Source organism: Mastigoproctus giganteus, chromosome 8, assembly GCF_048544385.1.
Source record: "Mastigoproctus giganteus isolate SK-2022 chromosome 8, ASM4854438v1, whole genome shotgun sequence".
Taxonomy (NCBI): domain Eukaryota; kingdom Metazoa; phylum Arthropoda; class Arachnida; order Uropygi; family Thelyphonidae; genus Mastigoproctus; species Mastigoproctus giganteus.
Genome location: NC_143582.1, coordinates 215,392,108 through 215,536,286, shown reverse-complemented (window position 1 = coordinate 215,536,286; position 144,179 = coordinate 215,392,108). Strand labels below are relative to the sequence as shown.

The following is a 144,179-nucleotide window of genomic DNA, read 5'->3' as shown; positions in this document are numbered from 1 at the left end:
TCGCGGCTTTGCCACAGACACGTCTTTCTAAGAAAGAACTTGAAAGAAGCCAGAGATCCTTATTGATCACTTATTGAACTTGGTCAACAGACTAAATAGAAATTTAACGTTGTGGTTACTGAGAAGTTGATTATTTCAACTAAGCTTCCCGCATACACCAAAGAGGCGGTTGTTGCAGTACTCCTTTAGTAGTAAAGGGAAAGCAGGCATGGTACTGCAGTGGTACTCCTACCACTGGAAAAGGAATACCACTGTGGTATCATGTTAGCTTTTGGTTGCTGTTGCGATTTCAGGATAAGGTACAGCTCATAGAGATAAGTGAGCTACCTATCGGGCCACTCCATTTTGGGCATTATTGTATTTTCATTTTGTTTATATCTACACTCCCGCCCAAAAGTTTGGAACCACCTTTCATTTTGACTGAATTTCAATTTTTTTTTAAATAGTACCAACTTATTTAACAATTTTTATTAAAATATATTTATGTATAAAAATCAAAGAACTTAAATAATATTTAGAAATTTCTTGAATATTCGTGAATATTTCAGAAAGGTGTAGAGGACTCTTGAATGTGGTTGAACGTTGTAGAAGGTTCCCAAATTGTAGAAGAGCGTTGCAGATGATTTCAGAATATTCTATAAAATGGGATTAATGTTTCAATATTGCTCATTAAGATTAAATTCGATATTGTTGATGATGATTGAAGATTGTAGATGATTCTAGAGGTCCGAAAACGCTTATTAAAACTGGAAAATCGAAAGAAACGTGGCTTGAGCTAAGAGCCATCATTGGATAATCGAAGAGTGGAAAAAAGTAATGTGGACGGATCAATCCAAATTTGAAATGTTTGGATCCAAGCGTGTGAGACGATCAACTGAAGAAAAAAATGATGGCACATTGATGGTTCCATCATGATCTGGGGTTGCTCCTGTTTTTCTGGAGTGGATGACATGGTCAGAATTGCAGGAATTCCTCTGGACTTCGACTTCGTGGAAGAAATTTTATATCACAAGTGACCCCAAGCACATCTCTAAGCTGTACAGCGACTTTCTAGCAACTAAACAACAGGAGGAGGTATTGCAAATTATGGTATGGCCATCCCAATCGCCTGACTTAAACCCAATAGAGCTTTTATGAGATCACGTACACCGTCCAGTCTGTGAAGTTGGCCTATCATCTCAAAATTTATGGGAACACTGTTATGAAACCTTATATTGTCACAGCTAATTTCAAAATGCTGTGATTCCAAACTTTTAGGTGGGACTGTACACATTTCATCCAAATAACAACCTCTTTCGTTACTGCTTAGAATTGATTAATTATTTTAGCCTACAATCATTCCTCTTTTAAAGTTAGTCGTAAGCCTAATTTGGATAAATAGCAGACGCTGAACAATAATCAAAAGTTTTATCGTTTAACAATAGAAAACACTGTCGCTTGGCAACGTCCTGTCATGGTTAAACGATGAATTTTTTTGCAGATTACGATATATGAATGTGTTTAATATTCCAAATCTGAGACCTAACTGTCACTTCCGGGAATGCGAATTAAAATATTAGGAGAAATCTTTAAAGGAGAATTCAGACGGTGATAATTCACTCCTTTCTCCTTCTCAATGTCAGCTACAAATCTGTCTTTTAATGCGATCCTGGCCGAAATGGAAAAAGCAAACAGGCGCAGATTTGTTTTTAAAAGTTTCGAAGAAATAGATTGCCCTACTTAAACACCCATCGTTTTAATGTCTCCTTAAGCGCAGTAACACCCCCCTTGTGGAATTTATGAGTCCATTAAAATTATTCCTCTTCTCTATTATCGTATTTTTTTTTCTTATCAAATACGAAATGAGCGTGCAGTTTGAATTTTCTCGAAGATGAATTAGAGTCACGCAAACTATCGGATGGAATTAGTTGATATACCGTTTTCTATGACCCTTGAAAATTTCGGTTGCCTCTACTATGGTGGTCTGTTATGAAGATGACTTTCATTTTTACTCGGCAGATGGTGCTGGATTTAAGAGAAAAAGACAGAAACAATTTACTGTCGGCCATTATCATTCATTACAAGTTGGATGGAACTCCAGTCGCTGGAGATGCATAAATAAGAATATTCTTCCAAGATATATTGGTGTCCTTTGGGCATAGGAATCACGAGGGCCCCCTGATTGCAATAAATACCGAGTCGTATCGCTTTCTGTTTTCAATTTTCCAACGTTTGTTCTGTTTTTCACTCGGAAATACAACAACCGTTTTATTCAGGCACACTTCTGAAGATCTTTTTTTCTTTTCTTATAAGAAACTTTAAAGAAATCTGAATTTTATATTTTTGATGCGAAAACATCTTTGGAATTTACCGATTGGTAACGAAAATGCGAGACGGAAATGACGCAAATTACGTCACTTTTTAAAAACGAAGCAGGGTTAGAATAGTATACAGCGCCATCTGGCGAGTTATTTACGAAATAAGAAGGGAATGTTCTTTCAGACTTTGATAGGTTAAACTTCAAAAGATGTCGAGGTAAAATAATCATTCAAATTGCGCAAACTCAACTCACACTTCATCACACACCACTTTCAGCTCGAAGTAAGAAGCCATGTTTGGAGAGAGTAGAAAAGAAACGTCCAACACTCCTTCTCTTCACGCTTCAAATATTTCAGACACCGGAAACATAGAATATTCATCGAAGTATGTTTATCTATCGAACGGGCCGTAAATGGCACCACATCCGAGCTGCAACGCACTTGGGAAAAGAAGGAAAATCGAAGAGAATAGTTGAATTGTCAAAATAAACTCTTGCATACCAAGAAAACGATCATTGTATTTACCAAGTCTGAAAAGAAGTTTGGGAAACGCTTTTGGGTGAAAATTTACATTCGGTGTAGCCGCATTTTCCACCAATGAATATATGTATTAGGATGATGGGAAAGGGCCCTTTAAATCTTTGTCAGTAGTTGGCAACATTTATGGACTGCATACGCAATTTAACTTGATTTCCGGTTCATTGCTTTCACTTCGGGAGTAATTATTGTCTCGAATTCTTTTACGATTGGGTCATTAACGGGACCTTACCAAAGGGTTAGGAGCATCAGCCGAGGTCATAACCTTTGAGAAGAAATTCAATTCGGTATATGAAAGATGGTTAAGTGCGCGAGCTTGAGCTAAATGGCCCGGTAATTATGTTCGAATAAAATCTGGGTTTATTACCACCTTTTCGTTTTTTAGTGGGATGAAAGGCGCATGTTTATGAGAAGCACGTCAGCCGTAAAACTTTTATAACAACCCTGGACTGATAGTAAACATCGTGGGCCTTCCGGGGCAACTTGAAAGCTCACTGTAATTTGGGAAAACAAAATGCTTAGGTCTAGGGAAAGGCTAGGTCCATCCCCCACTTCCATAATTAAAGATACACATCTACTCGGGCTTATTCTCTAAGAAGAAATGTAAATATTCCAAGGGTTTTGGAAGGAACAGGTGTAAACTGCTACCCTCTAGAAATATCGATTTTTGCGCTTCCATCTCCTGTTGTACTCTTTGCGTTGTTCCCTTGGATACGGTCCTGGTGCCTTGACATCTACAAATATTGACTAAATAGCCTCGAAATAAACTGCGCACAGTTGAGACGCCAACATTCTCTCGCTTCAACTAGCATATTAAATATCTTTCCATTACTGAGGTACAAAAAAAGAACAACAAAGTCTTCAGAACATCGTCAGCTTCTAAGACAGTTGTGATGGATTGCTCCACTGCATCAGTCACACCCCCAGTTCTGCCTCTTTATTTCTTTTCGAGCGAAACAAGATGAAGGGAACTGATTAAGACACCTTCCTTATTTCTAGCAGAACGAATTTGATTCTTGCAACAGGATTATGTTTTTTTGCTTTCGAGTCAGATATTCAGAACTTTGCTAGAGGCAAAAATAATACTTGGGTTCTTGACCTGGGGGTGATTGAGAAACATTCTTTGGATGTCATCTTAAAATAAAAACCGTCTTACACGAAAACAAAAAATGGGTCGTCGAAAAACCGCCAAATTTAATTGAGAATCTTCCTTCAACTTTCAATGTCTTTGGGCATTTTTAGTAACCTTATCAAAAATATTTAAAACTTTCCACTGTTATGAATTAGACTTATACACTGCCCCACAAAATTAAGAGAATACGTAGAAACGTGGTGTAACTCGTGCAGCTTGCGATTAATTGGGGGAAAAGTATGGCCACATTACATCAATCACGTGGCCGTATTTTCCCTCCAACGGCTAAACAGGCCTGACATCAGTGAACCATGTTCGATATAAGGGCGTCTATAAGATTCTTTGGGAACAAATTCCATTCTTCTACCAGCTCACACCTTAGCTCACGGTTGAGCCGTTTAATGCGAAACCCAAGGGCGTCCCACACATATTCGATCGGATTTAAATGTGCTGATCGTGCTGGCCACGGCAGTTGTTGGATATCTCCAATTTCAAGATATTCCTCCACCACGTCAGTTCTATGTGCAATGGCGTTGTCGTGCTTGAAAAGAAAATCTGGGCCAACTGCACTCCTAAAAAGTTGCACACAGGATTCCAGGATCTGTTCTCGCTACTTGTGCGCAGTTAAGGTACCCCTAAACATGAAGACGGATGCGGCAGTTGATCATTATTCACCCTACACGAGAATATCGCCTCCGCCTTAAGTGTCCCATTGTGCAACGTTGGAAGGATGGTACTGCACTCCAGATGAAATAATGTCCAGAATCTGTAGGCTAAAATTGGACTTATCAGGCAACAAAACTACACCACGTTTTCAATGTGTTCTGTTAATTTTGTCCAGCAGTGTATTTCGTAATAAACTTGCATTATGAAACAAAGTTCATCCACGATATTTATTTTCTTATGAGCGGATTATATCCTTAAACATTTCTCTTATGGTTCAGATGTTTTGACATGTTTGAACATGTACAAACAAGCCTCTGCTGGCACATCCACTTGAATCAGTTTTATTGTATAATATTCGAGCAAAACCTTCTTCGGATGTATTCACTTTTTAACAACCCAAAAGAAATTAGATTATTTATTGCCACACATTTCACCAATTGGAAATTGCAACAGATGCCACACAAGTTTCACTAACTACGGATTGCCACACAACCTATCTAGCTAAACCAATGTTTAGTCACGGTGAACCCTCAAGGCCCTCACCATCTGCATAACAAACCTCCGAGAGGTATTGTTGTAATGCGATCTTCCATTTCTTTTTTTCTGTCTTTCACATATTTATCTTTCAAAGAATTTTTCCCATTTTACATAGCTATTACCCTGCGTCATCAATCAACCGACATCACCATGGCAACCACGTTTAACGTTAAAACCTACAACAAATGAGAAGGCTTTTTTCTTTTTTCCTATTGGATGCCGCAATAACTCATTATTTAGAACGTGGCACGCGCAGCAGTTTGTTCGTCTGCCGAATGTTAGCAGACGAAAAATAAATAAATAAAAAATATACGCGGTAGCGTCTTCAAAAGGTGACACGCAGAAAAGTCTGCACTCTTCTTTAAAAATACGTTGCTAAACTTGATCTTCTCAAAGGATCTTTTCTTCTCCAAATATTCGACTGATGTTGATCACATCTGTTCAGACTGCAATTCGATCGATAAGAAAATCTCTAGTTACTTCGATCGGAATTTAAAAACTCCTTTAAATATTAAAAAGAAAAAAAATATCTTTCTTTAACTTGTTTACTTTTGAATGGTTTTTCCTTGAGAGCAACTTTTCTTAAAACGAAAACAAAAAGTATCATTCATTCATTTATCTCAGTTTTGGAACCAACCAGTTGGCTCAGCTCTTAATATCGAGGCTCAGATAGATAAAGGCAGCAATAATTGGTTTCTGTACAACGGTTGACGTAAGCTTTGTCTGAAAAGAGTTCCGACTTTTATCTCTCCCCGTCTTTAAGGAAACGCTACCAAAGCTGCGTTGATTGCAGAGGTTACGAAGACAGCTCACCACCCATAAGTGGCTGTCTGATTTATAGCCAGAATCTAAAACAAAGTTGTGTCTTCGTTACACGTCCTTGTTTTCCAATCTTTAACCACTTTGTGGTAATTTTTATAGGTTCTTCCTAAAGAGTACACTCACTGGCCAAAAAAAATTAAACCACTTTTGAAATTGCGTCAACAGATGATTAAACTCGATGTATGCAAATGCAAGTTGTCTCGTGGCATGATTATAGTTGGCATCAAATAAATACTGTATTCTTTCCTGAGTCTGGAAGTTTATAAGGTGATGGGGAACACTTGGAGCACGTTTTGCAGGAGCCATAGTCGAGAAAACAAGGATATCACTGTTATGTTGAAAGCAACCATCTCAAAAGTATACAATGAATGGAAGATCAAAGCAGAATGCGGCTCTAAAAGAAATGCATGAGGCAGAAAGTCGATAATCTGTGAACCAGACCATAGGAATTTAAAGCGAATTTTGCACCAGAATAGAAGATCCAATTTGCAGCAAGTGGATTCAATTAGGCGAAGAAAGATCCATTTTCAACCGAACCATGCAGCGGAAGTTAAAAAATCTGGGACTTGGTAGTCTGGTGCCTTCACGAAAACCACTTCTCTCTGCAAAAATCGAAAGATTTGACTCGAGTAGTGGCTCCAACCTCAAGACTGGAGCGTGGAACGGTGGAAAAAGATCGTGTCTTCAGACTAGTCTCGATTTACACTTTTATGCAGCAGTGGTAGGGTGAAAGCGTATGTGGACATTTTTTGAAGGGCAGCTCCTAGAATGCCAATCGAATTCCACCTCGTCTCTCTGTGAAGAACAGTATAACTGCAAAAGGTCCAGATATGTGATTAGTGTGGGTCTGTGTTGTGTTGTTGTGTTGTTCTGGCCACTTGGCTACCCAGAAGGATCAGTCACTTGGAGAGATGATTCTGGGTACTTGTCCACTCCATGGGAAGGTGGGACACGGTCCCAATAGAGCTCGTATTGTCGCAATTCGAGACTCACCCACCTGTTGTTACCAAAAGATGAGCTGGATTCCTCTGTGGGCCCACTCCACAGGACGAAAAAAAAAGTTCCCGGTGTTTAAAAAAAGAAACAACACTCATATCATATAGTACATGCTTCCAGTTTTCTATAACTCCACACACACACATAAATCTCCATCATGTAATCCCCGTTGGAATAAATTTTGTTGAGGTATCCATGTCCTGTTGTAATGTATGAAGTTTCCAAGAAAGCCATGTTCCAGGGTAACGAGCCCAACATCGATCTCTGAGGGCACTCCCGCATAATCTGTCTTCTCAGACTATAATATTCTGACTTCACTATTGAATCTGTCCGAGAAATAACTTCTGTACAACAAATATAATTGATAAAGACAATCCAGTTTTCTTAGGCGGTCAAGGACACCCTCCCACCAGATTCTTGATTCTTTTAAGATGAAAACGCAGCTATCCACCGTGCAAAAACTGTATTTGAGTAGTACGAGGAACAGCCCCAAGATTTCCAATATCTGCCATGCTGTCAAATTTTCCATATCTGAATCGAATTAAGAATGTCTGGGATATGTTGGAGAGGGCCAGTTTGGCTTCAAAGTTCTGTACTGACCACAATAGAGAAGTTGACAAATATTTTGATGGAAGATTGGTCAAATCTGCAGCTAGACTTCCTCAGAAACATGAGATTGCTGGAGCGGGATTGGTGGGGCCCTGTTAAGTTCTTGGTGATTATCAGTTAATTCCGTTAACCCAGGATGACCCTTGGCTGAAATTCTTCTCGAGCAAGTCCCTTGGCAGCCCATTCCTCCTCAGAAACATAGTGGAATACGAAGTATACTTGCATAATTCGGGCAGAAGGTGGTCCTAGATGCTCAATAAAGGTTTCTAATTTTTTAGCCAGTAAGTGTAGAATTCTGAAATCTATACAAAAATAAGATTACGCAAAATGCAGTACTAACACTTACACTTAAGGTCTGTTCCTGAAGGAGGGATTGGTGGACGTCTCAAGGTGAAAGCAATCAAAAGATTTTTCTTCTGCATGAATTCTCATTTCTCGTATGTCATTTCATAATCATTTTTATGAAAATCCCTGTAGAATTCACTGAGCTGTGGCACCATTACATTTTTCCGCGAATATTTTAAACTTTAAATAACAATTGCAATAAATTTATTCTTTTCCCGCGGAAAAAAAAAAAAAAAAATCCATTGCGCAGCATCGCGCCAAATGTCACGAGCAACAACAACACGAAATTGACATAACTCGAGCAACGGCGCGAGCTAAAAGGCGCGTGACAAACAGATTCGCGCGGCAGCCGAACAATCAGAGCGCGCGAATAGAATGGCAAACGTAATGCATGACGTCTGTTGCCACTAGTTACTGTCCAAAAGAACAAACATAAAATTGGAAAGAAATGCCATCTACCGGCGCAAAAACAAATACAAATTAGAACTTTCCGGAAACGTTTGCTTTTATTTTGGAAATTTTTCGTTTGGAATTTCTGCAATTACTCGATTGAAGTCGCTGAAGAAGAGAATATTTTCTCGTCTGGTTTAATTAGACCAAGGGAATGCTGCTTTGTTTTGCGAGGACTTAACAGTTATCATCTCTCTATTGACCTCTTCGTCACTTTGGAGTAGCCTTCGAACAAAGGAACAGCTGCTGCTCTTCGAAAATACTTTCGTGAGAGGCTACTCAGAGTGATTAACTGCTCCAGCACAAAACTCTGTCCATTTTCTTCTTCTTCTTCTCTTTTTTTTTTTTTTTTTTTTTGGAATGTGCAGCTGCCTTGCGGCCATCAAGGGAATTTCTTTCCAATTTTTGTACACTGTGAGAGCTTTTCTATAACAGTAATGATGCAAAATTGGAAGAGAAGAAATCGAAGTAGATGGAAAACGTGTTAGGAAAGAAACAAGTGGAAAGGACTGGTCAACTCTGGAGAAAAATTGGTAAAGCACAAGGGAAGTTCGCTGTTTTTAGCGCTTTTCTGCACATGTTTGACAGCTTTTTTTAATCGTTTGGACTTCAATGTCGTTTGTTCCATATGAAACCCTTTCCCAGTTGTCGACAGTCCAATTTCTTGGTGTGCTTCTAGATGTTACGAGACCCAAATTTTGGTGATATTCTGGAAACTGGCATTTCCGTACCGGAGTTGATGGTATTAGTTTTAATATCGCACTCTGTGACATTGAAATTGCAGAAGGTAACAGGAATGCAGAGAGGATACTTAGAGTAATGATAGCCCAGGAATTAAAGAACAAATGAAAAAAGTTGCAGACGCTAATGTGCTTACAACTTTTAATGACACAGAATGGTGTAAATCCACCACGGTTGTTGATAGATTGAGCCAAGCATCTCGGCATTGAGTTGTACAAGTGTCGAATAGCCTTCTGCGATATTTCACACTACGCCTCTTGTACCTGGTCCCGCAGAACATCAGTGGTCTGTGCTGGCTGCGGTGGTTATGTAGATGAGGCCAATCTTGGTCCACACATGCTCGATGGGGGAGAAACCCGTGACTCTCCACTTTCTCTATCTGATCTACTACACTAGCCTGTAACTCCTATAGTGGTCCTGAGGGACTCAGGGGATTTCAGCGTGGACAGGGCACTGGGGATGTCGTAGAGCAGGAGCGTACGAAGGATTTAGAAATTTCTGTGCAAGCCGAAGACCAGCATCTGGAACAACTTACTAAAAGGAAGTTGACCACATCGACGACCACCATCTGGCCTGAGTATTAAGGGTTTATTTGAAGAGTCTGATAATATGTTATTGTTACATAGTCTCCATTTGAAGGCAATACACTTTTGCCACCGATGTTGCAACGCGTTGATTCCAGCTGCGAAGAAAGTTTCCTTTTGGGCCTCCAGGAATGCACACCTCAGCAATGACGTAATTGACGGTGAGAAAATGGATTCCACCAGATATTTTTTCAAATTAGGAAATAGGGGAAAATCTGATGGTGCTAGATAGGACGAATATGGAGGATGGTCCAAGATTTTAGTCTCGCACATGCAGTGAGGCAATGACAACGAGAGGCTTGTGAGCAGGAGCGTTGTCGTGGAACAAGACTCCTTTGCTGAGTTTTCTCTAAGTTTGTCTTTAATGATTTCACGCAAATACTTCACAAGGGCTGCGTAGAATGACCCTGTGACTCTCTAGCCTTCCTGAAGGTAATTCATTAGCAACACTCCATCCGCATCGCGAAGAACCGATACCATCATCTTGCAAGCAGAAGGAATCGGCTTGGCTTTCCTGGGAGGGGGAAAGCTGAAGTTCCATTGTTTTGGATTGATCCGCTGAATCTGCTTGAAAGCGAGGAAAATGTCCACTTGACAACTCTTGCGTGTTTTTAAATTGCTGTTAACAACTTTGGGACCCATCGTGCTGACACCTTTTTCATAGTGACTACCTCTGTTGTTAGGTGGTACACACGTTCAGATGAGATGCCCAAGGCGCTGGCAAGTACCTAATTGCCGATCGCTCATCACAAGATCATGAATACTGCCAACAACATCTGGAGTAATGGACATTGCAGGTTAACCCAGAGCATAGGCCATCCTCCAGGCTCTCCTTCCCTCTTGTAAATTCTGCTGCTGACTTGTTAACCATGAAACATGAAGGGGGCTCTCTCCTATAATGTTGTAACCATATCATTATGAATTTCCTTTGGCATTAGTTTCATTTTCAGATATATTGGATGGTTAAGTACAGAAATTATTAACACGGTATCACTGCCCTTTCATACTCAGCACAGTTCGAATCGTGTCAATAACATGAGGAAATTTTATGGGTCTTTTTCACAACGTGGCTGAGTTAGTCGGCTTCATTGGAGGATATTACGGTTTTTCCTTCTGGGAAATTGTCTTTTTTGTTTCTGATGAGCCTAAAACCCTACAACAATCAACGAACCATACATCGTACATCACTAGCGCCTCTAATGAGTAACCAAATGACTTAGAAATGCTAATTGACATTAATGTATAGTGGGCAAATATTGTCGACGTATTAAGGGTATTCATCATCGCTACTGTCACAAGGATAATGTCGGTTGATGGCTCTTAGAAACAGTACAGACATCGCTTAGCAATTGTTCATGATCGTTTTCGTGAAAAAAAGAAATGTTGCCCAACTTAATTGCTTATGCTTCCTTGGAGCGATTATGGTTAATGCATTATATAAATATAGAGGTTCATCCTAAAAGATCCATTATTGCGCATCTCTGCTCTTGTCCGAGTAATGAACTATTCATTATATCTTGCTTAACCACCCTTGCTATTATGATCGCTCTAAATCAGCCGGATGGTCTCCAGTGAGTTGTTCAGCTGGTAAGTGTCTACTCATTAACGAATGGGCTGCATTTTTGGACTCTTTGTACACAATTCACATTTTATAAGAATGACTATTGTTGCAGTATACACGGCCATATTGGTCCGTGTATACTGTCTGTAAATTGCATGCGTTCTGTGGTCGATTTTCTGTTTGCTGGAGTTACCCTCACCTGAGACCAACTAACTCAGCCACGTTGTGAAAAATTGCATATAAAAATTCTTCCCATCATCCACGGGACTCGAACTCAGGTCTTTTCCACCCGGTGTAGGGAGGACAGCGATTCTACCAACTGTGCTACGCATGAGGGCTTCCATATAGGAAAGGGCGCGTCTTGGCGGTTGCTCAAGGCCACTGTGGTTAAGGTGCACAAAGAATGGTTTCGAACTAATCAGTCTACCTCCTGTAGATTAAACTGTAAAGGATTACTAAAGGTGGATATTGGTAGTGAGCGATGGGTGCAACGCTTTTTACAGGCTCAACGGTAGTTTATTGTGCGACAGTTGACATCTCAATACAATATGGAGAATGCGAGAACAAAGTCCCAAATGATGATGCGCCGCACACTCAGACATATGGGATTCTATGGCAGACGACTCAGCAGGCATCCTCGCCTCACCGCTGATCATCGTGGTCAGCGAATGTTGTGGTGTCAACAACACACTGGAGGATTGTAAACGAGTGTTCTGGTCGGATGAATCCGAGTACGTTGTGCCGACGGATGCCTTCGTGTGTGGCTCAAGCAACACGATTCCATGGACCCTTTGTGTATGGTGCCCACTGTCCAGGCAAGTAGCGGCGGTTACTTAATATGTGGCATATTTTGCTGGCAAGAACTATGATCCCTGGTGAGTAAGAATCAACATGTTACTGATGGGGTCTGCCGGCAATTATTATATTAAATGGCTTCTATATTTGGTTACAAAGGGCTAACCTTTTTATTGTAAAATCCCAACTGGAAAGTATACAAAGATCTTGTTGGTAATACTTTCCTAAATGTTAAGGTCGAACTAACTGCTGATCCAAAGAAAGAAAAAGAGAAATGCTGGAATCTTCTCACCAACTGTTTAAAATCCAGGTGATCCTTGTCTACCCAAGTATTGTTACTAAGTCCTTTATACCTGACATTTCATTTACCTGTCCCAACATTGTACAGAAATGGTTCTTCCCCAGTCGATGAACATCATTCCCGAAGGAGTACGTTAGTACTGGAACTGCGTAAGTTTTTATGTTTGCGACCATGTTCTTCTCAGTCTCTGATGGTATTTTCCAGGCATGTGGGCCTTGATCTCCTTGTGTTCTAACTAGCGGGCCTGCATCATCCCCAGATATTTGTATGTCTCTCCCTCCATCATGGCTTCAATCTCTTCTCCGGTCCTGAACTGGTAGTTTCGTCCGAATGGATGTGCTTGATGCAATCCATGGGTCTTGCATTTGTCTAGGCCGAGCTGCATCCTGATATCAGTGCTGAACTCTTCGGTGATCCGGAGCAGCTGTTGGAGTTGATTCTCAGTTGCGGAATAGAGTTTAGTGTCATCCATGTACATCAGGTGAGAGAAGATGTACAGATTTTTCCTCCCTTCTTTTAGGGAATACCCGTATTTGCTGTTATTGAGCATGGTATATCCGTGGAAGATTCATCTTCCAATGGGTATTGGTCTGGTCGCGATGGGGCGCGAAGTCGATGTAGGTCGTTTATTGGTTACGGTGCTTCTTGTAGCCTTGCTCTATAACTGCAGCGTCAATGGTCAATTGCTCTTTGCATCCTCTGCCCATCTGCCTACATCCCTTCTGCTACACGATCATGATGTTCTGGCTCTCCAAATGGTATAGATCAATCACTTTACTCCCTTTGTTGGTACAGACCAATCACCTGCCTCTCATTGTTCAGAGATAGGTGATTGGTACTTTGACGGGTTTGTGGAGTCTTTGTCCTTAGATTTTAGGGAGGTGATTCCTTGAGTCAGAGACTCTGGATTGTGTCAGGGTGCCTGGGTAACCTACTCTGCTATGTGTGCCTGTATGTACAGCTGAATTTCTTGCACCAACAGTTGTGAGTGTTACTGTTCCAGGTGTTTGCCAATGAGAGAGGGTGTACAGTTCTTCATCATCTTCTTCTCGAATCTCCCATTCTGTCATCTCTTGTACTTCGCTACTTCACCTTCGCTAACTTCGCTGCTTCATCGGTTTGCCCAGAGCTCCTCAAGTACCTTCTGGTTGGGTGTCCGTTGATTTTTACTCCTTATTATTATTTCTCCCTGATACCACCCCGATGGGTACTGGTACCAAGTGCACGTGGCGTTTTTCGAGGAGGTCCTGACAATCCTACAGATATTCAGGATTGCGACTATCTGGAGTTCCTTGTACATGCTCTCTGGAAGACATATTGCTGCTAGGCTATTATGTAGGATATTTGGCACCACACCAATGGCTGCCACGTTGATTGGGATGGTGTTACATATGCCACATCTTTTAATCTCCTGTCTTGTCCGTGTCTTTAGCATTAGTAGAGGCATATGATGCAAGAAAGCAAGCTTATGCAGCATTAGCCAAAAAAAAAAAAAAAAAAACACGTTCCCATTTCACCCCTCAGTTCGTTCGAAATACCTGTCCAGCTCAGCCTTAAATGTATTTAGGCTATCAACTTCCACAACAAAGGATGGAAGTCTGTTAAAACTGTCTTTCCTCAATTTGAATTTATGCCCTCTCAAATGATTATTCTGAGCAAGAGGAAGAATTCCATCAGCATTGAGCATGCTCAAACCATTCAAGGCTTTATACACCTCAATCAGATCACCTCGCCGGTGCCTAGTCTCCAGACACTGTAATTTGCAAAACTTAAGCCTATCTTCGTAAGAGCAACCCTTTGTTCCTTTCACTAATCTTGTTGCCCTTCTCTGTACTCGTTCCAGCAGCTCTACATCCTTCTTGAAATGAGGCCTCCAGACCTGTATACAGTACTCAAGGTGTGGCCTGACCATTGCCTTATACAAGGGAATAATCACCTCCTTTTTCCTGCTAGAAACATTTCTGTATATCATTGACAAGACACAATGAGCTACTCTTGCAGCCCGTCTGCACTGCTCAGAGAACTTCATATCTGCCTGCACAATTACCCACAGGTCCTTTTCAATCTCTACGACCATCAGTGTTGTACCACAGAGTTCATACTTCAGTCTGGGATTGCTGCTTTCCATATGCAGTATTTTACATTTGTCAATGTTAAACTTCATTTGCCACCTCTCAGCCCATCTGCTCAACTTTTCTAGGTCCTGTTGCAGCAGCGTACTGTCATTAGTGTCCTTAACAACCTTGCCAACCTTCGTATCGTCTGCAAACTTGGACATTAAGCTTGATATACCATCATCAATATCAATTATAAATACAGAAAACAACAATAGACCCAACGCTGAACCTTGAGGGACTCCACTAATAACATTAGTCCAAGAAGAGCAGTGTCCATTGATTACCACTCTCTGTCTTCTTCCCCTCAACCTCCCCTTTATCCATAGCAGCAATTTGCCTCCAATGTCACACTGCTCCAATTTGTGTAGCAGTCTTCCATGTGCAACAGTATCAAAAGCCTTTCTAAGATCCAAGTATATAATATCAAAGTTATTCCCTGCATCCAGTTCTTTTGTGACTGCATCATAGTATCCAATCAAGTTGGTCAGGCAAGACTTCCCCTTAACAAAACCATGCTGTGTCTGAGCTATAACTGAAGTCTTGTCTAAATGATCCTGCATTGCTTCTTTAACCAGTGCCTCCATTAATTTTCCTGGAATAGAAGTTAAGCTCACAGGTCTATAATTACTTGTGTCAGCCTTTGATCCTCCTTTGTGAATTGGGGTCACATTTGCACATCTCCAGTCCGTGGGTACCTCCCCTGAGTCCAAGGAAGCTCTCATAATTATGGCTAAGGGTTTGCTTACTTCCTTTGCTGCCTCCTTTAATATAACTGGATAGATCTCATCCTCCACCCAAGGTGCCTTTCTTGTGTTTATCTTCAACAATTTCTCCTCCACTTTACTCTCAGTTATTTCAAGATTATCTTGCTTACTGCCAGAGTTTAATACACCTCTGGCATTCCCCTCGCTGAATAACTCATCATGTGTGAATGTAAATGCAAAATACTCATTAAGTTTGTTAGCTACCTGAGCAGGATCATCAACAGTTGAACCATCAATATCCAGTGGACCAATCTGATTCATACCTTTCCTTCTAGAGTTTACATAAGTAAAGAACTCTTTGCTGTTTTTCTTTGCATCCCTTGCCAAAGATTTCTCGTAATCTGCTTTCGCCTGCCTAACCTCCTTTGTAACTTGGTCACAGATCAACTTGTATCTATCATAGGCTTCTGTGTCACGTGTTAATTTGTATGTATCCCATGCATGTTTCTTCTCTGCCATATGCCTCATCAGTTCATCTGACATCCATTTTGGCCTAAACCTTGAACAATATTTCTTAGTTGGTATGTAAAGCCTAGTAGCTTCCAAGATAAGTTCTTTGAATGTTTCCCATTTTGAATTTGCTGTTGGTAACATCATCAGTTGGTCCCACTGTATAGAATTTGAATACTGTCTCAATCCATCGTAGTTGCCTTTACGAAAGCAATAACCCTTCCCTTTACCCCTAATGGTAGTTACCTCTTTGAGTAAATCCCACTTCAACACATTGTGATCACTGCCACCTAGTGGTTCATTTATCTGCAGATTCTTAATGCATGAAGAATCACTACTGATAATCAAATCAAGAGTATTACTCCCTCTAGTTGCCTCCCGAACATGCTGATGTAGAAAACAATCATCCAATAAATCCACAAAAGCCTTGCTAGTGTGTCAGTGACCAGCCCCCAAATTTCAGTCAATATCTGGGAAATTAAAATCTCCCATTATAAGACTCTCTGATTTACTGGCCCACTCTATTTCCCTGTACAGTTCCTTATTATACTCATCAGAGTCATTAGGCCTATAGCACACTCCTACTCTCAATTTTGATCTCCCAATGCTTATGTCACACCAAACTGACTCAACACTGCACTGTCCAGCGATGTCGACTGGCTTCACTTCCTTGGATTTTATGTTTCTTAACTAATAGCATAACCCCTCCTCCCTTCTTATCTAGTCTATCCTTCCTGTAGACGTTGTACTCCCCAAATTGCAGTTCTGCATCCCTTATATCTGTGTGACACCACGTCTCTGATATCCCAACAATATCTGCCTTTGATGTTTTGAGCAATACCTCAAATTCATCAAATTTATTTACTAAACTCCTAGCATTGGTGTACACGCAAGTATACCTGCACCTATTTCTATTCTTAGCTACCCTAACACAATCCATGTGTTTACTTGTACCGCAATGGCTCCCAGCAGTCTCTGAAATACCATGCATCTTGTTTTTCAGGCTTCTGCTCATTCTAATAGAAGCAGTGCAAGAATCTCTTTCGCCTCTGCCAGTGGCTACTGTTCATCTATTAGTCCTTGTATCCCCCCAATCTAGCAGTTTTCCGACCCACCTAACACTGCCTCGATAGCATCAGCAAACATTCTTGCACCCTTTCTATTTAAGTGTATCCCATCCCTGTAGAAGCAATCTCTCCTGTTAACAAGTAGAGAACAGGCTGAAAAAAATTCTACGCATTGAGCCTTGCACAATCTATCCAGAGCCGCATTGATCGACAAGGCTCTCATCATATACTCCCTCGTATCGTGTCTGGGCAGAATTGCAGACACTTTCAAATTCAACCCTAATTCACTTCTTTTTTTCATCAATGACCTGTATTTGTTAAGTAATTCCGCCGGTCTCCTACTCTTAATATCATTAGTGCCAACGTGTACAAGTATATCACCTTTTGTGCCTTTAAAAGATGATATCCGCTCTACAACGTCATCAACCTTTGCCCCTGGCAGACATACCCTGGTCCTGTTCCACCTATCCTTTTTACAAAGCATGTTTCTCGTTTCCCTGACAATAGAGTCACCAACAACTGCTAGTTCCTGTGGGATCAGCGCATTCTGCCTTGGGGGTTGCCGCTGTGTTGTGTGATGACCAAGTGCAAGCTCTGGCGTTGATGTGGGCACCTGAGAGCTTGATGGGCTCCTCACTTTAGATCCTTCGAGTGCATCCACCCTGTCCTTCAAGCTCTCATATAGGCCCATAACAATGCTTGGTTGTCGCCTCATTTCCTCACATTCCTTACATCGTGCGCCCACAAAGACATCTCCCTTGGCAATATCATGTTCGGTATCTGATTGCTCCACAAACATCAAGCAAGCAGTGCATTTTAAAAGGCTGTGATTCAGAGTGCAACTGTTTCCCTCAGTTCTGCCCTGAGCCATAGCACTCCATTTAGCTTGAGCCTTTTGGTTTGCTCTGAATCATGACTCCGGTTTAATTTCAATAAAATTTCAATTTCAGTACAAAATTATAACCCTAAACTTGTATCCCAAAGCAGTTGTAACACTATATATCTTCCTGATCTTTTCTGGAGGTTGCAAGTGTTGGGCGGGCACCGCTATGTCAATCAGATAGGTAGCCTTTTCGTTCTTGTCAAGAAGGATTATGTCTGGTCTGTTGTGTGTCTTGTCAGTTATTATGGTACGGTCCCAGCAGAGCTTGTGGGTTGGGGTTTCTAGTGCAGCCTGGGGTTTGCATTCATAATACGGTACACTTTCTTTGATCAACTGGCATTTCCTCGCTAGTGTTAGTTCTTGTGAGCGACACCAGATGGCGCCATTATTTGCCTTAGCCGTCATTCTACTTTGGGGGAAGTATGTCCGCTGAAGCGACTTCCGCGATGGCTTTTTCATTGTTTATTACTATTATTATTATGCCATCTCCCAGTGTGATGGAGACGCGTTCGCTTCCACCAAAGCGGGACTTAAGAATGGGAAATGAGGCGTATGGACATGCAACCGCCCAACACGGTATTTGGTAGGTGGTCACAAATCAGTGATCACTGAGTGTATATCCTTCTATTGTAGCAGGAATTAAGTTTGAAAACATCACCTGGAGCTGTTCACATAACGATCTTATCTAATTTAGAAGGAAATACATTTTACTGCAAAATAGGGATAATATGTTATTCACCATTTCTGTAGTTTCACGCTGATGGCAGAACCACAATATGGTTAATACAAGAAGAGTCTTTGGACTCCTTCTGCTAGATGTCAACAATGTAGGGGTGGGGAGTATTCTAAAAATTGTTTACGACCAGTTGCATCCCTTCATGGCTGCAATGTATCCATCTATGAGTGAGTTCTTCGCAGGATAATGTACCATGGCACAAGGCCAGAATTATACAAAATTGGTTCCAGGAATATGATAAAGAATTCAGCTTTCTTGAGCACTTCTGGGATGAGGTGGAATGGGCTCTTCGCAGCAGAGATCCGTATCCAGGTAGCAACAATTGTTGGAAGTAATTGATTCAACATGGACAAGCATTGTTGTGGCAAGTTTCGACATTTTGTTTAGACCATGCCACAGCGAATCCAAGTTTTTGAGGGATAAACGGAAACTTACTTGATGTTAGGTAGGTGTACCTAATAAAAAGACCACTCAACGTATTATACATAAAATTCTGTTTATTTCGAGAAAACCGAAGAATGGCCTTCTTAGGAACACATGTTTCTAATAAAGCCAGTTGGTCCCGACAAAATTTAAAAATTCATTTTAAAACGCGTTCATAAATTTATGAATATATTTCAAATTCGAGTTTTTTTTTAAATTTCTTCTTGTCATCCCCACACCGGATGAAAAAGACCCGAGTTCGAGTTCCGTTGATGATGGGAGGAACATTTAAGGTTTTCTTTTTTCGTAACGTGGCTGAGTAAGTGTCTCTGGAGAGGGTAGCGTGGTTTTTATTCCTGGAAACTCGGATTTTTCATCCAGGAAACAGAAAAACCGGGGTCAGAACAGACGCAATTTACAAACAGTATACACTGAACAATATGGCCATTAGTTGCTGATGCTCCTAAAACCAACAACATCTCCAATCCTGCTATTCATTTGCAGAGATCTGGGTTTGAGTTCAGTCTACATCTGGAGGAATTAATTAGGCTTCTTTAATCGGGGTTGTAGTTAGCCGAGCTTAGGTGAGGGTGTAGGGTTTTCCTCATGAGTTATCTTGGAATTTTTGGCCGTGAACACATACGTTGCGCAGTCAAAAGGAATGTGGGCTGTTTAGGATTAGTATTTCAATCTAGGGACGATGTTGAATATCATTAGCGTATTTTGGGTATATACTTTAACTTATTTTGTGTTTTTAGTGCCTTAAATGAGAAGTTCGACCTTACATTTTGAACAACAGATTTGAAGCTAGCTAGCATACAAATTTTCTCTAACAGTTTGTGCACTTCACAACTTTGCATTTTATCTTTATTGAGAAATGTTTAAAAATTTCAAAATACATTATTTTCTCCTTTTTTTATGAAAAATATCATTAACTGTGGTAGGGCCCCTTGTGGAGCTCTTAATGACTATGCGCAGTAAAAGACCATTTTTAGCCAAAGGCGAGTGGAAACAGAATTCACGATGTAACAAACTTCCTACAGAAGCTGATAAATCGCTCGTTGTGTAGACCTAAGAGGTCCATAGCCACGGTTTAGTAATGCTAGTAAAAGCAATACCAATATTAAACAATAAGCAGACGACACAACAATTTAAAAGCATGATTAAGGTAACGTAACAGAGTTTTAAAATGTCACGAGTTGTCGTTTGGTAACAGACAAACTGACGATCGCCCTGTTAAAGACGAAATGAGATCAAGCAGAAACGCCAGTCGAGTGATGACGCTGAAAATCTTGTCAAGTATCTTGGTTAAAGATAAGTGATTGGACGCGTCAGGACGTCATGCGTTTCTTGAAACGCCAGATCAGAGTGCGGAAGAAAATTGGCCAAAGCTGTCAATGTCGAAAAGAGCAGTCGCTGCCACTCAGCGTCTGCGTATTTACCCACAACTCATTTCACACAACAAAGTTTTGACAGCATTAGCGCCACCTACACGAAGATTCGAGACTAAAAAGACTAAAAAACCTTTTAAGTCGGTTACAACAGCGCTGTGTGCGTTTTTAAACGTTATTAACCAGAGCTGGTAGTTGCTAAAATAAACTCAAAATGTCAAAATTATTCGCGATTTCATTTTTAGGAATGTAACCAGTCGAGGGGTGGGGGAATGGACAGAGCACCCTTCATTTATGAGCGAAGACTTTGATACGGAGTTCATCTGTCAGAGCCACTAGGGTATACCAAGATTAAATAATCCCTTCAATCTTAAGACATTTGTTACCGTCTAAGCGGATGACACTTCTTAAACGTTAATGGACAAGGAAAGAAGGCATCTTTCGTCCAAAGTACACCCGATGCGACTTGGAAATACTCCAGATCACTCCAAAAAACTACTTCTTGGAGAGGCTTTTTTTTTTTACACTGCTAGTGCTAGCAGTGGAAACTCTAGAGGCTTCGTCTCGTGAGACACCTATTCCAAAGCCATAGATTAGAAACAATTACCGTTCACTGACGAGTTGAGGGGGAAGCAGTGAGGGGAATAGTCGTAAAGGAAGTGACAGAAAGATGTACAGTTTGGCACACATGCTCGAATTCAAGCACATTAGGAACGCATCACATTACCTTCGAAGCTAGCTTATAATCTGGCTCCCAGATCACTTGAGAAAAAGTTTAAAAGTTGGGTGAGAATGTTTTTTTTTAGAGAAGTTGTAGTTTTTTTTTCTTTTTAAATTGGAATTGCCTTTTTCCTCCTCATGTTATGCTCAGTTCTTTTTGTTACAGTTCAAATTACTATTTCTATCAGGCATCTAGATTTCCGATAAAACTACAAAGAAGAAAACATAATTTTCGAATAGCTACTATAGATCAAACTGTGTTTAAATTTCCTATTTTAATATTAATAATTAAAGCAGTAATTAAAATAAAATTACCAAATTAACGTGATATCGTTTACTTAATGATTTAAAATCATTTTTGGTTCATAATTAATTTAAAGAACTTTATATCTGCTTTTAACATAAATAAACTGTATTAAAGTACACGAATTGAGTTATTATTTTTTTAATATTTTAATATTAATTTTTTATATTTTAATACATCAATATTTTAATATTTAGAAATAATTATACGTAACTGCCTGTTGCCATGGAAATTAACTGCAAGAACATTGATCTGTTGCATTTCTGAACAGATAGACAGCGTCCTCTCGTGGCATAACGAGCTCTCATTCATTAATCGTTTTGGACATGATAAATAAATGTAATTATTTAAAATTTCTTCTTTAGTATTGACAAAGTGGTTAAATTCTTTGTTTAACTACTCAAAAACTTGATTTTAATCAAAAAAAGCGATTTAATCTTCTGATTTTAATTATGTTATTTTCTAATTTTTAAAATTTAAAGATAAATTTTAAAATAATGTAATAAAATAAATACGAAAATTGCGATTTTATTTTCATTAAAACGAACAATTGGTATCAAATGTGTTCTGGAGTATTTTGTACTGCAAATAGAGCGTCCTCACTGCTCAGAAAACTTCATATCTGACTGTACAATTACCACCTTGTCTGAACAAGTCGATTTGAGTGAGGATTGCATATTTCTTTTCCAGCCAAAGCAGCATCGACATTCATCGTACTTACCCATCTTGGTCACTGTCCAAATTCCTGCATAATAAAAGAAAGGTCCATCTGGGAAACCACAGTATTTTTTCACGATTGTGAGACTATATCCTAAGAAGATTTATTAATTCCTTAGTGGAAGTCAAAATACGTTTGAACGCTCTACGATTATTAGATTTGTTATTGATTCCTCGCTGAAATTTTAAGTAAAACTATATGCTTCAGGAACTAATATTGGTTGACAGTCAAGAGAAATGATTTTATTATTAAATATTACTCCCACCACCAACTACTCTACTCTACTCTCTTTTATGTAAATGGGGCCATTTTGGCTGTCATATATCCAACATCGACAATCAAAACAGACGGCGACTCCCAAAATTATCACACAGCAGTCGATATAGCCCATATACAGCGTTGCTAACAAGAAACACAGCGCCCTCTCATGGTTCCAAGAGCGTTCAGTCATTACACATTTCTTTTCAGATATGACAGATAACACTTGAGCATTTCCAATATTGCCTCCATTAGTATTCTTTGAGAATCGTGTTCTTTTCTTTTTCTGTAACTTTGGTAAAGTATTGAAAAAACATTCCTACTAAGTTTTGATGAGTTAGATCCAAAGAAGAAAATTAAAAAACTGAAAATTTCTTCGATGTTCCCAAGAATTACAATATTTTCTTATTACGTGGCTCTCTTTCTTTTTAACAGTCATTGCCAGTAAAATATGACCTTAGATGTCATCTATCACGGTGATAAATGAAAGCTATTGACAAGGTAGGGGAGGTCACATTTAGGCAAGTTGATAGATCATCACAATAGATGGATGTTTTTGGAAGTTAGTAGTCGAATGTTGATCGTCGATTCGTAAGGAAATGCTCTTAAAAACACCAAAGTTGAAAGCACCTAATGAACTATTAAAATAATTACCAATTCAATTAACGTCCACAATTGTTAATTAATTAATTAACGATTGATTAATAAAAATTTCTAACGTTAATAATTAATAAATCGTGGGATATTTTTGAATAAGAATAAAAAGGTTAGTTCGAAATTTGACCACTAAGGAGTGGTCAAATTTCGATTTTTTTTTTTTGGATCCAAAGCGACCTTGTTGATCATCTCCAAATATCCATCAGTTATTGTTATTATGTGTTAGGTTTCAGTCACTAACATCATATATACTGCCCAACCATTAATATCCGAACACCTGCATATCTAGAAATAACCTTTATGCAGGTAGCGTGTCTGAAACTGTGGTCTCCGTGGAACATTCTCCACCACTTCTTTTGTAAAGGCTTTGTGTCTGGCTAGTGGTTCTTGGGTAGGACATGGATAACTATTAAAGGAGGGATGTCCGGATATTAATGGTAGGAAGCCTTATTTATTTATGAGGAGAGTTTAGATTTCACCTGGATATTGTTGTTGTATGTTAGTTTAGTTAATATCAAGGAGGGACAGAGATTATACTATCGGGGTGAATTAAATAGTTTATTTATACAGACCGGGATAGGTTCCCGGTTTCTCAGACGCGGGAATTTACAGGATAATGCACAATCTCGCTGCATACCGTATCTTCTCGTTCCATTAATGGCTTCTTGAGCACTGAATTAGATGGTCTTGACCTCATGGATACTTGCTGGGAGCTGGAACTTCTCCCTGACGATCTGGTTATGGTTTCAGTCATGGTTGTATATTCTGAAGCTCTGGTAATAGTACTTTCACTGAGACGGTGTTGTACAGATGGAAAACAGTAACATAGTTTGCTGGCCATCCAGTTACACAAAGAAAATCTCCTAGAAAAAATATAAATAAACTTCTATTAGAATTCAACTGAAGAAATCTGTGGTAATTGAAGTAGAAAGTGCTACTAATTATTTTCCTCCCAGATCTATTTCTACAAAACTAAATCGATCTTATAGATGTGACCAACCAGGAATTAACCTGATTTCACGTAAAGGGTTATAGGCTGTCATCTGCTCAGATATGTTCTGACATGTTTTATTTCGTATTAGCAATGTTTGTGCAAGAATTAAATTAATTGGGTTAGGTTGGATTACAGTTCAAAAAGAAAATTTCCTGATGTGGTTTCGGAAGCTGCACCATCGTTGGTTAACTCTACTTTGAAGGAGATAATGTTCATCGATGTACACCATTAAATATACTGTAGTTGTCCCATTACTTCATGGTTTCACTTCGTAAGGAACTATAACCAATTACCCTTAAAAAGATAAATCTAACCTAATCCACCGATCACGTAGGAGCCAATGGTAAACGTGCTAGTTACCTCACTAGGAGTTCCGGCTATTATTTTGGCAATCGATATTGTGTAGCTTGTCTTTAAGTGATACTGCGATGTGGCTAGGGCTTCAAAGTACCCCATTAAGAAAGTCGAGGTGGTGGCTGCACTCAATTAACCCTCTTCCGTGTGGTCTTTAAATGGCTGTACGAGAAGGCACAGACGGGCATCGTTTTCTTCTGCGATTCGTAAATTGAAGTGGCCATTAAAAAGATGTGGCACAAATCGGTGTGCGTGTGTTAGAACATTCAAAGTACAGACATCGCTTGCGAAGAGAGCGGATGGCTCTGGGAGTGGGCAATAAACACGACAGGAGAGCGGAGAAAAGAGGCTGTTAAAAGTAAATGTGTCAGTGAAGAAGTCTCTTCGTCTGCAGCCACTTATCTCTGCTTCAGGTACGTCTCTTCAAATGATTCGATTGAAGAAATAATGTGGCCATTTTTGCTTCGAAAATTCGACGCAAATTGTTTCTACAGCAGTTCTGTGTGCAATTATGTCGACTTAGGTTAGAAAACTCACAAAAATATTGGTAAGTTGAGTCTCCGAGTGTGCTTATCTGCCTGATTGAGTGTAGAAAGTTACCCGGCCCTTAGGTGAGCTTGACTTTTGAACCGTACTTTGTGGGCGATTAGGCAGGAGCTAAGAGACCCTAAAGTAATGGCACAATACATCCAAAGATGCTTCTTTCCGATACCACTCTATGCTTCTGTTGTTTAGTACTTGGCAATGACCTTGGACATTGTAATGACAACAGAGAAGTAAAGTGGTCACCAATTTATCAAAAAATTGTCGCAAACTTCCTGCAGACTTCCAGCTTTATGGACATGCTGAAGAAGTCATTGCATCTTCAGAAGAAATGATTTTTGCCAGAGACAATATGCCTTAAAGACTTTCTGTAAAACTGTTTGTAATCCTAACCTGAATTTGTAAATATATAAACAGAAAATAAGCATGAATGGTATCATGATGATTTACACTATCCAGTCAAAATATTATGAACACCTCCGTGTTTTAGCAATCCGCAGTGCTTCCCCTCCTGGTGCACGCGTATCGAGGTGAGAACCTGTAAATGTGAGGCTGCAGGTTTATGGCATGCGGTCCACGCGAATTACTTGGCGATATGAGTAAGAGACATGATCTGGTGAAGGAAAGTTCCGATGGGAAGTTTCTAAAGAGGAGGACATGCCTACTATTAGGTAGGTTTTCATAATGGTTTGACTAAACAGTGTATATTCCATGTAAATTCAAACTGAAATGCACACGTGGTCATGGAGATGGAGGCATTTTAATTCTGGGACGGTTATAAGCAAGTTACTAAAATAAACATAAATATGGATTTATGTTTATTTTATATACTGTCATATCTGAAAATAAACATAAATAAAGATGGATTTAGAAAATCAATACAGGCTTGACTACCATTGGCCCTGATGATAATGGATTTGAAAACACATGCATTCTTTATGAGTTGGGAAAACGCTTATTGGATGACCAGTATCTAATCGCATCTCCAAAGCAAGAGTCTGTAATGCAATGTTAACAGTTTTTGCAAGGTCCACGGCCTCTATCTGATGGGGACCATGGACCTTGCGAATATGATTTGGGGATAATTGCCGTGCGATATCATACATTGACATTTGTGTCCAGTGTGGTACAAATCTTTATAGCTATACTATAACTGCTTTATATTTCAAGGTCCAATGCACTTTTCGCCATTCATATGGGATGATGCATTACTTTTAGCAAGGCAGTGTACTTTTGGCCAGTGGTAGACGGGCAGTAGACCAATTTTACTTAATGGAATCAAGTTAGATGAACCTGGAAGCCAAATGCCAACTTTGGAAGCAAATGTGGAGTTAAACGTTGGAACTATTTTATCTGTTTCTCAAAAAATTGTGTTTTCACACTTACCGAGCCTTGTGTCGTTCGTCCTGAGGCCACGGATGTCGACGGGTGGTTTGGGAGCGACTGTCCTGTACCGAAGGTAGATAACTAGACATCCTCACATCTACTTGCCTCAGATTTCGACAGATGTGGGTGGAGAAGAGACAATAGATGATGGGGTTCGCGGCACTGTTCAAAGGTGCCATGCTCTGTATGAATGTCGATACAGCAATGGTCGTTTGGTTCTCCGGGATGTATTCGTATACCTGGAGCAGGTCGTAGACGAAATACGGACTCCAGCAGAGGATAAATACTGAGGAACAAAATAAATAAATAAAATAAACACGCTTGACGCCATTTTTGACAGTAAATGATGCTATTCTTGATGGCATCATCATTAAAAACATTTATTTGCAAAGGGATATAAAATTAAATTAATAATCCGATAGGGGTGGCGGGGCATCTCACAGGTTCCTCTCGAAAATAATCTTCCTGCGTTACACAATGGCTAAAATTTTAAAATATTTGCTATCTTACTAAATATAGTGATCTTTTACTGCAAAAAGTATGGGCACCTGTCAGGTGCTTCTCCACCATTTGGATTTTACTTGAAATTTGAAATAAAGTTGAAAGATGGAAATAATAGTATTGAATATACATAATATGTTTTTTTTAAAAACATACATTTATGTATATAATAAACAGAAATATGTACACGTGCGCAGCTCTTGAATTTCACGCCCTTAACAGCCCTTTAAATTGCAAAATGGAAGAGACTAAGAGACTGATGATTCTATTTTACATTTTATTTATTTTTTTTCGAAAATAAAAGGGGTAAAACACACAGTTTGTTTTAAAATTTTTAATATTTTTTACGTTTTCCAAAAATTAAAAAAGAGCATCTGTCAGGTGTCCCGCCACCGTTTTTGCTACAAATCGCATTGTCACACCAGGGAGTATGGAATGTTCAATACAAGAACTATAAGGAATCAATATGTTGTGTCTGTACTTTTTTTATGGTGATAGAACGAAAAAAGAATTAGTTTTTTTGTATGTAAAAGAAAGAAAAAAGTTAATGTACGTAGTGTGTCACTCTTATTATCAATTAATTCTTAATTTCTACAGATTAATATATTAAACAATAATAATAATCCATGATTTATGTATTTAGTAAACTGATAACAAAAAACATGCAAAAGAGCAACGATAATTAAATACGGGCTGGCTTCATAAGTCTCTTAAAAAGACCCGAATATATAATTCCATAAAAATTGATTCTACAGAAGTGGAATTAGTACTTGAAGACGGAGAGACAAACAGAAATGATTAGGACAATAGTTACGATTTTGCAACTTACCAAACACAATGACAAACGTCATTTTCACAGTCTTAATTTTGGCTTTGGGAATGATTCCTCTTGAACTTGCTCGCTTTCTGTCCACATCATTTTCGTGATATTTGGGTTTCTCTGTACTGCCTGTAAAGAAGAAAAGTGTACCAGTCATCATCTACTCTAAATAAATAAATATCAAAACTTATGTGAAGAAAATTCTCACGTACTTGGACAGCTGTAAGTCTCCCCATCTTGAAAAATAAATTTGTAACTCCAAAACGTTTGAACCTACCCACTAACAAGTTTCATTGCGCAACATAAGCCCCTCCTTCCATCCTGAGGGAGAAGCAATGTGATTACCCATCAGAAGAAGAAACTTGGCTATTGAAAGAACCGATTACGAACTTAGCAGTGAGCTGACCTTTGTGTACCGTGAGACTGATGATCTATTGACACGGTGTCTGGATAATTCAATTCACTGTTTATGGCAATGCTTGGGGAGAAACGATCCCGTTTCCACGACCCAATTAGTGGATGATTGCCTGGTGCCAAAGCGACAGAGATAATGATTGAAAAAAAGAAACAAGATCTCATTCGTGGGATAGAATGAGAAACAGACGATGCACCAACTGGACATCTGTTCAACTGACCTCCATGACCTAGTCGATACTGTTCTCATAATAAATGTAAAAAAAAAGTTACATAACAAATAAATCGTTGCATCAATCCCTGTTGGTGGTCCAATATTTTTTGGGAATGTAGTATACATTATAGCACTTGCAGTATGTACTAAGAGGAACTAAGAGCCAGTAGAAGAATTTATTTAAGCAGGATGTTCCTTTAACATTGTCCAACATGACCATGATGGACTGTCCACCATCATCATAAACCACTTGAGGCCGAAAGAATTCAGTTAGACCTCAAACTTCTACAACAGAATTATAACCAGCCATTACGATACTGTAGATCTCATTCAACTACACTCACTGGCCAAAAAATCAGAAACCTTTATTCAATATCTAGTAGGGCCAAATTTGATCGAATTGGAGCCCGTACATCTCGTGGCAAGAATTTGATTTGTTGTCTGAGAGGTTCCAGTTCCACATTTGAACATTCTACCATCATGATATCTGTCAGCTGCTATATTATGGTAGATAGAGAGCTGCAAACCCGAACTACCCTTTCCAACGTGTCCCAGACATTCTGAATTGGATTCAAATCTGATTAATTAGGCAGCCAGGGTAGACATCAGAAATCTTTAGAATGCTCCTCAAAATACATAATTTGTGTGCATTGGATAGCTAGATTGTCGTGTCTAAAGAATCTGTGGCAAACAGGGTAGAAATGAAGCGTTCCAGGGTCCTTTTCCTTGTTGGTCCGATACAACAGAAACATATTCGTTGAAGGCAACAAGGCCTTCAATCGGAATGATCGGACAGTCTGTACGAACAGAACATACCCATAACGTGATGCCACCTCTCGTTCTTGAGTGGTGGACATGAGCAGTCTGGATGCATGACTCAAGAGGTTCAAGCAATACTTTTGCCCTACCATTTTTTTTTTTCATCTTCCACTGATTGTATACTTTTGAGATGGTCCCTTTCGACGCAAATCAGGGATTTCCTTTGTTTTCTCAGTTGTGGCTCCTGCTAAAAGTACAACAACACCTTCGTGCAAATCGAAAAGATCACCTGCCTTCCCCATTACCGGAATCCAGGAAGAAGCTCCAGGTAAGCGGACTCTATTTATCTGAAACCAAAGAAATTGTGCTCATACCACGTGACAAATTACATTACCTACTGTATGTTTAATTATCTGCTGATGCTAATTGCAAAAAAGGTTTCCAATTTTTTTACCAGTGAGTGCAGTTACCATCCGTGTACCACTAAAGAAATAATAAATTGTAGGTGTTGGTGGGGGGGGGGCAAAGGGCTTTAATATATCAGTTATACTCTACTTTAATAACTGGAAAGGAAAAAGAAGACATTTAGCAACTCGACTTACAGTTGGCCACTGCAGATTTAGACAATTTTGGATAACTCATGATCTTGCTTTTGCTCCAGATGGTGTACACGATGATGCTGTAGCAAGCAGAGATGATGACAGTTGGTACGAAAAAGAGCGATATTGCCACTAGGGTGAGGTAAAGTTTCCACTCCCACTGTTGGAGATCAATCCAGCATTGTGGACGACCACTGATGAGTTTCTCGCTGTTGAAAAGGAATACAGAAGGAACTGAGAACACAGCACTGGTGCCCCACGCAGAAGCCACCAAAAGCCGCGCTCGTCTCCCTGCAAATAAAAAAGAAAATTTATTACTTCTCCGAAACCGCGTTATAGATCATCTTCCAAATACATAAGCTGAACCAAGAATCAATCAATAAATTGACATCTAAAAGGTTTAAACTTCATTGGTATGGGGATAAATAAATTTAGATTCCAATAGCAATCTTTTTGTATATCTCCATTAAAAGGACCACAACATGGCATTCGAAATCTATCAGCTGATCATAATTGTAGTCACGAATGCCATTAAATTATCGTGGAAAGCAGCATTCCATCTTGTAGGCAATTTGTTTTGCCATCAGAGTTCGTTTTTCAATACAAGCAATCACTTAACTCCATTGTTTCTTCGATATAATATCCGTATTTGTGTGGTAATCTTGTGATCATAAATAGTTGGCGAACATTCCTCCAGTCTTATACTGAAGGCTTTATCCTAATAACTTACCATTCCCCTTACGTTGTTTCAATGGTGGAAAGCCCTACCCCCTATATCTCAATGACTTTGTATCAAGTTTCGTTGGACATTCGGAAATCAGAGCAATCAGAGCCGGAGTTTATTGTGAAGGCAATTCCCTTTCGAAATGTTAGAACATACCATGAGTGGTCACTTTATTAGATACACCAACCCCTCGTGGGTAGCACAGTTGGTAAAATCGCCGTCATCCCCACATCGGGTGGAAAAGACTTGAGTTCGAGCCCCATCGATGAGGAGAGAAAATTTTATGGGCCTTTTCCACAACGTGGCTGAGTTAGTCGGTCTCAGCAGAGGGCAGCGTGGTTTTTCATCCATCAAACAGATATATATGGAGTAATATGGCATTAGTTGCTGATGCCCCTAAAATCCAACAACATCAGAGTATAAAACAGGATCAGATGATCGAGCCAAGTTAAAAGTCTTTGATGGATGTCGTATTAAAAACTTAACCCTGTTCAAATATCTGATGTACTCCTATCGGGAAAAGCTAAGTAATTGTGCAATTCCTTAGCCGAGTTTTGATTTGTGAAAGGCGCCTCTACGTTACAAAGAATAAAATCGTCTATTTATTTTTCCACATGAGCGCTCCCAAAAGTTTTCTCGGTCTTTGAGTGTTCTGAACTCTTTTCTTCTTCTCCGTTGACAACCGACCATTAAGTAGAGAGATTTTTAAGAATTCTATTCCCCAAAGTATTTCCTACTTTTCTAGACACCATCAAAATTTCACTTTCAGTTTAGTGCGAGTCTCCAAACAGAGATTTTTTTTTTTTTTGTTATTTTTCCGCGATGGTAACCCACCACCACTCACAACTGTTGAAAAGTTTCCGTGTATCTTTTAGATTGTAACTGTCACGGAAGAAAGACCCTTGGGTTTTATTGCGTTCCGTTACGAACTTCCTTGTTATGAGGTGACGGATTTTTTTCAGAGAAAATTTGACATTGTAGTGCAGTTGTCACATTTTTAGAGTAAACAGAGTCGAGATCGGATTTTATATTTCCAATACTACAGAGGGAACCTTACCTGTCCTTCATTCCGGATTTGGGTCGATAAACGTGAACAGCCTGTAGTCAAAACTGACCCCTTCCCTTGCTGGATAGGTTCGTCTTTGCAATATATACAGTACGAGTCAAAAAAAATCAGAGCATCATATATTGTATTTCAAAACTGTCCCCTCCCCTCCCCTCGCTGGATGGATTCGTCTGTGCAATATATACAGTACGAGCCAAAAAAAAAATCAAAGCATTATATATTGTATTTCAAAATAGTCCCCTCCCCTCCCCTCCCCGCCCCTCCCCTCGTTGGATAGTTTCGTCTTTGCAATATATACAGTACGAGCAAAAAAAAAATCAAAGCATTATATATTGTATTTCAAAACAGGCCCCTCCCCTCCCCTCCCGTCCCCTCGTTGAATAAGTTCGTCTTTGCAATATATACAGTACGAGCCAAAAAAATCAGAGTATTATAGATTGTATTTCAAAACTGTCCCCTCCCCTCCCCTCGCTGGATGGGTTCGTCTGTCCAATATATACAGTATGAGCCAAAACAAATCACAGTATTACATACTCTATTTCAAAATGTCCCCTCCACTAGCTGGATAGGTTCGTCTTTGCAATATATACAGTACGAGACAAAAAAAAAATCAAACCATTATATATTGTATTTCAAAACAGGCCCCTCCCCTCCCCTCCCCTCCCGTCCCCTCGTTGGATAGGTTCGTCTTTGCAATATATACAGTACGAGCCAAAAAAAAAAATCAAAGCGTTATATATTGTATTTCAAAACAGGTCCCCGCTTGATGGGTTCGTCTGTGCAATATATACAGTATGAGCCAAAAAAAATCACAGTACATTATATACTCTATTTCAAAAATGTCCCCTCTTCTCGCTGGATAGGTTCGTCTTTGCAATATATACAGTACGAGCCAAAAAAAATCAAAGCATTATATATTGTATTTCAAAACAGTCCCCTCCCCTCCTCTCGTTGGATAGGTTCGTCTTTGCAATATATACAGTACGAGCCAAAAAAAAAATCAGACTAAGTGTAACAGTTCTTGAGAAATATGCTGAATTTTTTAAAAGTTTGCTCTGACTCTTGTTGGATCGCTGTGTTTCCCAAGATGGTATTATTTCAGACATTTTTCAGTATTATAAGATTTATCTAATCCTAAAATTGAAGAAAAGACCTCCTTTCAACTTACAATAAAAGTGCACTATAACTTTTGCCACATCTTATATTTTTTTAAGCGAAACAAACACCTTTGGAGACACCAACAACCGAGTAAATCTGATCAGTCACGAAAAGTTCGTCGCGGAAGTGAGGTCATCCGCGGATTCTGCCAGACGTGTAAGATACAAGCCAATATTCTAATTACCAATTTCATTGTAGCCATTTGTTGAACATTATGATTTTCAACAATACAATTATTTGTCATATGACTGCAACAATACAAATATTTGTCAACAATTTCTTTTTTCGTCTCGCATTTTCGTTACATTCCATTGTTATTTCGTAATCAATATATACAAATCAAAACACCAAAAAGAAACGCGAAAGGTGTTTCACATAAAACCATCTACCGCGCATGCTCAGCACAAGCGCCATTTTTTTTAATGAATCAGCACAGGAAAATTCCCTTAGCGTATTTTTCGATTTTATATGAATTAACAAATCCGACCAATGATAAGCTCAAAAATATATTTTTCAAAAATATTAATTTTATTTATAAATGAAACATACACTACCTCACAAAATGATTAGGACCAGGAACTGATCTTGAACATCGAGAGTGAGAAGCGAAAATTCGTCACTATAGTAGAGAGAATGTCTTTATGTCAAGGTCAATGGTTAGGTCAAGGTCATTGAATTCGAAGGTCATTTCAAGGTCATTAAATTCTAAGGTCATTTCAAGGTCATCGAATTCGAAGGACATTTCAAGGCCATTCAAAGGTCATTCCAATGTCATTCCAATGTGTGCTGGACGAAAACCAGAGCTTCTGGGAGAAAAAAAACCATGCACTCAGGTCTTTTCCACCCAGTGGGGAGGACTGCGATCCTACCAACTGTGCTACCACGAAGGCAAGAAGACAAATAGCGGATGACCTTTAACTGCTGATAGGATTTCTCTCCACTATAGTGTTCGGAAATCTGTAAAGTTCTAGAACCGTTCGCCAGTTATTGGCAAAGACATCTGACTAGGTCTAGCAATGACTGGAACTGTTATTTATTCTTAAAATTGACTATTTAAAATAATTGGTACTTACAACTGCTAGAGAAGTTCATAGGATGAGTTATAGCATCATAACGGTCGATGCTCAGCGCCACCAAAACATAGGTGGACGAATAGGTAACTAACACCTGGAAGAAAAAAATATTATTCTTAATATATTAAAAAAATATAAACATGCAATAATGAATTTTGTAAAAATGGGAAAAATGGGGAAAAAATTGCTTCTCCTGCGTTCTAAGTCAGGGAAAATATTCACCTGATGTGATTTTATTAATTAAGATCGCGGTCGAAATATAAACAAGAAGCTAATTAAAACGAATTCTGAATTAAAATTAGCTAATTACATTTCTGATTACAAATAGGAAACGTGTCTCATTTTTAAGAAGAGGACAACATTTTTTCCCCTTTTTCTTAATTAACTTGCCCCGAATTATACTAATTGAATTCTAAGCATTTTTAAGAGTTACTTAGCATTTTCGTGTCATTGGGAACTTAAGAAATAAAAAAAAAAGTTCCTGGGATTTAAGATTGGTGGTAGTTTTTGGAAGACTTCCAACAGCTATTGCCAGCTGCGTCTTTTCCATTGACATCTAATATTTGGTTTCATCTTTGGAGTGAAGATAACATCTGTAGAGATTCGGATAACTCACAGAAATATGTTATCTGAAGGAATGTGCCTTGAATTTGTTTCCTTAGAATTGTTCGTTCGTTCTTTCTTTAAAAACAGTTCCTTTCAAAGAGCGATGAAATTTAAAGAATTTCTGCGCAGATAATTTAAAAGTCTGCATGAAAAGATTGCACGAAGGGAGTTCTTCTTATTATGAAGAAGAAGAATTTTCGTACATTGGTTGGCTTTGAAATTGCTTCACCTAAAAGGAATGCATGCTATAAGCTCAAAATGTACAACTGGTGCAGGCCGAGTTGAGAAAAATTCCATTACTGATTTCTAATTACACACCAATCTCACTCGCAAACTGCAAAAGACCATCCCATATTTTTACCCTGGCAAATCAGCAAGGCCCAAAACGTTTCATTTTCAGAAGTCCTGGGTCCAGACGATGCTCTAATGAGAAAAAAGCAATGGTTTAATAAACTATAAATTAAATAAAAATTCTAACATGAATGTCACTTCACTAAAAGTAAAATTCTCTCGGCATTTAGTATACTCAGACATTTCAAGGTCATCCTCAATCAGTCAGGTCCTCCCACAAATGGCTGGATTCCAAATTTATTTATCTGTCGAAGCTAATTGCCAAAGGTTTCTAATTTTTTTGCCAGTAAGTGTATTTTATAGTATTTCCAATAGGTGAATCCGTCCAATTCTTTCTAAGTAGAGCATTTTCGATGGTCACCAGTGTATGTGACTTCCATTAATGCTGATTAAATTAATTTTAATAATAACAAAAGCAATAAAATATTTATGGGGATGCTCATAAAGTAGTGGAACCACTTTAAACGTATATATTAAACTTCAATATTAAAACTAACTGATCAAATAAAATCCGCTTTCCGTTCTCTGTCTGAGATAAGAAAATACGAAAAGATAAATAAGAAAGGTAATCGAGAAGCGCGTGCCTCTAGAGAATAAAAAAAAAAGAATAAAAAATCTTTTAAGAGCTTGTAATTTGTGCCCCTTTAAGTCAGTAGAAGTCTGTAATTACGAGGTCCTTCATAAAGATAGTTTTTATCGCTCGAAAAGGAAAATATCAGGAGTTGTCGGCTCCGAATTGACGTCAACTAAGAGCGATCCCAGCGCGCCGTTGTCAGCGTTCGCACGAAATTAAAAGAGACGCTGCGTTGATTAGCTGCAGCACCCGCAATTATATAAATTGTTATGTCATTGTAAGACGAGAAGGTGGAAGTGAGGATAATCGGTTTCTAGCGATTCTCTACTACCGCCATCTAGTGTGCGATAGAGAAATGAACAGTTCAATGGGTAAGATGGCATCTTTCTTATTTTCGAGAGCTTCTTTTAGAAAACGTGGATTTGTGTGATAAGATGGTAAAGGTACCTCAGGTACAGATGAATGGATTTGACCAAGCAACGTAGAAGTTCCTTAGAATAATGGGGTCAAAGCTGCCGTCTTTTCTAAGAAGTTGGTAATGCGATTAGTCTAACGCCAAAGAAGTTTCCAATAGAGCGAAGAAAGAGGTTTTGGAGAAGATGAAGTCTCCTTCAGGAACATTAAATGAACTGACAAAGTAAGAAAACGTGACATCTGTGAACCGGACTCTGCACTCTTCTTGAACAGCAATCGATTCATCTCGAGGAGGGTCTCTGAGACAAGACACGCATAGCAAGCGTGGAATCTAACAGGACTCAGGATTTAATGAAATATTCGCTTTTATTGCTCCAAAGGAGACGAGTAAAGTCAACATCTTGTGCCAACTAAGACGAGACAGCTGATTTTAAGAGTATGAGTACACTTAAGAGGCTTTTCCCTTAACTCTCTTTCTGTCACCATCTTTCGTTCCTGCTTTATACGATTTTTAATATTTTTTTCTGATTTGAGTTCATTTATTTGCTGATGAACTGGCACTATAGATTGAAAGAGATGTAGTTGTGAAACAGAGTTCATCTCTGCTGGCCGAAGCTACAGATGGCGTTAATGGGTTCTGGGTTTTCTCAGAAGGGTGAAGCAACAATCAGATTAGAAGCCCTATTGAGTGGGGTATGGAACGTGCTGAGTCTTGCTCTCTTGAACTTAATCCGACTTTGTATGTGTGGTACGCTATACAAGAACTTCGCTGCTCAACCAACACCCACCTGGGATCTTCATGAAAATCTGAAAACGCTTCAAGGATCTACTGGGAAAATGTTGATCACCTTTGAAATCCCACCACGGAGTTGGTAGGCAATTCAGTGGTGGCAGAAGACCACAGACAATACAAAGGATCCAACGTATTCTTTAAAGGTTGAGTGGGTTGTTTAGAACTTGAACCGAGAATACACAGCTAGGATTTTCAAGAAAATAGAACATCTTCATGAAGAATGCAAAACGCTCCAAGGATCTACTGGAAAATTGTTGATCACCTTTGAAATCCCACCACGAACAGAGGTGGCAGGAGACTACGGACAGTACAAGGGATCCAACGTATTGTTTGAGTGGGTTGTTTAGAACTTGTACCGGGAAACTGACCAAGAGGTGGTACTCAAAGAATTGCCACAACCAGGGGAGGGTGCTCCAGTTTTTTGATACATTAATTCATATGATTTTTTATGTCTGTACAAGCTTCCTGAACTTAGGATGGCTCGCCTCCTTGTGGCTGAGACGGTACCAGAGAGCAGTCTTCTGGGTGATTGCTGCTTCCTGGTAGCAAGGTATCCACTTACGAACACTCCAATAAAATATAACACCACCTAGGCATTGAACCCCCAATCCTCACATAGATACAACTGCTTTGGCGCTTAATATACACCTAATCTAACTTTAAGAAAAGATCTTTTTTGTTTCTTTCTTCTCTCTCTCTCCACTGTATTCTTATTCTTTTACCTTTTGAGTTCCTCCTCCCCACCAGCAATCTAAACAAACATCAGCACATACATACGAGTAAACTGGAGTCGGAGAATCCGAAGCGAGAACAGATAACCAAAGTGAGGACTTGGAATTAGAGAAGACTTCTGGTACTGTAAGCCACCAACCCCGCCTCGCCGTTTTCCGTTAATGAGATGACGGCTTTTGTAAGTCCGTAAATGGTTTTAACTTGCTGCTCGGCTGCAATTCTGGCTGCGCTAAGTAGAAAACAGAAGTCGTGAGATGGTGTTTGAGAACTCTCCTCGGAACAATCTTCATTAAGCTCTCTAGTGGAGGGAAGACGAATATTACCGCGTCTTCAGTTCGCGTGTCGCTCGTCCTGTTCGCCCTCCGAAGCTTAAATATACCTTGCTTCCGTAACGAGACTAACTCGACACGTCTGTCTGTGTGTGTGCGCGCGTGATTAATCTCCGCTCAAGTCATACGTGAAATTCTCATTTCCCAGCTGTGATTATGCAATCTAACAGTGCCACTGCTGACGCGATAAACGTTCTTTTTCCCTTTGAGAGTGCGCGAAAGTTCACGAGCTCGGTGCTGCTTTAATAGTTCTAGAAGAAGAAAAGTTCTTACCTGAAGATATTTGATCATCTTGCAGATCACATTGCCCGCGTAGAAATCAACGGTGGTCCTCCAAATTATATCCGTCAACACATTAATCAATCCTACCGTGAGATCTGCAATAAAACAAAATTGCGAGAGCGAGTAATACTGTATCAATTCAACATAAGATACTTGTGATATTTTGATTACTTAGTGTTCCATTGTTATAATATTTTGACTACGCAGTGTTTTATAATAATGTTTTGATTACAAAGTGTTCCATTGTTATAATATTTTGACTTCTTAGTGTTCCATTGTTATAATATTTTGACTACTTAGTGTTCCATTGTTATAATATTTTGACTACTTAGTGTTCCATTGTTATAATATTTTGACTACTTAGTGTTCCATTGTTATAATATTTTGACTACTTAGTGTTACATTGTTATAATATTTTGACTACTTAGTGTTCCATTGTTATTTGACTACAAAGTGTTTCATGGTTACAATATTTTGACTGCAACGTCTTTCATCGTTATAATATTTTGTCTATACGGTGTTTCATTATAATATTTGGCTACAAAGTGTTTCATCATTACAGTATTTTGACTACAAAGTGTTTCATCATTACAGTATTTTGACTACACTGTGTCATTATAATATTTTGACTACAAATTGTGTTTCATTATAATATTTTGACTATACAGTGTGTCATTATAATATTTTGACATTAAATTATAATTTCAAAATATTATAATGACACACTGTATAGTCAAAATATACAATGAAACACAATTTGTAGTCAAAATATTATAATGACACAGTGAAAGTCAAAATATATAATGAAACACTTTGTAGTTAAAGTGTTTCATTATATATTTGTACAATTTGTAGTCAAAATATTATAATGATACAGTGAAAGTCGAAATATATAAAAAGTCTAAATATATAATGAAACACTTCCATCAAAGTGTTTCATTATAGTATTTGACTACAAATGGCTTAATTGTTATAATATTTTTACTACACAGTGTTTCGTTATAATATTTATACTATCCAGCGTTACATTATAATATTTTGACTATACAGTGTTTCATTATAACATTTTGACTCTAACTTTGTTTCATCGTTATAATATTTTGACTACACAATGTCTCATTATAATATTTTGACTATAAAGTGTTTCATGGTTACAATATTTGGGCTGCAACGTCTTTCATCGTTATAATATTTTGCCTATACGGTATTTCAGTATAATATTTGGCTACAAAGTGTTTCATCATTACAGTATTTTGACTACACTGTGTCATTATAATATTTTGATTACAAATTGTGTTTCATTATAATATTTTGACATTAAATTATAATTTCAAAATATTATAATGACACACTGTATAGTCAAAATATACAATGAAACACAATTTGTAGTCAAAATATTATAATGACACAGTGAAAGTCAAAATATTACAATTTGTAGTCAAAATATTATAATGACACAATGAAAGTCAAAATATATAATGAAACACTTCCATCAAAGTGTTTCATTATAGTATTTGACTACAAATGGCTTAATTGTTATAATAATTTGACTACACAGTGTTTCGTTATAATATTTTGAATACACAGTGTTTTGCTATAATATTTTGAATACACAGTGTTTCGTTATAATATTTTGACTATCCAGCGTACATTATAATATTTTGACTATACAGTGTGTCATTATAATATTTTGACATTAAATTATAATTTCAAAATATTATAATGATACACTGTATAGTCAAAATATTATAATGACACAGTGAAAGTCAAAATATATAATGAAACACTTTGTAATCAAAGTGTTTCATTATATATTTGCACAATTTGTAGTCAAAATATTACAATTTGAAGTCAAAATATTATAACGACACAGTGAAAGTCAAAATATATAATGAAACACTTTAGTCAAAATATATAATGAAACACTTTAGTCAAAATATATAATGAAACACTTTAGTCAAAATATATAATGAAACACTTTAGTCAAAATATATAATGAAACACTTCCATCAAAGTGTTTCATTATAGTATTTGACTACAAAGCACTTAATTGTTATAATACTTTGACTACACAGTGTTTCGTTATAATATTTTGACTACACAGTGTTTCGTTATAATATTTTGAATACACAGTGTTTCGTTATAATATTTTGACTATCCAGCGTTATATTATAATATTTTGACTACACAGGGTTTCAGTATAATATTTTGACTACACAGGGTTTCAGTATAATATTTTTACTACATTGTGTTTCATCGTTATAACATTTTGACTACAGTGTTTCGTTCGTTATAACATTTGACTACAGTGTTTCATCATTAAGCTGCGGCTACATAGCGTTTCTTCATTATAATATGTTTGACTTACTGTTTAACCAATATAACAATTGACTACTGTGCTCATTGTTATAATATTTTGACTAGATTGTTTCACCGTTATAATATTTTGACTGTATGATAATTTTGACTACGACAGTAATTTTTGAACTGTGATTTTTCGTGTTTTGAATAAAAAATAATTAAATAATAATTTTAAATAATTAAAATATTTTAACCTTTCATATTGTAACTGAAACGTGTCGTTAGATTGATTCCATCATAAAATGCTCAAACATTCCGACTCTAAAAATGTTTCCTTAAAATAAATGAAATAAGATGTTCAGCAGAAATGCCTTCAATAATCACTAAGGTGCACAGCGCAGTATTTTACAGAGTTTGCTTTAAACAAGTCTTGTTTTTTTTCTTTCTAGTAGAGAAGAACGCGCTGTAGTAACTCGTCCTCATTCAGTTTTACAACTCTTTGGGGAAAATAACGCATCTATGTTCAGTGCACGTAATCGATTCACGGATCCCTCAGATTCTACTACAGCTCATTCAGCAGCCTCTGGGGAGGTACCCTTGCACACCCAAAAGATTCTTGCACGACACTGTTTATTTTGTTGGTTTACCGTTCGCTATTTTGCATCATAATCTTTATTCTGTCCATCATTCGATATTTCTCTCTTCACTTTTGCGCTTATGTCCTTGGCCGTGTTCTTTCCTTCCGGCTCACTGTCCACCTTTCAGATTCATTATTCACCATATTTTATCTCGTTCTTCACCTTTCGATGTTTACTTTTTGCCTTCATCGTTTATCTGCTGCGTTCATTTTTCACCATACACACCACCTACCTTTAGTACTCAGTTTCCACCATTCATATTCATTATTCATCTTTGAAATCATTAAAGTGGGCAACAAATTTTAATCCTCGGGTATCTTTCCTGACGAAATGCGATACATCTCGTGTATTTTGATGAGCTGGATCCAAATCCGTAGTCAGATATTTCCTGGTGCCCACAGATTTAGAGAGGAAAGAAGGATACGCTTATTGGAGACACTCTGACCAATGTCCAGCATACTGGACATTCACCTTCTTTAATAAAATTTCTCCATGGTATGAATACCTTAATGAAAACGTTCACTATGTTAATGGTTAACGTGTCCAAACTTATCTGGAAAAAAGTCAAAATGTCGATGGAAGAAGTGTATATTGCGACTGAAATTTTGAAAGGCCTAGAAAATGTTGTTGGGTGTCCAAGATTCCAATTCCTCTTCCCTCTCGAAATAACATTTAAGGACACAATACACTGACACCTCCAAACCTAAGTTTCCTTCTTAAAAAAACTAAAACATCAACGGCAACACGTTTCTCTGATTTCTTTGAGTTCTGTTCTGTTTCCTCAGCTGCACTAAAAGAATTAGGAGAAGACTCGTTAAGCAAAATTAGTCTGTGGAAGATAATTTCGATTGAGCGTTCGCAGAGAACGCTGTATAAGAAGCTCAAAAGAATCCTTGGAGGAGTTTTATTATCGGCTCACGTGCTTCACTCTGGTGAGCAGACACCGAGTTTATGACTCAGGCTGGAATTTAACAAGAACTTTCAGGTATTCTTGCTTAAGCGCCAAATTAAATTTGGAACAGAAAGTAAACTGTCCAATTAACCCGGTTAATTAAGAACCAGTTCCACCCGTCAACGGTGAATCTTAATAGCGTTCCTACCACCGCTTCCATCTCCGCGAGTCATTAATTATTTATGTGAAGTTGCGGTTTGTTTTTTTTAAACTCCATCGCAAACTTGAAACGTTCGCTTCTTGCAGGGACGTCAACTGAATTCGAATACATCTAATAAATGATGGATGCTTCGCTGTACGCAGAGATTTATTTTCTCTGAGGAACACGTGTACCGGGATGGTTTCTTTAGTTGTGCCATTCTGACTTTGTCGTTCTCTTAATGATGGATCGCCAAGATATTGATGATCCGTGTCCGGTGTCATCTGAAAGTTTCAAGATGGTGAAAAGGAATCAAATTGTATTACAGCAGCGCTCACCTAATGTATTCCACGATGTTTTGACACGTTTCCAACTTCAGCTAGGCGCCCCCCCCCCCCCTCGTTTCTTTATGGATGAAGCTTTCTGCTTGAGGTGGTGGACGTAATAAATGGTTATTCCCAGGATCGGATTAAGTGGAGGCTTCGTGAAATTTTATAGGCAAAGTAGCTGTCAAGCGCTCGTGGAAAAGGAACAACTCCAAATGGTGTCAGTTATGAAATAATTTATTTATAATATTAGTATTGTAATGTATACGAAACGTTACATTTATTACATGCGGACGGACGGACAAATAAATAATAATTGCTAGGTTTCTATTGGGACGATTTTAATGAAATTTTTAGTGTCTCCACAAATCTTTATAAAAATTCACACAGTGAGAGTGGAGCTGTTACATGAGGACGGATAGATGGACTTGGTGAGTGATAGCTTCCTTGTCTGCAAAAAGCGTGGCTATCCAATTTTGTTTGAATTTTACCAAATTCTCCACCTCAACCACTGTGGCAGGCTGTTCACTCCGATGGTCTTCAAAACATCGCTCGAAAGTAAACATGGGATCCAGCTTTCTGTTACTCCTGGACCACTTTAAACTCCCTTCACTTTTTTTGGCTTGTCAGTATCTCTTAGATTTCTGTTCCAAAGGAAACCTAAAACCTTACATTTAACAGCATTAACTTCCATTTTCAGACCATTTGTGCAACTCATCCAAGTGATTTCGTGGCTGGTTCTAGTCTTTAACCGCCCGGCCAACCATTGAATAATCAACTTTGATGACCTCCCCCTGAACTCTCTTGCCAGTGTTAATAAGGAAGATGAGAAACAGAAGTGGTTCCAATATTGATTGCTGCGAGACTTGTTTCATTGGTTCACCCTGAGCTGCATCTATTTATGATTACTCTCTGTCTCCTTGATCCAGCCCTTGATCCAACGAAGAATTCTACCATTAATCTCAATTTTCTCCAGTTTGTATAATAGCCTTTTATGGTATTTTAACTTTCCTTTCTTACGTTTACCAGGACGACGGTAAAGTCCATCATTCCGAGTATCCAATAGAAATTCATCTACCATCTTACAGAGCCTTGCATCATGCAAATTATTCATGCCTATAAAATCACGGGTTCAAACCACGTCACTTCATTTCTGTTTTTTGGCTTCCTCAGTGGGATGGTACTCAGGATGGGTACTAAAGATGTGGAGCCAGCTTCAACGAGGTCTGTTGTGGTTTGGGGTTAATGGGATATAAACCACTGGCTTCCTTGCGTAGAATTCATTTGAATTGAACCCTCTTAACACAGTCCGGTTGGAAATATTTCCACGATGGCCGCAGCAACCTCAAGCAACAGTTGATGACAGGACAAAGTAGCGTTCCGTCTTGCAATTAGAGCAAGATAGTGGTTTGTTCTGGTTGACGTAGACCTCGAGAGACCTTGGCCAGCTCTTCTTGTAATGGTTCCTGTTCCCTGAAAGTGCTTGCATAGTGCCGAGACGACACTGCGTAACACATTAAGCCAACGTGCCACGTCTGCCTGCGACTGCCTGTCTTCAAGACTTCCATTCAACGGACCACCATCTTAAAGAATCATCTACACGACGATATAAGGATGAAGGCAGTGTTCTCGTGTGGGGCGGAATAATGATCAATGGCCGAATCCCTCTTCATGTTTTTTGGAAGTACAGTAACTGTCCAAGGTACCGAGAACAGGTCCTCAAACCCTATGTGCAACTTTTTAGGGGTGCGGTTGGCCCAGATTTTCTTTTCATGCACGACAATGCACATAGAGTTCAAGTGGTGGAGAAATATCTTAAAACTGAAGGTCACACCACGGTTTCAAGTGTTCTGTTAATTTTGTGAATCTTCTCACCATCTTAGATTATCCATTTCTTGATCCTGTAATTAGGAAGGCGCTAAGTTAAATGCATCATCATTGGTTCAAGTTCAATGGTGGTGTTGAAGCTATCCTTCACATTAATTGAAGATAATATTAAAGTGCCGTGTGTTTATGACAGAAAAAACCAGACAATATCTGTGATTATCACCCATCAAGGTGTGCAGGAGTTGCACTAGTAATTGGCTAATTATAGGCGTTGAGATGGGGAGGAGTCAGCCCTTCAACCTTCGAGGCTTCGAATAAGATTGATAGCATCATCAGATTAGGTCTGATTCAAAAATAACCACTTAATAGATTATTATCCAGTCTTTAAAAGGTTGTTGAACTTCCTGTTGAATTCCTCTTCATACAGAACGTTGCCCGTTACAAAACCTTGAAAGTTCCTCGTGATTTTGTAATGATTACCTTTCAATTGGGATTGCGAAGTCAAAATTCTTCCCTCTAAGATATTCTGTCTCAAAGAAAGACACAGAATGTCCTTCTTTAAACGTGCTTCAGTTGAATCATATAAGATCTGAAAATAGAGTAGCCAAGACAGCAATAAAAGTATATTTTTCTAAGCCTAATTAAATTTGAAATTCCATGAACTCGTCTGAATCCTCCATGGGCGACTACTTCCTGTGTACACAACCTAACGAATCTTTTAACAGTTCTGTAAAGGTCAGCGTTAGAGGATGCGAATAGCTGAAGTGCAGTCGGCCAACATGGGACATTTCTGAGGTGACCTCCGTAAGTGAGCAGGCGTATTGACTTGACAGAAGGAGAAAAACAAGACGGAAGTTTTGCAGGCTCCAGTGGCGCAAAAATGATGGAGATGCAATGTATTGAGCTCTCCCCAGAGGACCGAGATGAACACGGATGAAAGAGAGACAGGAAGAAGATGCGCAGAAATCTCAGCTGCGTCAATGTTATATAAAGAAGGTGAAGAACGCTCCTTAAATTCAGCGATGCGTCTGGTAATGTCCCTCAGCGAGTTTTCTTTTGGAAATGTTTCTCAACATCTTATCAGGACTTCACTAAGACAATATAAACAGCGCTTTATAACCACCATTTGTATTATATTCATGATTAGTCTGACAATTTTTATTGTTTTTCTGTCTTATTTACTACCAGACGCAAATTCTTTAAGATGTTTCATGATTTTTATGATCTACTCTATAAAAGAGCATTTTCTGACCTTTTCTTACATCGATTTTGTAGATTAAACTACCCCCTAAATCAACTTGCCAAATAAATATTCCTTGGAAGCCAAGAACCGATAAAAGCATACTCAGAAGAGCCATTTGCTGAAGACGTTTTGTAAACTCATGAGAAGCATTTATGGATGGAAAGATTTTCTTGTCAGATAAATCTAAGATATTTTTAAGACTGGAAAGAATCGTGTCTTTAAAATCTGCACTCAGAAGTGATGGTTTGGAGCAGTGGTTTTCAAACAGTAAATTGCGACCTAAGAGGAGGTCGCGAGTTTATTTTTGGGAAGACCTTGCTGATCGTTGCGAAATTAAATAAAATTTTATGATACACTGCACCACAAAATTAACAGACACGTAGAAAACGTGGTGTAACTCGTACGAGAAACTTCGGACAGGTATAAAGGACATTTATAGTCTTTAAAAGATTCTGTGGCAACAAATCCCATTCTTCCACCAGCGCAGATCTTAGCTGACCAAGTGAACGAGGAGATGGCTGTCAGTGTGCAATGCGACGCCCAAGGACGTCTCACGCATGTACAATCAAATTTAAATCTGGTGATCGTGCTGACCACAGTAGTCGTTGAATATCTTCAGTTTCAAGATATTCCTCCACAATTTGAACTCTGTGTGCATTGTTGTGCATGAAAAGAAAATCTGGGCTAACCGCACTCCTAAAAAGTCGCATATAGGATTTGAGGATCTGATCTCGCTACCTTTGCGCATTTATGGTGTTCCTGTCAAAAACATGAAGAGGGGTGCAGCCGTTGATCATTATTTCACCCCATACAAGAACACCGCCTCCACCATAAGTGTCCCTTTCTCTGATGTTGGAGGAATGGTACCTCGTTCCTCGTTGTCCCAAGATGAAATAATGTCTAGAATCTGTTTGGAGGCGAAATAGGACTCATCAGAGAACAGACTGCAACCCACTTGTTAAGGGCTTCAAGTCACCTGTTCATGGTATCAGTTTCAACGAGCTCTGATGTGGTTTGAGGTCAGTGGGACACGAACCACTGGCTTCCTTGCGTAGAGTCCACTTGAACTGAGCCTTCTTAACCGATTCCGGTTGAAAATGTTTTCACCAGTAGCCATAGCAACCTGAAGAGACACTTGATGGCAGGGTTCCGTCTTGCTGTTACAGCCAGATAGCGGTCAGTTCTGGTAGAGTAGCCCTCGGGCGATCTTGGTCAACTCTTCACCATCTCAAGGGATCATCAAAACGACGATGACTTGCCATCCTGAGTATTGGAGTATTGGATGGTACCAACATGTACCATCATGCAACTTTGGAAAACATTTTGCTCTGTTAATTTTGTCGAGCAGTGTAGAACAGCAGAAGGATTACGTTTCTGTTTATTAGATAAGAAAAGAAAAAGTATCTTTCTTAAAAAGTGTCTAAGAAAAATAAAGAAAAGTAAATTATAATTTACCTAAAGAGAATTATCTTAAAGAGAATTTACTTTAAAGAGAAATAAACAGAAAGATAATTATCTTTCTTAGAAAAGTACCTAAGAAAAGAGAAGTATGTTATTCAGAAAAGCGTCTAAGAAAAAGAAAATAATAATATATTTCTTAGAAAAGTGTCCAAGAAAAAAGAAATTATCTCTTAGAAAAAGGAAACGATACTTTTCTTACTAAACGAAAAAGAAAAGTATTTAAGAAGAAGAAGAGAAGTATCGTTCTTCGAAAAGTGTCTAAGAAAATATTTTTCTTTGAAACACGCAGTGTCTAAGAAAGACATCTTTCTAAAGTGTCCAAGAAAAGTGGTAAAAAAAAAGACTTCCTTATTTTTCTCAGGCTTCGAATTATACTCCAAACGTAACCCAACACTGCGTGTTTCAAATGTCCTTTCAATTAACCGTATTTTTCAGACCATAGGACGAATTTTCCCCCTGATCCACAAGATCATACTATATACTGCTGTTGCTTAGCAACAGCAGTATATAGTATGATCTTGTGGACCACTAGAACGTAATTTCTTAGCCATTTAAGAAACGTGGTCTTTTAGTTGCTTTTATACCTATCCTGACACCTTTATGACAAATGAACGTATGGCTCATTTATCTCAAACTCCAAGGGTGTCCAGATACTTTTGGTATGTAGTGTATCAATTGTGGATTTCAAATACCAAAATGGGTGATGTTCACAAAGTTCCTATGAATAGCGCCAAGTATTTTTGTTAGTTTTTTTCTGGAGCATCTCTTACACGCTGCGGGGCAAATAACAGCGAAAGAATAAGATAGAGAGAGTGAAAGATAGAATCATTTTTATTAGGTCCCCTGGAGATATTTATTGGATTGCGCAATTGGGTTGTTCCTCTTTAATACCAGTAGCGATAGATAAAAGTCAACTTACCAGCAATCGCCAGGTGCATGATGAAAAAGTTCATCCGGGACTTTCTGTTCTTTGACAACATTAGCGCCACCAGAACGCAGCTGTTCCCGACCACTATCATGAAGAACAAAACCCAGAGGAATGTCAACTGTTCGGTCTGCAAACAGAAAGAAGGTTATTATTAACGAAAAGTGCAATTATTACAGACAACCGATATAAGGGAACCCAAATTCCACCGAGAGCTGGAAAATTCCTTGCACTAGATTACGCATGCGCAGAGCAAGAAGTATACCCCATCGCACACAACTTGAGCGTGTATTGGAAAGAGTCCCGATTATAGCAATTCTGTGTTTCTTATGGTCACTGCCATTTGGGACCCGTTAGGGATTTCCCTTGGGGGATGAAGTGGCAAAGGACATCGCAGTAATTGGGTATTGTCGTTGATGGAATAACGGAATGGTCCTGTACAGCGTTTACGATGTAATTTGGGAACACCAATAAAGTGAGTCCATCGACAGCCAATGTTAGGATTGTTGGAGTCAATATTTTTGAAAAATGTAAATCCATTCGAAAGATTATAAGCAGAAGACAGATTATTTATTCATTTGAATCTACACTCAATGTCCAAAAATATTAGAAATCTTTTGGATTCACATACAGATAATTGAAAGTAAGGTATGCAGATGTCAGTTGGCACATGCGTATGATCACAAATTTAGTATCAGATGAATACTGTTTGCTTTCCTGGGACGCCTACACTTTTTTCCACTACACTCAGGACAGTGGAAAATGTAAAGACCTGGAGGTAATTGTGCAGTCAGATATGAAGTTCTATGAGCAGTGCAGACAGGCTGTCAGGACAGCTCGTGGGGTTTTTCAATGATAAATAGGAATTTTATTAGTAGGGCCAGAGAGGCGATTATCTCTTTGTATAAGGCAATGGTCAAGCCGCATCTTGAACCTTGAGGTCTCATTTCAACAAGGATGTGTAGATGCTGGAACGAGTACAGAGGAGGGTAACGAGATTAATGAGGGGAAAAAAGGGGTGCTCTTACCAAGAAAGACTTTAGTTCTGCAAATTGCATCGCGTCTGGAGACTATGCACCTGCTAGGTAATGTTGTATATAGAGATTCAAAGGAAAGATACAATGCAATCAGGAGAGATTACACGAACAAAATGTTTCATGTCATGCCAAACAAAGTTCCTGGCGTGCCCTGGTGGAGACGGAAGGCACTAAAAACCCTTAAGGTTTGGTTCACAAGCTCATAAGGAACAAAGGGTCCATAGATATAATTTCTATCCGTTCTGAGGGCTCCTCGGAGACGCTTTCCTGGGAAGAGACAATGAACAAGATTCTAGACAGAATAATCTATCAAGACAATCCTGATCATGACACCAAAGTACACAGAAAGGTCATCACTGAATCAAGGCTACTTGCCCTCAGCCACAGAAGAACCCCTCACGGAAGAGGAGGTTGCATTAGCCATAAATAAAATCCAAAATGGAAAAGCTCCCGGACTGGACCTCATCGAGGGTTAGTCCATCAAACACTTTGGTCTGTTGCACCCGATGTTCTAGCACAACTATTCAACGTGTGTCTTAATGAAGGCTCCTTTCCTACACGTTGGAAATACGCCAACCTCAGGCTTTTACAGCCAAAGCACAACCTCAGGTACAGTTAAAGCATACCGTCCAATTGCTCTATTGCCAATATTAGGAAAAGTATTTGAGAGGTTACTTCTCATCCGTCTTCAGTCTGTCTATGAAACCAAAGGACTCGCCTCGACACTTCAGTTTGGCTTCAAGCAGGAGTGCTCAACTATTGATGCACTATCAAAAACCACTCAGTTAGCAGATAATTCTGATGCCCGTTACGTACTGGCGATTTTTATAGATTTTAAGGGAGTTTTTGACACCGTCTGGTGGCCAGGGATCTTGCGACGAGCCAGAATATCTGGTTGCTCCCTCAACATCTTCAAATGTCTTACAGATTACTTCTATAACAGAAAAGTTACCATGAAAACAAAATTTCATAGTATCACTCGCCAACTCACCAGAGGTTGCCCACAGGGCTCAGTTCTGGGGAATTTGACTTAGTTATCGTTGTTGATAGTCCTACTCGTGCAGTTATTGAGACCAGACCAACACAGTCTTGAATGCCCTGTCGGTTTGGGCTAAAGAGAATAAGTTGGAAATCTCTACAGATAGAAGCAGAACCCTGCTTCTAAAAGGCCGTCTTGACATCAACAGACCACCAACCATTCGTTATAAAGGACATGCACTCAAGAATCAAAGTTCATTCAAATATTTTGGTGTTACCCTAGATGATCGTAGAACTTTCATGCCAAATCTAAAGTCCATGAAAGGGAAGGCCAAAAATTATTTCAATATGCTTGCTCGCTTCACCTGCAAAGACTGGGGTCTTAAGGGGGCCTGCACTCCACCTTCTTTATTCAGCTGTTTTTGTACCGTTCGTAACATGCGGTGCTACCGTATGGTTCAATCGTTTGTCCATCATCAGCACTAAGAACGTTGTTCTGCAGATACAACTGTTGATGTTATTAAAAATGACTCGGGCTTGTAGAACGACCTCAACAGCAGCACTATAAGTATTAACGGGTTGTATCCCCCTTGACCTCCAAGTATCCTTCACAGGGCTTTCCCATGCCATCAGAAAGAACAAAAAACTGAATTCCTTGGGATAAAAACTATTGTCGATACAGATCCGAAACAAGAACTCCGGCGTACTTTGGCAGGAACTTGTTTCCCTCTGGCAAATTCTTTGGGATGATTCCACCAAAGGCAGTACTACTATTTCTACCTAGTGTCTCCAACCTCAACAAACAAAGACTTGGCTGGTTCTTCCCTAATTTACACACTACCTTTCTTCTGACAGGACACGGGTCATTCAAAAACCATGGGTCATCCACCTCTTCTTTCCTCCTCCTCCTCCTTTTACCTACTTTGACCCCACCACTTGTACTATCTTCCCCACTCTCTTCCCATTTTTTTTTGGTCTCCGTCCAGAAAGCTCAGGCGACCCTGGTGGAGATCAGCCAGAGTCTGAAGGCAGCCTGGTTCACCTCTCAGTGGTGGTGGTGGTCAACGTAGGGTTCCACTAGGGAGCCCTGCAGCCAAGTAGCCAGGCCACAACAACAGAACTTAACACAACACTGCAAAAACCAGACACTATACTTTTTTCTAAAATAGGAAATCTTACGTTATACGAGGATTCTTGCCCATCTACAGATGATATATAATTCCTTCTGTATCTTGACATTCCAATTTCTTTCTTTCTTTACTCTGTCTTCGATACACCGCATGTCCAGCATAGATGTAGCGTGTCATTTGGTTGCATCATTTATCACGGGCAATGCCGCAGACATACCAAGATAAGCCAGGTAATAAAGTTCCTCCGGGGATTATTCCTCAGTCTTCTGAAACATCGATATGTATCTCCCATTTTAGTCAGTTCGTTTATCCATCGATCTGGCTAAACGAAACAAATCTTGCCATTGCTTTTTATATTGGATTCGGGAGATAAGAGGTGTACAAGTATCTTTTTCTTTTCTTCTTCTCCACCAACTCTCTAGACAAAGATACAACGGAATCTAATATTTACCATACTATTCAGTCTAAGTGATGTTCGGCTGTCGCTGGTACGAGGGAGGGAGTTCGGGGGGGTTGGGGGTTATAGACTAGCTTCACAAAAGACGATTGTTTGGCGACTAAGATAACTCTTACGGGGAAATAACTTTGGTCTGCTGCTTTTTGCAAGTAAGCGCCTTTCGCTTAACATATGACAGTAAGGGTGATAAATAATCATTTTAAATCCGTGTGGGAGTTCGCTTTATCACTGTCAGGTGTCGCTAGACAGCACTTGCAGTAACAAATTATGCCCCAAAAAAAGTGCTCAGAAATATTCAAGGTTTATCTCAGTTGGTATCTTGTTGGCGGCAGATAAGATGGCCTTTTTTTTCCATCCGTTTCATTTGTCTGTTAACTTCATCGAGGCTTTGACAGATAGGGTGCATATGGTGCATCTTTTCACGGTGGATGCACTTCCTGTTTGGAGCGAAAGGTGTGAAGTGAGTTCTCGTTCGGATGGAAAAACAAGCATCCCTTCCACACGACCCTCTCTTTCTCTGCGTGAGTTTTAAACCAAGACAATGAATACTCAATGATTCATTGGTTTAATCTCTTTTTCATCCGTTATCGCTGTTTCTCCAGAGGTCATGTGTTTCTAAACAGGACAAAAATAAATTTTCTGGGGAGAAAAATCGATGAGGAATGTGGATTGTTAAAGATGGCTAATGAATGACCTTGTGCCAAATAATAGCTCGAGTGAACTCTCGATTGATTAGAAAAATGTCTTGAATTCAATTAAAACTAAAGTTAGCAACTTCTGTGGCACCAGTAGACAAAAACTACGTCATAACAAACCTTCGGACGCATGCGCATTTCTTTAAGATTCATTGTAATTCATAGGTTGTTGTTATTGGGCTTTAAGAGCATCGGCTACTATGTGGTCGATTTTCTGTTTACTGGACGAAAAACCGAAGTTTCTAAGAGAAGAAACCATGAGACCGACTAAGTGGGCCACGTTGTGAAAACCCCATAAAAATTCCTCCCATCCTCGATGAGATTCGAACTCAGGTCTTTTCTACGTGGTGTGGGAAAGACAGCGATCCTACCAACTGTTCTACCCACAAGGGCGTAATTCAGAGGTGATTGAATTCTTAGAATTATTCAACTTCTTTTTCTCGCGATATTATAACAAAAGAAAGTTGATCCTGCTGTTAATTTAGGGTTTGAAATATTTATTTGACTTTTTTTTCTTTTTGGAGCAAATTATACGTGTCTTTATCCATGCCTGTGGTCCACAATAATTGTCCTCAGCTGCGAAGCCATTGACATGCCCTCATGATCGTCTCTTGAAACCAATTTCGAAGGCAATTATTGTAGGGGAGCATTTAATTACACATGATTTATGCTTCAATTACTTCGAGGAAACTATTCATTATTAGTGATTAATGAGGTATTAGAACCCTGCGATGATGGTAAGTTTAGATTTTACTGCCCAATATAGACTGGACCCAGCAAATTACAGCATCAGTTCATGCTCTAATTCCATTTAATGTTTTTACAATTGATTCCTGTTGCAAAAAAAGGAATTATTTAAGTTAAATCTTCAATGGAGAATTGTTTGGTTAGAAAATTATTCTTATCGGAATCTCTTTTAATCTAAAAGATACCTGGTCATCACTAAGAAGTCAAGAGATGGCGCTGCGTTTATCTAAATTGTCATTTTGGTCTTTTATCACGCTAATGACAATCTCTAAATAGCGTGGTCGCGAAATGCATCCCTAGAGACAGTATCAGAACGAAACTAATATCGTTGACAAGAATCCCTCAAGGGAAAATTACTTTATCGTGCTGAAGAGCAAAAGAGTTCATTATGGATTCCACGTTGGTGGAAGTTCAGCCGTTATCGGCATCACCTGGAGGAGATGCAAATTAAAAGCCATCAGAAGGAGGAAATAATTATAATAAACCTTTAACGTTTTTGCCCGATTGGTGGATAAAAAAGAGGATTCGATTCCTAATGGTGGCGTCATCTGTCAGTTTTTAATGAGGACCAGAAAGTTTTATCTTTTCAATGGAAAATCTCTGTTTTTAGTTCATCTACTGTGCTTTAACACGGGCCATTGTTTTTCAGAATCAGAATCATGAGATTTATTTTTTAAGGGTTCGGGGGATGGTGAACTTCATGGTGGTGATGAAGTGAAAGGATCGTCAATTTGTTGTATTTCCCTCTAAATCCTGCGAAAGGGACGTCTTAAAGTAGGTCATCCAAAGAGACAAGTCTTTAAATCCGTTAGAGATTTATCAGTGACGCGTAATGTGGACCACTTTTTGACATTCTCCAATGTTTTTGCGTCTTTTTCCAATATTTTATTCACGCTTCACTTCAAGATGCTCTATTCGAATTTCCCCTGTGAAGACACGTCTCTGCAGATCTTCGTTGTTGTGCAGTGGAAGGGTTTGGGGAGACAAAGTTTCGTTCAAAATAGCTCTTACAGAAATTACTGATTCAAACCAGCTAATGCGTTTACTGTAGATGGATCGGGTCTACACCCTCTTGACCCCTTTCTGCTACCTGATTTGCATGCGGTTTAATTTCTAACGACATTAAGGATTAAATGCGTGGAGAAGAGAAACACTTCAGCGTCCTTTGCGTGATGCGCACAACATCAACTTAAGTACTCCAAAGCAAGCAACGTGCTGATGGTTATGTGCTGTTATTCCTAATGATCTGCAGCACACGCATTTGTATTTACAAATTACAGACTGCATTTGTAGCTTTACTCCATTCCTTACACCCAAACTTCAATTGACCCCTTAAACTTGGAAAGACTAATCGATTCTATTCATTCATTCTTTCTCTATGTTTTTAATTTTATTCCAGAGTTTTAACCAGCAGTGCCTACGCCTGACGTAGCTAAGTGGCCAACAGGGGGAGTACAATATCCCACGTATTTGAGCCTACAGTGGTTCGAATCCACTTGATTGCTAAATGAGGTAATCAACCATTCCTGTGAAAATTATCAACTGTATATCCATCTGACGTTGTAGTCGCGCCAGAGAATAAGCAGAGTGAACAATATCCTATCAATGTATACTATATTACCAAAAGTTACCGGACACCTGAGTGTTTCGAAGTACAGTCGCTAACTCCAAACAAATTATAGCAACAGGAAGACAGCATTTTGGTCCATTTATCCTTCAACATAGCGGTCAATTCGGTTACTGATTGCAGACTTGATGGACTGGCATAAAACCACCGTTTTGACTTCATATCAAAGGCCCTCAATGGGGTTAAAGTCCGAGCGTTGGAGAGACCAGTGAAGCTTTTCGCTGCCATGTCTTTAAAACAAGTTACTATAACCACACTGCGTAGTCTGACACCCGTCGGATTTCTGAAGAACTCAGATTGATGTCCAGCTGCTTTTGGCAAGTAATACAGAAGGCAAGTAAGAAGATCATGCTCCACAAACTCTTCGCTGTTTTTATAGTAATAATAATGCCACAGGCTTTTGCTGCACTGGAAAAAACCCTAACCAAGTAGATAAGAAAACACAAATCCCTCCACACAAAGTATCCAGTTGACTTTTGAATTGAAACTGTCAGCCTCAACTATCTGCGAGGGCAACTAGTTCCAGCAATCAGTGACTCACTGGCTAAAAGAAAACTTCCTGCAATCTAATTTAAACCTCAAACCCTATAATTTGAGATTGACAAAGGGTCGTCCTTTTATCAATTCGGGATGTCCGTCTTTGGATCCTTTCGAGAAGCTCAATATCGTTTATCAGATGAGGTCTCCATACTTGAACACAGTAGTCCAACTGTGGTCTTACAATTTCCTTATACAGTGGGACGATGACCGCCATGTTTCTACAGGATAGCGTTCGATAAATCATCGATAGGACACCATGGGCTTTCCTGGCTGCCTTTTAACACTGTTCAGAAAGCCCGTATTGTAACTCCCAGATCCCTTTCCTCCTCCACTGTTTTTAATTCAACCCCACCAAGAGTATAATTTATTTGTGCGTCGCTGTTCTCCAAGTGTATGATCCTGCATTTAGCAGCATTAAAACATGGCTGCCATTTCTCAGACCAACTTTGAAGTTGAAGTCATCCTGCTTGACACTGATCATTAACGACTCTGCCAATCTTTACGTCATCTGCAAATTTTGACATCACTCTTTCTATTCCTTCGTCCATAATATTTATGAAAATCAGAAACAACAGTGGTCCAAGAACCGATCCTTGAGGGGTCACATTCCTGACGTTACACCAATCTGAAGAATATCCATTAATCACAGCCTTCTGCCCTGTAATCCATTTTAGAATCTTTCCAGAAATCCGAACATGTTCCAGCTTATACAGTAACCCCTCATGAGGGACAAAGCATGTTGTGTGTCCTTCAAAATGCCATAGCGATCTAAATGTTCCTGTTGCACTCTTAATCACTGCCTCTAAGATTTTTCCTACCACTGAAGTCAGACTAACCGGTCCATAGTTACCAACTTCCCTCTTAGAGCTTCTTTTATGTATTGAGAATATTTATACTTGCAGACCAGAGACTCGGGTTCTAATATTTTGGTAAGGTGGTATATGATGGCCCGAGTTAATTCATTTTTCCTCGTATGATGGATGAAAATTGACTACAACTTTTTTTGAAGAAGAATTTTCCCAAAGATGGGTCTACAATTCATCGGATCTACCGATTTGGGGGTGGAGGAAATCCTTTTTCATAACTTAGAAACTAATAAAACAATACAACTGCTCGTTCCAATTTAAGAAAGAAGCAATTTGTGTGCATCAGTAAGAAAAAGATCGGAGGGAGGAAGAGTTTGTTAAGAAGAGAGAAAATGATGGAAGCAATTTTAACTGAGAAAAATGATAAAAAAATTATGACCATTACTGGATTATCATTAAGGATGCAGAAAACAAAATTACTGTTAGTTTACTGGAAGACAACTGTAATCTAAAATAAGATTTCCCTCAGGGGCTCCGCTCAACCATTACTAAAATACAAGAGCATCCGCAATGACCTAGTTGAATGAACACGGAGACTAATGAGAGAAATATTGCGCGAGAGCTTTCCACTACCACGCAAGACAATATCGATTGATTATCCAGCTCTTAGGAACTGAGAGCGGTCGTTGTAAAGAATTCAAAATATGTTTCTGCGTTATTAATAGACTCCTCCCTTCTCTCTCTCCAACCTTCTGTGCCCGTTGGACCCTTCAGAAAGTCCATCTGCTCTCGGGACTGAATCCAAAGTGTCATTTGGAAAGTGGAGCTGTTCGCATTTTAATGATTCCATTAACAGCTGGAAAACGTAGCCCCGATAATGTTTTAATTAATCATTCCTCAGAGAGTGACAGTGGATTCTCTTCTGTCGGTTTATAAGAGAATTAAACGGGCTTGTCTTCAATTAGTTTCAAGGAAATGCAGGCCACCAGGCGTGGGCGTACCCTGTCAAACTTTGATTGCTTAGTTCGATCTCCAGAAATTCAAGATCTTAAAAAAGTGAACTGTGAGAGGCTCTCATTAGTTTAATTACCAATTATTCTAACATCGAATTATGTCTCGCGATTATTTTATAACTCTGGTTTGTTTAGAGTTTACTCTTCCAACTTTTTTTCCCCAGTTTCACTGTGAAACATCCCTCCGATGCCCATCTGTCATCCCCTTATGGATGTTTATATCCCTCCAGATATCAGGACTCACTAAAATCGATTTTGTGTCGTGTTCTTTTATGTTTTTGACATGTAACTATGTTTGGCCAGTTGCCAGTCCATCGCGATTAAAACACTCGTTCGATTGATTTCTATGTCCCACTGCTTCTTCCTTCGTTGTTTTGTAACAAGAAAGACTCCAGTTGTCATTTACATAAATCGGTGGTGGATAAAAATTCAAAATTTAATTATACATGCACTAGAGAAGATAGATAGATTTTCTTCCACCTCTTCTATAAAATCATCCTGACGTTCTTTTATAGAAACATCCCGAAGTTTACTTACAAAATAATCCTGAAGTTCGGTTATAAAATCATCTTGAAGTTCAGTTGTTCAGTTACAAAAGCATCCGGAAGTTCAGTTCAGTTATGGAATCATCCTGAACTGCAGTTACAAAAGCATCTTGAAGCATCTCGTTAAGTTACAAATGCATCTTGAAGTTCAGTTCAGTTATAAAATCATCTTGAAGTTCAAATAAGTTACAAAAGCATCCGGAAGTTCAATTAAGTTACAAAATCATTCCGAAGTTCAGTTAGTAACTAACTTGAAGTTTAGTTCAGTTATAAAATCATCTTTAAATTTAGTTCAGTTATAAAAATGATCTTTAAATTTAGTTCAGTTATAAAATCATCTTGAAATATCGCTATAAAAGTATCTTGAAGTTACAAAAGCATCTCGTTAAGTAACAAATGCATCTTGAAGTTCAGTTCAGTTATAAAATCATCTTGAATTTCAGTTGTTCAGTTATAAAAGTATAGCGAAGTTCAGTTAAGTTACAAAAGCATCCGGAAGTGCAGTTCAGTTATGGAATCATCCTGAACTGCAGTTATAAAAGCATCGTGAAGTTCAGTTCAATTATAAAAGAATCCCGAAGATCAATTATAAAAGCATCTTGAAGTTTAGTTCAGTCATAAAAGCATCCTGAAATTTCATTATAAATGCATCTTGAAGTTACAAAAGCATCTTGAAGCATCTTGAAGTTCAGTTAAGTTATAAAAGCATCTTGAAGTTCAGTCAAGTTACAAAAGCATCTCGAAGTTCAGTTTATATCTTGAAGTTTAGTTCAATTATAAAAGTATCCTGAAATTTCGTTATAAAAGCATCTTGAAATTACAAAAGCATCTTGAAACATCTCGTTAAGTTACCAAGCATCCTGAAATTCAGTTAATATCTTGAAGTTTAGTTCAGTTATAAAAGCATCTTGAAGCATCTCATTAAATTAAAAAAGCATCTTGAAGCATCTCGTTAAGTTAAAAAAGCATCTTCAAGTTCAGTTAAGTTGCAAAAGCAACTTGAAGTTTAGTTCTAAAAGTATTTCAGCTTTGAAGGCATCGTGAAGTTCAGTTCAGTTAAAAGTATCCGGAACTACAGTTATAAATTCGTCCTGAAGATCAGTTCGGTTATAAAGGCATGACGTAGGCTATATAAAGGCACTGAAGGCTATATAAAGACGGTTATAAAAGGCATAATGAAATTCAGTTCAATAATAAAAACATCCTCAGATTTAGTTGTAAAGCATCCTGAAATTAAATAAAAGCATTTCGAAGTTTAATTATAAAGGCATCCTGACTGCAGTTATAAAAGCATCCTGAAGTTCAGGTATAGAAACATTCCTGAAGTTCAGTTATAAAGGCATAATGAAGTTCGATTAAAAAGCATCCTGCAGTGAAGTTAAACAGATCCTGAAGTTCAGTGCAATTATAAAGGCATATTGAAGTTCAGTTATAAAAACATCCTGCACCTTCCATCGTCTCTTTCCTCAACATCCCAGTCGATGTAATAGTTTCTGCCTATTTGACTTAAAATATTGAGGTGAGAAAAACCAAGATGTTAAAACGCCTCCTTCGACTTTAGTGCATCTTAAGAATCCTGGCAAAGGATCGTAACCTTAATTTGCTTACTTAAAATTCTTTCATTCGAAAATTTGAAGAGGGAAAACACCTCTTAAAAGAAATTTCTTTCCACTAATTATATAATGGCAGGATTTTCTTTCTCTTGGCCACCGCTAATTGAGTCAACGAATCCCTCGTATTTCAAACATTTAGCATTTTTTAGCGACGCCAGGGGATGAACATTAAACAGAAGCGAAGTAGTGAGAACTGGCAATCTGCCAGCGTCCCCTCCTTCAACCATTCAGATTTCCAGCAGCAGATTTTCTTACAAGTTATTCCTAAATTGATGAACATACTCGCTGCTTTTCTTATACAAAGGATATCCTGTAGAAAAAGTTATGGGTTTATTTAAATGTGGTAACTTTTTCTGGGTCTGCTTGGTGATTATGAAATTACGGTCATTGAAGACCAAGTGGAAAATCTTTCTTCTTTTTGCAAGTTGATTGATTATCTTAATGTTAAATCCAGAATGAACACAAAAATTCACATATTGGTTTTGGTGTATGGAGTTTGGTGAAGGACTGAAAGGGGCTACTGCACCAAAGAATCCTTGACTTGCGTAACATCTCCAAGCGAAAATCAACCTGACCTTGAAGATACGACAAGGACTTTTAACTACAGGGTGAAAAATGCACAGAGAAAAAGAATTGCAAACTGATTGCGTAACGGTGGTTGAAATACAGGAAACGCTAATGGATACTGGAACTGTCCTAGATCTCCTTCCATGGCTAACGACAGACTTAATATATTCGCTGGCAAAAAAATCAGAAACCCTTTCAATGTCTAAAAGGGCTGCCTTGCGTTCGATGTACAAGATTCGACCACTCTTCCGTCAAGGTATTTTTCAGATGCTGTATTGTGGTTAGCAGAGAGTTGCGATGCCCAACTTCTCTTTTAAACGTGTCCCAGATAGTCTCGACTGGATTCAGATCCAAGATAGATTTTTAATTATTTAAGTGTAGTTGTTGTGGATCTCAGGATTGGCCTGGCAACTTACCAAAATTCCCATTCTGGTATCTGGATCAGAGAAGAAAGAAAGCTCGTCAAGAACATTGCTGTCTTCTTTGAGGAAAGAATCCAAAGATCATGGACCAAATTTCACTCCATCACACTCCATTAATAGGGCAAGATTTGGTATAACAAATATATACACTGTGTACAATCAATAGCAAGTCCAAGTTGGCTTCAACAGTTGACCAGACAATACAAGTCCAAAAGGGAAAACCACTGGAGTAGCTTTGCCAAGGATCAAATAGAATAATCTTCAGAGGCAGTAGAAATCTGAAAGTAGTTCTTATGTATTAAGTAGTCACTGTGAGAAGTCATAGTTAGAAGTAACTTTTCAGTACACCAACCCTGAGGTACAAAGAGTCACAAGAAGAAATCTATCTTGAGTTAACTGATCGAAGTTCATCTCTCCAAGGTAAAAATCTTGGGAATGCTCTTCGAATCATTGAGATATTTTTGCACTGTGGATAGTTGCTTTGTCATCTTCAAAGATTCCATCGCATTCCTGGTAAAATCGAAGCACTGCAAAGTAAAGTTGTTCCGATATGAGAGAAAGACGTTAATTTGACCCAATTTGTGATAATACCACGCGGCAACTTACATAATTATATCAGTTAACGCCGATTTCAAAATGTTTCTAATTTTTTTTGAGCGAGTGTATGATTCAATTGTACACGGTGAGCGCAAATATTTTTCTAGAGTTTAAAAATTTACTGTGAAAAAATTAACAAAAATACACCGACGGTAAAAGACGAACCATATGCTTTGTTTTCAGCACGATGGTGCGCCGCCACATTTTCACTAAAAGGTTAAAGTATTCCTGAATGGGCAATTTAATTCGTTAGATATTAGTGAAGAAATGAAAAATGAAAAAGAGAGAAGAGAAGAGGGATGGGTAAACGAAAAAAGAAAACTAAGTTTATTGGAACTGATTGCTAATAACATAAGTATCAAAGGTGAAGAAGTCCTCTTTGACGTAGCAATTAACAAAAGTTTTCTCTACTTTGTCATCCTTGTCCTTAAAATTGTCATGTCGAAAGACATTCTTTTGAACATCATCGTTGGTAGTTGCCCACCAACTTATGCTTTTATTTTTGCATGATGCGCGAAGCTGACTAGGAGCATGACCTTGACCAAGGTGACATTCGATGTAGAAGCACTTCTGGCTTTTTCTTGCTAATGGATTAGTAAACTGTGTAATGGAAGAGGATCTCTAGAAGAAGGTCGAGAGGAAGTTATTTACAGCATCTTGTGTGGAGTCTGATCTGGACCATTAAGGCGAAAGACATTTTTGAATTGAAGCAGTTTGCCATTAATTGGGTGTCGTCGGATAAATCGAAAATAATAAACACCGCCCTGGATCATTAATGCTCTGTTATGGGGCCCTTACGCAAGCTGGAAAACAGATTTCGCCAGACTTTGAGTGATAGAAAGTGGTTGCTCCATTCTAACGATTTTGAAACTTTATCACTCGGTTGGAAATCTTAGACAGAGGAAAACCAACATTGGTTTTACAACATTTCATTTTAAATCTTTCTTGCCTCTGATGACATCTTCATGATTTCCAATACGGCCTCTGCCACTAATCCATAATTCTTTGCGCTTACCACACTCTCGCGGTACTAACTGGAGAGACTGCGCATTATGGCCAATTTAAAATTCAAATATATTCAAAAGAAATTGCTGAAGTTTTTGATAAACAGAGTATGGAATATTCTCGATTACCATAAAGGAGATGAGGTGGTTGTAACCCACTTCTCTATAGAATGACTTGGAGAAGATGCTTTGTCTCTAGAATTTTTCTCTTAAAGGAATGTTTGTTCGGGGATAAAACGTGTTTAGAACTTGCGCAAAGGCATTTAAGGTTGTGAGGAGTCAATGTACGAGTCTGTTCAAAGAATAGAAGGTCCAGTGTGCAGCGAATGACCGAAAAATTCAGTTTAAGCAAAGACATATCCATTTCCAACTGAACCATGCGGCCGCAGTTGAAGAATTGCGAGTTGGTAGTTGCTGTCTTTATGAAAACCATCGCTTTCTTTAAAACATCGACAGATTTGACTGGAGTGGAAGCCATCACCAATCTTGGCGTTGGAGACACCACTTCTTGAAGCTTCACTTCTATTTAAGGGAAAAATGGAGTCAAATCTGTGCTACACTCTCAGGGTAGTGGAGAATGAAAGAGACCTGGGGGGGGGGTAATTGTACAGTCAGATGTGAAGTTCTCTGAACAGTGCAGACAGGCTGCTAAGTTGGCTCATAGAGTTCTGACAGTGACATACAGAAATTTTGCTATAAGGGATAAGGAAGCGATTTCCCCATTGTGTAATGCAATGGTTAGGCTGCATCTTGAGTACTGCATACAGGTCTGGAGGCCTCATTTTAGGAAGGATGTAGATTTGCTTGAGCGTATACAGAGAATGGCAACAAGATTGGTGAGAGGAACAAAGGGATGCTCTTACTAAGCTTCAGTTCTTCAAATTGCAGCCACTGGTGACTAGCACCTGGTAATTAATTTGATTGAGGTGTTTAAGGCTTTGAATAGATTCAGCAAGTTCAATGTTGATGTAATTCTTCCTTTTCCTTCCACGCACAGGAGCGGTCATAAGTATAAATTGAGGATGGATCGTTGCATTATGGCCAATTTAGGACTTGTGCAGAGGTTTGTCTTTAGCTAGCGGATAGTTGATTATTGGAACAAAGAACTAGGCAGACTCCTGGAGGGGATGGACAGGTCATGTAGGAAGGGTTTCTGGCTGACGATGGTATAAGCTTGCTTTCTTGCGTCATTTGCCACTACTGACGCTATAGTAAAAAGAGGCACTCATTCGTTGTGTGGACGAGCTTCTCCTTGGCTCTATTCTCCACACTGATGTATGCTGGCTGACTAAAGTAAAGGTGCTTGTAACAGTTTTATTGGGATTGAGATAAAAACATTTCTTGTCGAAGATGATGGTTCCAGTAAAGACCTTTTCCACGATTGAGGAACTCCATCTACCTTTCTGAATGAAAAACCAGTTTCCTGGAAGAACACGCTAAAGTCGTTAGGGACTAACTAACTCACCACGAGTGGTAAAGGACATACAACTATTCTCTAGTCTATATGGACTTGACCCACGCCTTTTTCATAAAGTCTAAGAGAGCAGTTACGCTAGCCAGAGTTTTGAGAATAATGAAGGGCGATAAAAGGAAAAACATGGAAATTGGAAAACATTGAAATTAAGAATGGAAAGAAATAGAGCTATGCAAAGAGACAGGAAGTGAGCGATGGAATGGCAAATTTAACGGCCCTCGTGAGCCGAATGGATTTATTCGGGTGATCAAAAACCCTCAGAAGAAATTCCGAAGACGGTTTCTACATCGCATTCCACATAGCGAACACCATTTCAATTCGCGCGCATGGACAGCACCGTTTCCACCTGATCATAAATCACCGCGTACACCATCGGAGTCAGGAAGAGAATCGCTAGCACGGAAAGAACGAAGGAGGGAAAAAGTACTTTAACAATAAAACCTTGTTTAGTCATCTGTCAAAAAGCGGGCCGTTTCTGACAGCAAAGTGAGAAGTCCTCGGTGTGCCATCGATGTACAAATTCATTCCGCGATGGGAACCAGCAGACACTTTACCGATTGACCGGGGTGGGGTGGGTGGGGGAGGAGGAATTGTCGCGTTGCCTCGCTCCGCACACTTCGCCGATGTCGAGCCACTTCTGCCAGAAAGCCACAACGAGATGTGACTGCTAACGCGCCAAATGAAAGGAAAGACAAAGAGAGAACCAGAAGCATTTCCGAACTGGTCCCAGTTCTAATTAATCTCAAAATTCTTGAAAGCGAACGTGACCTATCCTCTTCGTTCTTTTCTCTTTCTGATGTCCGTGCATTTGTCGAAATACATCACTTCTCTGTCTCTTGATTGTTGTCATAACAACCACGGATATGCGTGATTGAGTCTTCAGGTGAAGTGAAAAAAATCCTCTCTGGCAAGCTAATAGACAAAAAGCTGCTTTGCGCTGTTTTTCCTCTCCTCCCAACATCCCTGGTGCTGTAGGCAAGGTCTCCTGGATGGCGAAGGATCGCAGAAGCCCTGAAGAGAGAGAGAGAGACAGTTTCTTCCAATTTTTCAAGTCTTAAAAGTAATCCCTGCATCAAAAAAACAGAACTCGTAATACTTGTCAGATGGTGGATGAATATGAATCCAAAGAGTTGGTTAATTGAGTTAGCGGAACAGGGATTGTATGTGATTATCAGAGGCAAGTAATGATGCAGTTTCCTTGACAGCTATCGCCATTGAAAGAAATGTCTCTACAGGTACGAATTAGAGTGAGATGGATGTTGGAATTGCATCTGAAGGCATCTGAGGAGAAGAAAGATAACTATGGGAGTTGAAGATTTATCAACTGTGTCTCGCTATGATCCCGTGCAGCTGACGCCTGTACATGAGAGAGAGAGAAAGAAGCAAAGATGATTAGAGGCAGTCAGGTGGGCGCTGTGCGTTATTTATAGGAGAGACTGACAAAGGAGAAAAGTTGCGGATAAACTGAAACACTGTTTCTGTGAGCAGGACAAAGAAAGAAAGAGAGAGTGAGTGAATTTTAATTAAAATGGATAGTCAAAGATGAGGCTTCGCGGGAGAAATGAATCCTGCAAAAGAAATGAGGGTGGATGGAGAAGCAGAGGATTGTCAACAGCTAATTATTTTATGCGCATTTAATCTTGGCATTGAAGAAAAACTAGAATGGTACACACAAAAGAAGTGAATAGCTTAAAAAAGGATTTTGTCTTCAAGAAATTTTGTTAGGGTGAAAAGAAACAAAATAAAACTTTAAGCGTCTTATTTTATCCACTTCTGGATGTAGTGGGGACCTTTGCGCTTTTCTTTGTTTATTTTTTAGCAGTTTTGAAAATATTTAAAGAAGTCTGTGGATTCGAAGATTGCAAACCATTAATTAGAGAAAACTGCGTGCTCTGAGTATACTATATTGGCAAAAGTAGCTGGACACCTACCTATTTCACAGAACCTTATATTGGTTCTGGGCCAGAGGGATATTCAATAAATCATCTACTTTCCCATAGTTATATTCAATGATTCATGAGTCATCATGTTCCTAGACATCTCAACTTGAATCATACTAATTTTGATCCCATTACGTCTTCAAGTTGTGCTGCTGTAACAGAAAGAAGGAAGACACCTGCATCAAATTACAGATTTGCTGAAATTGGCGCATCGTTCAGTCGTCAAGTTTCTCACCAAAGAAGGAAAGGGACCAAAGGCCATTCATGAAAGGATGGTGGCTGTGTGTGGAAACAGTGCAACTTCAGAGTACCAGGTGAAATTCTGGTCAAAACGATTCAAGTGGAGTAGAGAGACCATCGAAGATGAACCACGTCCAGGAAGGCCTGTGGCAGTAACCACTCCAGAAATGTGCCAAGCTGTGGAAACCCTTGTGCTCAATGACAGACGTTTAAAGATGTCCCAAATCTCTAAGGAATGTGACATATCTAAGGGAACAGTTATAACTACCCTCCATGAACATTTTGGGATGATTAAGGGTAGTGCCTCTGTAGCCGAGTGGTCATGAGAAGGAATGCAGTAGCACACGCTCTTTGAGTAGACCGGGGTTCAAGCCCCTGACTACTAAATACGGTCGATCTGCCAAACCGCACTGGACCAGCATGGCAGATTACTATCCATTTCCCTCAACATGAATTGTTGAGGAGGCTCCCGTCCTGCAGTGGATTGATAATGGCTGCAGTTTACCTTCTTGTTTTAAGGTCAGTGAAAGTTGGGTCCCCAGATTTCTGACTCCTGTGCAGAAGCAATTCAGAGTACGGTGTTGTGAGGAGAATTTAGAGCTTTATGGAAGGGATCCTGAATCCTTAATCTGCAGAATTGTTACGGGTAATGAACCATGGGTTCATCACTGGGATCTTGACACCAAGCAAGGACCAATGCAATGGAAGCACAAGGGTTCTTCCCCACCAAAAAAATTTCTGACACGATCTTCTGCTGGCAAGATTATGGCCACCATTTTTTGGGATGCTGAGGGAATTTTGCGCATTCACTACTTGGAACACAAGCAGACAGTCACTAGGGAGTCATATGCATCCCTACTGTACAACCTAAGGGATGTCATAAACTCAGTGGAAAACTTTCCAGAGGTGCGCTGCTTTTTCAGGACAGCGCACCCGCACACAGCTCACATGCTGTTGCTGCTGCTTTCAGAGGCTGTGACTTTACAAAACTTAGCCATCCACCTTACAGCCCGGATCGGACCCCGAGTGACTATTTCCTGTTTCGACACCTCAAGAAAAATGTACGTGGACGTCGCTTTTCTGTTGATAATGAACTCAAGTCTTTGTCCTATCCATCAAGTCTGCGTTCTTTGATGGATAGGACAAAGAATTTTGTTTGTCTGGTATTTCCTCATTGACTCAAGTGTAATATGTGTGTCCTGTGGTCGATTTGGTATCTGCTGGACGAAAAACCCTAGTTTCAGGGAGAAAAAACCACGCTACCCTCGCCTGAAACTATCCTAGCCACATTGTGAAACTACCAATAAAAATTGTTGACGTCATCAACAGGATTCGATCTCGGGTCTTTTCCATTTCGATTTTATGATGGCTTCGACAGGAATAAACCGGTATGGATGAGTTTGTGTAAGTGCAACCAGACACTTACTGTTCTGCGTGCAAGGTATACACATATAAGGAAGTCAGCACACTTCGTTGGCTCTCCTACAATCTGCAACATCCTCTGCGGCCAAAATTCCACTCATTCGAAAATTTACAATTCAAAGAGGCGAATTTGAGAAACTGCTTCGCTCAGTTGCCTCACAAATTAACTGTTCCCGGGAATTTAGCGAACCCCACAAACCCTGGAGACATTTGCGTACCCTTCTGCGAGTGACAGTCGGATAGAACGAACGCCAGTGTAGTGTTCGTTGGCATCCCTGGGCCCAGTTTGTCGATGAGGAGACGTATCGATTGTGTTAACAGCAAACATCTGCCTAGCAATTAAATCACGGGGAGAAAGGTTTGTTCTTTTTTTTTATTGGGGAGGCACAGGGGGAGCATCGCAGCTTACTCCGTTGTCTGGGAACGCAGTGGCTTCTCTCAGAATGACCTCCGCATTAATATTAATGAACGGAACAAATCAATAAATAGAGCGGATTGCAGAACAGCTGGTTGCGATTTGTATTTTGAACCGCTTCTTTGGCCAGAATAAGAGAAAAATAGAAAGTGCAAGATCAGGGCTTTATATAGGATGTATTTTTAAATAGCACGCACAGTGCACTCTGGCAGGTTAAGATGTGGCGTTACAGAAAGATTACTGATGTAGCATTCAACTATCATCCCACGTTGAGAGTTTAAGATTCCAATCACAACCAGCACTGGCTTCTGACGAGCTGCTGGTGACACAATCAAGCCCCCAGAATGTATATTGGTATGTCTGAGTCGATACGCATGCGCGGGAACTCCTGGCATAGTACACAATTTTTGGTCATATGGAGTATTCCCAGATTGGTCATATGAAACTTTTACGCAGCTATAGGGGATGCCTCACAGTTGTCAAAAGCAATAAATTGCAATTTTTAATTTGTCCAGGAGCATCGTAAACAATTGAGTTTTTCATCGTGTCAACTAATGTCGATTGAGTTCAGCGTGGGCCACTAGTAGATTCAAAATGAAGTGCCTCAAGGTGGAAAGAATATTCCTTGAGTTAGATGAAGGTAACGCGGATGTTGATTAAGTGTGGTGTGGCTTACAATCATTGGAAGATGACGATGGAAATAAAAGATAAATGATTTTGAAGAGCAGATTTCCTTAAGATGGTTGAATCGGCTAGGAAGCAAGATGGTCTCATTATGGGTTTCTAGAATTTAATGTCAGAACCCTAGATGCATTATACTGGCTGGACAAAGAATTAGAAGTCTTTTGCAATTGGCGTCAATAGATAATTAAATTTATGGTGTGCAAATTTAAGCTGTCACATGGTGTGATGACACGTTCCTTGGTATCGGATACATACCATGCTTTTTCTTGGATTCCTTAGTCCATCCAGGCAAAGGAAAGATAGGTCGTGATCTTTCCGATTTTCAGAAAGGTATTATTGTTGGAGCACCTTTAGCAGGAGCCCCAAAATTTGATACCATTCCTCGTGGAAGGCTGCTTTATAAACTGGAAGAAGTTAGAGTGACGGATAAGATCCTATGTTGGATCACAGGTTGGCGAAAAGACAGTTGCTGAGGACTGTCATAAACGGTGCCTTCAGGGTGGACCAGGGGTAGCAGGTGGATTCCCTCAAGGCTCGGTATTGGATTTCCTCCTCTTTCTAATTTTTGTAAATGACATTGATGAGAGTATCCAAGGTGAACGGTTTCTGATCATTTGAGAGCGATTAATAATTCGAGCCAGACTTTGTTGGTTCAAAAGAGACTCGGATTGGTTGCATACGTGGTCTGAAAAATGCAAAATCCTAGAGTGATTGTAGAAGGAGATACAAGTGATCTTAAAAATCCAATTTTTATAACATCCTCTTAAAATTAGTTCCATCTGAGAAAATACTTTCCTTAGAAAGACTTCGACAACCTATTTTTCCCCGATTTTTAATTTCATTTAAATTTTTTCCTCCTCTCTGTGACCAAAATTAAAAATCTCTTTTTTTCAAGTCAGCTGCGGTTAATAAAAATCGATGTTTTTCCTTTTTTTAACTTGGCCAATACCGCGATAAGTCTTCATCTACACTACAGAGAAAAAGTTAACGACATCGCGTCTGACAAAGAGACAATCAGTCTCAGAAAGTCTAATTAGCAAGGAAACAACAGCCCGGCCAGTTAGATGTCAGCAAGAGCCGGACGCACTGATGAGCGAAGATCTTTCTGCTGCACTAGGGGTCACCCTACCACCATCCATCATGTCCAAGGAGAGTTTTCTACAAGCTTCAATGGCTGCCTTTATTTCAGCTAATTACCAAACTTCATTTGGCTCGTTCTCGAACAAATTCGCTTTAATCTGGCCCTTTTCCAGATTCTCCAAACAGGATTTTCTTTCTTCTTTTATTCCCCCTTCTTTTAGCACCCCATCTGTGCTCTGCTACTATTAAAATGAGGAAATAATCAGTTTATCTCCAGAAAGTTTTATTCTAAGAATTGAAAAGCATCCAAAGTTATTTAAAGTACATCTGGGGAGCTTTATTTCAAGGATTTCCTCACAGGAAATTGAAGACAGGAAGTTTAATCTCAGTACCAGAGCATTTCTATAATATATTTTCAATAATCAAATAATAATGGATGGTAAATTTAAATCATAGCTTCAAACCCAGTGGAAAGTCGATGTTAAAAATTTATGGAGTTGTTTCATTCGCGTTTTCCCCTTTTCTGTCTTTACAGATGTCACGTGGAAGTTCGGCACACATCAAAGAAAATAAGAAGGGTTTTAATCCCTCTGCCAGACGAAGAAAAATTTCTTGACAAATGACAGAATTTGTCTCAGTTCTTGGCATTGGGTGTTGACAAAAAAGGACAGTTGTTGAACAGAATGGGCAGCGCCTTCAGCCACCTACGTTGGAGAAGAGGGAAAAAATCACTCCTCGTGGCTGAAAAAAATTGCTGAAAATAAAAAGGGACCTCGATATATTGTAGCTGCATTTAAATTGATTTTGTTGTTTTATAAACTAGAGTCTGTTAACTGGTGGATAAACAACTCTGCAGTTGTCGATAATTTCGCCACTGTTTCACACTCCTCTGATCTGCGCTACATTTTTTCTCTTTATTATTTTTAATTAAAAAATAACATCCGCTGCGGGGAAGCCGAAAGGAAAAGCAATAAAAGCGAGGTCACCATGGTAACGAGATTTGGGAACATCGTCGAAAACAATCTGAGCGGAAGATGCAAAACAAAAAAAAAAAGGGAGCTTGTAAGAATCCGGAAAATTATTTTTCAATATTTTGAGAGGAGGAAGAAACAAGTTAGGTTGGAGTGGAACTGCACTCCAACTCGTACAGTAATGACTTAGCAGATTCTTAAAGAACAAAAAAAGAGAGAGAAAAAATTGTGGTTCCTCCTTACTTTTTTTTACTTAGTGTATATGAACACGAAAGTCCTTCGGTAGATTAAAAAGTTGCGAGGGAACTCCATTATGGATGAAGTAACAGGCATTGGGGGAGACTGAGGGATATGGATTGGCACGTGCTGCAGAAAAAGAAGGAAAGGAAAAGAAACGGAAAGGCCACCTTCATTACGGAAGTCATTAGCAGACTGATAATGTTTTTCCAAAGATGTGGTTCGCATTCTAATGGATCCATCCTTTTACTTAAGAAGAGTGTCAAATCTTCGCGCGTTACATAATTGGTAGAGACTGTAATTCGATAAGGAGAGTGCTCGAGTGAAACCCCCCAGTGGTAAATGGTGGAAAAGACGGGAAGATCCATTAACTGAGAAATTGCACCATCTATGCGCAATTAACTCATCTATGTCTTGAACAATCTGTGGTCTTTGTAGCTGAGACTTGGAATTCGATATCTGTGTATCGTTTCTAGTCCGATAAATGAAAGTATTGGCAGTTTGGTATTGGAAAAATAATGAAAGGAGCGCGCGCATTTGTAACGTACCCAACAACCATTTCATTTCGATGGAAGCATTTATCTAATTCCTCTTTGAATTTTGCGTAACACTACGTTTCGGTTTATTTTAATGGACTACTCTTCGGATAAAGGCAAAGTTTCTTTGCATCCAGGCCCACTGAGATTCGGGTGAACAAAGAATGGTGTCGAAAAGGGCAAACCACCTTCCCCGACACAACTGTAAATGAGAGCAAAATCCCAAATCACAATGCGCCGCACACTCAGACATATGGGATTCCACAGCAGATGACCCAAGAGACACCCTCTCCTGACCCTCGTGTGTAGCAGTCGGTAGAATCGCCGTCCTTCCCCACATCTATGGGCCTTTTTCACAACGTGGCTGAGTTAGTCGGTCTCAGGTGAGGGTAGCATGGTTTTATCACCGGGAACTCTGGTTAATCGTCCAGAAAACGGAAAATCGACCAGAGAACACACGAAATTTACAGACACAATGCCTCCATCCATGAACACTGATTGGACACTGGAGGACTGAAAACAAGTGCGCTGGTCGGATGAGTCCAAATACCTGGTGCAGCACGCGGTATGTGGCGTAAGCAACACAAATCCATGGAATCATCGCAGATGGTTCCCAGTATCCAGGCAGATGGCAGCGGTTGCTTAATCTGGGGCAAGTTTTGCTGGAAATAACTAGTACCCCTGGTGCGTATGACCAGCATTTTACTGGTGACATCTATCGGCAGCTTTTAGGAGATCATGTAATCATGCTACGTTGCATTTTTTCCTGGACAGAAACGATATCTTAAAAGACGATAATGCGCCGTGTCATCGAATTCACACTGTGCACGAATGGTTCGAAGAACACAATGAAGATATCACCCTTCTTGATTGGCCTCCAAATTCGCCTGATCTCAATCAAATCGAACGCCTGGGACGTTTTGGAGGGGGAAGTGAGGCGGATCGATAGGCAACTGTCATCTCTTTCGACACTATGGAAAGCCTTGCAAGCAGCGTGGCTACAGATCCCTACAGACGTCTTCAGACATCAATTGGAGTCAATGCCTAGGGGAATATCGGCAGGTATCTGTGCGAAGGGTGGCCCAGCATGGTATTGGATCATAATTCAGTGATCATTGAGTGTACGCCACAATTATGTACGAAAATTTTCAGGCAAATCCCTCCATTTCTTTTTAAAGTGGGCAATTTCAGTGCCGAGCAATTCCCATGCACTTCATGGAAACGAGCAGCTCAATCCCATTATGGGTGCTAATGGCATTGAATGCTGACTCTCTAAGATCTAGAGAACCCTCTTTTAATATTTTTACATTTTTAATAATTTAAAAATATGTATTTTAATTATTTATTGGTTTCTTATCGCACATTGGTCTTCGAGGACATTGGTTACCAATAGCGTCCACATTGGACATAGATATCCAAGAATGGTCACTAATAATCATCTAACGTAGAACCTCAACATAGAGACAATGTAATGCTTAAATGGTAAGCAAACAAATGATTTCTTTTAATGGACGCCACTAGCCGGATAGTTATCTTATCACATACACGCATGCCCAAAGAAATCAGGGTGTCAGACTTGAAACAAATCTTCTGTAGATCACGCCACTGATAATAGGATGGAGAGAGGTATCTGTCTTAAGGAAATGAACGAAAGCTGTCATCAGATAAGATCTTCATCAAGATGGGTTGGATTCTGGGCCAAGAGTGCGCTTCTCTCGTCGTCCAAACCACTAAGTAAAAACTCTATCGACATTGATGGATACCCTATAGGCGGGATCTCGCTTTTTCTTTCTATTCAGCAAATTCTTTGTTCCTTCTTAAGCTGCTAACGCTGTCTTCTTCCTTCTGGGTGTCTTTGGTTGTGAAACAAAGAGTTTCTTTTAGAAAATACGGTGGTAGAATGCCATCATTGCTAGAAATTCAACCCCCTTTGGGTGAACTCAACTGGATACTCAATATTAAATTCAACTTTTCGAAATAAGTATTTTGGTTGGAATAAATTAAAATTTATTCAGATATTGTGATGCACGAATGGTGTTTGCATTTATTGTCGAGAGATGGCGCTACTAACAACCTTTATGTTTTGTTATGACTGTTAGTTCACCGGAAGTTAATCTGTTTTAATTGCAAGAAACCATTTTATGAGTTGGTTTCTGTAGATGGTTTTCTTCTCTTCCTCAGGAAAGTTAGAAAAGATGGAAAATAAAAATAAAAAGTTTATTTCTTTTTTTTAAAAAAAGGTTTCGCGAGATTAAACTTCTTTCTAGCAGAAGGAGGAGTTTAAGAGCCAAACTTCTCGATAATGGCTGAACCGGTTTTCGTTTTTCTCTAACACGTATTGACGTCGCAGGTGGTGGCGAGGAATCCGATATGCCAAGGCCCCCCCCTGACTCCACCGGAGTGGAGAAAAGCCACAGAAGACAACGTACGCACGCACAAATAGATTCATTTTTCTGGTTGGCTGTCAGATCTGCTTTTTGTCGAAGAGGAGAGCAACGTGGGACAGGATAGAGACACACGCATGCGTAAGAAAGAAGATTAACGTCTTTGTAAGTCTTGACCAGTGTTGTGCACTGAAAGGGAGTTTTAGGAAAACTGTAAACAAATAATAACAGGGACGGCGAAGGTTGAAACATTTTAATATAAGCTCTGTTAAACAGTTCCTACGCATGTGCAGAAACAAGTTTTCCCTTAATAAGATTTAAATTTCAAACTACAGCAAGATAAATAAGAAATAGTCAGTCTTGTATAGTTAATGCTAAAGCAGAAGTTTGATTAGAGTGACGTCACCATTGTGACGTATGAGTCAAATGGAAGAGAGATTGGAGCGTTCAAATTTAAATTATACGTCACTCTGAGTGTAAGTTTAGAGATTGGTACTAATGGTTCTGTTGTGAAATGGAGTATCTTTGGCTGCCATGTTTGCACAGGACGTGATGAGTAATAACGGAGAAAAATGGTGTTAATAGTGATGGGTGCGTTTAAGTTAAAGCAAGAGTCATTTAATTTCTCACAACGAAGGACTTTTCTCCAGTAGTGTACGAAACTAGAGCAACCATCCACAAAATACACTTTCAAGTGACTGAATATCCACCTTATAGTCTGGACTTGGCGCTCGTACTATATTAGCTGGCCAAAAAATTAGAAACCTTTCTTCAATATCTAGTAGGGCCACCTTTTCCCGAATTACAACCCGTACATGTTGTGGCATGGATTCCACAGTTGTCTGAACGAGTCCAACTGAAGATCTAACCATTAAAAACAACATTTATCCGATACCACGTGACATATTACATTTGTATGCTGTACATCTTGATGGCGACTGCAAATTGTTTCTAATTTTGTGACCAGTAAGTGTATATATACTGGGTGATCACTGAATTATGACCACCCCTATGAAAACTGAATGCGACCCGTTGACCACGTGAGGTACGAGAGTGCGTGGTTGTAGAAAAGGATCCGTCCAATCTTAATTGATTATGCAAATGTTTCTTGGCCTTTAAACTGTTTCTCTTTTGACCACCATTTTTTTAAGTTTTGTTAATGCAAATCTTTAGCGTTTGCAGCTAATGTCTCTATTTACATTACCATTTCCATCTTTCTTTCTTTTAAACGAAGGTTCTAATATCTGTCTGAATACATTCTTTTCTTCTTTCATGTTTCTTAATCGCAAAATGAAGTGTGATTTCCACACTTGCTTGCAACTACCGATGTCAACATTTTTCAATTTCCTTTTGTAAAACTCTTTTCAAAGAGAAGCTCTGCGAGTAATCAACCTTTGCTTCTGATTCTTTTTGCAAGATTGTGAGCATTAAAGACAATTAGGTGTCCTTATATTTATTTGCTTCGGTCTTCCATAAGTGTGTCCGCTTTGTCTAGCCACAATTAATCACAACCATCCTTGAGGAAGAGTTCATTATCTCGTTTTTGTCTGCAAAGGGATGATTGCTTCTCACATCCATATTTCAGTTGTGGTTGTCGGTGGGTTTCTTATATATCAAAAGTCTTGAAGTGTCTGGATGGTAAGAACGTCACATAATGGAAGCCATTTGTTTTGTTCTCTTATTGTGCAACTCATTAAGTTTCGTATATTGAGATCATGACCTCAAAGGAAAGCGAAATACTTTGCAATCCATTGCTACACTCCACGAAAAAATTAACAGAACACGTAGAAAACGTGGTGTAACTCGTGGAGCTTGTGATGAAGAGGAACGAGATATGGTGATGTACCAAAGAACGAAAGGAGGAGAGAGCGAGAAACTTCGGAAAGGTATAAAGGACACTTATAGGGGTTGTGCAAGAAGTACCAAAAAGGTCACAAGAAGTCGATACAACGTGCTCGAAAATATGGTCACATGACATCGGTACAGTGTATCATTTCCTCCAACCCCTGAACAGGCAGAGAGCGGCGAATCATGTTCCATATAAGGGTCTTTCTAAGATCCTGTGGCAACAAATCCCATTCTTCCACCAGCGCAGAGCTTTGCTCACCAAGTGACCGAGGAGTTGTCTGTTGACGTGGAATGCGAAGGCCAAGCGCGTGTTCAAACGGATTTAAGTGTGATGAACTACCGTGCTGGCCACGGCAGTTCTTGGATATCTTCAGTTTCAAGATATTCCTCCACCACTTGAGCTAATGTGCAGTGGCGTTGTTGTGTTTAAAAAGAAAATAAGTTGATGTAGCCGTCGAGGGACTTTGGCCAGCTCTTCTTTTAATGGTTCCTCTCTCTCTCTCCTGAAACTGCTTCCAGAGTGTCGAGACCACAGTGAGTGACACATTAAGCCAACGTCCAATGGTCCACCATCTCAAAGGATCGTCTAAACGACGATGATCGCTATCTTGAGTACTGAAGATGTGGCGGTCACACTGGGCAAGCCAAAGATTACTATACTTCCACAACCACATTTGTTGTCACAGGATTTCCTCAAATTTCGCAAAAAAAGTGGCACAGCTCCAGATCTGGTGAATAAGTCGGTGCTCCAATGTTGTGATTTTGTTTTTCGTTAAAGAGTCTCTCACCTTGCATTATAAGCAACAGACCGTTTCCATATTACTCATCTACCATCTCTGGTAGCACAGTGGATGTAATCATCCTTCACACACCGAGTGGAAAATAATCAGGTTCGAATACCATCAATTACTCAAGAGTTCTTATGGGCTTCTTTTCCACAACGTGACTGAGTTAGTCGGTCTCATTCAATGATTGCATAGTTTTTACTCTCGGTGACTCTGGTGTTTCGTCCATCAAACAAACGATGGAGTGGTACAGGTGATCTTTATAATCGTTGAGACAGTTTTTTGGGTTCTTTTTTGTTTGGAAATAATCATCTACAGCTGATGAATATCTTAAGGGAAGAATCTTAAAATGTGGATCTGGACAAGACGTGTACGGACTGTAATTCTGCCAAAAGGTGGCTCTACTAGATATTGAATAATTTTGTTCTAATTTTATGGCCAGTGAGTGTAACAAAGAGCTGGATCCCGTGGCAGGGATGTTTCGATTTCGACCCTTGAAACAAAATGGCCGCTATTAAATTTTAAAAGCTAGTTTTACAGTTTGATCTAAAACCAAATTTAGAACAGGAGTGCGGGTGGGGGAGGGGTTCGAGGATATGTATACGGGCAATTTTTATCTCGCATTGATATCTTCAACAATATCATTTTAGTGAAAGTTTCAACCAGGAGCGACCACAAAGGATTGTCTCTTCTCGGTCCACTGGATTGCCGATATACTTGGAACTATAACTTCCACACCGGCCATCTATCTGCTTTTCAGTTGGATGGTTTTTCCCTCTACCAATCGACTTTGGGTGGAGAAATAAATCTTCTGAACTCTAACCTTTCGAAACATAATAGGATTGTCGACTGAGTGAATCTTCACTTCACTGTTTTCTCCTGGCAGGCGTAGATCTTTTCCCACAGTAGCGAGGGCTTTCACCCTTCCATCTCAAAGGTAACAAAGCACAAAAGAGTCTTTGCATTACGCTAAGATTATTCTTCCCTAAATAGCAGGATGGTGTAAGTGTCTTGGTCGCTTAGCAACTATAGAATTTGAAGGTTGCATTTGTCTATGCTCATCACTAGTACACCAATAACCTTAATCGGCTTTGGAGACCATAACTGCCTTCCCTCTTTTAAGATAAACTCTTAGTTTGAGAGAGTATCTGGCGTTCCTTCTAGCAGCTGTTGAAATGGAGCTTGAACAAGGGCAAACTTAATTCTATCCAAACTCTCTCTTTAATGACATCATCGTCATTCGATTAAGTTCTACTTCCATCCACGTGATGGTAATCGATACTTGGATGAAAGTGATATCTCTGGATGGCTTTAATTTCAAAGAGACAGGTGTTGGCTTCCAATATTGATTACTTCAGCGAAATTCATACTCTTCTCCCAACACCGATTGTGTACTTCCTGAGGGTTGTCTGGCAGCTGTCTGAAGGCAGACTGGTATAACCTCTTGGGCGAAGCTTCCGTATTTTTGTTCAATTACATGCATGGCGGAAGTTGGAAAATCAAAGAGAAAAAGGAGTCACTTCTGATGGCTTTATGGAAGGTGGGAAGTCTGGAGAGTATCTTTAAAACAGCTCCGGTAACTTGATTATAGAAATAATCTCATTGATCTTTGTTTTCAGAAGTTCTTTGACATTCCAACCTTTGGGAATGACTCGATGGTCTCTGCGGTGCTTGAAAAACGCCAATTGGATTCTACTTAGTTCTCCGAGATCCTTTTTTATTAGGGGAAGACTTCTGTTGTCTGCGTTGTGGATACGATAAACTTACCACTGACAGTTTTAGAAAAAAGAACAACTGGCTTCTTTACGAGTAGAATTCCTGATTTAAGGAATTGGCCACCATTGACCAAAAATAGTTCCCAGACCAGAGTGAACACGATCAACAAGTGGAACTTAGGACTGTTGCAGCATTGCTTATAAACTATTATTTGTTAATTATTCTGATAATAAATTCTTTCTTCTTTTGTTGTAGGGTTTTAGGAATATAGGCGACTAAGGCTATATTGCTCCGTGTATATTGTCTGCAAATGGCGCATGTCCCCTGGTCGATTTTCTTTTTGCTTGGCGAAAAACCCGGGTTTTCGGGAGTAAAAATCATGCTACCCTCCCCTAAGACCGACTAACTTATCTACGTGAAAAATGCCCATAAAAATACCTTCCGTTATAGACGAGACTCGAACTCGGGTCATTTCCACGCGGTGTGAGGAGGACGATCCTTCCAACTGTGCTACCCACGACGGCTACTGGAACAGACTTTTCACCAGAATCCAAGATAACCCACGAAACTCTGAGCAGCTATTCCTCACAGAAGAACGCTACTACACAGCCCTTACAGAGTACGCTCAATCTGTTTTTCAAAGGAGACAAACTATCCGCGAGAAATATCCAAAGGGCCAACACAAATCAAGTTCTGTGACGAGATCCTGATCCAACTAAGACCAACTGGAGTACCGAGAAACTCTGAGACGACACTACTAATAATGAAGCTTCTGACACTTCGATCAGAATGTGGGATCATCCATTCCAAACCTCTCCTGCCTGAAATCCTCTGGAGTGCAGGATGGACATCTAGTCCACTGTCCACACAGAGTGTGACTGGCCACATCTACTGATCAAGCCAAGGCAGGATAAGAAAACTCCTTCTGGAGTAATTTCAGCTGCTGACCCCTTCCGGGGTGGGATAAACTGCAACCCCTTCTGGGGAAAGATTAATACCTGCCACGTGAGCCTCATATGGCACTCCCATAGAAGCATCTTCCCCACTCCTCCCCGTTTTCCATCTAGAGTAGGTCCCCTACTCTGATTTACGAGGAAGCTTAGACTACGCTGATGGAAGCCAGCCACAATATGATGGACAGCCTGGCTCACCTCCCAGAGGTTGTGGCAGGCAATGCAGGGTCCCCCTAAGGGGGCCTGCCCTTGATCTGTTTATTTTGAATCGGTTATTTAAAAGCTAATAATTCCTTTCCACGTCTGATGAACGAAATCCAATTGGTTTCGAGATTATTTCGCCTTAACGAATCGTTTCTTCTCTCGCATTTGACCCCGTTCATTTCGGAACTGAGATCGGAGGATCCGTTGCTTATTACGACCGTTGTTTGACATTCACTCGATGGTGTCGCTTCGAAACCACTTCACAACGATCGGCACGTGTTTGTGTTTCGCTCTGCCGGGCGCAACGGCGGAATTTCACGCATCCCTAATACTGGAAGTGGTTCCAAATACTGTCTTGCGGAGACAGGTGGAACCCCTTAACTCGTTCATCAGTCTGCGGAATTCGCGCAATTCCTAGAAACGCGAAAGAACGCAGTTGCCGTGGTAACCAGTTCGCGAATTTGATGAAAAAAGTTTGGCTCATCCCGACTGAAATTTGTTCTCTCTCGGTCGTCATATTTGTTATAAATATTTTACTTCTCCTACCAACATAAAGAGTGGTACATTGGTATGAGACAAATTCTCTTCAGGGTAGGAAATGCCAGAGGAATGACATAAAATGAAATAGTAACAGTAATGGAGACATGTGATGCAACAAAGCAAGTGTATGAGCTTATGGAGCATCAGCCAAAAAAAAACAATTTACATAACTTAAGCCTTTCTTCGTAAGAGCACCCCTTTGTTCCATTCACTAATCTTGTTGCCCTTCTCTGTACTCGTTCCAGCAGCTCTACATCCTTCTTGAAATGAGGCCTCCAGACCTCTATACAGTATTCTAGGCGTGGCCTGACCATTGCCTTATACAATGGAATAATCACCTCCTTATTAATGCTGGAAAAATTCCTGTATATCATTGACAATACTCCATGAGCTACTCTTGCAGCCCGTCTGCACTGCTCAGAGAACTTCATATCTGCCTGCACAACCACCCCCAAGTCCCTTTCATTCTCTACCACTGTCAGTGTAGTACCACAGAGTTGATACGTTGCTCTGGGGTTGCTGTTTCCCATGTGTAGTACTTTACATTTGTCAATGTTAAACTTCATTTGCCACCTCGAAGCCCATCTGCTCAACCTTACCAGATCCTGTTGCAGCAGCATAGCGTCAGTAGTGTCCTTAACGACCCTGGCAACCTTTGTATCATCTGCAAACTTGGACATTAAGCTTGATATACCATCATCAATATCATTTATAAATACAGAAAACAATAATGGACCCAACACTGAGCCCTAAGGGACTCCACTAATAACATTAGTCCACGATGAGCAGTGTCCATTGATTACCACTCTCTGTCTTCTCCCCCTCAACCACCCCTTTATCCATAGCAGCAATTTGCCTCCAATGCCACACTGCTCCAATCTGTGCAGCAGTCTTCCATGTGCAACAGTATCAAAATCCTTTCTAAGATCCAAGTATATACTATCAAAATTATTTCTTGTATTCAGTTTGTCTCCAAGCTTATCAAAGTCAATTCCCATGTGTGATAAGCTGTGAATTGACTGCAACGCTCTGGGTGGTAAGAACCTGTCGACCATCTTCAGCCTGTTGGCTATCATCCTCAGGGATTTCGTGCCCCTTAAGCCAGATGGTGAGATGCGCCACTCACATAGCAGCCAGAAACAAGGTGAAGAGATGACTCCAGTCATAATCTTTATAGTGGCCATTAATCGTTTCCAGACAATGATGTCTGGTAAACGCTGTAGTTTAAGCTGTTTAGCAAGCTGCGTGGTCCTTAACTGTTAGGGTAGATGGTGTATATTGCTTGCCCACTTCAGAAGCCAACATTCAGTAGCATATATTCTTCTAATGTGGGTAGGGGCGGCTGACGCCCACACTTCAGCGCCATATAATATGACCGAATACACTGTGGTTCTTATATGTTGTAGTTCGTTTCACGTGCAAGAGGTGCTGTTTGGTTGTCTAACGTAAGAAGTTCATTCTCTTAAGAAGCGTGTCATTATGCGATGTGAACGCAACTTGAGTGTCAAATATTATCCCGAGATCCCACGAGTTTTAACAATTGGGATCGGTATGCCATTTAGGTTTGTTTGCACAAGCGAAGGTGATCTTTTTGGAGAGTACACCATCATTGCAGTCTTCTATGGATTTAGGACCAAGTCAAATCTAAGTAGATAAACTCCAGAAGCTGATAGGTAGGTGTCCCATGATTTGTGTCCACTCAGTGTACATTTAGACTATCGAAGGCTGCTTTTAAATCAGCATATATTACAGCAACTTCATTTCGAGCTTGGAAGGCATTCAGTATCGCGGTTTGAACTGTGAGGAAGTTTGGTTTCCAGTTTTCAGGGAAACTGGTTCAGCAAGGACAGAGTTACAAATTGCTTGGAGTGGTTCAATTAGAAATGGGCTGAGGCACTGTACCATGAAGTGTGCGACCCGATAGACACCAGCTGTCCTAGTGGCCCTGAGGGAGTTAATACTCTGTATTAGCGCTTCCTTAGTGATAGTAACAGACTCCAGCTCATAGTCAACCAAAGGAACCCAATCAAACTCCATAACTTGTGACTCCTGATGTATATTGGAGAATCAGCTAATGTGGTTGATCCAAGCTTCCTCGTCCAGTTCCTGATGTGTCAGATTTATGTCAGCATTTGTACATTTTAACATCATCATCATCGAAGTAAAAGTGGCAGCCTTTTTGTGGCTCTTTTCGGTAGCCGAACATGCAGTAGTCGCATGACGACAGATCAAGGCTGTAGGCCAGATGTCGCAACATCGGCCATCATTCCAGTATCACCTGTACGTCTAAAATCAAGCAAAACGAGTCATCGGAGAAAGAAAATCGTTGGAAGAGTTGAAAAAATAGTTCTAAAACTCGCCACCAGGTAGAAACTTTTATTACGTCTACTTCGTCTGATATTTCATTCTCGCTTTTGACTACTCTTGGAAAATTCAAAAATCATTACCACCTTAACTAATTACCAAACTTCGGTCATTAGCGTATTTGGAAGGGACGGCGCCCTTGTTCCGTAGAACGTGCTAATAGGCCCGATTAGAGATCAGGTCATTAGAACCGTTTTGAGTTCTGATCTAACGAGTCGTCTGCGCAGTTTCCAGAATCAAATCACAATATCGCATTTTTTATTGGGGGGGTAGGTGGGTGAGGGGACATCTTCCTTCAGATATGAGATAATATTTGCACGCGCCATCAAAGAAAAAATCAGCAAACGACAGGAGTCAAATAACATTCAGACATGGGAGAAAAGAAAAAAAAATGGAACAGCACCCTCTGCATGAAAATTTATGAACAAAGACACCTTCAGATGTTACTGATGGGGACATTTCGGTTGGTTTAAACAACTCGCAAGAAAAAGACATTTTATTCTGAAAAATGCGGCAGAAGTAGCCAATTTCGTGCCACATTAGGGCCGGACATCCTTTATACTGTCGAGCAGAAGAACAGATCATCTACAAATAACTCCAATTCACTTCGCAGTTCGCACGAGCCACTCATATTTTATGAAAATTGCTAGGCGTGATCTTGGGATACGAAAACACCGCGAAACTCTATAACCTCCATCTTTCTTTCTTTCTTTCTTCTTTGTTTTCTCAAGCGTCTCAAAACCATCTCAAAATACACTAGTGATCAAAATTTGGGGAACAAGCATTTCCACAGCGGTGATAAACCAACAAGGATTCGAGTTTGTTACCAAACTTGAATCCGGGTCTCCTGATTCAACAACCCCCCCCCCCCCCCAGGGAATTAATCTTCATCTGTTCGGTTGCAGGAAGTTGGGAAAGATGACCTTCCTTTCCACGCTGTTGGAGACATGAAAGATGGGCGTTTGTAGCCAGGATTTTTTTCTTCGTTGGCTTTTTAGTACGGTTGGTTATAATAGTTGGTATCAGCTGAGGGTGGATTCATGGAGCTGTGGCATTGCAGAGATTGATCAGAGGTTTTGTCATCAGGGTATGTATAGGGTTCATCATCGTGTGACCCTGGTTCCTGGATTTGGGGCAATGCCTATCATGGAGTCACGCTTGGGAGTTGTCTTGGTGGGAGGATAGCGGGTTAGCCATGGCTGGACGTGGGGTGATGTTAGATTTAGGTTCATAGTATGGACTGAGTAGTGATCCAGATGGCCACAGAGCAGTTGCGCACGTATACCATCTCTACGTATCTGCACGCCTGCTTTATACCGCGTGGTACGAACACGTGATGCTGTTACTGAAAGACCGCTCTATTTCATGAAAAAGCTGAGTGTGTCTAATAAAGTGGCCACTTAGTGTAGTTTACTGCAAATACTATTTACTGATAAATATAAAAACATCCGCAAACGGACAAACCAACCAATGGATGCACGCTAAGGCAGACACTTTTTTGGGAAGGATTTAATCATTCTATAAGTCCCAAATATAAAATTTCATGAAAATCCTTTCACTGGGAGTCGAGTTATTACATGCGGACGGACAAACAGAGAAATAATAATTACTTGATTTCTATTGGTCTGATTTTAATGAAATTTTGAATGCCCCGATAACTAGTTTTAAAGCGCTCAATTTGCTTCTTTGAATTTACTTCTTTATATACATCAGTAGAATACATTTAACTTGTTCTGCAGTTCTGGATAAAGGAAAAACTCTTTCCTCTCCTTCCACACTCGATTAGCTCTCTATGAGAATAACTCTTTTTATCTTTTGTTTCTAGCTGATTTCGGATAACTCGACTCCCAGTGAATCCATTCACTGGGAGTCGAGCTGTTACATGTGAACGGACAAACAGAGAAATAATAAGCGTGATTCCTATTGGTCCGATTTTGATGAAATTTGGGATGCCCTGATAATGAGTTTTAAAGCGCCTAATTCGGTTCTTTGAATTTACTTCTTTGTATACATTAGTAGAATGCATTTAACTTTTTTTTTTAATCTGGCTGCAGTTCTGGAAAAAGGAAAAACTCTTTCCCCTCCTTACACTCTCAATTAGCTCTCTATGAGAATAACTCTTTTATCTTTTCTTTCTCCATGAATAAACATGTATTCTAAGAAGAAGCTGAATTAAATAAAAAAAAAATCCCGGCCTTTTCGATCCCGCTGGGGGGTGTAGAGGAAAGAAAACTTCTGCAGAGAGGTCATTATTGTTCGGTCCCGTCACTGTAAGTTATTTTGACGGAATAAACTCCGCATTTCTTCGAGTCAGCATCCTCTTTCTGCCGATACGATCGACCAAAGTTACGCCTGCCTTCAGAGGATAAATTTATTTTAATGAAGGGGAGGGGGAGGGGGCCCTTATATTGCTTTACAAGCTTTCTGGACCCTTGTATTTGCTTACTTACTGCGCACAATAAACTCTGCGCGTGCTTTTAGACCTCACCTTCGAACTGGACTGCGAAATCCTTACGCAAACTGGAACGATTTTTTTTTTTTTTTTTTTTTATCCACGGTTTTTCGATATCATCAGAGTTAAAGCAGTCCCCATTATCCGGAATAGGAGGTCCCTCAGTCCCAATCTAATTTAAGGGTCGAAATCCCTTTAACACGAGCCACTGTGCTCAGCATTTCTCAAGAAACGGATGCATTCAAAGCTTGTTTTCTTCCAACCAAATGGGAGAGAAGCGAAAAGTGCAAAAAGTCGGACAGCTCGCGCTAACGCATTGAAAGAAAGAAAGAAAGAAGAAAATACAAATACGCTTTTCTCCCTCAGGAAACCAATACTATGCAAAACACTGTAGTTGTGTGAGTTGGGGGGGTAGAGTTTCCTTTTTTAGGCGAGTTAGCATATATGCGTAAAGTGCCAATTATGTTCACCATGTCCGTGTATCCGTCCGCATGTAATAACTCGATTTCTAGTCGATGGGTTTTCATAAAATTTTATGTTTAGCTCTTTTAAAAAGATTTGTGGAGCCCTGCTGAATTTTATTAATATTGGACCAATAAAACATTTGAAAGTATTATTTCTTTTTCCATCCATCCACATCTATTAACTCCAAGCGCAGTGAATAGATTTTCATGAAATATGTGGGCGTTTTAAAACTAATTATCAGAGAATCTCAAATTTCATCAAAATAGAACCAACAGAAATCAGGCAATTATTATTTCTCTGTTTGTCCGTCCGCATGTAATAACTTGACTCCCGATGGATGGATTTTCAAGAAACTTTATATTTGTATATTTGGCTTTTAGGATGATTAAGGCCGTCTCAAATCGGACCAATCCCTGATATATATCATGAAATTTTATATATCAGGGAATTATTATTTCTCTCTTTATCCGTCCGCATGTAATAACTGGACTTCCAGTGGATGGATTTTCTTGAAATTTTATATTTGGGCTTTTAAATAATTTAAGCCTTCCCAAATCATACCAATAGAAATCATGGAATTATGATTTCTCTCTTTGTCCGTCAGCATGTAATAACTCAACTCCCAATGGATGGATTTTCATGAAATTTTATATTTGGGGCTTTTAGAATGATTAAAGCCTTGCCAATTTTCATTATAATCGAAACACAGTTATTATTTATTTGTCTGTCCGTCCGCATGCACTGAACTCTCAGTGGGTGGATTTTCATGATTTGTATTTGGAGCTTTCAGAACAAATTGCCTTCCAAATTTATTTAAAATTGAACAATTATTTGTTTGTCTGTCCGTCCGCATGTAATAACTCGACTCCCAGTGAATAGAATTCCTTGAAATTTAATATTTCGTCCTGCTAGAACCATTTATTGACCCTTTCCAAATTTTATTAAAATCAGACCAATAGAAATCTGGCAAAACTTGTTCATCAAATTGTGAACTTATATCGAATACAAAGGTGAGCTTGATTACTTTAACAGTTAGATTCGTAATGTGACCCCGTCGGGTCACATTAGTTTTATCACGCGGGCGCCGTACACGGGAGAGCATTTATCACCCCTATCTCGCTACGGCACTGCAGGTCGCCTCCGAACTATTCGCATTCATAGTAAGCAGCAGTAGATTGATGTGACTTCGTGGTCCATCCCGTTACTAGAATAAACGCTTTATAGCGTTTGGTAGGGGGGCCTGCGGGCAGTTCTATGCTCCGTCGTCCAATGAATCATTTCGGGGTCTGATAAATCTCGTCTTCTGCTCTCGGCGCCTCCGGCCAAGGAGAATTCGTGGAGAAAATGTTTTCTATTTCTCTGTTTCGATAGCAGAAGCTATCGAATCCCAGATGAAGTCAGCAGAAGACATTAAACAATCGTCTGCTTATCGTTACCTTCTGCGTCTCCTAGCGCTCTGTTTACTCCCAGTTACCTTGTTGGTCTGCACTGGAAAGGATGGTATTCGGTACATTGCATTACGCGGTCGTAGGTCACAACTGGAGCGTGGAAAATTGCCTGGCAACCCTCCGTGCTTTTCCAACAACAGGACCGATTAGATCGAACCCGCCTTTAGCTTATTACGTCATTCAGAAACCATTGAACCCCCTAGTTGGATGTACAGAAAACTGAGTCCAATAACAAAATTATTGCCCGTCCCTTACCAATTTAATATTTTATGTAAAAATATTTCATTTTTAACGAAGCTTTAGGGCAAGAAAAATATATACACTCACTGCGCAAAAAATTAGAAACATTTATTCAATATTTGTAGATCAATGAATGTACTTTATTTTATATTTGGGTTACTAAGTCTTTGTTTCAATTTTTGGATACTACTGTACATTTTTCTTGTCCGGCGCTTTTAGTTTTTCATTAAATGTAATTTGATGCGATAAAAAATTGTTTCCTTATCAAATAGTGATGGATAGCAATGACCCTTTATAGACCAACTCTGGAGTTTTGAGTTCTCGAAATTTAGCTGTTTAGTGTAATTACAACTATATAATATTTGTTACTCTTCTCACATATATTTTTTAAGCCATTTTTCTCTCTGTATGCACTTATCTCTTCGCTGTTTCTTGATGGCCTCTTTTAGAAGCGCGATTCTCTGCTGGTACCATCAGATTGGGCAATTGATGGTACGCTGGCAACCAGGACATCTCTTTTGTCTCCCTGTGGATGAGGATTATTTTCCTTTTCGACGCAGGATGGTATCTTTTTATTGGGGTCCCAGGTGGTACAGGACTTGCTGTACCACCTAGAAAATAGATTCATGGTGCTCCATCTGCTCGTAAACAACCTTTCCGCAAGGTCAGCACATCTGCAATTACTGTTTGTTGTTGATATGCAGTTATCTGAACATCAGCGCCATCTGTTATGTGAATATTACACAATTCTTATTCTTCTCGAAGTGTTTTCTTTCTCTATAACATAACCTGAATACACTGAAGCTTAAAAAGTAAGGGACAAACAGTAATATATTTTTAAATACAAATAAAATACACTCACTGGATAAAAAATTAGAAACCTTTGTTCAATAATACGCGATAAATAAAACGCAAGATTGTTTTCGACCACGATGTTTCACCCTAATTTTGGCTCTGCAGTGCACAATGCAGCAGATGTTTTTATCTGTCAAAATCAATTACCGGGCCATCTGTTGGCATCTACAAATTTATCGGAATTTCTTCGAATTACAGACTCGTGTGGACGCGCATTTCAAACCACCTTCCCCAATGATGATGGACTATTTTAATCTGGGAAGTGCAACTGAAATCACTTTAAAGCAGAAGAGCATTTTTATGTTTCTCGCTAAATTTGAATGATTTATCTACAGAACATCCCCAGCTGACGGGGAAAGGGATGTACAAAACAGCATTGAGATTTATTCCTAGATTTCCCTCATTGGCTCTCCTACATGATTACATTAATTTTAATAGAGAGAGAAAGAAAAGGAGAGAAAAGAAGATCCTTTTGAATACGACTTCACACCAAACCTCAGTTGCAAACGAACAATGCTTTGTAGGTGGAAGAGATAAATTACGGGTTATAGAATTAAATACACTGGTGCTCAAAAAGGTAAAGAACAAACAAAGAAGAGGACTATATCCTCTTCTTCTTCTTGAACTTAATGAATTTTAGGCTTTTGAAGCCTGTACCATTAACTCTCTCCAAAGAACTATTCGATCCATCTCTTTCTGGGGAGTCTTCTGTTGCTTTTTCCACTAGATTTCTAGAATATATATTTAAATACAAATAAAAAATACACATAGTGACCAAAATATTAGTAACCTTTATTCAATATCTAGTGGGGGTCACCTTTTTGCCCGAATTATGGCCCATAAACGTCATGGCATGGATTTCATTAGATGTCTGAGGGAGCCTAGCTCCACATTTGACTGTTCTTCAAGATCAGGATATTTTTCAATTGCTCTGTTGCGATCGGTAGAGAACTGTAAAATCGAACTGCCCTCATGCCCCAGATATTCTCAACTGTATTTAGATCTGAAGAATTGGACAACCAAGGTAGATGCTGGAAATCTTGGAATGTTCCTCGAACCATTAAGACAACTTTTGAACAGCGTTGTGGTCTTGGAAGATGCCTTCGTAATCTGAGAAAGTATGGCTTGAACACGAGAAAGATGGACGCATGGCCTCATGAGATTCATGCTACAATTTCACCCAACCACTGATGCAAAAAAGGGGGAGGTAAATCGAGACTCGTCAAACCACATAATCTTTTTCCACTGCTTCGTGCTCCAATTTCCGTGTTGGCAGCACTGGATACTTTTGAAATGGTGGCTTTGGACACCCCAGTGATTTCCTTTGTTTGATTAATGAGAGTTAATCTAAAGATTTCTTAATCTCCAAAGAACTTCTTATAATGGGTACTGGGTCTGACCTTTCCATTATTAAGTTTAACTCTCTTGAGAGATGAGTTCAATCGGTTTCAGTTTCAGTGACAAGAAACGATTCAACCTCGAACCAGAGACGTAAGAGAGAGAGAGAGAGAGAGAGAGAGAGAGAGAGAGAGAGAGAGATCTCGGAAGATATTTTCACGTTTTTCTAATTGATCATTCTTGAAACGATTCCATCGCAATACAGATAGGACCTTCTCTCTCCAGTTGTTCCAAAATCGCACGCGCTTCAAACAGCTGCATTGTGAAATCACTCTTTATTTATCTGATAAGGGTAATCAGGATGAGGAGGCGTACCCTTATGGGGTCGTTGGCCACTTCTTTAACGGCGATTTAGGTTAAAGATGAATGAATCATTTTCTTTCGTTCCTGAGAAACCAGTAAACTAACACCGAGGGAAATGTATAAAAGGCTTCAGGACCGGCTACAAGCGCATAAGAACTGTTCTATAGCGTACCAGCTTGTTGGCAGTCTAAGAGGGACTCGCAATAGATGAGGGCATGGGAAATTCAGGTCAAGAAATTCGCCTTATTCTTTTAGAGTTTCGTATATATACTATCTAACCAAAAATATTGAGACAGTAAACAAAGAAGACCCGCTTTAAGATCATCTTATCTGTGGATGATTCTTGTCCTTTCAATGACCCAATACTTTTGATAACGTAGTGCATTCAGAATGGCCACTGTGGTGAAAAATAATCCTCTTTACGAGTCTTTTTGTGTGACCACCGAGATAAGGACTGGCTGGCTGTGTTCAAACATCTAAAGATATTGGAGCAGCGCTGGTCACATATCATGATCAAGAATGCCATTATGGTGGATTTTAAATTTCGAAGAGAATGGTATCGCTGCTGAAAAGGTTAGTGGGAGGAACTTCTTAGGACCAAACATGCGAAGGCAATACAATACGTTTGGTTATTTTCATGGTCTGATGTATGAGTTGATCTATTGGTATTAGGAGAATCTCCTAATTGAAGAGAAGATTCAATGCCATTCTAAAATTAATTGTTTGTTCAACTCGATGATATTTTATGTCATTTTAGCTTATGGTGTGTGAACTTGACACGTGCGCTGTATGATTCGCTAGGCGTGTGTGATGTCTGCATTGGGGGGATGGTCATAATATTGTGACTGGACTCTGTATATCGGCTGTTTTCTCGTTACAACCTCACAGAAATATTTTAAATATCCATTGGTAACAAGAATGGTAAATTCTAAAATTACAACTAAGATTGAACAACAAATATTCTGAAACATTTGAAAAGTCTGCTGAACTTGCAGTCACCTCTATCGATATTGAAATGGCAGTGGTCAACGTGTCTGCATTGTTCCAGATCTTAGCAAGATGCCTGCTCATTGGAGAAGATGTTCTATTCCTCCACCAAATCTTTTGTTTACCACAGAATTGTCCACTTTTCTTGGAAATAAAAACCGTAACTGTCCTGGTGACCCGAACAGCAAAAAACTCCTTGCAAACATCATAACTATCCCAGAAGAAAATTTGTATTCCTTCTATTTACTTCTCGGGCATTCCAAGACAATTTACGATTTTGTTAAAGGTTACGCCAGCAATTCCATCTGTTGGTTCACTGGAAAAATAACTCCCAAAACCCATTGCACTTTGAAAGGAAAAGTTTAAGTCGAACTCGGGATGGTGGAAAATGACATTAATCAAGCTCTTTTAGATTTGTGTATTTTTGTAAGGAAGGGATGGGCAGTTTGTGTAGAAACGATCCATTTGGCTGTCACAGATGGAGCCACCGGGTTTCTAAATGTTTAAAAATGGGAGATCTTTGATAATTGCCTTTTGAAGAATGAATACATTAAAGAAAATTCGGAGTACATTAAAGAAATTTGACACGGCCATGCGTTTCTAAGTGTCTGTGCAATTTCGAGGATGAAGACAACTTGGTATGGGCTTACGGTTTTCAATTTCTTAAAAGAATCTGTTCATTTTCAAACTATCCTTAATTGAAAACTGCCAGGACGAGACAATCTCTTATATTTAATCGTGACAGCCCCTTGAGATTTAACTTTAATTCTTTTGAATCTGCTTTGCAACACGTCCTATTGTCAAACCTGTTTTACTCATTCTAGTAATTCAATACGCGATTGGCAGCGCCACCGTACAACTACTCAAGTTTCTGAGAACTGCCAGTAGATGACAGGAGAGTATGTCCAAGAATATGTTGATAGTTGCAAGTACTGACATCTTGTCTGGTAGTTACAAAGTCACAGTTATGTTTTTATCCTGATTTTTATCTTCTGCTTTTAAGTGTCATTTGGTTGTGTTAGGGTGTTAGGCGAAAAACTTAGGCCATATTACGCCGTATATAATATATCTGTAAATTGTGTTCTATGGAGAATTTGGTGTTTTCTGGATGAAAACCCGAGTTTCTGGGAGAAAAGCCAGCTACCCTCTACTGAAACCGTCTAACTCAGTCACATTGTGAAAAGGCCCATAAAAATTCCTCGCGTCATTGACGGGATCCAAACTGAGGTCCTTCACAAAAAACACGCGATGTCCCTCATGGTTCTCCTTTTATTTTTATCTACCTCTATGATTTGTCTGCAATACTTCAATCAGCCATACATTGGTAATCGTTTATTTTTTAAGTACACTGTCCTACTGAAAGTTATGGGTCACTTTTTAACATGATTTTGATAAGGCTGTATACGAAACAATGAATTATTTATTCGTGATTGATCACATACCGCTTTTGTTTCTGTAAAAGACCAAGTCAACAGCTGCAGGTTGGTTTATCGGTTCTCGCACACTTCCATCCTAACGATGGATGTTCTCTTCAGTTGGTTTACATTCGACAGTTATTGCTGCAACTTCGTGATGGTAGAAAATGTTTACTTTGTTTGATTTAGGAAAACAGTAAGACCTCATCCTTAGCGCTTCACCATTAAGGATTAACATAAGCTCTACTGAATAGAAGGATTTCAGACGAATATAATTAAATGAACTTACAGAACTCGCAATCAAATTTAAAGAAAATGTTTGGATTCCTCAACTTTGTTTAGCCAGCTAGGAACTCAATGCATGTCAGTTGGTGAAGGTAATGGACGTCCAAATGTGGTTATCAGAAAGTGCTTGTCAATAAAACAATCTCCAGCACACAGACAGCGAATATCCTTACCTTCCTCTTCTAAAATGGAGTAATCGGTTGAACTGTCCCTCCCCTTTTAGCAGGGCAGGAGAGTTTTACAAGAAACTCAACCACTTGTTGATTGTCTAATGTAACCAAGAACGCTGCTCTAATATAAGCTTAAAATGTTTTTTCTGAATAACATTTATATTAAAACATGTACATCAAGTGTCCTCTTTATTAGGTACACCTACCTAATAGCGAGTATGATACTGAGCCCTTTAGAGCTCAGAAGAGGCTGGATTCGTGGTGGCGTAGACTCAATAAGGTATCAAAGGCATTCCACTAGGAAGCTAGCAAATGTTGACTCAATTGCTTCTCACAATTGTTGAGAATTGGATGGTTGCAGATCTCTGCTCTGGTTGTTGGGTTTTAGAAGCATCGGCGCCTAAAGTCAAATTGCGTGTGTTCTGAGGTCGATTTTTGGTTTGCTGGATAAAAAAACCATGCTACACACGCCTGAGACTGACTAACTCAGCCACGTTGTGAAAAAGACCCATAAAAATTTCTCCCGTCATCGACGAGACTTGAACTCAAGTATTTTCTACCAGGTGTGGGGAGTACGGCGATCCTACCAACTGTGCTACCCATGAGGGCAATGTCTGCTCTGAATTTCATACATACATCACCCCACACATCCACCTGGTACGAACACGTGATTCTGTTCTTCGTGAAAGATTTTAGAGATGCATTTTCTATTTGTGTTAGGCAAAGGCACTTAAGGAGGAAATTCTGGGATGAAAATTTGTCCTTCGAAGCTTAGTTTTTGAGATGACGGCGCCTAAAGATTTTATACGTCACTTCCTGTTTGCCCTAGACGAATTTAAGATCATGGTAAATATATGTAAAGTTTTAATAGACAGAACGTTGAAAAAATAAGGCTTTTCTGAGTTAATGAGAACGTTATTAGCCAAAAATGGTTTTATCAGAGCATTGAGCAAATATACCCATAAAAATCTTCCAGCTGAAGTCATCAAACCTGGAATTTTGGATACGTGCCCAATGTTTTATATATTCTTGTATGTTTTATATTTCTCTTTCAAAACAACCATTTTATGATGATCGTGCTTCCTAGTAACCAGTTCTAAGATAAAATCTCCAGATTGGGAGGATTTAAGAAGTAGTAGATTTGGAGTCGAAGTCTCCAACTCAACGAAAAAGATATCGAGTTTAGAAATACAGTGCGGTCGCGTTATAGATGATAAAGTACGATCACATTCTTCGGGATGAGGATTGCTTGTACATCAGCTTCTAGAGGTTGTACTGAATTTCAGCAGGTGCCATTGGGTACTTAGCGTGCCCAATCAACACGCGGAGGACATCATTAAGGTGGATCTAATTATCCGATTAATGCAAATCAGACTCGCGGGTGCATTTGAAAGTCCCCGGACTTGTATTTTTCTCCTCCTTACACCAAAATACCGCCAGGGGAGAGCTGTAAACATTTACCATCCTTATCTTTAAGAAACAGGGACATTTAAGAAAACTACTCGTGCGAATTCTCATGGAGCTATTAAATCATGCGGTCGCTGTAAGCAGATTTATCGTTGGGCTTTTTCTCTAAATCCCCTCCTTCTCCGGACCGGTCTTTGGAGGAACTGTCCCCTTTTCTCCCATAGATGCTCCATGGTATCAATAGAAACATAAAACAGTTTGCGTGACCCTTTGCAGATGTCAATTGGCATTCCACTCACCTGATCCAACCGGGAGGAAATGTATGAGCCCATTTCTTCCGCTGCTCTCGACATTACATTACAAATATAAGGTAATGCGTCGACTTCGTGGCGTCTTCCTCCTACCACGCGTAACTGCCAGCTTCTAAACAACCCCCGAGTACAGTCGACAGCGTGTGCGCGCTGATTGTAGGTCAGTTCCTTCGTAACTTACCACGAGATCAGGATCCGGCATTTTATTCCTGATCGAAGGGGAAGATTGCGTTTATAGTCAACGTGGAAATGGTTGCTATGGTTTCAGAGAAAGCTCACTTTGTCCTACTGATGATGTCAACCTTTGAGAAACTAAACTGCTCCAGTAGTTCGTGGAGTTTAACTATCCCCTAGTTGCGCCGGAGATCATGCCGTGAGAAACAAGCCAGGCGAGGTCTAACGGATACGGCAGGATCTTTCCAGCAGTCCGCACACACAACTCGACGTAAGGACCCGGTAAAGAGAGGATTGGGGTCAAAAGGGGAGGAAGAAATGAAAAAACTGCCGCAATCTCACCACGGGGATTATTGTTTGTTGCGGAAACAGCATTTATATGTGTGGTCGGCCGGCAAAAAGGTTAACGGCAGTGACATGACACTTTTTTTTACGAAGTTTAATGTCTGCTTATGAAATATCACACATCAGGAGACTCTCAGACCTAGAAAGGACCTCACGCATTCCTTATAGACGCTCAAAGAGGTATTAGAAACAAGGGAATAGGAAAGGGACCGAAGGATTCGTGTCTTTCGAAAGACTGTAATGTCTGAAGATTATTTCGCTTCCACAATTAATTGATGGATTGGACGAAGGTTTAAACCGCTAGTTGAACTTCAAAACAAGTACAGGGCATTAATTACTGGCAGAATTAAATCCTCTTAGAAGCATATTGGAAAAAGGGATTGGAGATAAATAATATTAGGAAGCATTTGTTTAGTTAAATCATTCCAGGAACTGAAATTATTCCTATGGCAATCATTCAGGAATCTAAAAGAGAGTGTAGAGCATCAAAAAGCATGAAACGAACCAACCAGGAATCTAAGGAGAGTGTAGAGCATCAAAGAGCATGAAATGAATCATTCAGGAATATAATGTTCTGTTGGTTCCACGTGCACAACAATGATTGCGTGAAATGAATAATTTTTATGCGTCTGTTCAGGAATATTTAGATCCTGTCGCGTGCGAAATGATTGTAGGAAATAAACTACATTGTTTTAGATGCTTCAAGCTTTTGATTCCTGAGCGGTTGCCTATGGTAACCGCTCAGGAATCAAAAATTATTTCTGTAGCTCAAGCGAATTTAATTAGTGTCATGCGCAAAGCATTTCTAAGTCCCATTTTAATTGTTAAACATCACAAACACAATCTACAAAGCGATATGTGAATACGGGCCGGACACTTACCTTATAGAAATAATAGATGCCGTCATCCAGAGCCGTTTCGTTGAGTGTAAAGTTTGTGTCGTTCCTCGTCCGCGTTTCAAAGAACTCTTCTGCCACCTCGATCCCCGAGTTGGAGATGTTCTCCATAAGTCCATAGGTCGTCGTCATGGTGGAGTGCGTCCGATATCAGCGAATTCTGCGAAGAAAATCGTCGCCGCGGACAATCCAAAGAAAAGAAAGAGACAGAAGCAAGCCAGGGGGGGAAGAAAGGGGTGGTTGTTTTTTTTTAAATTTCGGATCCACGTGCACTTCACAGAATGTCACGAGGCGGTCATCAGCAATTAATGGGTTCCACTCCTCCCTCTCGGCGAAAGGAACCAACGTCAGTCAGCCTCACCTTTGCACAAACCATCGTGACGTCACGCGATAACATCGTTACTGAGGGGAGGGGGCCCCTAATGAGTGTTCCGCCTTTGCTGCCCTATAGAGATGAGAGAAGCGACTGCAGTTTGGGACGCTCGATGTTACGGCCGAAGCTCGCGCACATCTTTTCGTACCTCCGGCAATCGACTGAAGCCAGGAGGTCCTACACACGAACTTTTCATACCGACAGCGCGCGCGCACGTTTGTATGTACAGTGCGTGCGTCTGATTACTTGGGTAAGAAACGGTGCGCGCGCGACTTTGCTAACATTTCCTGGAAGCGCCTTTTCGAATGTCCAATAAAATTGCTCGCCGAAGGATGCTTTTCCAGAATGCGATGTGACGTCAACGATCTTCTCACGTGCGAGGTTTGGGCTCGTAAACCCTATTCACGGACGTGTTCGTGGCGGTTCTTCCTGTGGGCTGATAACCGTCGCTTGCCACAACATCGACGGTTGTCTGACGATTTGACGGATGACCTCAGAGGAGAAACTGCAAATATCGCCGCTCAGTGGCTTTTCAAGTAAGTCTTACTTGCTTTGAATTGCCACCTGGAGGCATTTTGCCACCTTACCTGTTAAGAAGGCGGATTCCTAAAATTCTCATTTCGCCTCCTTTGATCCTCTAAGTGCTATATGGCCTAAGTAGCCTTTGCACCAGAAAAATCCAAGCACAACAACAACAACTTTGATCCTCTTAATGTGGCGCTAAGGAGTGTGTAGAGCATCAAAAAGCATGAAATTAATCATTCAGGAATATAATGGTTTGTTGGTAAAAGAAATGGAACTTATTTCAAGGTCATAGAAGTCTGAATATTTAAGAAAATCAGATTATTTTATGATTATTCGTTGATCAGAAAACTCATAGAAATGAAATATTAAAAAAATTCATTGCTGTTTGCCTAAACAAGTTGGAACCGGCTCTTGCTGTGTCCAATCCACTCGCAGGATTTAAATAAATAAAATAGGATTCAAATTCAGTCTCACTCTCTTTGACTGACGTCGAAAGATGTATTCTGTCTTAATGAGAAAGGTTGAATACCAATGGAATATCTGGAAAGATCAATCTTTGTACAATTAGTGAATGCTTGGCAAATTTTCAGAAAATGTTTTCAAAGTTTTTGTACTAAAAAAATAGATAAAGAAAGACTATCACTGCCAAATCAGATAAAGGGACCCCACAGTTCATTGGCCTGTGCGAAAGCCAAAAGATATAACAAATATTATTTTGTAATTTAAAATGTTTTACAATTTGAAGGGAGTCTGTATTTCCAGTTTCAATTTTATCAGATGTGAAGGAGTTTGATATGCACGTCCAGCTCTTCTTGGACATTGACTTTCTGACCACGTTTTTACCCAACAATCTTCTTGAAGAGTGATCAATAAAAAAAAGTCCCAATTGCCATTTCGAAGACATTTTTCTCCGCAATAAACTACAATCTTTAGAAACTCTGCAATATCTTCTAGCAGAGTAAGAATCTTTATACGCCACATTATTCATAAAAATGATCTGAAATTAATATGATCGAAAATGTGAGGTTGGTGGGAGATAATAATGTATCCTGGTGATAGAAAAACATCTTTCAAGAAGTATTTTCTGTGTACGATGGTTTTTCTTTGGCAATTAAAGAAAGGAGACAACACCAAAGAGGTAAAAAGATACACGCTGGGTTTGTTGGAGTGGGGCGATACTCCTCTTCAAAGAAATCTCATTACTGTTCGCACAAAGATTTTTCGTCCTTTGAATAGGATTGATTCATTCGAAATGCACAAAATCTTAAAAATGTTAAAAGAAAACGAATTATATTTAAGGTGAAGGAGATGGCCGTCTTGCTTAGAACACGAATGATAAGAAAAGTAAGTGTGGGCGCTGCAAACCAGCGAAATAGTGGCGTCATCAATCTAATACGCAATTGCACCTATCTAAACCTTTCTCCAAGAGTTCTTTCCTGCTATACAACAATCACGCGTCAGATTCGCGTGCATGTCATTACACCCACAAGGTCTTCATTCTTCCAACCAGTTCGTGAACCAAATACCAAACTCTTTGTGTGGGGTCTCGATCGAGTAATTTAAAGCGAACAGCAATAGTCGCAAATGTAACCAGAGGTCAAAGAAGGTCATAAATATTACTAACGCTTCCAACAGAACTGGATCCCTACAGGTGTGTTTCTATTAGCATATCATTTGAGGGATGCGTCTTTCTTCCCTGTAGCCATGGAAGTCGACACGGATCTTCACCGCTGTAGCCCGTCTCTATAAAAACGAGTTCTCTTCGCCCGGATCGGAAAAAAAGCGCCAGATATCATCACTACTCTCACCAGTCGTTTGGTGCTAATCCTCTACCATCTGTTTGTCCACCAGCTTTACAGACATTTGTCTACTTAATCTCGCAACTGCGGAAGAGCCCTTGTGATCGATATGATGGCAGAACTGCGTTCAACAAGATTTTTGGTGGCATACATTTTGGTGTGTTTAATAGCTTGGTTCCGACTTTCATTTCGTTATTAAAATATAATCAATCCTGTTTAATTGTATAATTAAAATATTTTTGATGTGATGAATAAAAAAATTAGGGTGATTTTTCAATTTCATCTTCAATGGCATCTTCAGTTTCATTTTCAATCGCATCTTCAATCATTTTCTTCTTCAATTTTTCATCTTCAGCCCAAGGATGGATCATGGATTCGTCTGAAACTGGCTTTGAATTAACTCCAGAGATTAAAATCACATGGGTTTAAGTGAGATGACATTGGGTGCCACTGACCGCTGTGTTGAAAGAGGAATTGACCAAAACACAACCTTTCTGTTATTAAACATTGGTTGAAGTCTACTGACGAGAGTACAGTGTGTAATTAAGGCCGACAAGTCATTAAATATCATATCGATAGAGGGTTCTTTGAAACAGATCTCTGGTTACTTTTGGAAATATAGTGCTTATTATTCAAAGCTGAAAGAATAAAAATCTAAAGTAATTAAAAGACTTACAAAGAGAATTGCCAGATGCAAGATAAGTATTAAAAAATGTATACGCTATTTCCTGCTGAGGGACGGCTATAACCCCAATTGACGTAATTCATTTTACCAGCATCTGTAACCCAATATGAAATATTTGTATTCTTATCTACTTCATATCTAAAGAACTACTCGAAACTGAAAAACAAAAAGAGAATTTGAGGATGCCAGATAAATTACTAAAACGCCTGTTGTTTCATATCCACTAAATTGAAAAATTTATAAAGATTTCTCTTTTGAATTTATCCATCCAAAATTCTCATAATTCGTTTCGGTTTATGGAATGAGTTCCATAAACCGAAACGAATTATGGAATGAGTTCCATAAACCACCCTGAATCAGAACTTTGCCGAAGAGATTGGTATAGAATTTTTCTAATATTTAAGAAACCAACGCGTTATATAATGAAAGCTTTTACATTTCTAACTCAGATGCAAAACGTGTCCTTGTATTAATATAAACAATGGTCAGGTTGATGCAGACAATAACTTGGACTTGTAAAATTGAATTGAGCTCTAGAGTTCATTAGAGGGTCCAGTGTTCTGGTATTCGCCTCTTGTCGTAGGTCAGGCGCGTTTATAAATTGCTCGTAAATTGTCATAAATGAAGAGAAATGTTCCAGGAATGCTAAGTGTTCCTCAGACAAAATAAGACTCTATACCTTTTTAAGAAAGTGATCTTTAAACCGAACTACCTTTTGCTCTTAACGTCTCGATAGTTTTTGGCACTAGTGTACATCCAATTTCAATCTTAAAGTTTGCGCACAATCATTTTTAAACTTATGAACTCACTGCAACACAATTTCAAGAATAATATAATGTTCTACTTGTCTTATGATGCCAATTTTTGTGTTTTCCCTTATGGTAAGAACAAATATTGTACTTGCCTCTATAAACATATCTTTGGCGTAAAAAATTCCCATCTAAACAAACAATCTCTTGGCTTGCGAGTAGACCAACGCTATCGAATAGTTCCATCTATTCTCTCGCCTCATCAACCTTAAAGTTCAAAGTAACATATTTTAACGGTGATATCTCATAAGACAAAAGTTATTCTTCCAAATAGCTTATAGCTGGCTGAATTCAGTGCCCCAGAAGAGTTTTAAAATATGAGAACTACTCAACTCTGTAATTCCAGTTCTGCATCCACAGCAATCTTATCAACATGTAAATGGTTCTTATAAATATAATCAAATACAGCCCAAGAATAACTTAACTTAAAATTGGACGATTTTCTTGTGTTTCTAGAATGGAATTCTGTATTATTCAATTGATATATTACAATATCTAATTTGCCCTTTTTTTTTTCCAAATAATTCCATAAATCACACTAATTCAATGCTTTTTTCCTTCTTTGACATTTAAATTTCAGTACGCCTTTGAATTCCCTTTTTAAATATCAATTTAGAATTTCTGAATTGGAGTAGGGACTGGTCATAAAATTAACTTCCGATAACATAAATATTTATATAATTTAGCCTGAAGCGAAATTATTTATTGAAGTATAAGAAAATCTTTATTAAAATTTTTTTCTCTAACCTTGGGATGTTAAAAAAACATCAATAATATCGTGAAAGTTTTATGGATTATTTCATAATATTAGTATTTTTGTTTTGCGTTACTATCTTGTCCACTAGAGGGCCATAATATTATTATTTTTATTTTCTAGCCTACAAACTATCTTTTCCGTTAGGGAGCGCATTGTCTTGTTCTCTAGAGATGTCAATATCGCTTAACACAGTAGAATGTTAAAAATGTGTTTTGTAAAATCCTACATAATTGTTTTATTTTAATAAGATTATTTTATTTAATAAAATATTTCTTTGTGGATAATTAGAGATGTTGTCTAGCTGGATGCTGTTATTGCATTAAGGCGATTTAGGCATTTTTTACTCATAAACAGAATGGTCTTATCTTCTTAAGTGAACTACATTAGAAATAATAATTTACACTTCACTCGAATAACATTAACTTTTTGCTTTAATCATTAGTTTCGATTATAAACTAAAAGCTTCACTCCCTTCATGCACCTTTGATTAATAGTTGATGTTTACCTAAGGAGATTAAAAGGTACCGTAACCGGTTTCATAAGACCAGGAAATGCCTGTTAACATTTTCACTATAATAAAGATGTTTTTTTCTTTTATCACACGGGTTTAAAGGAATCCATTATCTAATGAGTAATGTGACTGAGAGAGATTAAATTGCGTTTTTTATATAATAAATAAAGTGACAAATTACTGTTTGTGCTCAGCTAGCAACAGGCATAGAAATTCTCATACCAATTTGCACACATTCGTAACCATAGAAACAACTTACATGTTAAGGGCCATCTATTACGTGGCGCTAATTTTCGGGATGTCATCCCCTCACCGTAATATATTATCACAAAATCGAAAATATCCATAAATTGGCACACAAATAAGTAGAATTCTATCGTATATTTTGTGCAAGGGTATTATTAAAAGACTTGATTGCATTGAGTTTGAAAAGAAATGTCTCCGTTTTCATGAATCACGGCCATCAGTATATCCAAATCCTGCATAATTCAGGAGTTTGATAGGGACTACGATCACCCCCTTACAAACAACTGTTCACATTATGCTTTTCTTCATGATGTCTTAGCTGTAGTAATTTTAGAGCCCATTTAAATACATTGCCCTAAGCTGCTTTGCATGGAATTACGTTGAATTCCACAAGAGGAGGAAACCAAATCAGAAGCATTCTATACTGCGAGAATTGATATCAACGTTGTTACTGTAGTGTTCACTTTTTACCTTAGCCTGATTTTCACATTCCATCGCATTATGATATTATAAAATAACTATATCTGCCAATTGATGACACGGAAGCGGTATTTACACTGTACAGAAACTTATTTACACTGCGTGCCCACTCTATTGGGTATTGCCATCAGTATAGCCTAGACTCATTATGGTCTGTACCCAAAGAGGAATCAAATGTGTGCCGTAATGATGCTGGTCAACGTTGCCTGAACTGCTTCCCAAAGTTGCAAATCAGATGGTTGCAGATCTCTATTCCGAAGAGCTCATCTCACCTCATCCAAGATCACTCAATTGGATTGAGACTTGGTGACCGGGGAAGGCCGCCACACTAAGCTGAATTTTCTGTTCCTGGAACCGGTTCTGTACAATTCTGTCCTTGTGACGTGGCACATTATCCTGTTGGAAGAACCCATTCGCAGATATATACCAAGATAGATTCGCAGATTGCTCCACTGGTACCAAGGAGGCCCAAATGCACCACGAAACCACTGACAATACCATTTCATATTCACCAAGAGCTTCTGTGAGCTGGCAAGAAGGATCCATCAACACTTATGCTGTTTTTCACCACATTCTGGTCATCCCATCTGCGTGAAGTAGCAGGAAGATGGATTACTCAAACCGGGAAACTTTTTTCAATCCTCTACACTCTCTCGTGTTAGTATTAGTGAACCCAGCGTAATCATATCTTCTTATTATTTTCTGGCAGAAGAAACTTTTCGGTTGTCGACTGCGAAACCTCATTGATGATGAATACAAGTTTTGTGTTGTGAAGCGCCTCTTTAGTTGTAGTGGATTGTTATTTGACTGACTGTAGCTTTTCAGTTACCCTGTACATGCCTTGCCAGCCTCTGTTGGCCTCTCGCATCATGGTGGATGTTATTTAGTTATTTGACTAGTCTCGATACACCTAACACACACTTTACGTGAAACCTCAGCAGCCTTGTAGTTTAAGAGATACTCACATCGGCGCATGTAGCGCCGACTACCATATCACGTTCAAAGTCACTAGTTGTTCTTGATGTAGGGTTTTAGGCGCATCAGATACCTGTCCATTGCCTTTTAATCCCCTTCCCTACCCCACTTCACCTAAACCCATGGCGGACAGTCTTCACTATTAGTCCACCTTTCTTTCACCCCACAGTCTGACCTCCTCCTCTCTTATTCCCTGTGAACTTTCTTCAACAAAAAGGTTTTTTTTTTTTTTTTATTGTGCCTTATGCCAGGCAGCTCAGGCGACCTTGGCAGAGGCCGGCCAGAGTATGATGGGCAGTCTGGTTCACCTCTCAGTGGTAGTGGCGAGCAACGTAGGGTCACATTAGGGGCTCCTCGGCGAAGAAGCCAGAGTAACAACAGAACCCCACACAATACTATACACATACAACATGCCACACACACATTTCTGGCATTTACAGAGTCCTGTATACTCCACAAGAGTACAGATGGTGCAGTTGTGGAAGACCACAAGTGGCGCCTTATCCTCAACGCTATGCCACTATGCGCCATATATAATATGTCTGCAAATTTTATGTGTTCTTTTGTCGATTTGCTATTTGCTAGAGAAAAAACATGTTACTCTCTCGTCAGACCGCCTAAACTCGGCCACATCATGAAAAATCCCATAAAAATCGCTCGTGTCACTAACGGGACTCGAGCTCAGGTCTTTTCCACTCAGTGTAATTTTTTTTTTTTTTTTTTTTTAGTAGTTGTTGGCGCATCGGCTTCTGTGGCCATAATGCACCTCCCAAGGTTTTTGCAGTACTTTGATCCAAGCCCGAGGCGGGAATCGAACCCGCGACCTTTGGGTTGCCAGGCAGGCACTTGACATACCCGGCTAGCCCGGTCGGCTCCACTCAGTGTGGGAAGGGCTGTGATTATACTAACTGCACTATCCACGAGGGCTCAAAATCACTTAAATCTTTCGTCTTTTCCAGTCTTTCGCTGAACTGCAGACGTACAGGATCCCTATTTATCTGCCTGCCTGCTTTCCACTCCACAGTAGGTAGGAAAGGCGCCGGTTCGAACCCCGCCAGTGACGTGAGGATGTTTTATGGGCTTTTGTATCACTCCGTGACTGAGTTAGTCGGTCTCAGGCGTTCATAGCACGGTCTTCCCCCCCTCCACCGCACCGAAAACTCTGGTTTATATATCCACGATAACAGGCAAATAGTTCAGAAGACAAGCATTTTATGGACATAATACACTTAGACCTAAAAGTTTGGTCTTGTGTAGTCCTAATACGGTAGTTTTGCCCATTTGCTTTATATCAAATGACACGAATATAAGCTACTACACTGCTCGACAAAATTAACAGAACAAAATGTTTTTCATGAATATTTTATTGTGAACAGTATCGCCGAAGGCGATTATTGGATAAAATAAGCATCCTAACATGGAAATTCCGAGTATCCAATAGAAGTCGATCTACCACTTTACAGAGCCGCTCATTATACAAATTGTTCATGTCTATAAAAACACGACTTGCCAGCACATCACTTCATTCCTGGCTGTGTCATTTGCTCAGTGACACAGCCACAAATCGAGTACTCAGGGTGGCAAATCATCGTCGTTTAGACGATTCTGAGATGACGGTCGGTTGGACGACTTGAAGCGTAGGCAAAGGTTGCACGTTGGCTTAATATGTCGCGCAATGTCATTTCTCTGCACTATGGAAGCAGTTTTAGGAAACAGGAACCCTTACAAGAAGAGCTGGCCAGGGTGGACCGATGGCTACGTCAATCAGAACAGACTGCTATCTGGTTCTAACAGCAAAACGCAACTGTACAATATTCTGTCATGAACTGTCTCTTGAGGTTGCTGCGGCCAAGGTGAAAACATTTCCAACCGGACTGTGTTAAGAAGGCTCAATTGAAGTGGACTCTACTCAAGGAAGCCAGCGGTCTGTATCCCATTAACCAAAACCACTGCAGAGCTCGTCGAAACTAATGTCATAAACATGTGACTTGGAGCCCTGACAAATGAGGTATAGTTCTATTCTCTGATGAGTTCCGTTTTAGTCTACAAACAGATTCTAGACGTTATTTCATCTGGAAATAACGACGAATGCGGTACCATCCCTCCAACGTCAGAGAAAGGGACACTTACGGTGGAGGCGGTGTTCTTGTGTGGGGTGGAATAATAATCTTCATGTTTTTGATAGGGGTACCGCAACTGTGCAGAGATACCGAGAACAGATCCTCGAACCCTATGTGAGTCTTTTTAGGGGTGCAGTTGGCCCATATTTTCTTTTTATGCACGCCAACACCACTGCAGATAGAGCTCAAGTGATGGAAGAATACTTTGAAACTGGATATATCCAACGACTGCCATGGCCAGCACGATCACAGATTTAAATCCAATGGAACATGTGTGGGACGCCCTTGAGCGTAGCATTGCACAGTCAACTGCTTGGCCACTTGGTGAGATCAGCTGTGCGCTGGTGGAAGATTTGGATTTGTTACTACAGAATCTTATAGACACCCGGTGTATCGAGCATGGTTTACCACTGTCAGACCTGTGTAGCCTTTGAAGGAATCATACGCCGTACTTATGTCATGTGACAATATTTTCGAGAGCCTTGTATGACTTCTGTAATGTGACCTTTTTTGGCAATTTTAATACAACCCCTATAAATTTCCCTTATATCTGTCCGAAGTTTCCCACTGTCTCCTCATTTCATCGTTATTCTATGGTGCATCATCACCAAATTTTGTCCTACATAATCGCAAGCTGCACAAGTTACACCACATTTTTTATCTGTTCTGTTAATTTTGTCAAGCATTGTGTTGCAGACGGATGCATTACATGAAAATTTCGTTTATCTAATAATTTGACCACTTAGTGTATAGTTAGTGCTGTGCCAAAGCGCTTCATCGTGAAGTTGATATATTGCAAGATCAAGGAAACAATCTTTTGAAGAATAGAAACCTTATTTCTTACAACTGCGTGTTATATAATTCTTAAGACGGGCGTAAACTACAACAGCAATGGATCAAACACAGATAGTAGCTATTTACCCAACCAAAATAAACAGACGCATTCCACTTTCAGTTAAATGGACCACACTTTAACTTTGATAATGTTTTGTAGGCCAGTATAAAGAAAAAAAGAAATTGAAAGAATAATCAAGTTATCTTTTCTCTATCGTCTTCAGACGGTGCTACATATTCGAATCTTTATTTACAGGCCAATCAATCACTGTAAAGTTTTGGGGAGTTAAAAGCAACATTATTCTTTTTGGATATTTTAACAGTTCTTTGCATTTAAATATTCTTTCTGCATTTCTTATTTTCTCTAAATGTTTGAATGCGAAATTTTCCGGTTTAGGCGCTTTGAATGAAGGTAAACATTTCTCTGAATGCCGGTTTTTATAACCCGGACAGTCAATCAAATTCAGCCAGAAATAAATACGGTTCTTTTGAAAATTTATCATTTTTACTTTTTCAGTGCTTTCGATATATTGGTGTTGCTAAAGTTTTCTGTATACCACCGGAAAATTCCATTTGGCTCTATAGATTTAAAAATGAATATTAAAATCAAATTTATGATTAAAATTTATTAAGATTAATGAATCGATATTAATAGATAAATATTTACCAGATCTCAATAAATCAAAGTAAAATCATTTCCCTTCATCATCATCAGCCATTTTAAATCCACTGCAGGATGAAGGCCTCTCCAGCAACTTTCTAGTTATTTCTGTTTTGTGCAATGGCCATCCATTTACTGCCCACGAACTCTTGAATTTCATCTGTCCATTTCTTTTGTTGTCTGCCAGGTTTTCTTTAGCCTTCTCTTGGGTATCATTCTGTTATTTTCTTAGTCCATCTGTCATCATGTCTTTGAGTTATGTGTACTGCCCAATTCCATTTCAGTTCTTTAGTTTTGATAAGAATGTTCTTTACTTGAGTTTGCTGCCTAATCCATGTTTTTCTCTTCTTATCCAATAGTCTGATTCCTAATATAATTCGTTCCATTCTTCGCTGTGTAGTTTTCAGCTTCTCTTCCATTCTTTTGGTGAGTGCCCAAGTTTCATTTCCATGAGTCATGGTGGGGAGTATACATTGGTTCATTATTTTAAGTTTCAGACAAATTGGGATATTGCTCCTCAGTATGTGACCATATTTCCTGAATGCTAACCACCCAAAATTTATTCTTCTCTTGACTTCTAGCCATTTATCATTATTACAGCTAATGACTTGTCCCAGATAAGTGTATGACTCCACCTTTTCAATTATTGCTCTTTCAATTATTATATCTCTTTCTGTAACATACTTGTTCATCATTACTTTTGTTTTAGCCTTATTCGTCTTTAGTTCAAAATCCTCAATAACTCTGCATAACTTATTAAGATTTTCCTGTAATTCTTTGGAATTGTGCCTTTTGACCACAATGCCATCTGCAAATCGTAAATGGTTTAGGTACTCTCCATTCACATTGACTCCTTTCTGCGACCAGTCCAATCTTCTGAAAGCTTTTTCAAGGGCAGCAGTAAACCACTTTGGAGATATTATGTCTCCTTAACGAACTCCTTCCTCAATTTTAAATTGCTACTGTCTTTGTCTAAATCATTCCCCATATCTCAAAAATAAAAGTAAGCAAAATCATTCACCTACTCTTAAAAAAACGAAATAGAAATATTCATTAATAAATAAATAAAATCATAATGACGTGATTTATATCACGTTTTTGTCACCAGAGGGACCAGTGTAGCATTTTGCGTAATTTTCTAGAAATTGTGATTGTAGTCCAGGCTCTTAAAAATAGATTTTTGTAGATTTAAAAATGAATATTAAAATTACATTTAAGATTATTAAAATATATTAAAATTAATTATTAATATTAACATTTAATTAATGGATAAATATATACCAGATCTTAATAAATCATTACCCATATCTCAATAAATGTAAGTAAAACCATTCACGTACTCATAAAAAATTTAAATAGATACATTCATTAAAATAAATAAATAAATTTATGACGTCATTTATGTCACGTTTTTGCCGCCAGAGGGACTGGTATAGCATTGTATGTCATTTTCCAGATACATTCATTAAAATAAATAAATAATTTCATAATGACGTCATTAAGTCAAGTTTTTGTCGCCAGGGGGGACTGGTGTAGCATTGTGTGTAATTTCCAAGAAATTGTGATTGTTGTTCACTCTTAGAAATGCATTTTTAACTTTTCTAAACAGATATAAAAACATTTTAGCTGCACTGCTTACGTTTAATCTTAGCTTAAATCACCGGTTTAAGTATCCATCACTATTACGGCCAAAATCCCTTCGTTGTACTATTTTTCTTTTTAGTGTTTTCAAATTATTTTGATTAGTATTGCAAATAGGGATTAATGGAAAATCTTTAGTGCATTTTTCATTTCATTCACAAACTCAAATAATTAGCTGTTAATCTCTAGTTCCTGGCAAGGATTACGAAATGCTTAAGGGATCTAACTCAGCTAATTTGTCCTCATGTGAATTCAGAGAATTATAACTTTTGAAGTCATCTCGCTTTTAAAGTATTAAGTTTTGACCAATTTCGAAAGGAAACTAATCTAGTTGGAGGAAATCAAAGTTATATTACAGTATTATCTCTCTTGAAAGAATGTAATCTCCTCATTGAATATTTTTTCTTTTTCTCGTGGTGAAAGATAAGCTTGATGAACAAACTGAATACAAGCATACTTATAAAGAAGAATAGAGATAAATTTAAGATTAATGTAATTATTTACTACATGTGATGAAGGTTTGGATCTGTGGATTAGGACATTCTTGGAATCGATTTTGGAGTGGAGTTTACTCCAATAAAATAATTATGGAAATGTCGTGGCATATTTGCTGCTTTTTACGATAAGTATTGCGTGTTTCAGATGTAAGAGGGTCGACAACTTTTTTATGCTCGACTGCCAAAAAATAAAAAAAAATTAACCTTGTTGCGTGCAAAGCTTTTTTCTAGAACACTAGCGTCCTGAAAGAGATGATTTTATTTTCCTAGAAAATAGCAACTACGCGGAATATAAAATACCTGACGTTTCAGCCAAAAACAAAACAAATTACTGAAAGGCTAATAGGAAGATTCAGTTCCTTAGCCAAAATATGAATAAAAACAGTTAATAGTATTACTGTTAATTATTTGAGTATTAATTATAAATCCCTAGCTGGATGTGAAGGATTAAACTTGCATCTTTATATTTTATGTTCTTATAGACGCCAAGCCAGAGATCAGATTGGATTGTTAAGGGACTTAATTTATATAAATCTTCAGCTCCAAGAATGACTTAGCCATCAGCATTCAAGGTGTTGATGGATATTAAAGTAGTTTGATTGTATCAATGCAAACTTGGGGTTGCAGCAATTTACCCTTCATGGCCCTTAAGTCAGGGCGTAAATAGACGATGAAAGAATAGACTTCAGGTACTCAGGTATTCCAGCATTGATTGAAAAGTTTGTAGAAAGAGAATCAAATGCCATCCCCCATTCAGTGAGTTGCTATAATGGAAACTGGTTGACCATTCACAAAAATCAGAAGATAGGAGAGGAGATTGCTTCGAAGACCTTTAAAGCTCATGAAGAAATTGTTTGAGTTTCTCCAATCTTTTCCATAAAATTTGTTCAAAGATATTCACACAGAATAATACCTTTCTTTAATCTTAAACCATTTAAAATATCCGGGAAATGGTGTAGTAAAATATTCTACTACACTAACCTATCAAAGTATGCGGACACCACTTCCAAAGAATAAGTTTAAACGTGTGCCAGCAATGGTCGAGTTATCACAAACAAACAGAATGAGTCGCAGTAAAACACTTACGAAGTGTCAAAGAGTTTTTTTTTTTTTTTTTTTAATTGGATACCATATCAGCAATTTGTCATTGCATGCGACAGCCGTACTTTTGAATCTGCTACCTGCTGCAAGGAACTGAGCAGTTCCTTGCAGCAAAAAAGATGTAAAGACAAATCGAAGCTAGTATTTGGTCCAAATTCATTAAAAAGAAGTCTTTTTTTTGACCAAACGTGATGGTATCTGATTACTTTTGTTAGGATATTATTTCTTTAACTGTTCTTCAAAGTATCACTGTTTTCCAGAAACCAAAGTTACTAATTTAGTTTTGCACCTAAATTAATCATACATAATACAGGCAACTATACTCACTGGCTAAAAGATTAGGAACCTTTATTCAGCGTATAGTAGGGCCACCTTTTTGTGCTAATTACAGCCCGGACACGTTTTTGGTGCCAAAAACGTCTTGGCATGGATTTCACTAGACGTCTGAAGCAGTCTAGCTTCAGATTTGCCCATTATTCTATCAGGATATCTGTCAGTTGCTGTATTGTATTCGGCAGGGAACTACGAAGCCGAACTGTCATTTCCAATCCCCAGATCAGAATCCAATTGAGAATATTCTGTCTTTAATCCAGAACATTCTCAATTGGATTCTGATCTGGAGATTTGGGCGGTCGATGCAAAAATCTTACAAATGTTCCACGAACCATTCAGGTATGATTTTTGCGTGGTGGATTGTTACGTGGTCGTCTTGAAAGAATCCGTAGAAATCCGGGTAAAAAAAAAGCATTGCAGAGTGATGTTGGTCCGATACTACAAAAGGATATTAATAGGGGTAACATTACTTTCTAACGGTATGAGCAAACTCAGTCAGTACCAACAAAACGTACCCAATACCATTCTCGTGTCCACCACCTCCAACCACTTGAGGTGGTGGACGCGAGACACTCTGGATGCAAGACTTCATGAGGTTCACGCCACACTTTCAATCCACCATTGGTGCCAAAAAGTATAACTCAAGACTCATCAGACCGCATGATCTTTTCCACTGTCTTGCCGTTGGCGGCACCACTCTAGTCCAGTCTTTAGACTTTTTTACAGAAAGAAGTGTCTTCCCCATGACTGGATCGACTAAGAAGTCTCAGCAAAGCATACAATATTTAACTGATATCGAAAAACTTGTGAACATACCACGTGACAACTATATTTGCATACCGTAGTTTAATAATCTGTTTATCCCAACCTCAAATGGTTTTTAATATTTTGGGCAGCGAGTGTAGCTCTAGAATAACCGATCAAATAGTGATAATGTTAATTAACACTGTTTGTTCAGTTATTCTTAGTAACTACATTCTAAGAACTGATGCAGTAACAAATATGGAATGGCATGACGCAACTTCTCGATGAACCAGTCTCCGCGGCTGCACACGTCTCGCGTAAATTGAATTCTCTTCTTATTTTCGAGCGAGTATCTTTCTGTGTCAATCGGTTCCATTTCTACTTCGCGCAAACAATTTTGCATATGACGTTTTCCCACCACGGCCATTATGTTAAGGTTAACATTATCGTGGCGTGAAATATTCGCTCACCCCATCGGGAATTTCAAAGTATAATGCAATCATCCCTTCCCAATTCTGTATTAAGATGTCACCGAAAGGCATTTTTCCTTTTTCTTAATCCATTTGTTATAGACTAAGCCAGCGGAGCAGGGACCATCATAACTTTCGAAGCATGATTACAACCCTCGTGGTCCGAAGATCATTACTTAGTCAGCCACTACTAGCTGGGGATGGAAGACGAGTAATAGGGGCGGAGAAGTGGGTCAGGTCAACATCCTTTCACAACAGGAAACGTAGAAGCCACGCTTGAATAACTTGCATAGAACGAGCACGTTGTGGCTCACGTGGACAACAAACAGACCTCTTCATTAATTAAGCGAATAATCCAGTCGAAGATTTTTTTCTCTATCCTGCCTTCGCTCGTGTAACACGTAAGAAATGGAATATTTTCTTATCTAATCTGTTTATCTTTAGCTCCCTGTTGGTCTTATCATTGCTTTATCTCACTTTCACTTTGGGAAAACATTTTAAGAATTTAATGCTGACTTTGAGGGCCGCTGGAACCAGAATATCTTCAGGACATAAACTATCTCTCTGTCTTCTGTACAAAAATTTGTTTTCTCCAACGGCGCCCCCATTGCTACCACAAACATTTATCTCTTGATACTTGGAATGCAAAATTGCATTCATTGCTAGCGTCACTGCATTCTTCACTTCCTTGGCTAAGTGACAAACCAAGGAAATGACTCTGAATTAGACTGGATTCTTTGAGTTGGTGGCATTTGTTCCATTTATAATTTTCCTTCGCTGATTTAAATCACCGGAACCTTCGGATAATAATAGTAAGAAAATATGCAGCATGGTGTTGAGAATTACTTTTATTTTAGATAAATAAGTTTAATATTAAAAGATATAATTTTCTCATAATTTTTCTTATAAATCACTTCAATCCAGAGCTGTTTCAGATCTTTTATAATTCCATTACTGGATCTTATCCGGTCAACCAACCGAAATTCAACCAAAAAGGCATCCCTCCTGAACTCTTTGGTTGAACACATCGTCGAACAAGTCCTGTGTGTAGGTGAGTAGGAATTCGCAAAGACGAATTCCCTACTCACCTACCAAAAAATTATAGCCCTTTATTCATTATCCAGTAGGGCCACGTTTTGGCCGAATTACACCCGTGTACATCATTGATTCCATTAGGTGTCTGAGGGAGACTCGCTTAGATTTGAAGATTCGTCTATCAGAATATATGTGAATTGCTGTTTGTGGTCGGTAGAGAACTGTGAAGCCAACTGCCTTTCCAACGTATCCAAGACATTCTCAGATGGATTCGCATCTAGGGAGCGTTCCTCAAATCATTCAGTTGCGATTTTTGAAGGATGGATAGTTGCGTTGTCGTCTTGAAAGAATCCATTGCCATTGCAATCCGTATAAAAACGAAGCATCAGGGTGAAGATGGCCCGATGCGAGAGAAAGATATTCATTGGTGGTAACACCCACACTGCATATTGTACGTTTAATTATCTGTTGACGTTAATTGTTAAAGGTTTCTAATTTTTTGGAGCATCGAGTGTATTTTTTAAACGTTTCAAAATCATAAAATATTTCATTACAAATGAAATGATTTAACAAAGATCTCTTTTAATTGTAATGGTGGCTTTGAAAAGTAGTGCCGAAATGTTTTCGATCGCTATGAACAATTTTTTGCTCAAGTGCAACACCCATTGTTAAAGGGGGAGTAGAGAGGGTGAGAAAACCACTAGGTTCTGATTCCTAGGGCGCACAGCAAAAGCAACTTGCTTTGGAATTGAGAAATCTAATTAATTCTTAGATTGCAACACTGGAAACTGTTGTACAGTTTAAAAATGGCGTGACCTTTTTGGGAAGTCAAATCGACGTTGATTCCAAATAGATTATCGATATTCGTATTTTGCCTTCGGCGTGAGAGTTTCTTAAAATTTAGAGACTTCCAAGCTTTCTGTTAGATTTCAAAACTGGCACGATGACTGTCTCTCTTGAGTTCCAAGTCCTGAAGTTTTTAACAAACCCCAACAAGAAACCCCTCTGCCTCTGGCGTCCTTGATCTTTGTTTTTTATTGTGAATATCCGTATTTTGTGATTCGTTGAAGTGCCAACAGTTTGAGCTAATAACCACATCCATCGTGTGTTAACTGAAGCATCAAAGTATCTCCAAATACCTGCCAGAATATCATTAATCCAAAGCCATTCGCGGCATTCAACATCGGAGCTAGCGTTCCCATGGCAACACAGTCATTTGCGTAACAAGGTCGTAATTTATGTTTTCAAACAACGTTTACCTAATTTAACGATGCTTTATCGGGACTCTTAATTTCTAATTAGCTATTTGATCGTCCCAAAATATTTGCTCGATGACTTTTATCCTTAATGATTTAATAAAACAGTCCATGAAAGATGAACCTTCGCGTTAAATATCAGAATAAGATAAATTTGGTCAACGGATTCCTAATTTTGTCCACATAACCCTTGCAGATGATGAAAAGCGTGTAATGATAATTGAATATCATTTTCCGAGAGTTTTTGGTACACCGCTGTGGTATTTGAAGATCTTGCTGCAAATGAACGATGCCCGGACTTCCTTCTATCGATCAAGGCTCCAAAAGGAACAAAATTATCAAACAGTAACTCTTTCGGCCAATATAAATTTCAGTTTTCTTGCAGAGCAACAGCTCGATCATCGCAAAGATTGCAATATTTCATTGAAAATTATGTTGGTCATTGAATCTTGTAAATACTTTCGTATCAAACATCTTTGGTTTTTGATTTCCTCTATTTCGTGGTCTGAGATAAATGACTCCTTCAGATACAGTCCATCTTAGTTCCACGTGCAACAATTAATAATGGCCAGCTGCCAAATTTACTTTGAAAATGTTTTGCCCGTTTGGCTGTGCATTTGAAGTTAACCATAAATCCTACGACCAAGTCCAGATTCCGAAATCATTGGGCTGCGCATCATGAACAGTATACATCAGTCAACCGACTTGCTTGTCAACCGCCTTTTTATATTTTTATGACTGTCTACTATTCATCCAGACATCAGAATCTACTCAGATTCTGCTGTCTGGAATTTTTTTGGAGTACATGTACATTAGGTAAATGTACTTTTCGATATATCGAAATAAATATTTAAAGAAAATAAACTTCAATTTGATTTTTAATTGATTGGTACAAGTTTGTACATAATTACATCAAACAAACTTATATGATTATAAGTTGTATACATTAAACAACTTCTGCATAATTACACAAAAAACAAGCTTGTACATGATTATACGTAAAACAACCTTGTGCATTAAACAGACTTGTGCACGATTACACTTACACATAAACAAACTTATAAATACTTGTTACAAGTTAGCACATGATTAAACATCAAACAACCTTGTACATGATCGTTACAAGTTTGTACATAATTAAACGTGAAACAAACTTGTACATGTCGTGACAAGTTTCTTCATCATTATACATCAAACAAACTTGTGCAGGATAATACATAAAACAAATTTGTATATGATTGGTAAAAGTTTGTAAATAATTACATCAAGCAAAGTTGTACATGATTGTACATCAAACAAACTTTTACATGATTATACATCACACAAAGTTGAACATGATTACAAGTAAAAAAAGCTTTGCATGACTATACATGAAACAGACTCGTGCGTGATTATACATTAAACAGACCTGTGCATGATTATACATAAAATAAACTTGTACATTAATTATACATAAAACAAGCTTAAAGATGACTATACATTAAACACTCTTGCATTATTATACATTAAACAGACCTGTGCATGATTATACATCAAAAAAACTTGTACATAATCATACATCAAACAAACTTATACGTGATTATACGTAAAACGAGCTTATGCATGATAACACATTAAACAAACTCGTGAATTATACATTAAACAAACCTGTGCATGATTATACATCAAACAAACTTGTGCATGGTCATACATCAAACAAACTTGTGCATGATCATATATCAAACAAACTTGTGCATGATCATATATCAAACAAACTTATACGTGATTATACGTAAAACCAGCTTATGCGTGACTTTAAACAGACTCGTGCATGATTATACATTAAACAGACCTGTGTATGATTACACATTAAACAAACTTGTGCATTGATCATACGTAAAACGAGCTTATGCATGACTGTACATTAAACGGACTCTTGCATTATTATACATTAAACAGACCTGTGTATGGTTATACATTAAACAAATTTGTACATTAATTATACGTAAAACAAGCTTATGCATGACTGTACATTAAACAGATTCTTGCATGATTATACATCAAACAAACTTGTGCATGATCATACATCAAACAAACTTGTGCATGATCATATATCAAACAAACTTATATGTGAGTATACGTAAAACGAGCTTATGCGTGACTTTAAACAGTCTCGTGCATGATTATACATTAAACAGACCTGTGTATGATTATACATTAAACCAAATTGTACATTAATTATACGTAAAACAAGCTTATGCATGACTGTACATTAAACAGACTCTTGCATGATTATACATCAAACAAACTTGTGCATGATCATACATCAAATAAACTTATACATGATTATACGTAAAACGAGCTTATGCATGACTATACATTAAACAGACTCTTGCATTATTATACATTAAACAGACCTCTGTATGGTTATACATTAAACAAATTTGTACATTAATTATACGTAAAACAAGCTTATGCATGACTGTTCATTAAACAGATTCTTGCATGATTATACATCAAACAAACTTGTGCATGATCATACATCAAACAAACTTGTGCATGATCATATCAAACAAACTTGTGCATGATCATATATCAAATAAACTTATACATGATTATACGTAAAACGAGCTTATGCATGACTATACATTAAACAGACTCTTGCATTATTATACATTAAACAGACCTGTGCATGATTATACATCAAAGAAACTTGTGCATGATCATATATCAAACAAAGTTGTGCATGATCATATATCAAACAAACTTATACGTGATTATACGTAAAACGAGCTTATGCGTGACTTTAAACAGACTCGTTCATGATTATACATTAAACAGATCTGTGTATGATTACACATTAAACAAACTTGTACATTGATCATACGTAAAACGAGCTTATCCATGACTGTACATTAAACAGACTTGCATTATTATACATTAAACAGACCTGTGTATGGTTATACATTAAAAAAATTTGTACATTAATTATACGTAAAACAAGCTTATGCATGACTGTACATTAAACAAATTTGTACATTAATTATACGTAAAACAAATTTATGCATGACTGCACATTAAACAGACTCTTGCATTATTATACATTAAACAGACCTGTGCATGATTATACATCAAAGAAACTTGTGCATGATCATGCATCAAAAACTTGTACGTGATTATACATAAAACAGAGTTATAGATGATTTTGATACAGATTTGTACCTCACTTTTATCAAAGATTTCAAAAATACGTTCATTCTATTACTCAAATAATAGATAGACACGAAATTCGTTTAATCGGGACAGAAGTACGTTTCGAGGTAATCGGTGTATAAAACGTAGATATTGTATTAATTAGTCAAATTAATTGCTCGTTATACCAACCGATGATCACAATTTCCCATCGAGTTGTATTCGAGCGTCCCATTTCAAAAAAGATCGGTAAAACAAGAAAATTAAATTTCCTTTCTGTCTTATCTGCGTTTCTTCCAGTCCATGAGACTCGCGTGCATCGGATTACAAATACATATTTCATTTTACTCAAGGCCCAAAGCGGTATAGAATTTTTAATACGGGGCAGTTCCAAAAAGATTTCTATTCACCCAGAAGTAGTTGAGACAGAAAGGTGATTTCTTTTTTGTTTGGTACTTTCAAATTAATTAAATCAAACAAATACAGCAACAACACAAATTTTGATTTCGATCAGACAATCCATTTTATTTCTTTGCAGCGCTGAATGAAGTGAGATATTAGACTGGATAAAGTGGATCAATGATTTGGTTCCTCTTTCTGCAAGGGGAAACACCCAAAGCAATCTACAAAGGAATGGTCGCTGTTTATAGAGAAAATTTTACAGATTAGGGTTGTTGCACATTGGTATAAACAATTCAAATGTGGAAGAACCTCAGTACTGAGCAGAAGAGCGTTGCAGAGATGGAGGCATTAACTCTGGAAGATCGCTGTATTAGCGTCAAGGAACCAGCTTCCCAGCTACAAATTAGTGCATGGTCTGTATAGAACATCATACACCAACAGTTGCATATGAGTAAAGTGTCTGCTACATGGGTTCCCCGACTTCTGACCCACAAGAGGAGTTTTTTTCACGGTTAGTCACCATAGATAAAACTTGGATTCATCACTTTGACCCCGAAATGTCAAAACAATGGAAGATGCAGAATCACCCCCCCCCACACACACACCAAAAGGCAAAGGTGCAACCAAATGCTGGCAAGGTGATTCTGTTAATTTTTTGGGGGGATCGTCATGATGTAATACTATCAGATTATCTTCAAAATAGCTGTACTGTGACCGCGAATACTTATTCCAACCTCCTCACAAAGCTATAGCACTTTTGGTCGATCGTTGAGAATGTTTCCAGATCATCAACAATCCTTTTCTGTCCCAGAAAGTTGAACCCAACACTTTTTCCATTTGATGGTTGCATTCTAAACTCTTTTCAGGATGGAAATCCTTTGTACCTTTACTGAATACTTTTTAATTTGGATTCAGGATCATAAAAATGCAGACAACCTTCATCACCAACCGAACAGGATAAAAGCTCTATCCGGATTAGTAATAATTGATTTTAAATTCTCTTTTGATGATCCAACTCTCTGACGTTTGCCATGAACGGAAAGATTTCTGAGAACCCATCTTATCCAAGTTTTGGACATTTCCAAATGCTCATGTATTATTGTTAAAATGCTACCACGCTAATTTTTCCTATTTTCTAAACTTTTTTTTTCAGCGATGAGCAGTTGTTTTATAAATGATTGCTTCAAATGACCAACCAGAACTTGATTCATCGTCAACTGGCTCCTGTCCTCTTTTTAACTCTGCCGACGAACTGGGTGATCCTTTCTCCAAACACTCTAGTCCTTCTTTTTCATGGTTTCCTTAAGCATTTCTGCTCTTCCTGGTTGCCTAATTTCATTACTAAATGATACTGATTTGCCAGATATTCATTCTTCTTCCACTGACCAACCTAAAACCAACCTAAAAAAAAAATTAAATTTTATATACCCTATTCTCAGAACTCTTTGATCAACCACCCTTCATAGCTCATCATACCTCTGTATTAGTGTTCCAGTACTTTCACCAACTTAGTGTATTATTTCAGTGAAAGTGGTATGAAAAGGCTGAAATCTGTCACGATCGAGGTACTTAAGACAATCTACAAGGAAGTCATGAAGATCCGTTGAAATACCATCTTAGAAAGGAATACAGAATTCATTTCAGGGAGTTGAAGCGTGACGTGGTTAAACTCCAACTGTTCATTAGCGGCATGTTTGCAGGTGACGTGTAACTAAACGTTTCAATCCCATTCCAGCAGCTTCGTGCACAATGGATTATGCGCAGTCATGGTTTTAAAACATTCTGCTGCAACCAACACACACACACACCACGTTATGTGGGCTATCCATTAGCTGACAATACGCACGAGAAGGTTTATCTATCTTGGCACGTCTGCCAGCAGCGGGTATCTCTGTCTCCCGTGGTGTTCCACATCTTTCCATCGCGGCATCATTGACCATCGGACAGAGCGAAAATGTATACGAAGTGATTCGCCGGTTTGCCGCTGCTATACGACACGCACGGTTGTTTGTGCCGCTGAGTGACCTATTCATTTGCTGTCTCGATTGAAAAGGGTCGCGCCGCGGGGTCCGAATGTCGAGGAGGCGGAGTTGTCCTAATGCCCGGCATCCGCACTAAATGATGCCATTAAAATCTGACCGGGCGGACAAAGGAGGAGTGAACCTTGGAGGGAGGGGGAAGAATTCGTTATTAACAATAACGGATGTCTTGTTCAGTGAACCCACACTAATTGATTTTAAGGGTTATTTGATTTCGTCGCGAGTTGCACATGACTCAAGGACTGCGGAATGAGTCAATCTCTTACTACGTTCCAAACGATTCATTGTAGACCTAAGTTAAGAAGTTTTTCGTTTCCAGCAGAGCAGAAATAAGTATGTCACAAAAGGTAAACTGCAGCCATTATCAATCCACTGCAGGATGGAAGCATCGTCCTCAACGATTCATGTCTAGGGAAATGGACCATAATCTGCTGATCCAGTGAGGGTTGGCAAATCGACCGTATTTAGCAGTTAGGGGCCTGAATCCCCGTCAACTCAAAGAGCTTGTGCTACTGCACTCACGCTCTTGACCACTCGGCCTTCATAAATGTGTCCATATGTCAAAAAACACTCGAATAATTATGTATTTCGAATTAGATGTATATCATTAATAATATGCATCATCTTTGCCCTTACTTCTCCAAAGTGCATCTTTAAGTAGTACATGTGAAAATTAGAAGGTTCAAAATCAGGACTTAAGATCTGAAATTTCGACATCTACGAATCCTCGTCTTAGACCGACTAACTCAGCCACGTTGTAAGAAAGACCCATAAAAGTTCCTCGCGTCATTCAGGTGAGTCAGTTTTGGTTTTTTAATGGCGCATTGGCAGCTGAGGCTATAATGCGCCAAGTCAAGAGGTTTGTCTCTGGATTTTTGGTTTAACTGAAGGTGGTTTTCTGACGCCATATGCCTTTTAATATCTCAGAATGCTTGCCATGACCATAAAGGCTGGATTTCATATTTTACGAAACTCACTGTTTGGTCCAAGAACAGATTCCAGCCTCCTTCGCTTGCTTTTCACCTTATAGCTGAAAACAGGATTGATATTGCTCAGTAACAATCCTTTTTTCTCGTCAGAGGGTCATAAATTAGTAAATTTGCTTGCCCGTGTTAAGGGCGGGACATTCTTTTGTGTAGATTGGTTTGTGAACGCAGGAGAGGTGGAGGTGGGCTATCAGAGCCTCGGCTGGGAGACTTTATGGCTCAGTCACGTCCACAAGTCAGTCACAGTTTCTCATCAAAGTACATAATATAAGTTGGTGAAGCTGCGTGGATGGTTGAGCTTCTGGAATTCTATCTGTCTGAATATGACCAGGAGTAGCTTTCTGAATATATCTAGGACGTACGTATATTTCAACCTTTCGGGACCCCCAAATATTGGGGATCCCGATACGCAAACTTTTATAGTAGTAGGGGCCCCCAAACCCACCAGCACTTTCACATCAGTTGGATCTAACCACTACTGTGATGGTGAACTTAATCAGCACTAAAAATAGATCGATAATATCCAATTCCTTCAATAATGGTCATCAACTGGACATCGAATATCTGGATATCAAAGTGACCTAGACTAAGAATAGTGAACCCCCAAAGAGGCATTTAGGGGAAAAAGTCCACTTCCGACAACGAAGTCCAAATATCGCTGTCTAAGGTGTTAAAAAGTGAGACAGCTCTCAGTAAGGAACTCTTCCCTTACATCTGCAATTTTAATTTGAGCCACTATTCTTAACTACAGTATTACCTGCATAATTACCTATGTATTTATTTATTATACACTCACGGGCCAAAAAATTAGAAGCTTTTATTCAATATCTAGTAGAGGCACCTTTTGCACAAATTACAGCCCTTACCTTTCATGGCATGAATTCCAGCGGGCTTCTGAGGGAATCCACGAACTGCCACATTGCGCCATTCTCCCATCGCGATGTTTGTCCGCTGCTTAATTGTGGCCGGTAGAGAACTGTAAAACCGAACTACCCTTTCCAACGAATCCCAGACATTCTCAATTAAATTCAAATCTGAATGAAAAGGCGGCCAGAGTTAACGTTAAATCTTGATACAATTTTTGCACGGTGGATTGTTGCGTTGGCGTATTGAAAGAATCCATCTCAGTTCGTGTAAAAATGAAGTATTGCAGATTAAGTTGACCCGATAAGACAGAAAGATATAAATTGGAGGTAACACTAGTTTCTGAGAGTATGAGAGGGCTCAGTCCGTTCCAACAGAAGATAACCCATGCGGTGATACCACTCCAACCGCTTGTGGTGAGTGAGACAATCTGGATGCATGGCTTCATGAAGTTCACTCCGCAATTTCACTCAACCATCGATGCAAAATGTATAAATAGAGACTCGCGAGACTACATAATCTTCTTCCACTGTTCCACAGTCGCCTTGGCGTTTGCAACACCAATCCTATTTTTTACAGAAGGAAGTGGCTTTCATACAGGCACACGACGACCAAACACAGATTCTTCAACTCCTGCTACATAGTTCCATTGGAAACGAGTTTTCCTTTGCTTAAATTGAATTTTCAGTCATTTACTGCACACTGAACCTTCTATTCTGACTAAAAACTTTCTGTAAACGGTTGCAGTATACTTGTTGGAATACTCACTTTCTTTTGCATTTCTTCCTTTCATCTTCCACTGATTGTATACTTTTCAGACCGCTGCTTTCAACGCACCAGCGATTTCCTTTGTTTTCTCAACTGTGGCTCCTGATAAACGTGCTCCAACGATAACACCTTTCTGGAAATCAGAAAGATTGCCTGTCCATCCCATAAATGGATGGAATAAGGAATCCCAGAAGAGCGTACACTATTTGATACCAAGTAACTTTGATCATACCACGTGACAACTAATATTTGCATACCTTCCGTTTAATTATCTGTCGACGAAAATTACAAAGGGGTTCTAATTTTTTAGCCAATGAGTGTATGAAGGCAATAGTCTTCGCACATAACGGTATTGCTAATTTTTACTATCAAAATTATCTGCTTTTCTGCCACCTACGTTTGGAGTAACGTAACCCTTTTTGACATTAATAAAAATCAATAAATACTCTCGAATATCGTTACTTCCCAATGTTTCCATCACACAGAAATACTGAAAACAATTGAGATACCCAGTTAATTTCGAATTTCAATCCACCGAGACCTCACCATAAAGTATTACTGCAATGTAAGTCACTTCATCGCTGCTTGGTGTCTAATTTCTCCCCAGATACAGATAAAAAACGTTTATTGTTCCATCTAGTGGTTTGGTCTGTCATCAACTATCCCAGTTTGTCTACAGATACATGTTCTTCTTCGATATTCATGTCTCTCGACACTTTACAACGTTTTAATTTCTTCCGATGGGTGCTTTAATGATTGCAAAAGCATTTATCATTTATATTCCGCAGCAACCCCTTTCAGGAGACTATCGATTGGTCGACCACGATCCAATCTAACAAACACGCGAATCGATTGCGTCGAGGCAATCCATTACTAGTTGTTAATGTACACGCCTTTACCAAATATCTGGGAACAGCAGCTGTGGAAATATTCAACTGTTGAGGTTAACCTCGTTCTGTTCTTTGTGTTCTTGAAGAGCGAGTTCTGGTTGTTTTTAAATAAAATGGTGTAGGTACTGAGATCAGATAGTAATCGTAAGCCCACTGTTGACATTTCCAGGAGTCAAGATATGTCCAATCCAGTCCTTCTTGTAGTTTTTATCTGGGTTTATAAATATTCATAAGTTTGCGATTCGAGTAATTAGTGTAGCAAGGCGACTTCCATTTGCAATCCAAATAATGCTCAGCACGTTTAAGTTCGGGTGGGTCATCGATAAAAGGTTGATAAATCACTAATGTCTCTGACGCCATCGAAGACGAAAAGAAATCTTATCTACTAACCACACTTACCCATTAAAGAAATTAAAATTTCCTGTATTTACGATATGCCATACATGTTGACAAATGGAGAGGAAAATTTATCGTTCCAATAGGGACATTAATTGAAAAAACCCACGGAAAGTCACACATTTGCAGGTCAGCCTCAATTGCTATTCCACTTGCGATTTCTAACTACATGACGTAATCGCTGGAGAAATGATAAAGTTGCTCGCAGACAGATTCGATCCAATAAAGTGACCACACTTAATAGCTGCAGTTGATGTGTATTGAGTGAAGCCTAAATGAGAAAGGGGACACTGTCTGGTGCATCCAAGTTACGATTTATTAACGATCCTGTGGCTAATGAAGTTTGCATTAAGTCAACATCATTAGCTGCCAGTTGGGCTCATCCAGTGAAATATCTTTTCGGCTGGCAACATTGTAATCGATTCGAATCATTATTTAACTTTGATTCCAGCTGGGTGATTTCCTCATTTGTCCACACGCGATGTCGGAGAGAGAAATCATTGTCTGTATGAGAACGTGGATTGGAGTGGTGATTCGTGCTTCTAATTAGTGAGACATCTCTAATATTTGGTTGTCATTTTCAAAGCCAATAGTAAGTCGCTCCACCTGATTGTTCATTACAACCGGACTGCAGTATTCTAAACACGAAATCCTTATATACGATAGTTCTTTAACGTAGAGCAGGGGTTGATACGTGGCACCTATGCCACTTATGGCTCGCGCAACTCTTGTTAGTGGCCTGCCTCTATATGAAAAAAAAAATAAAAAGTAAAAAATTATACAACCGATTTGAAAAATCAGAAATGAAGCTAAACAAGATTGAGAGAGGGCATTGGGTATTACGATACTTCTTCTTGAGGCGCCATCAGGACTGTTCCGATATCAGCGCTGTCGATCTCATGAGCTGAGAGAAGGTTCCTAGCAGTTTGTCTCCATGGGAGGAGTTGCTGGTTAACGAGGGATTACTGACTTAGACATGGTTGAAGGAAAAATTCAAAAGTTTTTAAGCATCAATTTGGATTTGTTGATATGATCAGAGACGTGTACTCGAGAATAACGCAGCCGAGAGCGTATCTACAATTTCAGAAGGCTCGTATTCGCTGGACAAAGTTACAAATTACTTTAAATTATTTTAAGAAGGACTCTTGTGGGTTTTTCCATACCGTGGCCCAGTTAGCCAGTCTCGGACAGGTGCTGCAGTCTTATTTTGGTTTTTTTGTTTTCATAAAACAAAGAACAGATAACACAATATATACCGACAGATATGAATGAGAGTGCTTCTCACCTATTGCTAAGCTGGATCCCAAATTTTTCATGAAAAGATTTACAATCAGCTGCGTAGATTGAGTCCCTCTTTTCCTTACCCAACTGAGCCCATAAATCTGTTACAGCAATCTACGTGGCGTGTTGTTCATGATTAAGAAACGGAATTGCAATTCAGAACACTTCAGCCTTCTATAAAGAGAAGTGAGGTGTCCTCTTTCCTTTAAGGTTATTCTTTTAAATGTAAAAGGAGTTCGTTCTGCTGTTCTTTAAATCGAGCCCGGTACAAGACTACAGAGCCTTCCTTGGTTTCGTATTTCTCGCTTACATTTGTGCTTTTGGTTTATCTGCTCTGAGTTCCTCACCTTATCTCTGCACGTAAACCAAACCTAATAAACTTCATTTATTCGCTTTATTGTGCACACACGTCCCCAGATTGCGAGTGCACTTCTTTCAAAATTCAATCTCTCAGTCTACGAGATAAGTCTACTTTTGTATTTCTCAAGGAGTTTTTTTTGCTTTCTTTCTTTGTAATTCGCAGCCTTTTTTAAATAAAGAAAAGAAAATAGAGCGAGATATTTAGAGATAGGCAGAAAGAGTTACTGTTCGAGTAAGAAGAGAAGAGAAAAGTAAATTTGGGAACACACCTCGGGTATCAAACGCATGACACAGCTAGTCAGAGAAAGAGCAGCAAATCGACTCGGGTCAGCTAGTGTCAACTTTCTTACATGTGGCGCGTGCTGTGTGGTCTCAGATGAAGAGATCCGTCTTGCTATACGCAATTTCTCCAACTTGCTTTGCTCATGATTGCTAGCATTTAAGTTGCACATTAAAGGAAGCCGACGCTTTTGTCGAAGATTTAAGCACAGATTACAGCAATTATATTTTTAATAAAAACAGGTCCGAAATCTGCCTCCTCACTCGTGGAAGAGAAGAAATTGAATTGTATTCATCAACAGTTCCTTGAAGACGGGGGAGGGAAATAAAAATACCCATAGGGTATTTTCCTCCTCGTCTTCATGCCCTCGTGGTTAGCACAATTGGTGGATTGCCGACCTCCCACATTGGGTGGAAAAGACCTTAGTTCGAGTCCCGTCGATGAGGTGAGGAATTTTTATGGGCCTTTTTCACAACGTGGCTGAGTTAGTCGATCTTAGGCGAGGCTGGCATGGCTTTTCTCCCAGAAATTGTTTTTCCTCGGGCAAACATAAATCGGCCACAGAACACATACAAATATAGATGGAGCAATGTGGCCTTAGTCGCTGATGCTCCTAAAACCCTACAATTAGAACTACTACATTTCCTTCATGTGGACTATAAATTTGATTTGCATCTGACTGTAAACATGAGTAGTTGTTGTTGTAGTAGGGTGTTAGGAGCTTCAGCGACTAAAGCCGTATTGCTCCATGCATACTGTCTGTAAATTGTGTGTTCTGTGGTCGATTTTCTGTTTGTTGGACGAAAAACTCAATTTTTTGATCGAAAAAACCATGCTATCCTCCCCTGAGGTCGATTAACTCAACCACATTGTGAAAAAGTCCCATAAAAACACCTCCAGTCATCGACGGGATTCGAACTCAAGTCTTTCTCACCCGGTATGAGGAGGACAGTGATTCTACCAACTGTGCTGTCCACGAGTTCTAAAAGAATGATGTAAACATTCATTGGCCGCCATGTTGTTTAAAGATGACTAATAGAAATAAATATAAATATGTACCATAAATTGAGTTTCGATGATCATTTGTAATCCAGGAGCTGCTAGACTAGTTGCCAGCAACTTCCACCCTATGTGAACCATGAAATCGACGCCATAGACGAATTATACAATTTGAGTCCCTAAAACCTTAATTATACAACTGTCGCCCTAGTGAATAAACGCTTAAGTCACCTATATGAACGGGCCGCCCCTGCTGTAAACACCAAAGTTGTATAGGGCACGTGCGTATTCAGTGGCACTGTTTGTGCCCCGCCATACTGTCTTCCATAATAATCACACAAAAGTGCATCCCCCATCATTTTAAATAATACTTCCAGCCATCAAATCGGACAGAGTGAAGTGTTTTTAACAAAATAAAAATCCCACTCGCAACACGTTCTCAATTTTTCTTCCGATAATTACTTATTGACGAACTTCTTCAAACTAGTTTCGAACATTTTCTTTTCAATAAAGAGACATTTCCATTACAAACCGGATTTTCCTGGAAAAGTGGGTTTTATGCCAACCAGAAGGAAGAACGGCCATGAGACAATTTGATAATCTTCTCATACATAAAATATCGGCGAAACTTCCCCGATTCTGATCGCCAGCTGCGTCCCATCCACTTATCTGATCGTCGCTGGAGGGGGGTGGCTGTTTCGAAGGTCATTAGCATTATTTTCGGGGTCCTTTTGTAAACCTCTTTCGATTTCAATTGCTGGCTATTTGGCTTATATCAGTGGCACCCGTTAATATTTAGCAGAGATTCGTTGAAAAAATTGACGATTCTAGCTTACTGAACGGTGTCACTCTCCTGTAACCATGACGACATTCGCACGTGGTAAACTGGCGAATCTGAAGTAGATGGACTGTTGAAAATAAGCAAAATACAATTCAAGTAAATTGTACACTGAAAGATTTTTTAATACGCTTTTTAAATAAGTTTAATCTTTTCAATATCGACCATGATTTTATTTTTTAATAAATATTTTCCTTAATGGAATCATATTTTTCAACTAATGGTATTTTCGTCTCAAGACTCGAACCGCAACTAAGGTGGAAATGGAGCAATTTATTAGAACTCAGCTGCTTATAGAAGCTAAAGTAATAAGAATGAATGCTAGACAGGTCTTTCTACATTCACTTCCAGCAAAGGAACGTTGATCAATTACTGAAGGATCACTATTGGCCTCTGGGAGCCATTATTTGCCCTTTCTGTGGAAGAACTCTTCCTGGATCTAGCTTCTTTGCCAGTGAGCCAGTTATTGAATCTAGTGGGCACGATTGATAATCTCCCATACTTTTCAGAGATTCTGAAGTCCCTTCTAGGAAGGAAGTCTACACTGATTTATCTTTCTCCTTTTCTTACCAGAATCTGAACAATGCCAGTCCTACTGAAAACATCTTCTAGCTTTTTCACTTGTAAACCATTAATCCAAATAACTTATGACTTAATACTGCATCAAAATATGCAATTACTGTATTCTACATGAATGCTCGAAGCCTTGTGAAACGTTATGATGAAGTTGTTGCTCAACTTACAACATGGAATGTTCATCCATGGTTCTCTCCTGAAGTCTCCATCCAAATCCCTGACAATTCAATTTTTTACAATTGTAGATGTGTTTCAAAAGATGGTGGGGCTGCTATTTATGTTCACAACCATCTGCGATGCTCTGCCTTTCCTTTCTCAATTCAGCCAGATCAAGCTTGTGAATTCATTTTTATCCACATTGCTTCTTTGGTGGTCGGCTGTCTATACCGTCCTCCTTAGGCTTCTACTAACAACTTTCTGTTAACCCTTGACAGTATTCTATCTCTTTCAATCTGGTAACTTTCCATCTCAGTTTAAAAAATCAGTCATCGTCCCGTTCCGAAAGGAGCAAATAATAACTTTTGTCCAATAGCTGTCATCTCAACTATTTGGAGAACTCTTCGTGGCAGACTCGTGTATTTCCAAAAGGTCCAGCTGGGAATTGTTGACTCGCTCCAAGATCACTGACAGTCTTAAAAAGGGCTACTATGCAATAGCACTCTTCCTAGACTTATCTAAAGCTTTCGATTGAAAAATCATAATCTACTCTTCAATAAACTCAACAATCTTAGCTTGAGAGAAAAAATTAACCTTCTCCTTGAAGATCATCTTACCGCACGTCCATTTATTGTAAAAACAAACTAGTCTTATTCGGACATGTGTTATTTCTGCACGGAAGTCCTTCAAGGCTCACTTCTTGGACCCATTCTATTTGTCTCCTTTTCATCAATGAATTTCTCGATGTTCTGGAATGCTGTTGTTGTCGTAGAGTTTTAGGAGCATCAGCGATTTAGGCCATATTGCTCTGTGTGTCTATAAATTCTATGGCCAATTTTCTGTTTTCTGGATGAAAAACCCAAGTTTCCGGGAGGAAACCCACGCTACCCTCGCCTAAGACCGACTAACTCAGCCATGTTGTGAAAAAGGTCCATAAAAATTCCTCACGTCATCGACCGGGATTCGAAGTTGGGCCTTTTCCACTCCGTGTGGGGGAGGACGGCGATCGTACCAACTGTGCTACCCACGAGGGCATTTTCTAAGGAAACACCCCTCTAAAAAACCTTCGACTTATGTGTTCTCCTTCCCTTTTTGTGCCTAACTTCCATCATGCATAACAAGAAAAAAAAAGGACAAAAACTTATTTTTATTATTATTTTTTTTTCGTATTAAAATGCTTTAGAAATAATGAAACTAAAAGGGAATAAACATTTCTGTCTCCTCTCTACAAAAATACGTCTGCTGCAAATCCAGCGCATGCGCATTCTCACCAGTTCATTTACAGAAGTGATTTTTGTCTTTATTCTCGTATTCCTCGAGTGTCTTTTCTTTTATAAGCGTGGCCCTAAATTACAAATGTCGAAATAAACGCTCTCATTCGTTTCTCTTTAAAAATGTCGAAACCGCTCCTCGACAACTTAACCTGATTGCCACGTGCGAGTTTTATCATTTTGATTTGCACTTTCGCAATGCAAATGCACTGCTACGAAAGTAGTTGCCTTGGAGGCTTCGAAACATCCCTGTCAAAGTCCGTTGCCCATAGCAATCGTATTAGATGTGGACAGAAAGTCACTCAACCCCAACTTCCTTTTTTCATCCGGACCACGTTGTGTAAGACTCGCGTGGCGTCATAACCTAAACGTGTCATATTAGGCGCGTTATAATAATGCGTAAAGCGTCTGTATCATCACCACGTTCTTCTGTCTGTCAGTCCGACCGCATGTAATCATTTGATTCCTAGTAGATATTCATAAAGTTTTATATTGGCTCGTTTAGAACGATTTCTCATTATTAAAATCGACTTAATGGAAATCTGGCAATTATTATTTCTTTGTCCGTCCGCATGTATTAAGCCAACTCTCGTTGAGTGGATTTACCAATTTCATTAAAATCGGACCAATAGAAATCGGACAATTCGATATTAATCACAAAAGAAACATTAAATATGATATTACTATTAATTCCATTTCTTGACTTGCCAAAAATACTTTTAAATGTTTCCAAAACACATTCACGCGCCTGTCTTTTACATTTGATATATTTTAACGGTTGATAATTTCTTCTTCCGGTTTTATGTAATCCACGTTTCTTCAGGAGAGGCGCAATTTAAATGGTGCACCCGAACAAAACAGCTTTTTAATTGAAATTTTCAATTTTGGTATCTTATCCAGGTTTCGGTGACACGATAAAGAAAGCAGCCGCCGCCGACTACCCCTTTTATACGATGCCGCGCAATTAAACTTAATAACGTCGTAATTTACACGGAGGGAAGTAAAAGTAATTAATTGTCCGTTTATAAAGCGAGTCCGCAACATTCCTCGCAGATAATGTCAACCCAATCTACACTGCCGCGACAAAATAATAAAAGAAGAGTGGATAAAACTGTCTTTTGTCGAGCGCCAGAACGCCCGATATTCCTTCCTGATCCTGCGGAGGACGACATCGCGCGAATAGAACGCTAGCTGAGACGCCATTCTTCTTTCTGCACACTCCCAATAACGATATCAAAGTTCGCGAGAGAGAGAGAGAGAGAGAGGAAGTGGCATTTTCACAGTGTGCCGGAAGTATTTTGCGACTTCCGGCAACCTAACGTTTTCTATCTCATTTATTCGCTATGCGAAGGGTAATGTGCGAAAGGATTTGATTTCAATGCACCCTCCCTGACGGAGATCTTGTTTGTCGTTCAACTTTCCGTCGAAATTTGATACCGTAATTGGCTGCGAGCAGGGTGGGGGGGACAGAGCGGAATTTTTCCTTTTTAAAGAGAATTTTCAATAGGGTTGAGATTGGCAAGTCACTTATAAAGAGAGTACGTAGAAATTCTCTTTCTAATTGGCAAGGAAAAAAGAAAGAATATGTCTGGATTTGTGGAATTAATCCTCCCCCAAAAATATTTTTTGCCACTATGAAAAACTTCGTTTATTAGCAGGCTACCAGCCATCTAACAATCTTTCAGTTGTTATAGGGTTTTAGGAGCATCAGCAACAAGGGCCATATTGCGCAACGTATACTGTGGATGAAAAACATGCGTTTCCGGGAGAAAAAACCATGCTATCCTCGTCTGAGACCGACTAACTCAGCCACGTTGTAAAAAAGGCCCATAAAAATTCCTTACGTCAAACGGAACCCGAACTCATGTCTTTTCGACCCGGTGGAGGGAGGACAGCAATTCCACCAACTCTGCTAACCACGAGGGCAATCTCTCAGTGAGTAACCCGTTCCAATATTACTATTAATTCCATTTCTATAAATTTTCAACGAGCCATACGATGTTAAATCCTGTACAAATTAAACGTATACACTACCCTACCATTAATATAAGGACACCTGGGTATCTAAAAATAACTTTTATTTACAAGAAAATTAACAGCGTGTGGTGAAAACTTTAGCCTTTATGACAGTCTCCGGTCTCGGGGGACCACTCTCTACCAGTTTTTTTTTTTTGTAAATATCCTCCGATATTTCCCGCCATTGGCCCTTAAAGGCAGCAACGAATTCAGCGTGGTTTTGGGTAGTCTGATCTCACACACCCGATGATCTAATTCACTCCAGCGCCCTAACCTCAATCCTAATTCAGTCCAGCCCAGCCCAGAGTTGTGACTCGAAAGCTTATCACTTCAGATCATATACCGTGGCTTGTCACTCGAAAGCGCATCAGACTTGGCACATCATGGCTTTCGCACATGCGCCATAAAAACCAAAATCAATCAATCCAACTCAAAAGCCCAGCTTTTTGTTGGAGTGCAGTCCAAGAGCGCCAGCCTTACACTAAGGTAGAAGGCATCTAGCCTTAGTCAGGATGATTAGTAGTTTGTGGTTGGCTGCACGACCGTAGTAATCCATATCATGCAGTATTCTGGGCAATGAACTGGTGTTGATATAAAGTGGGTGATCACCTATCTACCATCGTAATGAACCACCGTTCGCACGGATCATAGCCACTGTTCACCTACCGTTGACTCTACTAGATATCCAAAGACTTCAGTAGGAATCTGGAGGAAAGGTTCCATGCAAGGCTTTCCAGTGTCGGAATAGATTATGATTACGTGTCCATAAGCCTCACTTCCAGTTCCAAAACATTCCACAGGCGTTCAATTGAATTGAGGTCAGACGAATTTGTCTGTGGATCATATTACCAGTCGTTGACTTAGGAATTAGCAGTGCCTTTTAGATGTCACGTACAACATTGCTTATGTGGCATCCTATAATCATTCCTCGCTGGGAGTTTGTTAACTCCATCGATCGCGGTATCTTGCATTCACAATCATTCTACTGTCTCCTTGAGCTCATTTATAATAGTTGCGTCTTGTACTTCGGTGGGACGTAGCCAACTGACAATGGAGAGGCGTCTGGATATTAATGGTAGGGCAGTGCATAAAGTAACATGAAGAGAAATTAATCTCCAAAGTTAGAAATACTAATTTAAAAAATATAAAAATGCACACCGTTGTACACTCTCCTACCACAAGTCATGAGACACCTCTCTGACTGCAAGACGTCTTGTGTGATCTACAATCCTGCGTGTCTAAAACTGTAGCAGTTGTATAACAAGGACCCTTACACCTTCCAACACACCAAAAATCCACATTTCCACTACGCATACACAATCCAAAGCAAGAATTACATACGCGTGGTTTGAAAAGAATGGCATGGAACATTGGAGTGGCAAGCACAGAACTCAACCCCAACTGAACATCTTCAGGATGCATTGTAACGCAGAATTAGAACAGGGCAGAATACTACCAGTCGTAGCCACCACCCAAGTCGAGAAGGTTAACATATATAAAAGTAGTTCCTCTAATAGCTGTGTGGGTCCTCGTGGGTAGCACAGTAGGTAGGATCACCGTCGTGCCCACATCCAGCGGAAAAGACCTAAGTTCGAATCCTGTCACTGAGGGGGGAGTATTTTTATGGGCATTTTTAACAACGTGACTGAGTTAGTCGGTCTCAGGCGACGATGGCATGGTTTTTCCTCCCTGAAATTCGAGTTTTTCTTCCAGCAAAGAGCAAATTGACCATGTATTAAACTCTATAGGAAATTAAATCCTGTGATCTTGTTCTCTTGATCCACTTCCACTCCCGCCTTACCCCTTCTTTCTATAGTGAAAAGTCATTGATGTGGCTCTGATTCTAATACCAGTTCTTCACCAGACATCGTTCTACCATACTTGTTGTACATCATCAAACTTCCACATCCTTTTAAAAGCTCAACCGAATTTTCTTAAATATCAGTGAAGTTTTAGATTCTCGTTAATCACCTCACTAATCCACCGGATTTCGGAAGATAATAGATTACGCCCATAAAGACTCCAGTAGAGAATTTATGTTGGTGATAGTACATCCCGCTGCATTTGAACAATGGACAAAGCGACACCTTACGGCCAATTAATCTCTCTATGTCAACAACTTGTCAAGTATCAAAGTGATATTTCAGATGGATCTCCCCCGCTGAAGAAGATTTAGTTTCCAACGTGTCAGCCGGGCACCCATAAACAGTTTGAAGTGTAATTAATCACTCAAAATACCAACAGTACCAGAAAAAAAGATTCCAGCGACCTGGTATTGTTGGTAGAAGAATCCTTTGACACGCAATCTATTAATATTTATCCTTCTATGGGAAAAGAACTCTGAAGTCTCAGATTAAGTCCATAATTATTGTGGATGCTCAACACCAATAGAAAAACTTTTAAAAATGTTTGTCTTTTCATTGATGTAGCAATAACGCTGTCTGCCACCAGCTGGCAGCATTTGTAGTTTCTAAAATCAATATGGAAGATACTTCTACAGGAAATGCACTTCTTTCTGTTATAAATCAAAATAATGGTTACAAATTGCTCTCATGTATTTATTATTCTGATGTTAGGGGTTGTTAATGGAGTAGGAATCTGTCCTCAGCATTAAGGAACTCAAAAATGCAATAAGGATCATTAATTTTAAGTAAAACTCATGCTTCTCCTTCGATAAGACAATAACATTCTTTAAAAGGTGTCATTTATTTCGTTTTGGAGCGATCAATATCTCTGAAGATTTTGACATTAAGAATCTCCCGACTTTTCCACAGTTGAAACCACCATTGTGACAACTATCTTTCAGCCCTACCCCACCCCCACACAACAGGTCGATTCTGATGAAAGACAGACCTTCATCTGTCAAGATTTTTCTCAGATCCAAAAGAAATAGAGATGGTATGAAAAGAATTAAATTGAAGACTATAAGATTATATTAGAAGATCATTAAAGATTATATTAGAAGAATTATTTGCATCGATGTACATTTTAGAAGGATCTTGCCAAGGCAATGAATACAGTTACTGGAACATGAAGAATTTATACGGTTCTCAACGTCTTCCTATTTCTTCCAAAAGGAAAAAAATAATTTCTTAAGTTTGATCAGCAAAGTGCACTAATGTCAAATGGCATTAAACGAAGAGGAAAGTTGGGAAAGAAAATCTAAGAGATATTAAATATTGGAGGAATATTTTTCCTCTTTTGGAAATGAAGTCTGATTTCACCTGCCAGCAAACAGAGTCCCTTGATAGTTGGAAGAGCAAACATCGCAGTCCCATTGATTGTTTAAATTGTATTTTTGCTCTGTCTCAATTACTCCTTCGGATTGCTTGTAATTGAGAGGACAGGCGAAGAACGCGTGAAAATCGTTTTAAAATTTTCCTTTTTCGAGTGCAAATAAAAGGGGTCGTGTAAAGATTCGCGAAAAATCCTTTCTTAATTCAGGAAGGAATGTGATGAGGAGATCTCAAACAGATGGGCGGAATATTTTGACATCAATACCTTTTGTGCATTCCATTTATCCATTAGGCAATCCTCGTACGATGATATTCAATCATCCACACTCTTTGTCGCAGTCTCACCTTTCCTTTTTCGAAATGTAGATGAAAAACTTCTCGCAGGAAAGTTTGGAATGGTCATTTGCATTAGGAATTCTTCAAACGTTAAGTGGAGAAAAAACCAGCACTTTGTCCGTTTGAAAAGAAATGCTTGCGGGTAAAATATCTGATTCCATCTAGGGAAGCTTAAAACGAACATACACTAATGAGCCAAAACATTATGACGTCTCCAAGAGTGGACACATCCACCAGCACCTAGGAGTGACGTCGTACAGTATTCTCACCAAACGAGATTCAGATAATAAGAACCCAAACCTTACGCATACATTAAGATGTACTCAATAGACACACCCACAGATCAACGAAACCCTTTGTCATATGAAAACGATCCATCCGGCATGGCTGAAGAATGTATTGATATTTATCTTACACGTTGCAGTCTCAACGGACCGGTCAATTCTAGTTGAGGAAGAATGGCTTTGCAATTAATGATGGTACGAACAAAAAAAAGTGAGCGTCAGTGACAACTTTCATCTGACACTTATAAACGTTTGTTTCTCTTCCACGCCTACAGTCTTTTATCTTTTGTTTTTTACGATGACTCTGAACATGATGGGCGTTGGAATCTATTGTATTCTAGTACCATGAAGATCCAGGAATCATTTGACGTTACAATTGAATTTCTGTAAATTTCTGGAAATACATGTGAAGAAAGGTTAGTCCAGAGAACAGAAGGAATAAATGAGAAAGAGAAAAAGTTGACTTTCCGGGAGATAAAACCAAGCCTCCCTCTCTTGAGATGGACTAACACAGCCGCGTTGTAAAAATAGCTAAAGAAAAGTTTATTCCATCAAGACAAGATTCGAACTCGGGCTGTTGTTATTATTGGGTTTTAAGAACATCAACTATTATGGCAATATTGCTGCTCCTTGTATGTTGTCTGTAAATTGCGTGTGTTCTTTGGTCGTTTTTCTGTTTGCTTGCTGGAAGGAAATTCCGAGTTCCGGGAGAAAAACCATGCTGCCATCGCATGAGACCAACTAACCCATCCAAATTGTGAAAAAGCTCATAAAAATTCCTCCCATCAACGACGGGACTCGAACCCAGTTCTTTTCCACCCAGTGTGGCGGATGGCATCCAGCCAACTGTGGGCTTGAACTCGGGCCTTTCTGAGCTCTGTGAGAAAGCAATGGCGATATTGCTCTGTCTCCAAAGCGTCCTTGGCTGTTGTACCACCCTCATTCTTCTATCGTTTTACGATATTGACCGAAATTAGCTTCAGAAGGATCTTACCGATAAATGACAAACAGCAACTTCTTTGAAACTCCACGGGGCCCTCATTGACAGCTACTGGTATTTATGGTGATCCTTTGCCACTTTTACTGCTCCTTCAAATTTTCCTTCGGTCGATTGGCTTTATTTCCCTGTCCAAGTGACATCCACTACCTACGAGAGTATCAATATACAAGAGAAGTGCACCCGCGTTTCTACTGTGGTGAACTTGTCATGCGCTGAGTCTATGCGTCTGCTCGTCCAAATGCTCCCCCCTCCTTACTTGGACTACCTTTTTTTCCGTCATGTGACCTCGCTCATTAACTTCAGTCGGCGCCAGACACATCCTCTGCAGAAAGACACGCACGCCAAGGAAATTTTCCACCAATTCAAGTCACGTGCCATTTGAAACCCCCGTGTGCACCTTTCCGCTCTGTGCTCCTTGTTTATCGAGTACTGATGTTCCGCTATTCGAGGTTTAGCGTGCTCTCCTGTCCGTAAATGTACAGAGGTCACCGAAGCACTCCTACCACCGACCATTATTAACCCACTGTGTCAACTAGCGACAGACTAGCATTTCGTGAACTCGCTTGTAATCAATGAAAGGCGTCGGATAAGCTAAAGGGGACAGTAAAGAGGTTATTATAGGGGGGTGCAAGACATCTAGACAAATTGAATCCACCCGTGACTGCAATCCATTACATCTTAAGTCTTCCATTTATCGTTGTTTCTATGGTGACCACCTTTTGAATCCAAAAAATGCAATTAAATTTCAAAATATAAAAAAGTATTTTACAATAAAAAATAAATAAATCTTCATCACAGATCTTACCTGATGAAAACAACTGGTGGTAAATTTTGCAATAGACTTTTATTTTAAATTCGAATTCGATTTCAAAGTGATTTTACCAATCATCCGATTACAAAATTGAACCAACCTGTTACAATTTATGACAAGAACCATCTTAGAAGAAAAATGATGTAAGGAATTTTTATGGGTCTTTTTCACAACGTGTCTGAGTTAGTCGGTCTCAGACGATGTAGCGTGGTTTTTTCTCCCGGAAACTCGGGTTTTTCGTCCAGCAAACAGAAAATATACACAGAGCAATATGACCTTAGTCGCTAATGCTCCTAAACCCTACTACTTCCACTTCATGAATTGGGAGATTATTATTACTTTAATCTTTTCTTTTTCAGTAAGACCTGAATTGCAGAAGTTTTCAGATCACCAATGCCAAATTTTGTGGTAGAATATGATTAAAAACGGATGAGAAAGTTGATTCTTGAAAAAAGTTTTCTTTCGAATGAAGTGAAAGTATTGCACATTTAGAAGTCGGATGAGAAAATTACCTTCTGTCCAAGCAGCAACGAGTTCGCTGCCAGAATCTTAGCTCGCCATCCTCTGGTACGTGGATTTCGTTATTCGTCTTCAAAAACGCAATTAGAGACCTTGGGGAGAATGTAATGAGGGACGTCATACTGGTTGAAAAGATCTATGATACTTTTGAATTCGAAATTAGCGACCATGTGGTCAGCCAAGTTAAATTATATTGCTAAAAGTATTTGGACCTGCTGAGACTTGGTAAAAATGAACCATGCATTGTCATCTGTGAACAATAGGTATAAAAGCAACTGCGTTCACGCTAGCAGTAAGTAGATCCGAAATACAGTAGATGGGTTGAGGTTTGAGCTTAGCGACTTCCAACAGGGAGTCATCAGTGGATACATAGATAAGATTATACCGTGCAAAAGCTTCATTGGATTGCGCAGAACGCAGACGTAACCCCATTGTACTTCTTTGGGATAAACGGGAACGTTCGCTTCAGGGCAGGACAAAACATCCGTCATCAACAGATAAATTGACCTCCGTACTGAGGGTGGAATGGACCAAAACACTTTCCCCTTATCAATAAGTGGTTGGCAGTCCACTGCCATTGACTGTGTATAATTAAGGGCAGTGGTGTACCGATATGTTATTAAATATTGCATTAATAAACAGTTCTTTGAACAATGGAGGTGTCTAGAAACCTTTGGAAACACAGAGCAGATGTATCAAAAATAAATCCACAGTGATCCTCGTGTATCACACTTTGGAATCAAGTGTAATACAGGACCCATCAGGGTAGATGGGTTGAAGACAGTTCTGTGCTCTGATGAGTCCCGTTTTGGTCTACAAACAGATTCTAGACGTTATTTTATCTGGAGACAACGAGGAATATTCTTCCGATAAATTGATTATCATTACGAAGTATTTCATAAATGGATTAAAAAAGTTGATCATTTGTATCGTATTCATGAATCAAGATTCTCATTTAAATATTGTGATGAGATAAGGACTTTATCATTGTCCATATTTTTCACCACAATTTGTAGTTAAATCAGCCTCTCCTAAACTGGATGGTGCTAAATCCTCTTTAGAAAACGGAGGAGTATATGCAAGCGAGAAAAAGTCCTTGGTGACCAGCCAGGCCTCCACAATGTTCGTTGAAAGGAAAGCTTATACGATAATGAGGTTATAACCTACAGAGAGAGAGAGAGAGAGAGAGAGAGAAGACAATTTTAATTAAAATTCAAAATACGGTTGTAAAGGTAGAGAATTCAGTCATGTGAATGCCACTGCGATGCAAAATCCCAAGAACGAGTTATTACAACATTTCTTGGTCTTAGTCGACTACCATTAAGAAAGGAATCTTCCGCTCAACAAAGGTTCAAATTCTGCGAGACCTCATTTGCATACTCGCATCTGCAAGGTATCTAAATTCGTGATGTTTGTCTAAACGCTCCTGCAACCACCGAAGCGGATTCATGAAATAGCACGGTTGGCTATTGTGTTACCAACAACAGCTGATGCGTACAGGGGCGTAATGAAGATGACTCTCTGGCCCTCTGGCCTACAGGGAGAAACTTAAGATATTATTTCTCAAAGTATTTCTGCCGCTGTTTCTTAAGTCCGTTATTACGTTGCCCAAGGGTTAAAGTGTAATTTTGAGAAAATATTTTTAACAATGCGTTCTTCAACTGATTAAGAATGCAATCTTCTTTATTGGCAAACCATTTAGGTAATAGCAAAAAAAAAGATTTTTGTCATCGCTTTCAATATATGCTTAATGAGTATTTACGGCTCTTATCAACTAAACGAATTCGGTTTAATGAAACATATAATGATCCTTTCTAACTCCCAAACCATTAAAATGTAATGCGCCAAAGACAGGGGGCGTTTGTGTTCGATTTGGCAACTTGCCAACTTTCAAAACGGCAACGCGTAACAGCTGTTATTGTAATATTGTATAGATGGACTCGATGCACTCCATTACTTCGTTTCCCTCAATGACTTTCTTTTTCCGTGGCATTTTTTTACTATTTAACACTCATCGTGTTTTTTTCTTTTGGATTGTTCGATTGTCTTTCATCCCACTCACCATAAGTTAAGTATCTTAAAATGACACGATGGTATTGCTTACAGTTGGTGTTGAAGTTGCCAGCCATAATTCACAAACATTAAAGATTGCAATAGGTAAGAGTTGATTTATAGTTTTTAATTTGCATCCATGCATCGGTGTACTAAGAGCCTCTCAGAATTTACTTTGGAACACTTTCAGTTTAATCCAACTGCGGCTACAGGCATTTGTTGCATCAGCCAATAAGAAAATAGACATTGTATGCATTTTCTTCCTCACTTAACTGTCCAGTTGACCTTTCAATTTCCTCAAGGTCTCGGCCTCAACCACCGATGGAGATAACTTATTCCATTAATTAACTCATTATTTTGAGGAGGAGACCACCTCCAAAGAAAATCTCAGCCGATTTCACCTACTTGCAGGACATTCTGCAATGCTCTTTGGAGTCCGTACCAAGATGGATACGTGCTGTATTACGGACAACAGATGGCCCCAAGTGGCATTAGGTAAGAGTTGCCAATTCAAACCCAAGTCACTGACCTCAGTCGGGTCCCCCCTCTTAAGGTACCTAACTACCAAGCTGTGTAGCTCACGTATTGGAAGCATTTCGTCACATGGGAGCCCTTTTACCGATCTCACAATGCTAATTACCTGTCTTTTGATGTATTAAAATTTTCCATCCGATGTGGAATGACAGTGATTTTAACCGCTGTGCCACCCGTGAGGGCATTACTCTCCATCTGAAACAACAATAGTTGATTTGATCATACCAATCTTCCAGCTCCCTGATCCTTCTGGAGGTCCAAGATGAGGATGCTAGCAGTATAGCAGCTTCGGTCCTGAATTGATTCTATTTCTATTTGCATTTAAAAGTGTATTAGCAGTTTTCGTGTTTGCTCCTTAGCTTTGTAAGGATCAAACACCAATGTAATTTAAAATCTGCTCTCGTGGATAACACAGTTGGTAGGATCACCGTCCTCTCCACACAGTACCTGAGTTTGAATCCCGTCAATAAAGGGAGGAATTTTTATGGGTCTTTTTCACAACGTGGCTAAGTTAGTCAGTCTCAGGCGAGGGGACAGCGTGATTTTTCTCCCGGAAACTCTGGTTTTTCGTCCTGCAAATAGAAAATCGACCTCAGAACACACGCAATTTACAAACAATATACACGAAGCAATATGGCCATGGTTGTCGATGCTCCTAAACCCAACAACAGCCAACCCAACAATTTAAAGTGTCTATATTTTCCCGTTATAGTTAATTTTATTTTTGACTACTACGTCTTTATTCAAAAAGATCCATACTTCTCAGATTGTCAGTACAATCAATTACGAAATATTTCTGTTCATGAATATGGAAATTAATCTTAAATATGAATTAACCAAATCTTTGGAGATGGTGGTAAATGAACCTTCTAAAGAGACTTCAGTTTGAAGTGAATGAGTGTCCTTCACAAAAGATACCAATTATTAAATCCCTTTGTTCGAAGGACGTCACACAGCAATTTCATTTTATGGTAAAAAAGAAACACGTCATCTCTTCTAATATAAGTATTAATTACCCATTACAATGTTTGCTCTTTCCTTTTCAGGAATATCAATTGAAATATGGAGAAAATTGTCAGCAAACATTGTAATGCGTTCATTGTATCTCTTACTGCATATCTGTTTTCCGGCAATCCTGATTAATCACTCACAAAGTCGTTATTACCAAGAAGATAATTATGGTAATGATTTTAACTTATTCTTAAAGAAGTGTTTTTGAAGTAATCCATGCTTAATGAGCTGTTTAAGGACACAAAGAAAAAAGGAATTCTTTTTGTTCCCTTTCACAGGTCTTATTCACAATTCTATGTCGCGGCTCTTCTTCTGAGAACTGTTACTGATTCCAAATTATTGTAATTATTTGCGATCGTTTTGTTAATAAACCTAAAACGTTAATTCAATCAACAAAATAATAAACTTCTTCAGTTAAATCGACGTAATAATTTCAAATTAAACCAGACAGTCGAATATTTCAAAAAATAACGATTTTTTTTTTATCACACATTCGTAGTAAATATTACAAAAGAAATATTTTTGAGCAAAATATTCACTAAGCAAGTGTATGAGATTATGTAGCATCAGTTAAAAAAAAAAAAAATTCACACAACCATTCCCTCTAAATGTTTGTCTAGTTCCTCCTTAAATTTGTTTAACTTATCAACTTCCACAACGACAGATGGAAGTTTGTTCCAGCAATTAACCACCCGCTGGCTAAAGGCAAATTTCCGCACATCTTTTCTACAACTGTCTTTCTTCCTTTGAATTTATGCCCCCCACCCCTAGGTTGGTAATCTGAACAAGTGGAAGAATCCCATAAGAATCCAGTGTGCTCAACCCATTCAAGGCCTTATACACCTCAATCAGACCACCTCGCAGGAGCCTAGTCTCCAGCCACTGCAATTTGCAGAACTTAAGCCTCTCTTGGTAAGAGGACCCTCCGTTCCCCTCACCAATCTTGTTGCCCTTCTCTGTACACGTACAAGCAAATCTATATCATTCCTAAAATGAAGCCTCCAGACCTGTACGCAGTACTCAAGGCGTGGCTGACCATTGCCTTATACAGAGGGACAATCACCTCCTTTTCCCTGCTAGCAAAATTCCTGTATATCATTGACAAAACCCCATGACCTGCTCTTGCAGCCTGTCTGCATTGTTCAGAAAACTTCATATCTGACTGCACAATTATTCCCAGATCTTTTTCATTTTCTACCACCCTAAGTGCAGTACCACACAGTTGGTGTGTTCCTCTGGGGTTACTTCTACCCATATGCTGTTGTTGTTATTTGGTTTTTAGGAGCATTAGGAACTAAGGCCATATTGCTCTAGGGATATGCGGTGGTCATTCCCTGACCTTTCCGCATCCTCCGTATTTGGTGGTCACGGGCTCGAACCCCGGTCTAATCAAGAAGCGTGTGCTACGCACTGCTGCTGCTGTCCACCTGGCTACCCATATGCAGTACCTTGCATTTGTCAATGTTAAACTTCTCAGCCCATCTTCCCAAATGTTCTAGACCCTGTTACAGTAGCACATTGCCATTACTGTCATTAACACCCCTGCCAACCTTTGTATCATCTGTAAACTTAGACACTAAGCCTGATATACCTTCATCAATATCATTGATAAATATAAAAACAACAATGGGCCCAACACTGAACCCTGTGGGACTCCACTAATAACATTAGTCCACAAAGAGCTGTGTCCACTGATTACCACTCTCTGTCTTCTCTCACTCAACCATACTTTTATACATTGTAACAACTTGCCCTTAATACCATTTTGCTCCGTTAAGTAGTCTTCCATGCGCAACAGTGTCAAAAACTTTCCTGAAATCCAAATATATGATATCAAAATTATTTTTTGCATCCAGTTCCTTTGTAACCACATCATAATATCCTATCAAATTTGTCAGACAAGACTTTCCCTTAACAAACCCATGCTGTTTCTGAATTATTACTGCTGTCTTGTCTAGATAATTCTGCAATGCATCTTTAACCTGTGACTCCATTATTTTACTCGGAACAGAAGTTAAACTAACTGTCTGTAATTACTCGTGTCACCCTTCGATCCCCCTTTGTGAATTGGGGATTCATTTGCACATCTCCAGTCCGTGGGGACCTCCCCTGAGTTCAAGGATGCTCTCATAATTATGGCCAAGGGTTTGCTTAGTTGCTCTGCCGCCTCCTTTAATATAACTGGACAGATCCCTCCTTTGTGACTTGATTACTGACTATGTCTCTATAAACAGGCGAATAAAGACGTGGTGGATTCAAAAATATTGTAATTATTTGTCATGGTTTTGTTAATAAACATAAAACGTTAATTAAATCAATAAAATAATAACCTTCATCAATTAACTCGACATACAAATTCAAAATTAAACGAATATTTCAAATAATACCGATATTTATCAGACATGCGTAGTAAATATTACAAAAGAAATATTTTTGAGCAAAGTTTTTAATAAAATTTCTAGATGTCGCTGTTGTCTCTATAAACAGGCGAATCAATATGTCGCTGACGTGTCTATAAATTTCTGCAGTTATTTAAGAGTAGACAAATAGAAATAAATTATTATTATAATTTTTTTTTTAAATATGGATCAACAGATATTTCGTTCTACAATATTAGACAGTCGAAATTACTTCAGCAGGAAGCAAACAAATAAATCATCGACAAAATTCATTAATTTTCAGGCACACTCGTATAATTTTTCATTCATTTTTTCTTTATATATATGTAGTGTGCTGTGAGATTTTTTTTCAATTTTTTCTCTAGGTCTTTGGTATAAATAATGACTTGTTTACAAACAAGAGCTGCTGAGTTTAAATCATCAACGTATATAAATTTATATTCCAGGAATTTTCTTCCAGAAAAAATATATTAGAATGTAAACACTGTTAGAGGATATAACGACGAGAAGGAACTTAATCGAAAGAAAGAAAGCCTCCTGTATTTAACCTGACACTATAATACAGAAGAAAGTAAAGTATAAGTATAGTATAGTATATAATATAATATTGTCAATCAATCAGTAAAATCTATTAATCTTGTTAAACTTCATTGTCAATTAAATTGTACATTTTTAACTAAATACATATAAAGACTTAGATTATAAACGTAACATAATTAATTAATACATAACTTGATACGGAAGTTATATAAAGGGAACTCGTAGATAATTAATACTTGACACTGAAAAATATATACAGTATAGTGTTATAACTGTGTTGGGATACAAGTTTAATGTTATAATTTTGTACTGAAATTGAAATTTTATTGAAATTAAATCGAAATCATGACTCAGACCAGAGCAGCAAAGCAAAAGGCTCAAGCTAATGGGAGTGCTGTGGCTCAGAGGAGAACTGAGGGGGGGCAGTTGCCCTCTGAATCACAGCCTTTTAAAATTAACTGCTTGCATGATGTTTGTGGATCAATATAAACGGGAACATGCTTTGTAAAAAGATAGGTGGAACAGGACCAGAGTATATCTGCCAGGCGCAAAGGTTTTGACGTTGTAGAGCGGATATCATCTTTTAGGGGCACAAAAGGTGATATAGTTGTACACGTTGGCACTAATGATATTAAGAGTAGGAGACCAGCAGAATTACTTAACAAGTACAGGTCACTGATGAAAAAAAGCCGTGAATTAGGGTTGAACTTGAAAGTGTCTGCAATTCTGCCCAGACACGATAGGAGGGAGTATATGATGAGAGCCCTGTGGATCAATTCGGCCCTGGAAAGATTGTGGAAGGCTCATGGGGTAGAATTTTTTTCAGCCTGGACTGTACTTGTTAACAGGAGAGACTGCTTCTACAGGGATGGGATACACTTAAATAGAAAGGGTGCAAGAATATTTGCTGATGCTATCGAGGCAGTGTTAGGTGGGTCGGAAAACTGCTAGCTTTGGGGGATTCAATGACTAATAGATTAACAGTAGCCACTGGCAGAGGTGAAAGTGATTCTTGCACTGCTTCTATTGGAATGAGCAGGAGCCTGGAAAATAAGATGCAGGATATTTCAGAGACTGCTGGGAGTCATTGCGGAATAAGTTTGTTTGTTTGTTATTTGGTTTTTAGGAGCATTAGCATCTAAGGCCATATTGCTCCGGGGTATGCGGTGGTCATTCCCTGACCTTTCCGCATCCTCCGTATTTGGTGGTGACGGGCTCGAACACCGGTCTAATCAAGAAGCGTGTGCTACGCAGTGCTGTTCCTGCCCACCTGGCTTGGGAGACGCCTTGCGGAACAAGTAAACACATGAGTTGTGTTAGGGTAGCTAAGAATAGGAACAGGTGCATACTTGCATGTATGCATGGTATACTGGCATGTACACCAATGCTAGGAGTTTGCTAAATAAGTTAGATGAACTTCAAATATTGCTCAAAGTATCAAAGGCGGATATTGTTGGGATATCCGAGACGTGGTGTCACACAGATATAAGGAATGCAGAACTGGAATTTGGGGAGTACAGTGTGTACAGAAAGGATAGACAGGATAATAGGAAGTGAGGAGGGGTTATACTATTATTTAAGAAATACATAAAATCCAAGGAAGTGAAGCCAGTCGACATCGCTGGACAGTGCAGTGTAGAGTCAGTTTGGTGTGACATAAGCATTGGGAGATCAAAATTGGGGGTAGGAGTGTGCTATAGGCCTAATCACTCTGATGAGTATAATAAGAAACTGTACAGGGAAATAGAGTGGGCCAGTAAATCAGAGAGTCTTATAATGGGGGATTTTAATTTCTCAGATATTGACTGGAATTTGGGGGCTGGATACTCACACACTAGCAAGGCTTTTATGGATTTATTGGATGATTGTTTTCTACTTCAGCATGTTCGGGAGGCAACTAGAGGGAGTACTACTCTTGATTTGATTATCACTAGTGATTCTTCATGCATTAAGAATCTGCAGATAAATGAACCACTAGGTGGCAGTGATCACAGTGTGCTGAAGTGGGATTTACTCAAAGAGGTAACTACCATTAGGGGTAAAGGGAAGGGTTATTGCTTCCGTAAAGGCGACTACGATGGACTGAGACAGTATTTAAATTCTATACAGTGGGACCAACTGATGATGTTACCAACAGCAAATTCAAAATGGGAAGCATTCAAAGAACTTATCTTGGAAGCTACCAGGCTTTACATACCAACTAAGAAATATTGTTCAAGGTTTAGGCCAAA

The 144,179-nt window shown here is 39.1% G+C and overlaps 1 protein-coding gene across 1 annotated transcript; it reads right to left on the bottom strand.

The window, feature by feature from the left end:
- Window positions 1-23,408: 23,408 nt before the first annotated feature.
- Window positions 23,409-94,648, bottom strand: LOC150082270 (cardioacceleratory peptide receptor-like). The gene is made up of 8 exons (XM_090380087.1): window positions 94,067-94,648; window positions 47,354-47,489; window positions 37,539-37,642; window positions 33,467-33,560; window positions 29,449-29,736; window positions 27,469-27,588; window positions 26,139-26,424; window positions 23,409-23,724 (listed from the first exon to the last, which is right to left on the bottom strand). The coding sequence occupies exons 1-8, from the start codon at window positions 94,211-94,213 to the stop codon at window positions 23,454-23,456; spliced, it is 1,446 nt and encodes a 481-aa protein (XP_090236213.1). The 5' UTR covers window positions 94,214-94,648; the 3' UTR covers window positions 23,409-23,453.
- Window positions 94,649-144,179: the final 49,531 nt, after the last annotated feature.

Coding starts and splice junctions, on each gene's coding strand:
- LOC150082270 (XM_090380087.1), bottom strand. CDS start 94,213: ATGACGACGACCTATGGACTTATGGAGAACATCTCCAACTCGGGGATC. Junction 47,490..94,066: donor GCATCTATTATTTCTATAAG/GTAAGTGTCCGG, acceptor TTCTGTTTGCAG/ACCGAACAGTTGACATTCCT. Junction 27,589..29,448: donor TAAATCTGCAGTGGCCAACT/GTAAGTCGAGTT, acceptor TCTTCTTTACAG/GCAGTACAGAGAAACCCAAA.